The 144,179-nt window shown below is 35.6% G+C and overlaps 1 non-coding gene across 1 annotated transcript; it reads left to right on the top strand.

Moving 5' to 3' along the window:
- The first annotated feature begins 138,487 nt into the window (after window positions 1-138,487).
- LOC124900199 (small nucleolar RNA SNORD81) lies at window positions 138,488-138,561 on the top strand. The gene has a single exon (XR_007059148.1). It is a non-coding gene; the product is annotated as a small nucleolar RNA SNORD81 (small nucleolar RNA).
- Window positions 138,562-144,179: the final 5,618 nt, after the last annotated feature.

The raw sequence follows: 144,179 nt of genomic DNA on the forward strand, positions 1-144,179 counted from the left end.
AAATAATACATTGACTTAGAATAAAGTCACTCAGGAAAGTTTTGTGAATATAGAACATTTTCTGCATTGATGATTATGAGGAAGCTATGGTAATTGTTATTAAAACAAAATATTCGTTGCTGCAGTGGTCAGCACCTTACTGGGTCATCTTTTGGAGTTCTTTGGCTCAACTTACGTGAAACCTACTCTAGTAAATTTAAAGGAAAAGGTAAATACATTGGAAGGCTGGAGAGGAGCTGGTAGAATTTTTAAAAATCCTGAAAGCCAGACCTCAGAAAGGATGGGTACAGAAGAAGCAGCGGGGATTTTCACAGCAGGAACTGGGCTCCAAGCAACATCTAACTGTGTCACTTTGATGGAGAAACAGACTGGATCAAGGCTCACCTCTACACCCTGGGGGCAGTGCGTCTCATCAGGCCTGCCGGATAATGTCCTGGAATTAGGAAGCAGCTAGTACAATGAAGGAAAACGGAGGAATATACTAACACAGGACGTGGGCAGTGTGGCAAGCCAGCCAAAACAAAAGAGTCCACTCTACCCTTTAATTAAACAGGTTGAGGTAGGTACCTAATGGCAAAGAATCACTGAAGAGAGGGATAAAATATCAACTCATGTAATTGTTATTCTACCTAAAAAGCAGATTTTTTTAAAAATTGTTTTTGTTTTCATTTGATTTGATTTATATTTAGATGTCTGATAATTTTCAGAGATCATGTGCACAGAAAAATGTCTGTGCATATCATCACAGCCTGAGATACGTCTTGCAGCCAACTCAGACAAACGATTTGCGAATACAACCTTGCAACATTCCTGAGCTTTTCTTTGTTAGGCTATTATTACAAAATTTCCAAGAGAAAAAATGGTCTCTACTTGTTTTTCCTGAGATGTAGGTGTATAAAAGAAGTAAAATACAAGACCTGTTTTTGTGAATAGGTAGGTGAGAAAACCATTAAAATTCAAATGAAAATAAGTCTTCGTTATGATCATGTCAGATTTGGAAAACTTTGGCAATTTGAGCGACATTTCCAACGTTAATTTTCACATTTTGAATAAAAGCAGTAATTACCCTACCTGCATGTGTCATGTACAAGGTATTGCCCTCATGTTTCTGTATTTTTTTTTTTTGGTGCATGTATGGCCACAGGAAGAGAGAGTTTTTCTCATAGCAATAAAAAATCAAGTGAAACCGTTTCTGTATTTATGGTGTTTCCTCCCACTGTCTACAGTTTATTTATGTGAATGTCTATGAAATGGTTTCCTTGGTAACTAAAAGGAGCCTGGGTCTGATCAACTGTATCACAGGCTCACAGTTTTAGGCATCCGTTGCTTACAAAAACTAACTACTCAATAACAAAATGTAAAAAATCAATACCAATTATTTATTGAATTGATATCTTTCTAGGGTTTTTCCATTTGGCTATTTTAGGATCCTACTCTATGCTAGATTTCCATGTAAACAGTTACAATTCAGGAGAAATTTACATTTATTATAGATACTGTTTTAGGAAGTTATACTAGTGAGGCCCTACCCCTTTCCAAATCCATTTGCTATTAATTGCCAAATGCTTTGGCTCTCATCTGAGTAACAACTAGCACTCAAATATTTAATGACTCAAAATCACAGAAAAAATAAGACTTGATGTGCCTCCATATATCACACCACCACAGCAGGGGTTAAAATAAATGCCAGAGGTGATGAAAAAATGACTGTTTTTCATAGAATCATGCGTGTTGTAAACAGCAGCTGGTTATCATTGTTTATTATGAAACAGTAGCAAAATGTCTTTATTCTGATTTCTAGCTTCTCTATGTTGCCTTCTTTCATATTGAAATTTTAGATACCTCTTGCTGAGTTCATTTGTATTCAGCTGTCGTTTCTCTCCTTCACTCAGCCATTCTCTTGACTATCCAAGACTTTTGTCACACTATGTCATCTGAAGTATTTGGTATTAATGAAATTTTATATGCAATGCTATCACTTCAGAAATAAACCTCATGCCACACTTTTGAGATTATAAAAATGTAGACTCATACTGAAGCTAACTCAGGATGAACAGAGGTTAGTGGGTGGAACCTGGTAATTTCATAATTAGATTTAACCTTTCTGGTGCCTTAGCAATCATTTTAATAATGACATTACTTTTCCTGTCCAATCACGTAACATTTCTGTGCTATTCGGGAAACTGCTTTGTTATGTAGTGAGCAATAAGACTGTCAAGTTTCATATCCTCCTGTTTTTCCTGAACAGATTCTCTAAAATATTAGAATAAATTTGACTCTGTTTCTCTTGCCAGAAACACAGGAATGAGAGCTTCTCTGGTGTTTCTATTACATCATCAATTTCTCCCTCCACTCTCATCCCTTTTCATGCCACAGAATCATTATTGGCATGCCTGTCAAAATTACTAAATCACTCTTTCCTATTCTCTTCCTTTACCACAAAATCCAATGTTTAAATCATAAACACTGCTTCCCTTCTGTAGCATGCATTGCTCACATTATCTGCACTACTTTAGAGATTAATCATCAGAAATTAAAAGATGGAATAAAGCCTCACTCAAATTAACACTCTTCCTCACTCTGGGTCTCTCATTTTATTTCTAATCTGATATGTCGAAATTATGCTTTATACTGACAAGAATGTTCTCTCACCTTGCAAATACTTCCCCAGACTTGAAATCTTGTTCAAGAAGGTAGCTTTTGATTTACTTCCCAAATAATGTCTTTTGGTTTAGTGTATATAAAAGAAGATTCCTTTTCCTTGATTCTGAAGATCCAAATGTTGAGGCAGATTTTTGTCTACTTTGAGTTAGCTGAGGCTTATTGGTTACATATTTTTTCCCACTCTTTTCACTGATATTCCAAATAACTATTTAAAATATGTGTATATTTTGAGATATACTCTGAGATGTCTGAAAATTCTATGCCTTTAGTTAGATGATGCTCTAGATTTTCATTATGTGAATTCACCTAGAATTGTGTTATATCTTGATTCTGCCAGTGCTCATGTTGGTAATGGGGTTTTCAATTATTATATTACAAAAAGATGTCCAGGTCAAGGTTTTCTTAGAGTTTCCATCAGGGAGCATAGTTGAGGCATTGAATTTTAAGGTACAGAGTTGATGAATATGCCAAAAATAAGATGAATCTTAACTGAGCAATTTGTTTTCTATTGAGGTCAAGAAACTGATCATTGCAACAAGATCACTGCATAAATTTTTAGCAACATATGCCAATTCTTTTGCCTTTTCCCCTCTAAGGAGATGGCATCTAAACTGAGACCTGAGGGAAGAGTGAGAATTAGATTTTAGCAGAGATCCTGACTTGAGAAGGAATTGATTGTTGATATGGAGCTGATATAAGGTCAATGCACCAGGAGTGAAATGAGCCAGGCTAATAATTGTACCAGATAGACTGGTATATAAACTGGCCCTGTTTAAGCAGGGCCTGGTAGAACATAAGGAAGCTTGCATTTTATCCTATGAGGACTAATAAGTTAAAAAAAGGCTTTTTAATATTAGAGCAACAAGATCTGATATACACTGAAAACACCATTCTGATACTGGGAAGAAAATAGATTAGAAGAGGTGTGAGAGTGAAACAATGAATACTAATAACGTTATTGCCGGGCTGGGAAGAGATGAAATTTTGAGCTGGGAAAGTGACAGTGAATCTAGGGAAATGCAGGGAGATTCAGGAAATATCAGGCTTGCTGATAGATGAGATGTTGGAGTAAGGGAAGGAGAAAAACAAGAAGGCTCTAAGGCTTCTGACTTGAGGATCTCTCTGGATAGTCACATAGTACAACTCAGGTGGGAAAAATGGGATATTCTCAGGATTTGGTGGGGAAATTAAAACTCTGTGTTGAACGTAATAAGATTAAAATATCTATAAGACAGTTCAGTAGAGATGGCAAAAGGGCTGTTGGGCATATTAATCTAAATATTGAAATGGCTAGGCTGGGTATATTACAATAAGGAGTCAAAAACATAAATGGAACACCAGAACTTATTTCTCTTATCTACCTGTAACTTTGTACCTATTGATCAACCTTTCCTGATCTTCTGTACCCTGTACTCTCCCAACCTCTAGTAACCAGCATTCTTCTGTCTACTTCTATGAGGTCAATGGTCAACATTTTTAGATTCTACATTTACCTGACATCATGCAGTACTTGTACTTCTGTGCCTTGCTTATTTAACTTAAGACAATGTCCTCTAGCTTCATCCATGTTGTTGAAAGTGACAAAATTTCAGTTTATTTATGGCTAAATGGTATTGCATTGTGTACACATACTACATTTTAAAAATTCATTCATCTGTTGCACAGTCAGGTGACTATAGCCAACAATTAAATATTGTAAACTTCAAAATGTCTACAAGGGATAATTTTTGAATGTTTTCACTACAAAGAAATTATAAGTGTTTAAGGTGATGGATATGCTAATTACCCTGATATAATTATACAATGTATATATGTATAAAAAAAATCACACTGTACCCCATAAATAAATATAATTATTATGTCAGTTAAGAATGAAATAAAACTTAAAAATATATAAATTATAGCTTTGCCATGTGAATAAATTGGGTCACAGAGAAGAGCATTTGAGAGAAATGATAAGACATAAGACTAAATGCTGAGGAATTCTAAAGTTTAGATGTTGAATCAAGAATGAGGAGCAAATAAAGAATACTAGGAAAGGGAAAATGAGGTAGAAGGGAAACTAGGAGACTGTGTCACCTTGAAAGCCAAGAAAGGAGAAAGTTTCAGGCTCAGAAGATCAACAGAGTCAAAGGCTACTGCAAAGTAAAGGGAAATGAAAACTAAAAAAAAGAATTCCAAATGACATGCAGCATGCCAGTCATAGAGTTGTCTGGAGTTCTTGCATATTTTTGATTTTCTTGTAAGAGTGTGAGTGAGAATCAGATTGAAATCTAAGACTAAATGGGAAGTAAAAAACTGGGGATTTTGTGTATAGACAACTCTTTCATTCAGACCAGTTTTGAAATGCAAAAGGTAGTGGAGGGAAGAGATGGGGTCATGGAGGAATTTTTAGAATAGAAGGACTTTATAGAATAGTAGAGCACATTTGTGCTTCAATAGGAATAATCCAGAAAAGAGCATTAACAATGTAGATCAGAAAAGAGATAACTGAAAGAGGGAAATCCTTGAGAAAGTTATACAAAGTGGGACCTAGAGTGCAAGAGGGCTGATTGACCAAACTTCAGAGAAGGGACACATACTATTGTAATTGGGGGGATTGGGACTAGATAAGGTTATTAACTGAATGTGCCTGTAGGGGGTGGTAGTGGTAGATGCATCATTTTAAAGGAGAATAGGAAAACAAGAATAGTTTAAAAAGCCAACAAACTATTTCCAAGAAATATTGAAGTCCTTGTGATGTTTTTCATCAAAGATTTCAAGTGAAACTGCTCAGTCAGTTGTATGATTTCCTTTAGAAATGTGTAGATGCTTTCATGTAGCAACGAAAAAGGAGGATATTTGGTCTCATCTAGGATTGTTTTTTACTTGGGTATAAAGGAGAAAAGGGAGATAAGGGATTTAAGTATTTTTCAAGGGCACAATTGTAATATTTGAGCATGAAATATAACCTGGGCAAGAAGAAACATGAAGATGGAATGAGGCTATTGATATTTATTAAAAAGTAATATGATTAATGGATTGGGTGTCTTGGTAAAGTGAAAGCATTGCTAATATGTAGATACATAAAAATGTGAATCAGAAAAATCAGAGGTGACAGTAGAGGAATGAAATATTCCAAGTTAAGGCATTTTGGGGAGCATATAAATCTCTATGGTATAAATATGGGAACAGAATTTGAGGCTGAATGAAAGTAAAAGTCATTTGACATCCAGAGGTACAGGACTGAGAAGAGGTACATGACAAAGAGTCACCCAGGAAGTATTAGGAGTCACAAGTTAACGTCTTTAATGTAAGGAAAGTGACAAAGACGTTGGTAAACAGAAAGATTAGAGAAGAGTAGTGTGCTTGAAAGCATATGGCTTTTTCAAGACTTTTTCTTCTTTAGAGGAAGAAGAGGAGGAAAATATTGTTTAGATGATGTAACCAAGAGCAAGAGCACTCTACAAACTTTTTGTCCTTGTGGTATAAAGGGACATGGAAGAAACAAAAACAAAAATCCAAGCTTCATAGAGTGAGAACCAGTTTTCAGTTAACATATGAAGATGGAAGAACTATCTTAAGGCTTAAAATATAACACCCTTCCTAATATCGTTAATATTTACATATATTTTCTTATTTAATTCTAATAGTCACTTCCCAAGGTGATGCTAAATTGTCTCAATTTTATAAATGAGGAACTCATAGCATGGAAATGTTGAGTAATTTTCCCATGGTTACATATCTAGTAAATATTGATGTCAGGATTCAAAATCAGGGCATCTGACTTCAGACCAAGCTACAATTTCACCTGGTCCTAAAAAGTGGAAGACTTGCTTTGATCTGGGGGTAACTATGACATAGGATAACATTGGTAGTGATGTAACAAAAATAGGATAACTTTAGTAGTGATGGTAGATGAATGGAGAGACTTGTACTTAAGGCAGCAACTAAAATGAATAGGATTGTGCATGCTGAGAGTTTTATACCCAGTCAGAGCAGAAATGATATAATCATTTCTAGGACTAGCTCAAAACTCATTCGTGACAAGGAATGCTTCTGGAATAAATTAGTTGTGTATATTGGTAGCTTAATCATGGAAACACAGACAAGATTTGTAGATTACGGTAGACATTTCTAATCCTCACCAATATCTGGTTCACTTTCTTTTCCTGGACAAAGGAGGAAAACTTCAGTCTCCTTGAAGCTAGGCAGGGCCACAGGACTAATTCTTTCCAGAAAAAGTGAGAAGAAGAGATGTATGTGTCTCTTTCAAGATAAGGCAGTTGAAAATTCCAAAGCAATTTTCTATGTTTTCTTCCTCCAATGCCATGACAAAAATGGAGGTCTGATGGTCAGATGGCCAAGCAACGAGGCAGAAGTAGGTGAGTGTGTGGGGGTTGCTGCTGTGGAATGCCACAGGGAGGACAGCTGTCCTGGAGAGTCACCCTCTCTGGCAGAGGAATATGGTGTTAAGCCACTGATATAGACTGTCTCCTCCTGAGAAACACAGAGAAGGAGAGAAGTTGGACCAGATGAAGAGAACAGTATTGACAAAGAAACAAAAGTTAGAAATGACAAGAAGACCCTATCTAAATATCAGTGGGATTTCCCCCCCCTTTTTTTCCTTTTTCTTTTTAAGACAAGGTCTTATTCTGTCACCCAGTCTGGAGTACAGTAGTGCAATCTCAGCTCACTGCAGCCTTGACCACCCAGGCTCCAGAGTAGCTGGGACCACAGGTGTGTACCAGCATGCCTAGCTATTTTCTTAAATTATCTATAGAGACAGGGTCTCCGTGTTTCCCAGGCTAGTCTCAAACTCCTGGGCTCAAGCGGTCCTCCCTTCTCAGCCTCCCAGAGTGCTGAGATTACAGGTGTGAGCCATGGCACCTGGCCAAGAGATTTCCCTAAGTCAATATTTCTAACAGATTTCTTCTTAGATCATGTGCTATACTAATGTACATTGTAAGTCTGTTAACATGGGTGGCTTTTTTTTTATGTGTAGCCTTTTCATTTTCTTAATGGACCACCTAATAACTGTAGAAATTACAATTTGGAAAATGCTTTTCTAAATTTTATTTTTAGGGTGTTCAATTGGTCAATATGCTATAATCATAGTTCTTAATTATCCAATCTTAATTCATGTAGATAAATTTATCTACTCAGAAAGAGATGATGAACACTGTGGATAAAAGATATTAGAACAGCTCACCTTTATATATATATAAAATTTACCTCAGGAGATCCAACCTACTTGAGGGAGCATTTCTATTCATTCCTCAATCCATGCACATAGGTACGCTGCCTGAGTTACTAGCTCATGGAAATAGAGGATGCTAAAAAACTTGCTCCTCAAGTAGTTCCAGGGAAATAATTGCAGTCTAGAGGTATGACCTGTGACTAAGAGATATGTAATCTAGAGGTATGATCTTTAAACTAAGTCTAGCATAAAGTCATCCAGTACTATACTGGAAACTATTTCTTGTTTTCAAGCATGTAATAATTTGTGTCTTTTGAATATGTTGATGGATTGCACTGATGTTCACTTTACAGAGCCCTAAAGAAATAAAAATACACACACAAAAGTACTTATACAGGCAGGAACCTAGTATTTTTTTTGCTTATGATAAGTTTATATCGTATTTAGGAAAAGAGAAACACATTGAACATTAAAGCACATTAAACATCAACTGCCATAAGGACTGTTGGTGCAGACTGAGGATGTGGCCAAGAAAGAGGAGTGGAGGTAGGGGTTGGTTTCTTCTTTCACTGCAGACCCACCTTGGGTTGGCCATTTGATGAGAGGAAAACTTGCTAATATTCTTGGTTAGAGATGGAGAAATGGATTTGGCAGAGATTACTAGTAGAAGTAATCAAAATCTGAGCTCCAAAGCACATAAACTCTATTCTCCTACTTGTATTTTTGGCTGCAAATTCCATCTCACATTTTCTGGTCCCATGTCATAAAGATACCTAGGAAATGTCTCTTGTTCTATTTTCCACCTCTTCTGGGTGATAAAAAAAAAAAAAGTCAGGTTTCTCTAAGTAAAGCTGGTTCACTCTCTCTTTTTCATGTTCTCTCTGTGTGTCTCTCTTTTTCTTTCTCTCCCTTTCTCTCTCTCTCTCTCTCCCTCCATGTACCTCAGAAAATCCTGAGTAAGGTAGTCTCAATTTAGGGGAAGAGGAGGCCCTGTTTATTCTTGAGCTTAAAGAATATTCTCTTACAAAGTTTCTTTGAGGCCCTGAAATGAGATATAATACAGTATTTTGATCTTTTATACAATTTTCCTTGAGTATAATAAATAAATATCTCAATCTTCTTTCTCTCTCAACTAAAGGAGAAAAACAAAGACAGAAGTTTTGGGCAGTGTAGAATTTGGACATTCCTGGAATTGTGAGCACAGTTCTTTCTCTCTCTGAGACCTTAACTTCCAGGAGGTGCAAGCAGTGAATGGTTCAGAGTTTATTGATTATTCCAATCAGTTCATGACCTATTGGAATCCCAGGGAAACCTTCACGGTGCACAGGAGATGAGAGTTGAGTTTGGGAGTAGTACAGGCGGTTAGGAGATAGAACAGTATTTTAAGATGCAGAGCCAGAATAAGCCTTTACCAGAAGAGTAAAGGAAGCAGAGAAGCAGAAAAGTACCTGGCACAATATTTGGGGTCCTGTAAAGAACAATATGAACAAATATTGAAAACTATAGCCTGGGATTGGAAAGTGAGCTACACGCAATGTCCTCACTAGGGAGCTTTGTGTTGGACACTGAGTTGGTGTCCCTTTCCCCACACTGCACTCCTCTCCGTCTCCTGCACAATTTTACTTTCTGTACACCAAAAATATCCTCCAGAAAGCAGCTTACCCTCCTTTCGCCGCATTTCCATTTCATGTCCATTCTTCAACACACAAGGTTCAGCCTCTCCTCATAGCCCTGCCAAATCTGTTCTTGTAAAGGTCATTTGATCCCAATGGTTCCAATTCCAATGAGACTACTTAGTCCTCATATGATGTTACTATTCACCCCTCATCTCAACCTTTATTTTTCTTAAAACCTTCTATTCCTCAGGATTCTCTAACACCACAGATTCTTGTTTTAACTACAATTCAATGACCTTCTCTCTTCTCAAATTCCCGTGATGGAGTATCTTGCATGACTTGCTTTCTAGGTCTTGGAATCACTAGGGCCGGGTTTAGGATAGCATCCTTTTTATACCTATCCTCTTGCCCAATCTTCTATGTACTTAAACATTGTGTTTGTCTCATTCCAGACTTTGACACCCCTGATTTTTTATGTCCTACTTCTTACATAATATCTCTACCTTATCTTACCAACATTTAAACCTATATGTCTCACTGTATTCACCATCTCACCCAGCTCCTGTTAATAATCAGAAACTATCCTTAATTACTCATTTTTTTCATAACTCGATTCTAAATTAACCATTTCTTAGGTGTTATTTGGGGGGCAGGGGGGCAGGGACAGGCTCTCACTCTGTCGCCCAGGCTGGAGTGCAGTGGCGTGATCTCGGCTCAGTGCAACCTCTGCCTCCCGGGTTCAAGTGATTCTCCTGCCTCAGCCTCCCAAGTAGCTGGAATTACAGGCGTGTGCCACTATCGCCTGGCTAATCTCAGTTTCACTAATTATTTCTATCTCCACTGCCAGAACATTATTGAAAGCCAAATTACTTTTTACCCAGACTTCTGAGGTAGACTTCTGTGGGGTCTCCTTAGTTTTATCCTTGTCCTCCTATAATCTAGTCTCCAAAAAATGTCTACGATCCTATTTTTAAACATCCATCACATTATATCATGCTCCTGCTTAGAAGTTTCTATTTGTTTCCCTTTAGAATGAAGTCCGAAGCCCATTCCAGTACCCACCAGGCTCTGAGCTCATTCCATCCCCATTTCATAGCATCTCTCATGTTTTCCTCTAAGCTTCCAACACACCCAGGCTTCCCAAATACTCAAATTATTTCCTATCTTAGATTATTTTGCTGATCCCTGAGCCTAAAATTATATAAGCTTATGTTTGGTATTATAGCACTCTGTTTATTTCCTTATAATTTTCAGAACTTAATTCATGTAAAGCTGATTTATTTGTTACGTATTTTCCCCATTAAAAGGTAAATTCAGTGAGTACAGGGACCCTGCCTGTCTTGCTTACCACTTTATCCTTAGAATTGAGTGAGTTGTTTGATAGATAATATTTTCTGTATGAATGAATATTTGTTGTCCAAACAGTGGCTCATAATGTGGCTTGTTGGGAATAGCATTTTCAATAAGAATTATCAATTTGAACTTTAAATTTCTAATTCCTTTACAAAATTAATTTTTTTAAAAAAACTTAAATGTTAAATCTGTAACTATTATTTACTTATATTTTTATTTTTGTTCTCAATGTATTTGGTATTTTACTTTTAAAGTAACATTTTTATTGGTATGTTTTTATCTATTTATTGAATCCTCAGGAATAGTGCTGTCAACAGCATCCACAAATGGGTACAGAGTTTAAAGAGATGTACCGTATTCTGGGTTGAGAATGCAATAAAATAGCCTCTACTAACTGCTGCCATTATGATATTTCCTAAAATCCTAATGAAAATTATTGCCTCTTTTTGAACCTTATATGCCTTCTTAAACATGAATTTGAGCACAAGGCTTATCTGTTGAACAACAAGGCTTATCTGTTGAACAAACGAATAAAACAAATGAAAATTTAAGAAAAATAATTCACCAGAAATGCAAATTAAACGCAAATATATATGTCTGTAAATGTAAATATGTGTTTATATATATATTTACTTTGTATCTGTATGTATACATGCATATGGGTGAAGACAGAATTTGGAATTTCAAGAACTGGTAAAATAGATGATTTTCAGGTCCTTTTAGATCTTAAAATATAGCATTTGATAAGTTGGATCTGTTGTCTCAGAGTAATGAGAATTTAACAGGATTAAGTGGACATTTTTACTTGTTTGATTGAATTGAATCTGTTTTGAAAACACATTGAAATTCAACAAACTCACCCTACTGTATGGATGCCTCCTGTGTGCCAGGCTTGGTGCCAGGTAATGAGGATTCCAAGATGAAGGAAGCCTATGCCCTTCCCTGGGCCTCTTCATAATCTTGGGATTGAGATTGCCATGGCAAACTCACATGTGTAGTGCATGTGCTTTGTATCTATAATATGAAGAACATATAAAATGGTATCCACGTGGAATTATTCTGCCTTTGAGGTGAAGGAATGTTTCAGAGTTTACCTTGTGCAACAAACTCAGCAGTACTCTAATTCTCATCACTAGAGTGTTTTACTTCTCATTTCATTTAATAAGATGCTGCATTTTATATTTGGATCTATCTACCATTCTAGCTGTTATTTTTCCATGGATCTCATGTTATGACCATTGGTCCCTTCTTCAATTCTGTTTAATGCTACCTGCAGCTCAATCTAAATTGTAAACCAGGTCTAATGATGAATTAGAAGCCCCTTTCTCACCAGCAGTGGATAGTAATCTTGCTATGGCAAAATCCATATCCAGTGCCCTGGATGACTAAGTAGGAGCCGAGTGTACTTTTGCTTTAATCTCCTTTTAGTTATTTTGGTCAATGTGACAGCACTTCTGCTTGAGTTTATCTTTCTTCTGCAATTCCTACCTTGGGACTAGAGACAAGCTATGACAAAGCATCCATTTACTTGAGACCAAATAGACTTTCTAACTATTGCCAGCTCTCTCCTTAATGGCAACCCTATTCCCAGAACTCTCAGCATCTGCCTACGATGGGCCGATTCCAAAACATAACAGCACATCCAACTTACTGAGCATCTCTATTTCTAGAAAGGTTTGTTTAACACTCATACTATATTGGTCCCATTTGAATGTCAAGTATGAATTTATTACACATCATTTATTGAACTCTTTTTGAATATTAAGTTCAAGGTTGCTAAACCATCTTGGATATTAATATAATGATCATGATGAAAACTTTGAACACTCCTAACCTAGACTCTTTCCTCAAATTTTCTCTTTACAACATACCCAAGTTGACTATATATGCATGAGTAACAAGAAGCATTCCAAAGGAATATTTATAAGTATTAACAGGCAGGAAAAAAATCGGATGATTTTTAAATTACTAATTTAAAATGTATTTCAATATGCCAAGCCATGTTAAATCATCTGTAGGTCCAATAAATTTTAATATGTTTTTTAAAACTGAAGAATAATGCTTGACTACAAAAGATGAAGTTGTAGACTTTATTATAATAAAAATAATGGTTTGGTTTTGGAAATTGTATAGATTTCCTTGTGGACATAGTTTGTGAATAAAGCTTTTTCTTGTTTCTTATTTTTGGTTACCACATCCTCCACCTAATGTGTTCTGAGGATGATGATGTTTGAAATTTACATTAAGATACCTTCTTGTTAGTAGGAGTGTAACTAACCAAGGAATGGAAGAAACAGTGGAAAGTAGTGGGAAGGACCCCAGCTTGCTAGCATGAGGTTCTTTTTATTTTTTCTGCTATCCAGTGATTCTTAATCATGTCAGGGTCACACATTCCTTTGAGAAACTAAAGCTATGGATGGTCTCCCTATAAAAATGTAGAAACTCTGTGGGAATTATTAAGCCATTGTCTGTCAGCTTAAAGCCCAACCTTCTCTATTGTGCTTGGCCATTGTGGAGCTGGAACTCAGACCACTGCATTCTGCTTTGCCAACTGTCTTCCTGTTTGGCTTTGCCAATAAAAGGTATGAGAGGGAGGCTGCAGGGCTGGAGAAAAATGAAGAAAGTTGTTTCTTTCTATCTGCCTCCCTGGACTTCCTGTCTGTGAGACCCTCCCTTAAGTTTCTAAGTTTATGCCATTGTTTCTTTTTCTTCTGAGCACTAGAGGTTGTGGTTATTTCCTGTACTTGCTTCTTCCATAATACAGTGCTATATAGCATTTTCCTTTTACGTTTTATTTTTAGGTAATGATTCCTCAGATGAATTCCCTCCATTCAACTAGCTGGTGTGGTTTTAGTCAACTGGACCCTGACTGATCAATATTCTCACATAAATAAAACTTTTTTTTTTTTTTTAATTTTCAGGAGGCTGATTGATTCCTGCTTAGGAAGTAGTTAACCCAGGGCCGGGCGTGGTGGCTCACGCCTGTAATCCCAGCACTATGGGAGGCCGAGGCGGGCGGATCACGAGGTCAGGAGATCGAGACCATCCTGGCTAACACGGTGAAACCCCGTCTCTACTAAAAATACAAAAAATGAGCCGGGCGTGGTGGCGGGCGCCTGTAGTCCCAGCTACTCGGGAGACTGAGGCAGGAGAATGGCGTGAACCCGGGAGGCGGAGCTTGCAGTGAGCCGAGATCGCGCCACTGCACTCCAGCCTGGGTGACACAGCGAGACTCTGTCTCAAAAAAAAAAAAAAGTTTAAACAGTGGCTCTCTAAATCCTCATAAGTTCTAAAATTCAGTGTTTCTCGTATATATATGATTGGGGAAAGGATAAAAAAATGATCAATGAAACTATTAATGAAAATGTGAGAAATAATCGTGAAAATGTGAAGTAATCATCAAGTCCAATCTGTACCCATTTTGAAACATAAGTGGGTTATCAACAGAAGTAATTATTTATAGGGAAGTGGATGAGAAAAAAGAAAAAAATTTTTCTGTGATAGAAGTGGGAGAGTAGTCTTGGCATATGGTCCGTAGGAATTGAGTACAGATTTTGACCACCAGAAGGAAACAGGAAGCAGATGAGTGAAAAACACAATATCGTTTCAAAAAGTTTTTTTTTATATAAATGCAAGTAATAGAGCTGCAGAGTACAATTTTTAAAAATAAAGCTACCTGTACAGTCACTCTTGATGTGCCACAGTATTTCTTATCACAGCAATGCAGCTGCTGATATTTAGAACCTAGAATGGATTTCTTGCAAGACGCTGGCAGTAATTCCTACACATCCATAGCTGTCAGTGGAGTGAGTGCATTGTCACTATTATGAGGTCGTTATTGACACATGACTTTTATAATAGAGGAATTCCCATTTATGACATCTCAATTCTCCTAATCCCTTCACCTTCTCTGCTAATCGAAAAAAAGTTGAAGTATACAGTTAAGGGCCAGAAGTAACAAAAAAAAAAAAAAAAAAAAAAAAAGAAAGAAAGAAAATAAAAGAAAAAAAAATCAGTCTCTTTCCTCTGAGAGCCCAACTCCTAGTAAGAGAGACAGAATCAAATTTAATAAAATTTGAATAAGCTCCATAGGAAGTAAAGGGAGAAATCAGTGTTAGAATTAAGGATGGTCGAGGGCACAGAAAAACTGGCCACATCCCATTGTCATTCTCCTTTCCAATATGCTCTTATTTCTGGAGACACAAGACTGTATCTTTTAATCATTTACTTTATTGTGCAACTCGCTGTATAACATCTATGTCTTCAAATTGTTCGGCATTCAATGGGATAAGAGAATGAATTTGGAAAACCTCGCTGGCATTTAGCTAGGTAATTGAAGATGGAATTCCATAGGACTATCCCTTAGGCATACACCATACAAATTTACTCATATAAAATGTGTTTTTTTCCCTTCAGTTTTATGCAGGTGAAAAAAATATACAGAGTAGGAGCAACTTTTAGACTGAAAAATTTATCCGTTTATATATTACTATAAAGAAAACCACCCCACTTCTTCTCAGGTGACAATGGAAAGGCTTGGTGAACTGATTTTATTACATGAGCGATTAGTTAATTTTATTTCATTATATTTTCCCAAATGATAGGGAAACAGGGTGGTGTCATCACATTTTTTATCTTTTCTATTCTTTCCTGCTTAACCATCTTCAGCCAACAGTTTAGATCCTTACACAGTGCACAGCACAGGTTATGTGGTCCAAGGGAATAGACTTAGCCGCTTGCGACTCTTGAAATTTAAGTTAAGATTAATTGAAATTAAAAAATAATAAATTTGCAGTTTCTCCATTGCACTAGCTACATTTCAAGATCGATAGCCACATGTAGTGTCTGCATATTAAACAGCAAAAGTGTAAACTATTTTCATCATCTCAGAGAGTTTCATTACCCAGTGTTGACCCTAGATCATCAACCTAATAACGATTCTGTAAAAGTGCCTCGCCTTCATTTTTTCATCCCTATGAACCTACTGTAAGAATAAAATAGGATTTGTGGCCGGGCGCAGTGTCTCACGCTTGTAATCCCAGCACTTTGGGAGGCCGAGGCAGGCAGATCATGAGGTCAGGAGATCGAGACCATCCTGGCTAACATGGTGAAATCCCGTCTCTACTAAAAATACAGAAAAATTAGCCGGACGTGGTGGTGGGCACCTGTAGTCCCAGCTACTCGGGAGGCTGAATCAGGAGAATGGCGTGAACCCGGGAGGCGGAGCTTGCTGAGATTGCGCCACTGCGCTCCAGCCTGGGCGACAGAGCTAGACTCCGTCTCAAAAAAGAGAAAAATTAGGGCTTGTAACAGATTCTTTTTCAGTAGCCACAGCAGATGCCTTGTGTAGCATATTCAAGGCATTATACCCAAATTGTTGCACTGCAGAAGGGGAGACAAGGTTTTTTCCAAAGCCCTGAAACACATGATTTGGAAATCTTTTGCAGTCTTGCCTTATGAAGCAGCAGTGCCACCAAGTGTTGGGTGAAAACGGTTTCGATTTTTGAAAGACATTTGATGAAAATTTTGAATTAAAAAAATCAACAGAATTAATCATAGTTGCCATTTAACCTGCATAGGTTTATATCATGAAGCCTTATGTATCACTTTCCATTTATCACAGATTTTAAAACATAGTAAGAATAGATACAGTTAAATATATGCTGCACTTGATGTCTTTTTTTTTTTTACTCTAGCTAAAAGAAAGATATAGCATAACAATTTGAAAGGATGTGATGATTTTTTCTCCTTCACCTTGGATCTGTATATTTAGAAATTCTGCAATGTGCAACTCTGAACTGCAGCTATCTATAGCGTGCTCCTAAGAAAGAATAAATTATTTAAACACTGCCATTGCCTCAGATCTAGATTTTACTCACTCTTCTTCATTCCCTCAATCACCACCCCCTAACTTCCCTTCCCCCGCACCTTGTAGATCAGTCTGCCTCTATGGAGATTTTCATCCAAAACATGACGTGCATTTTATAACCGGAAAAACCGTAGACAGAAAAATGGTGGTTTTCATTTTCTGTGTTGTCTTTATTACAGATGGAGGGAGGAAAAGTCTACTGGTTTCTCTACCTTATTTATAACTGCAGCAAAATCCTATTTTACTTGTCCTCTGTTGCCATGGTTACAAGCTTTCCCATTTCAACAGGTCAATACAAGCTTTCGGTTTATATAAGGTCTTGGGTAATTCATCTCAGCATTGCACAAACAACAAACCAGCTCTTATCTCCTCCTTCTTTAAAAAATAATCTGTCAAACCCCTGAAAGAACAATTCATTCTGATTTTCAAAATTTGTTATTCTCATCCTTATTCTCTTGTTTGTGGTTTTATGCTAATGTTCATTTAGTACTCCAAAACAGGACACAGGTTTTGTTAATGTAGCAACCTTAGCAGCTCTGTGTGCATGAATGTTCTAAACTGGCTGATTTGCTAATAGTACTTCATTTGTTTCGTGGAGAATACATACATTAAACCTGGCATTTTAATAGATCACATTAAAAACGCAATATAGATCAGATGGTAGGAATTTGGCAAAGTGTTAAGATGTGTATTGGTCTGTGGTTCTTATTCATCAGCCTCAGGTATGTTTTTCAATGCTTCTGAGAGGTTTTATTGCTTCTCATCTAGTCTCTAAGTGCCATATGAAACATGCTCTATTACTTAGAGTACCTATAGTACAGAAATACCCCACTGACTGTGTTCTGGACTTCAATCTCTTTCTCTTTAACTCTGTTCTTCAAATCTCTTGTAGAATAATGTTTCCAAGTACTATATTTTATAAGCACATTGTTTTCTAGGTCAAATAATATTTAAGATTCCCAGTGCCTACCAAACAAAATGCAAATTATTCATGTGGACTTCAAATATCCCTATATTTTATTATACCCAATAAAAAGTAATAGAAATCATATTAACTGCATTGATTGCAAGGTCAGTTGGAATTCTGCTTCTTTGGGAACAAACAAAAGATTTTGAGTTGGAGTCTGAGGGAAGAAGAAATGAGAATCTTTGTGATGAGACACAGAGGAAAGATTGTCAACTGTATGGGAGAATCAAAGTATGAATAGATTAAACACACACTCACATGCACACACACAGACTTTTTCCAGCCTTTACTTATGAAGGGAATGATTTTATGTCTGTGTTCTTCCTTTGTATAAAACACGGATCAGGTCGGTAACAAAAAGATGAGCAGAAGGGAGTAGAAAGGACTTCGGTGAATTGACGGACCTGATGGCGGACACTCAGATTGATTTTATCCTTTATAGTGGTTAAACAGATGGCATGATCATACATCTCTGTGTGCATGGGACTGTCATGTTTCACTCCTGTTGTCATGGGCTAATAGCTCCTCATTTCACTTCCTAAAATGTTTGGGTTTAGATGGTAGATCACACAGTCACCCCACTACTAAAACATTGCAGGGAGTCTATTTTGACCTGGGTGGCAGTTTGTAGCTTCTGTTACTAAGATTTCCCCTCAGAACACGATGCATGGTGACAGGTTACCTAAAATCTTGTCTTAAAACTGAAGCAAGTTGTGAAGAAATGTTGGCTAATGTAAAATATGTATAAATATTTTGTCTGATAAAAAGGAACAATTTAAATAGCATTGACTTACTGGGAATACTTTAATTTTTCAATTAATTGTATAGTTAATAGTAGTTGTGAGTCTTTCAATTTTTATTATTTGCATAAATTAGTTAAAATAGAGTCTTCCTATTAGCCAGACATGGTGGCTCGTGCCTGTAGTCCCAGCTACTCGGGAGGCTGAGGCAGGAGAATCGCTTGAACCTGGGAGGCAGAGGTTGCGGTGAGCCGAGATGGTGCCACTGCACTCCAGCCTGGGCAACAAAAAATAAACTGACTCAAAAAAATAAAATAAAAAATAGAGTATTCCTGAACATCACAGTGCTACCTCCTGAACATCCTTTTCTGCTCACATCACTCCTACTTTGTCTTCTTGGCTTATTTCGTAATGATCAAATATTTTTAGTCACCTGGACCCCTTTTAAATTAAATATAGACAGAATTCTACCACATAAGAGCAGAGATTCTGTGACTGGAATGTAAGAAGGGAGTGAAACTTCCAAGCTGCCCTTCTTCTGCATCCTTTCAATCTTCTCTGTTTCCTACAGGAAGGCAGCCTAAGGCAACTTTTTAGACCTTAGGGTTCTGACAACACAATCTTAAAGAAATACCACTCTAGTAGGACAAATATGGACTTTCAAATCAGGTTTCAAGTTGAATCCTGTTAAATATTTAGAATGTATGTACCTATGGATGTGGCTTAAGCCCTGTGACTCCACTGGTAAATTTAAAATGTAGGGGATGGTGTACAGAATAAATGACAAAATTTAAATAGTGTTCCTAATACATGTAGACATTTCTCAAGGTTTACGTTTCTGCCGTCTTACATAGCCCATTCCACATTATTGATTCTCACCCTGTCAATGAATCACAATCACGTACAGATCTTCTTTTTAAATAGAAATGCCAGTTTCTGCTCATATTTGGACTCACGGATCTGATTATTAATCCACCCTGCTGGCCACTGGTAAAAAATGACTATGCTGCCTCCTATGGTTCCTCCTCCCCCAAGTCTAGGCATTCATGAGCTCTGACTCTTCTCCTGAGTCCTACTTTTGGATGGTAATTTGGATGAGAACAGAATCTCTCATAGCCAGGATGTCTAGGTTCAAGTCCTGGTTCTTCCGCTTATGAGTTGGCTAACACTGAACACATTACTTCTTTAGGCTTCAGTTGACTCATCTGAAAAACGGGTTTGTGGCAATATTAAGTCTTATTCTCAAAATACTTCAACACTCTTCTCCTTATCATTTCAAATAAAATAACTCATTATTTTATGTTCTTGAGAAAAGAGAAATAACAATGAAACCCAAACACAGCTTTCTTTTTAATTCACATTTTTTTGTCTGACTATTCTATAAGTAATCCAGATTCAATGGTTCTGAGAGGTTTTAACACTTCTTGTCTAGTCTCTATTTGCTATATGAAACATGCTCTATTACTTAGCACCTAAAGGACAGAAATACCCCACTGACTGTTTTCTGAACTTCAATCTCTTTCTTTTTAATTCCATTCTTCAAATCTCTTGCAGAATACTGTTTCCAAGTACTATATTTTATGAACATATTGTTTTCCAGGTCAAATAATATTTAAGATTCCCAGTGCCTACCAAACAAAATACAAATTCTTCATATGGACTTCAAAGATAATTCTGATAAATGTTTTAAAGGTGTAGGGGAGAGCAGGTAAGCAGCATTGTCAGTTGGTGGGCAGTCTGAAATGGCTTCAACATTTTACAAAGTTGTACTTTGTAAAATCTCAGGATAACATTAACAGGCTTCTTATATCAGCAGTAAGTGAGATTTTTATTTCTTTGATAGATAGTCAGACATTTTATTTTTATCCCTTACTTCAGCTTTGTTTATTCATAAAGCAGGTCTAGTCAACAATTCCCCAATTACATTGCCACTAGATATATAGAAGTGGGTATTGTTTCTAACTCCATGAATTAATACTCCCAAAATTTTGATTTCTATTGAAATATTATAGATTTTCTCCTTTTTGATGGGTTTATTGCTCTCAGTAATGAATGTTCAAGTCTCTAGAGGAAGTGATTAAACTGTTGTCTTGGGAATTCTCCTGCACTTGGTGTATCTTACATTAGCATATATGGCAGTGCAGCAAACATAAGTGATTATGTAACTATCCTATCCCACCCATCACAGCCAACGTCTGATTCATAATAACCTTTGAATTTTTTTTTGTTAAGTGAATTGGTTAAATGACTAGGTGAATGAATGTAAGAACAATCTTCACACTTTACTGAAATTAGTAGGTGGAATTTATTCTGCACATCATTTAGGTGACGGCATTAATGTAATATTCTAAATAGCTGGTATAGGAAGTATGGCTTTGAGATGAGTTTAGCACTAATGATGTTGGGCAATCTTTCCACCACCTTTAGGTCACTTGAAAATTATTTTGTATACAAAGCATCCAAGATGTGTGTGTGTGTGTGTGTGTGTGTGTGTGTGTTTGTGAGTAAAGTTCTTGCTTTTCTTGATGATTGGAGGCCAATTATAAATTCCTTATAGGTTAAATGTATCAAACATTCTCCCCTAACTATATGAGTATACACACACACACACACACACACACACTTGCATGTATGTATGCATGTGTGTTATGTGAGTGTGTATATATTCATACACAAACACACACATATACATAGGCTGGACTAATGGAAAATTATTGCCTATTTTATTCCTATGTTAAATGCAGAATCCCAACTGATACAAAGAATTCTGTTGCTATAAATATGATTTAGAAATACACAGAAGTATTCCCTTAAAAGCTGTACTTATACAGAATATTTAAGAATGTAGTTTAATATGTCACCACCTACTGAAATAGAGACAACCTCCATCACTCTTTTTCCTCTTACAAACCTATTTTTCTCACTTTCCACTGCCTTGCACTGAAGAATATATATGTATTTAGAAGCAGCAGCGTTAGGAGGCTCCCCATCGAAAAAAAACCATAATAAGCATGTCAAGCTTTCAGCAGCAACCAAGGTATCGAGGTTCTCTCATCAAAATTGACTAGAAGGCTGGCATGATCCATGGAGAGAAGGAAGAACAGTGTGGTGCAGAGGGCCCAACTGAGAGCCACACAGGAAAGGGAACACCCTCCTCCAGCCAAGGGAGGCAGTGAGTGAGCGTGCCACCCAGCAGGAGAAACTGCGCTTTTGCTGTGGAACTGTGTGACCCACAGATTGGAAGATCCCGCTCGCGAACCCACACCACCGGCGCCTAGTGTCCCAACCCCAGAACGTGCAGATTCTTATAGCCTCTCAGCTGGAATCTGCTTAAGCCTACCAAACTCCTAGGGGGAGGGGAGATCAGCAGGCCCTGTGGCTGCCTGCTGTCTAAGCCATGGGACTCACAACTGCCTAACATGCTAAGCTCCCTGGGTGGGGGAAGGGTGGCACGCATTTCTATAGCTCCATGCTGTGCTTTTTCTCTGCTGGAGCCAAGGAGGCTGTAAGTCTTGGTCCCAAGACTTGTCTCCATAGCCCAACACACCCGCTGTGGTAATCTGTGGCCAAAGTGCCTCTTCAGGCCTAACTCTGACCCATCCTTCCTCAGTGGGCGGGGCTTCCTGGCAGGATCTCCAGTAACTCCAGCTAGAGGTTCAGGGACAGAATTAGGATTTTCCTGGGCCTGAGCCCCTAGTGGGAGGGGTGGCTGCACTCTTTGGGGACCAGCAGACTTAACCTCTCCTCCTGGTAGTTCTGAGGAATCCAGGCAGCCCACATGAGTGAGTTTCTCCCCAGCAAAATACACCCTTTCCACCAAGGGACAAAGTGCTTCGTAAAATGGGTTCTGCTCCCTGTTCAACCCAACTGGGTGAGACCCTCCAACAGGGATTGTCAGACACCCTATACAGGAGCAATCCTACTAGCATCAGGTTGGTGCCCCTCGAGGTCAGGGGTCCCGGAAGAAGAAGCAGGCACCCGCCTTTGTTGCTCTCCAGCCTCCTTGAGTGACATCTCCAGGCACAGAAGCAAATCAAATGAACAGGCCTGAAGTGAACCCCCAGCAAACTGCAGCAGCCCTGTAGAAGAGAGACCAGACTATTGAAAGAAACAAGCAGAAAGTGACAACAACAACAACAACAACAAAAAGGCCCTCACAAAAACCCCATCCAAGGGTCAGCAGCCTCAAAGACCAAAACTAGAAAAACTCATGAAGGTGAGAAAGAATCAATGAAAAAATGTGGAAAACCCAAAAGGTCAGAGTGCCTCTTGTCCTCCAAATGATAGCAAGGTCTCTCCATCAAGTTCACAGAACTAGATGGAGGATCAGATGACGAATTCACAGAAGTAGGCTTCCGAAGATGGATAATAACCAACTACGATGAGCTAAAGGAGTGTGTTCTAACCCAATGCAAAGAAGCTAAGAACCATGAAAAAAGGTTATAGGGGCTGCTAACTAGAATCACCAGTCTACAGAGGAACATAAACTACCTGATGGAGCTGAAAAACCCAGCACGAGAACTTCATGAAGCATACACAAGTATCAATGGCTGAATAGACCAAGTGGAAGAAACGATATCAGAGTTTGAAGACCATCTTACCGAAATAAGACATGCAAACAAGAATAGAGAAGAAAGAATGAAAAGGAATGAACAAAGTCTGCAAGGAATATGGGACTTCATAAAAAGACCAAACCTAACGATCGATTGGAGTACAATCCTCAATAAAATACTGGCAAATTGAATCCAGCAGCACATCAAAAAAACTTAACCACCATGATCAAGTTGGCTTCATCCCTTGGATGCAAGGCTAGTTCAACATATGCAAATCAATAAATGTAATCCATCACATAAACAGAACCAAAGACAAAAAAAACACATGATTATCTCAATAGATGCAGAAAAGGCCTTCGATAAAATTCATATCCCTTCATGTTAAAAGAGAACTTCCCTAACCTAGCAGAGGCCAGCATGCAAATTCAGAGAAAACCAGTAAGATACTGCACAAGAAGGTCAACCCCAAGGCACAAAATCATCAGATTCTCCTAGGTTGAAATGAAGAAAAAACTGTTAAGGGCAGCCAGAAAGAAAGGCCAGGTCACTTACAAAGGAAAGCCATCAGACTTACAGTGGACCTCTCAGCAGAAACTCTATAAGCTGGAGGAGATTGGGGGCCAATATTCAACATTCTTAAAGAAAAGAATTTTCAACCCGGAATTTCGTATCCTGCCAAACTAAGCTTCATAAGCAAAGAGAAATAAAACCTTTTCAGATGAGCAAATGCTGAGGGATTTCATTACCACCAAGCTTGCCCTGCAAGAGATCCTGAAAGAAGCACTGAATATGGAAAGGAAAAACTGGTACCAGCCACTGCAAAAACACACCAAAATATAAAGACCAATGACATTACGAAGAAACTGCATTAAAATCCAATGATAATAAATAGCATCATGATGACAGGATCAAACTCTGTCTGAACTGAAGTGTATATGGGCTAAATGCCCCAATTAAAAGACACATACTGGCAAATTGGATAAGGCGTCAAGACCCATTGGTGTGCTGTATCCAGGAGACTCATCTTACATGCAAAGACAGATACAGGCTCAAAATAAAGGGATTGAGGAAATTTTACCAAGCAAATGGGAAGCAAAAAAAGCAGGGGTTGCAATCCTAGTCTCTGATAAAGCAGACTTTAAACCAACAAAGATCAAAAGAGACAAAGAAGGCCGTTACATAATGGTAAAGGGATCAATTCAACAAGAAGAGCTAACTATCCTAAATATATATGCACCCAATACAGGAGCACCCAGATTCATAAAGCAAGTCCTTTAGAGACCTACAAAGAGACTTAGACTCCCACACAATAATAATGGGAGATTTTTAACACCCCACTGTCAACATTAGACAGATCAACAAGACAGAAAGTTAACAAGGATATCCAGGACTTGAATTCAGCTCTCCACCAAGCAGACTTAATGGACATCTACAGAACTCTCCACCCCGAATCAACAGAATATACGTTCTTCTCAGCACGACATCACACTTATTCCAAAACTGACCACGTACTTGGAAGTAAAGCACTCTTCAGCAAATGTAAAAGAACAGATATTATAACAAACTGTCTCTCAGAACACAGTGCAATAAAATTAGAACTCAGGATTAAGAAACTCACTCAAAACCACACAATTTCATGGAACTTGAACAACCTGCTCCTGAGTGACTCCTGGGTAAATAATGAAATTAAGGCAGAAATCAAGAAGTTCTTTAAAACCAATGAGAACAAAGAGACAATGTACCAGAGTCTCTGAGACACATTTAAAGCAGTGTTAAGAGGGAAATTTATAGCACTAAATCCCACATCAGAAAGCTAGAAAGATCTCAAATTGACACCCTAACATCACAATTAAAAGAGCTACAGAGGCAAAAGCAAACTAATCCAAAAACTAGCAGAAGACAAGAAATAACTAAGATCTAAGAAGAATTGAAGGATACAGAGACACAAAAACCCTCCAAAAAAATCAAGGAATCCAGGAGCTGTTTTTCTAAAAAAAAAAAAAAAAAAAGTAGACCACCACTTGCTAGACTAATAGAAAATAAGAGAAAGAAGAATCAAATAGACACAATAAAAAATGATAAAGGAGATATCCCCACTGACCCCACAGAAATACAAACTACCATCAGAGGATACTATAAACACCTCCAAGCAAATAAACTATAAAATCTAGAAGAAATGGATAAATTCCTGGACCGCATATGCCCTACTAAGTCTAAACCAGGAAGAAGTTGAATCCCTGAATAGACCCAAACAATCGCTGAAATTGAGACAGTAATTAGTAGCCTGCCAACCAAAAAAAGCCCAGGACCAGAAGGATTCACAGCTGAATGCTACCAGAAATACAAAGAGGAGCTGGTACCATTCCTTCTGAAACTATTCCAAACAATTGAAAAGGAAGGACTCTTCCCTAACTAATTTTATGAAGCCAGCATCATTCTGATACCAAAACCAGGAAGAGACACAACAACAAAAAAAGAACACTTCAGGCCAATATCCCTGATGAACATCGAAGAGAAAATCCTCAATAAAATACTGGCAAATTGAATCCAGCAGCACATCAAAGAATTTATCCACCATGATCAAGTTGGCTTCATCCCTTGGATGCAAGGCTAGTTCAACATATGCAAATCAATAAATGTAATCCGTCACATAAACAGAACCAAAGATAAAAAAACACATGATTATCTCAATAGATGCGGAAGAGGCCTTTGATAAAATTCATATCCCTTCATGTTGAAAACTCTCAATAAACTTAATATTGATGGAACCTATCTCAAAATAATCAGAGCTATTTATGACAAACCCATAGCCAATTTCATATTGAATGGGCAAAAGCTGGAAGCATTCCCTTTGAAAACTGGTACAAGACAAGGGTGCTCTTTCTCACCACTCCTATTCAACACAGTATTGGAAGTTCTGGCCAGGGCAATCAGGCAAGAGAAAAAAATAAAGGGTATTCAAATAGGAAGAGAGGGAGTCGAGTTGTCTCTGTTTTCAGATGACATGATTCTATATTTGGAAAACCCCATCATCTCAGCTTAAAAACTTCTCGAATTGATAAGCAACTTCAGCAAAATCTCAGGATACAATATCGATGTGCAAAAATCACAAGCATCCCTTTACACCACCAATAGGCAAGTAGTGAGCCAAATATGAATGAATTCTGATCCACAATCACTACCAAGAGAAGAAAATACCTAGGAATACAGCTAAAAAGGGATGTGAAGAGCCTTTTCAAGGAGAACTACAAACCACTGCTCAAGGAAATAAGAGAGGACACAAAGAAATGGAAAAGCATTCCATCCTCATGGATAGGAAGAATTTATATCATGAAAATGGCCATACTGCCCAAAGTAGTTTATCGATTCAATTCTATTCTCATCAAACTACCGTTGACACTCTTCACAGAATTTAAAAAAACTATTTTAAATTTCATATGGAATCAAAGAAGACCCCATATAGCCAAGACAATCCAAAGCAAAAAGAACAAAGTTGGACGCATCACGCTACCTGACTTCAAAATAAGCTACAAGGCCACAGTAACCAAAACAGCATGGCACTGGTACCAAAACAGACATATAGACCAATGGAGCAGAATGGAGGCCTCAGAAATAACCCAACACATCTACAACCATCTGATCTTTGACAACCTGACAAAAACGAGCAATGGGGAAAGGATTTCCTGTTCAGTAAATGGTGCTGGGAAAACTGGCTAGCCATATGTGGAAAATAAACTGGACCTCTTCCTTATACCTTATACAAAAATTAATTCAAGATGGATTAAAGACTTAAATGTAAAACCCAAAATCACAAATACCCAAAAGAAAACCTAGGCAATATCACTCAGGACATAGGCATGGACAAAGACTTCATGACAAAAATGCCAAAAGCAATTGCAACAAAAGCCAAAATTGACAAATGGAATCTAATTAAAGAGCTTCTGCACAGCAAAAGAAACTATCATCAAAGTAAATAGGCAACCTATAGAATGGGAGAAAATTTTTGCAATTTACCCATCTGACAAAGGACTAATATCCAGAATTTACGAGGAACTTAAACATATTTACAAGAAAACAACCCCATCAAAAAGTGGGCAAAGGACATGAACAGATACTTCTTAGAAGAAGACGTTTACATGGCCAACAAACATATGAAGAAGCTCAACATCACTGATCATCAGATGAATGCCAATCAAAACCACAATGAGATATGATATTATGCCAGTCAGAATGGTGATTATTAAAAAGTCAGGAAACAATAGATACTGGTGAGACTGTGGAGAAATAGGAATGCTTTTACACTGTTGGTGGGAATGTAAATTAGTTCAACCACTGTGGAAGACAGTATGGCATTTCCTCGAAGATCTAGAACCGGAAATACCATTTGACACAGCAATCCCATTACTGGGTATATACCCAAAGGAATATAAATCATTCTATAAAGACACATGCACATGTATGTTTATTACAGAACTATTTACAATAGCAAAGACATCAAACCAACCCAAGTGCCCATCAATGATAGACTGGATAAAGAAAATGTGGTACATATACACTTTGGAATACTATGCAGCCATAAAAAGGAATGAGATTATGTCCTTTGCAGGGACATGGCTGAAGCTAGAAGCCATCATTCTTGGCAAACTAACACAGGAACAGAAAACCAAATGCCGCATGTTCTCATTCATAAGTGTGAGTTGAACATTGAGAACACATGGTCACAGAGAGGGGAACAACACATACCAGGGCCTGTTGCAGGATGGGGAGTGAGAGGAGGGAAATTAGAGCAGTAGAGCAGGGGTCAATAGGTGCAGCAAACCACCATGGCACACATGTACCTATGTAACAAACCTGCATGTTCTGCACATGTATCCGGTTTTCTGTTTTTTTTTTTTAGAAGAAATAAAAAGTACGTATTTTTAAATAGCTTTATTGAGTTATAATTGAAATAAAATAATAAGCACATACATAAAATAGAATACATACTGCCTAATTCAATTCATATGAATAGAATATAAATTCTAATTCGCAGAGTGGACTATTTCAGGATATTATGTTTTCACTGTGGGTATAAAAAGAAGTTGTTATTTTGCTCTCCTAAAATATATTTTAAATAATGTCTTTTTACATTTGAGCCATCTGAAAAAATTGATTAATAAGAAATACATAACATTTCTTTAAAGAAAGTTTCAACCCTAAGCCAATAAAGAAGAGATAATATGAAATGTTTGTGCCTTTTTAAATGTATGCGTGTATATATTTAATTATTCTCACATTCCAAATGTATTTCTTTGTTAGGTAGCACTACTGTGCCTATTTGTGGCTTAGGAAAGAAAAAATATATAGAAGGCATTATTACTTGTGATTAGATTAAAGGTGAGAGAAATGTTTTTGTCAAAGGTCTATAAATTAGCTAAGAAATACCACTTCAACCCAGTGTTAAACAAGGGCAGTGCCTGAAGTCTAGACTTTTAACAAATGCATGCTGATTCTTTCTTTCATCCATTTGTGAGGCTTCTCATGCACCCTGAAGTCCTAGGACAGCAAGTCAAACAGACAAAGTAACAAAAGCTTGGGCTATTGGAATCCCAGCTTTTTTCTGTTATCAAAGTCTGCTTTTTCCTACATCACACCATTGCCCAAATCTGAAATTTTAGGAGTAAGGTAAATGCCAGAAAGTACAAAGAGTTTCAAAGTACTTGGGTTCCAAAGAGGGAGAATATTAATTTGGAAGGGAGGCTTACAAAATGCTTCAAAATTGTAGAGACATAGGACTTTATAGCTAAAAGAAAACATAAAGATAATTTTCAATTTGTGCTTCAGTGGAGAATCACAGCTAATTCTAAAACGAGAACTTGCCCCAAACTAAGGAGACTCTCCTAGCCCAGCCTCAGACTGAGATGGGCTGTCCATCCTTTTAGATGTATGTGGGTGGGACATATGATTTTCAGGAAGGAACCTTAACCCTCCAACCAATAAATGATGAAAACATTTCGTTTTTTTTAACTCAACAATGAAGTGTTCTAGATTTATGCCATATGTTTACACCTTGGAATTACTGAAATCCAAAACTTATCAATAGGTCATTAAAATAAATTATTGTGAGAGAGCCAAATGCGAGTTTAGAGTGAAAGGGGAAATGGATAAACAATCAAATATTTCTACAGATTATTTGTCTTTAGTATTCTAAATCTACATAGATAAAAACTAGTGCTCAGAAAGGTAAATAGCAAGCTTGAGGACATATATCAAATCGTTTATTTAATTAGAGATGGAGACAATTAAATAAAAAATATTAAGCAGGCAGTGTTTGAATTGATACTTGATACCAGGTTATGATTTAAACAGATGGACATCAGAGACAAGGATAGGAAAGTCTCAAGATAATAGAAAATAACTCTCCATCTCCTTATACTGGGAGAGAGGATGGTAAAATGACCATTAGGGCCATATATATATGATATATGATATATATATCATATATCTATAATATATATCATCTAAACAGAAATAAATTTCTTGGTTAACATAGTAAAAATAAAGGCACAGGAATTTATCATACATTAAGATAACATATGTGCACATAAGTTTAATATACAGGCATAATTCAAAGATGTTGCTGGTTTGGTTCCAGACAACCATGATAAAGCAAATGTCACAATAAAGCAAGTCACACAAATTTTGGGGGTTCCTACTGCATATAAAAGTTATGCTTACAATATACTGGAGTCTATTATGTGTACAATAGAGTTATGTCTAAAAAATAATATATATCCTTTAATTTAAAAATACTTTATTGCTAAAATATGGTAACAATCATCTGAGGCTTCAGTGAGTTGTAATCTTTTCACTGGTCAAGGATCTTACCTCAATGTTGATGGCTGCTGGCTTATCATTGTGGTGGTTGCTGAAGGTTGGGGTGGCTGTGGCAATTCTTAGAATAAGACAACAATGAAGTTTGCTGCATCGATGGGCTCTTCTTTTTACAAACGATTTCTCTTCAGCATGTGATGCTGTCTGATAGCATTTTATCTACAGAACTTCCTTCAAAATTGTAGTCAATCCTTGCCAAACCTACTGCTGCTTTCTCAGCTATGTTTATGTAATATTCTAAATTTGTTGTCTTCATTTCAATGTTCACAGCATCTTCAGCAGGATTAGGTTCCACCTTAAGAAATCACTTTCATAAAAATAATTATAAGAATAATTAATATCATTTATTATTCATCCATAAAAAACAATTTCTCGTCTATTAAAGTTTTATGAGATTACAGCAATTAAATTGCATCTTCAAGCACCACTTCCAATTCCAGTTTTCTTGCTATCTCCACCACATTTGCAGTTACTTCCTCTACTGAAGTCTTGAATCCCTCAAAGTCGTTCATGAGGATTGGAATCAACTTCTTCCAAACTCCTGTTCATGTCGATATTTTGACCTCCTCCCATAAATCACAAATGTTCTTAATGATATCTAGAATGGTGAATCCTCTCCAGAATATTTTCAACTTACTTTGCTTAGATCCTTCAGAGTATTCACTGTCTATGGTAGCTATAGCCTTAAATGTATTTCTTAAATAATAAGGCTTGACAGCCAAAGTTACTCCTTGATCCAGGGGATGCAGAATGGATGTTGTCTTAGCAGGCAAGAAAACAGAATTAATCTCTGAGTACATCTCTATTAAAGTTCTTGAATGAGCAGGTGCATTGTCAGTGAGCAGTAATATTTTGAAAATAATTTTTTTTCTAAGAATTGGTTCTCAACCGGACACAGTGGCTCACGCCTGTAATCCCAGCACTTTCGGAGGCCGAGACGGGAGGATCACAAGGTCAGGAGATCGAGACCATCCTGGCTAACATGGTGAAACGCTGTCTCTACTAAAAATACAAAAAAATTAGCCAGGCTTAGTGTCAGGTGCCTGTAGTCCCAGCTACTCGGGAGGCTGAGGCTGGAGAATGGCATGAACCCGGGAGGCTGAGCTTGCAGTGAGCCGAGATCGTGCCACTACACTCCAGCCTGGGTGACTGAGCGAGACTCCATTTCCAAAAAAAAAAAAAAAAAAAAAAGAATTTGTTCTCAACAGTGGACTTAAGATATTCAGTAAACCATGCTGTAAACAGATGTGCTGTCATCCCGGCTTTGTTGTTCCCTTCATAGAGCACACGCAGAGTACAATCAGCTTAATTCTTAAAGGATCTAGAATTTTCTGAATGATACATGAGCATTGGCTTCAACTTAAAGTCCCCAGCTGCATTAGCCGCTAACAAGAGAGTCAGCCTGTCCTTTGAAATTTGAGGCCAAGCATTGACTTCTCCTCTCTAGTTATGGAAGTCCAGGATAGCACTTTCCAATAGAAGGCTGTTTTCTCTGCCTAGAAAATCTGTTGTTGAATGCAGCCACCTTCATCAATTATTGTTGGGTTTTCTAGACAACTTGCTGCAGCCTCTACATCAGCACTTGCTGCTTTACCTTGCTCTTTTATGTTATGGAGATGCCTTCTTTCCTTAAACTTCATGAACTAGAACTAGAACTTCTGCTAGCTTCAAACTTTTCTTCTGCAACTTCCTCACCTTTCTCAGCCTCCATAGAATTGAAGAATTCTTGGTTAGGCTTTGGCTTAAAGGAATTTTTTGACTGGTTTTATCTTCTATCCAGACCACTCAAATTTTCTCAATATCAGCAATAATATTGCTTTCTTACCATTCGTGTGTTCACTGGAAAAGAACTTTACTATCCTTCAGGCACTTTTATTTTGCCTTTACAACTTGGCCGTTTGGCCCAAAATGCCTACCTGTCAGTCCATCTCAGCTATTGACATGCCGTCCTCACCAAGCTTAATCATTGTTTATTGAAGTATCGGAAATAATTTTTCACCTTTGGTCAGCTAAGGTGGCTTCGAACAAACAAATTTCAGGGCAATGAGAAAAAATTACAACCTGTTTGACTTAGACTGTTAGCGTCCACTGCTAGATACCAGGTAGCCCTTCTTCCTCCCTCACCACTAAACTCAGGAAATGATGGATGTGAGAATGAACGACACATAAGGGCCAATAGATATGAGATTAATATTGTATTTATTCACGTAGTAAATGACAAGAAGATTCCTCAAGGACAGGGGATCGTGTTCTGTCTAGAAGAATCAAGGGCAGTGGTTGTGTGGATTCAGGTGTTTATTGTGATTCTGGGTTGGGGCAGGGATGGATCTGGGGCTTTGGCAGGGGATTGTGTTGTTTGAAATTTCTGCCGGCACCAAAAAATGGAGGGTGTTCATGGGCTTTCTTATTAAGTTGCCTTGACATGGGGAGAAGAGGAAATAGGCTGTGAGACTGCACACATCGAAAATGGAGTCTTTCTCCTATTACACAAACCCAAGAAAAAAAGGTTAAAAGATATGGTTGCTACTTGCTAAGAAAATAAATAAGAAAGAAAGACATGCTTTATTTTCTCCCTAATTAAAAAAACAAATACACAAAAATAATGTTGAAATGTAGCCTTAAATATACATTGATCAGTTGACAGAAAACACCAATGTTCAGAAAAAAACAGAATGGAATTTAAAATCTATCATTGGAAGCCATGATTAATACTTTTCAGGAGCATGAAGGACTTCTTGATTTGACTGATTCACAACAGCCTCATGCTCAGATACCAACTGCACCATAACTGTGATGCTATAATGGGAAAATGGGATATACTAATCTATCTGGATTCAGAATTTATTGAAAAATGTTGCTATTCTCTTTATTTCCTTGTTCATGATTTTGACTCTCCTTTAGTTATACTTGGATTTTTTGCTCTCACTTTAACCATATCAGACTTTTTTTTTTTTCCAAGTCTTGGCTCTTAAGTTCCCTCAGACTGAAACATTCTTTCTCCCAGTATCTACATGACCTCTCAATTCCTCACTATTTTTCAGGTCTCTGCTATCTAAAATAAACAGTCTAAGCAAATGCCGTGGCTCACGCCTGTAACCCCAACACTTTGGGAGACCTAGGGAGGAGAATCACTCGAGCCCAGGAGTTCGAAATCAGCCTCACCCACATGGTGAAACCCCTTCTCTACAAAAAAATTTAAAAAATTATGCAGTTGTAGTGGCACTGCTTGTAGCCCCAGCTACTTGGGAGGCTGAAGTGGGAGGTCCCATTGAGCCTGGGTGGTCGAGGCTGCAGTGAGCCATAATCGTATCACTGCAGTCCAGCCTGGGCGACAGAACAAGACCCTGTTTCATAAATAAATAAATAAATAAATAAGACAATCTAAATAGTTGGTCTAAAATAGTCACCACTCTGCAATATACTCTCTTCTTTTTGCCCAGTCTACTGACTTACATTTCTATGCATCACTTACTACAACTTGTTGTTATATACTATTTGCTTTTGTTTTCTTTTCTGATCCCCTCACTAACCTGCTGGAATGTGTGTTTCATAGGACAGATACTTTGTTTGCTGCATGCACACAGTAGATGCACAATAAATGTTTATGACCACCTGACTGACTGAATAAATGGTTAGTTAATACTTAAGTCTACATTCCCTACTCTTCACGCCTGCATCCAAGACTGCATGTTTCCCCAGGCAGAGACAGATTCTCTGTATATAATATTCTGCTTTGTGACCCACACAGGCCTCTAAGCATGAAAGAGTTGGATTTTGTGCTTCGGAGAATGCAATGGTAAATGCAGTGTCACATGCTTACCATAAGACTTCATCTATTTTCTGACACACTTGTTACAAAACATTTTCCAAGTATTATTGGTTTTTAAGTGAAAATTGCTGATGTTTTAAACTGGGATATATAATGACTGAAAACAAAGACTAAAGTTTGAATAGCCTGGTTCAAACTTGGGATCCATTAGTTATTGGCTGTGGGGACTTGAGCATATGCTTTAGCCTTTCTAATCTTCATTTGAAAATAGGCATGAAAATGCATATAATACACAGGGCTATTTGGAGTTAGAATGCATGTAAAACTCTTAGCACAAAGTCTGGAACATAGTAAGTGTTCCGTAAATGTCCATCACTGTATTTTAATGAAGTTATTTTATTTATGAAGTCAACTATATTCTAGTAGACCGATGCTTAATGAATTATTACACATCCAGAAATCACATTTTTTCTTAGATGAATTTTTATGTAGATCAAGGCATAATCAAAATAAATTTTTGTCAAAACTTCTTATCAATTGTCCCCATAAAATTTATTGACTAATCAATCCAAACTCACTGACATAAAATTTCCTTTATATTTATTAAATAAAAACATGGTCTTTATCTGAGCTATTCTGCTCTGTTGATCTTTTTCCACCTGTAACACATTAATTAATGTGCTTTTTTTGTTATTTTAAAAAAGCGTTTTAATATTTTCTAAAGCAGTTCTATTCATATATGTCTATTTTCAAAATGTCTCTTTCTTCTTAAATGGAACCAAGGATATTTCTAAAACATGTACAAAGAATAGATTTTGCTTACAATATTATTAACTATATATTAAACATACATCACATTGTTTATATTTCTTATTTAACATGATGAATATTCATTTAGTTAAGACTGCTTTTATACATCAGAATTTCAGTTTTAGTTTGTTGTTGCTGCACTTATATCTTCTAACAGTTATGCCAAAAATATTTTTCTATTTTTCTTTTTCTTTTTTTTTTTGAGATGGAGTCTTGCTCTGTCGCCCAGGCTGGAGTGCAGTGGCACAATCTCAGCTCACTGCAAACTCCGCCTCCTGGGTTCATGCCATTCTCCTGCCTCAGCCTCCCGAGTAGCTGGGACCACAGGCACCTGCCACCACGCCCGGCTAATTGCTTTGTATTTTTAGTTGAGACGGGGTTTCACTGTGTTAGCCAGGATGGTCTCGATCTCCTGACCTCGTGATCCGTCCGCCTTGGCCTCCCAAAGTGCTGGGATTACAGGCGTGAGCCACCGCGCCCTGCCTATTTTTTATTTTGTATCTCTTTATTTATAGCTGTATATTTTTATCTATCTATTTTGGCCATACTATTGTGAATAGATGATTTAATTTTAACTACTTACAGGTTATTATATGTGCATATACATATCTACAACATAGCACATGTATTAGATTTGGTAACTTTATCTTATATATTTTAATATGTTGAATTCAGTCTTTTAATCTATTTAAAGTTTAATTGATTCATGGGAAAAGAAACAAGACAAGGGCAACACATTAACTAATAATGTGCAGGAAAGATCAACCTGCCTTAGAAAAGTTTTGGGAAATTATTTATATCCAAAACAAACTTTCAGTCAGTGATTGATTTTAGTGGTGAAGTGAAAATGCAGTACTTATTAAGTAGATGATCAGATGAGTAGCTGAATCTATTTAAACTTTCAGGATGAATTGTGAACACAAGGTCAAAGTATTATATTTAAATTATTCTAAATAATAACTGTAAAAAATAAACTAATCAAACTAAATCTAGAAAGTTATTTAACTTTTAAGCAGTTCACTTTAAAACACAAGACCATTTGATTAAATCATTCACCATTAAAAATTTTAGATATGGACTAATGCTAAATTTTTTTTAATTCAAATGTGATATACTATTAATATACGTTAGTTTTAGATGCTGTTCTTTTCAAATAACTTACAACATTTCAGTTAACGACCTCTTCAAAATATGCCATATTCAACCTCAATCATGGTCGATATCTGTTCCCTTTTACTGACAGTTTTCCAGAGTTCAAAATAATTCTTTTCTTTTCCTATATATTTTCCAGTGTTATGAGGTACACCTAATTTCCTGCTTACCAGCTCTTGCTCACCATTTTCCAAAACCACTTCCCGAACTTGACTGTTCCTGCTGAAGACCCTTTCATGATACACAGTGTCAATCACTAGTGCTTTCAGATGAAAACATTACAAATAGTCGTAAGCATTAGTGACATTTAGTTATCTTACTTAAGACAAGTCTTGGTGGTATTTTCAGCTTAATTCCTGGTGTTCCTCAGCAGTGCCACCAGGATCTAATTTTTTTCCATTCTTATGCTATATTATCTCCTGCTTGTGCTTCGGGATATCAAGACGACTTTTGTCACTCTGGGTGTCTCAAGAGCATCCCTAGAAGACGTATTCGGAAGGGGTAGAACCAGCAAGCTTTTGTCACCCATTGTATTTTGGGTTTGTTTATAATCAGAAAACAAAAGACTTAACAGAATTCTTAAACTAAGAGCAGACCTTTGTCACATATCCAGTGCCCACGATAGAAGTCAGATTTATAGAATCCTGATTGCTGCCTAATTCATAGACAAATTCAAAGTTCAGTTATCAGAGAAGTGAGAAATGCTTATTGAGGAAGCAGTCATAGTGTCTCTCAACTCTTGTCTCTTTGTCTTGTATTTCTGGGCAGAAATTGTGCAATTCATGAGAAACAGAGCCCTCAAATGTTTACAAGTTCTAATTAAATTTGACAAAGTTGGTTTGCTTTTCTTTTAATTAGCATGAGTTCTGTAAAATGGAGCAAAATACAAAATAAATTCTAGGAAAAACAAACACACATATTTGTTTACAAAAAGTGAAACTATCCATACAAAGAAGCGGTGTGGAAAGGCTGCCAGTTTAAACAATGTAGCTAATATAATCTAATCTTGCCCCACGAGATATTCAGAAATTCTACTTTTGGTAGACTTATAGAGGAGGTTGTGTAATATCCTCTAAGACAACTGTCATAGATTGGCTTCTTCATAAGCAGGCATTAGATAAGATTTCATGTGAAAGTATTTATTAAGAAACATTTTCAGGAAAACCAGTGGGAGAGTAGGAGAGTAAAACCCGAAATGGAAGGAAGTCAAGGGAGTGATTTCAAGATGAGCCCCACAGAGGGAAGTTTTAGCACAACATCACTGGAGAACTTTGGATGAAAGTCACATATAGAGTTGTCAGAGTCACATATGTGACTTTGGATGAAAGTCACATATCAGAGGAAAACTAGCATTCTTAGCTCACCACACTTCCAGGTTTTGATTAAGAAATGAGCTTGTGGGGAAGGGGCACACATTCCAGTCTGGCTGGCTCTGCTCACCCAGGAAAAATGTGATTTAAGTACAAGCTTCCAGTAAGAAGATGAAGGTGCCAGCTGTTGAAAGTGAAAACACCAAACAGAAAATGTTAAAGGGATCAAAGCAGATATGTGAATGGTACTAATCGATTTGGAGGCCACAGTTGGAGGTCATGGGGTTAGAATTACAGTTGACTCTTGTTTCAACTGCACAGGTCCACTTAGACACAGATGTTTTTCAATAACAATTTCAAAAGTGTGCCTGCACCTCCTGCCTCCCCATCTACCTCCTCCACCTCTTCCAACTCTGCTACCCTTGAGACAGCAAGACCAACCCCTCTTCTTCCTTTTCCTCCTTAGCCCACTCAGTATGAAGGCAATGAGGATGAAGACCTTTATGATGATTGATTTCCACTTACAGAATAGTAAATATAATTTTTCTTCCGCACGATTTTGTTAATGACATTTTATTTTCTCTAGCTTATTTTAAGGTAAGAATACAATATATAATACATATACAAAATATGTGTTAATTGAGTGTTATATTACTGTTATATAGTTAAATAACAATATGTTATATATACTACATAAGTTATGTAACTTTTATAACTGTATATAACTTATATAACTGTTATCAGTTGTATAAGTTATGCTTCCAGTCAACAGTAGATTATTCATTGTTAAGTTTTTGGAGAGTCAGAGTTATACATAGATTTTCAACTGTGCAGAGGTCAGCACCCCTAACATCCACATGGTTTAAAGTCACTTGCACTTGATTACATAATCATTCCATACTATACATTCATTTTACCGTGTATACATGTCTAATATCATTAATTTGCTTAATATATCATATACCACCCTTTAGAGTGTTTATTTATATTTATGTCTGATTCTGCTGCCAGCCTGTAAGATGTCTTTGATTTCAAGGAACATGTCTTAATTATTTGGAATCTCAGTTCTAGGACAATGTACAATCCATAATAAATCTCAGAAAATACTTGTTGAAAGAAGCCATGATTATGAATAAATAAATTAATAAGCCAATGACTGGAAACATAATTGTAGAACATTTATCTGAGATAAGATATACCTTTACACCAATGTTGCCACAACTAGTCTCAAATATGATGATTTTATGACTTATTCAAATAACATTAGTGTCTACTCCATCTAAAAATACTCTTTTGGGTGCAACTATTTTAAATCTATTGGCACAAAAAAATTAACATATTGACATAAAATTTATTTTTTGCTTATAGTGCTTCATAGTAAATTTTCCCATTTTATTTGTATACCATATTAAGTCACCTCCTCACCTTATGGAGTTTTCTTGTGTCTGCACGGTTTTTTACACATTTTTAGATAGCTTAATATTAATTATGATACATATAGCACAAGCTAAAACCATTTCTTCAAATTATTAATCGAGGTTGCAATAAAAAGTTTAATCAGAAGATTTCAGGTGAGACATAAAGGCAGAAATGTAAGAATACAATTCTTCTTTCTTCTCTATTCAATTATCTCCCTTGGATTAAGTAAAAGGAATGAATAACTTTGGCTTCTCTCAGACAGAGGTAGTGAATAAAATCATTAGGCAGTAGTTTAAAAGAACTGTTATTTTAAAAACATTAGATATTCAGAAAGTCTTCCAATTTAGTTTGGTTTTTCTTTTTGTAACAAAAAATTGTTAGTAATTAAGAAGAGTGCTTTAGTTGAACTCAAGCTCTATAGATCTTACAGAAAGAGAACATAGTCACAATTATTTTATACAGCTATTATACCTCAGAGACCAAAAGCTGACAAATACGGCCTTCATTAGTCATCACTTGTGAGCAATTCTGCCTAATACAAGTTCAAAAACTTTGCATAAAGTTTTGCAAGTAAGCTTCATAATTACCAAGAAAACTTATTTTTTGTGTGGTGCAAATTATTTAATATTAAGGAAACTGCTAATGAAATTTATTATAAATATTATAAAATAAAATAATGAAATCATTTTAATAGAAGATTAAAATATATTTTATAAAATTCAATAACAATTTTTAAGTAAAATAAAACATTTCTGACATAAATTTTCAAAATATTGTCATCAGTAAGATAAAATTGATGAAAGAATTTATTAAAGAAATAGGATAATTCCTATTAAAGTAAAACAATCCCAGGGGTCCTAGTGTCACTACTGTTAATTAACTGTGTTCAGACAGTGCTAGCCAATAAATTCACAAACACAACAATCTAACAGGCAGTAGCAAGAATATCATCAATCCTAAAATACATAATTTTCTATCTACAGAACACAGGAAAATGAATTCAAGAATTGTTTTAATGATTATAGATTACAATGAAGTAGTGAGTAAAAATCAAAGATTCCAATCAAAAATCTTCTTTTTAGATTAAGAGCCACATAGATAATAGATTGGAAAAAAACTTATTCACCATATGAATAAAAACGTAACATTGAATAAACTTACGGAGTATGTGAAAAAATATACATACACACAATTTTCTATGCACACACACACACACATTCCCATAATTATTTGGAAACTTTAAAAAAGGATTTGAATACATGGTAAATGGTGACACGTCAGTTCATGTATTGGAAGACTTAATGTTGTAAAGATGTAAATTATAATCAAATTTCTACATGTTTAACACTAGTCTAAGAAACATTTAGTTACAGGCTTTCATGAAAAAAAGATCATATACATGTCATCCTAAAATTAATCTGCCAGCCTGAATGTGTGAGATGAGCCATTAAGTAGTTTGAAAATGAAAGGGAAAAAATAAGGGTAAAGTCACCTAATCTACTTAAAAGTCATGTTTTAAATAATTAATTAAAAACTATTGTGGTGATATGAAAATTTATTAGTCTGTTCTCATGTTGCTAATAAAGACATAGCTGAGGCCAGGTAATTTATAAAGGAAAGAGGTTTAATTGTCTCACAGTTCCACATGGCTGGGGAGACTTCACAATCATGACAGAAGGGAAAAGAGGAGCAAAGTCATGTCTTACATGGCAGCAGGCAAGAGAGCATGTGCAGGGAACTACCTTTTATAGAATCATCAGATATCATGAGACTTATTCATTGTCGGGAGAATAGCACGGGATAGACCCGCCGCCATGATTCAATTACCTCCCACTGTATCGCTCCCACAACACAAAAGAATTATGGGAGCTACAATACAAGATGAGATTTGGGTGGGATACAGCCAAACCATATCATTCCACCCTTGGTCCCTCCCAAATATCATGTCCTCACATTTCAAACCAATCATGCCTTCTCAACAGTCCCCCAAAGTCTTAACTCATTTCAGCATTAACTCAAAGTCCACAGTCCAAAGTCTCATCTGAGACAAGGCAAGTCCCTTCTGCCTATGAGCCTGTAAAATCAAAAGTTACTTCACAGATACAATGGGGATACAGTCATTGGGTAAATATACCAGCTCCAAATGGGAGAAATTGGACAAAATGAAGGAGCTAGAGGCCCTATGCAAATCTAAAATCCAATAGGGCTGTCATTAAACCTTAAAGTTCCAAAATAATCTCCTGTGATTCCATGTCTCATATCCAGGTCATGCTGATGCAACAGGTGGGCTCCCACAGCCTTGGGCATCTCCTCTCCTGTGGCTTTGCAGAGTACAGTCCCCCTCCTGGCTGCCTTCACAGGCTGACGTTGAGTGTCTGCTGCTCTTCCTGGTGCAGAGCACAAGCTGTCAGTGGATCCATTATTCTGGGGTCTGGAACATGGTTGCTCTCTTCTCACAGCTCCACTAGGCAGTGTCCAAGTGAGGACTCTGTGTGAGTGCTCTAACTCCACACCCCTGCAGCAAACTTCTGCCTGGACATCCAGGCATTTCCATACATCCTCTGAAATCTAGGGGAAGGTTCCCAAACCTCAATTCTTGACTCCTGTGCACCTGCAGGCTTGTGGAAGTGGCCAAGGCATTGGGCTTGCACCCTCTGAAGCCAAGGCCCAAGCTATACCTTGGTCCCTTTTAGCCACATTTAGAGCGGCTGGGTTGCAGGGCACCAAGTCCCAGGTTGCATGGAGCAGGGGGGGTGGTGGTCCCAGCTCACAAAACCATTTTTTCCTCCTAGGCCTCCAGTCTTTTGATGAGAGAGACTGCTGGAAAGATCTCTGACATGCCCTGGAGACATTTTTCCCATTGTCTTGGTGACTAATGTTTACCTCCTCATTACTTATGCAAATTTCTGCAGCAGGCTTGAATTTCTCCTCAGAAAATGAGTTTTTCTTGTATATCACATCATCAGCCTGCAAATTTTCTAAACATTTATGCTCTGCTTCCCTTTTAAACATAAGGTTCAATTGCAAACCATATCTTTGTGAATACATAAAACTGAATGCTTTTGACAGCACCTGAATCACATCTTGAACACTTTGCTTCTTAGAAATTTCTTCCACCAGATGCCCTAAATCATCTCTCAAGCACAAAAATCCACAAATCTCTAGGGCAGGGGCAAAATACCACCAGTCTCTTTGCTAAAACACAGCAAGAGTCTCCCTTATTTCAGTTCCAAACAAGGCACTTGCAAAGAAAAAAATATTGACCATCCTATCTATTATTAAATACAGGGTTTCCTGTTATTTTGTCTCAGCTTTGCTTTTGCCCTTCATAGCACTGACTACAGATTGCAATGACTTTATTTATTTGTCTGTTTTCCCTTCTCTCTTCTTTCTATGACAGCTTTTTTCTTTGTTTTCCTTCTTTCACTGTCTCTGTCGCAGTTTCTGCAAACCAGATAATGCATTCTTTTTATTCACTGTGTTTGGAACTAATAGTTCAGTGTCTAGTATACAGTAGGAAATTAATCCTTATTTTTTGAATGAATGGTGGATGGAAGAATAATAGGATGAATATGTGAATAAAGTAAAAATGGAAGGCCATGAAAAGACTGGATAAAAGAGAATAAAGGAGATGAATTGGGGTTTGAGACAAGTCTAGTTATAAGAGAAAATTCAATATGAAATTCTCATTACTGAAAGAATAAAAAAGCCACACTTTTTTCCCCAAGGAAACTAATTAATTTAATGTAGAAATTTGGCAGCTTAAGGAACTCATCAAATTGAAAACAGAATCATGCAACAGTGTCTACTTCAAATCACCTGGATAAGTGGCAGAATAAGATTATGGTAGTAATTTTTGGATTAAAAAAGCTATAATGTAATTCATTGCTTCATTCTTATTGGTAACTATTTCCTCTGAAAATCTAGTATCTTTAAAAGAATAGCCAAAGCTAAAACCAAGTACCTTCCAAAACACAAGCTTTCTATACTTTGTGTTAAATACAATTAAGTAATTATACTGATTTTTACATGTACAAATTTTGTTGAATTTTAAAATTGATTCTTGTAATTTATATTTTTAATATAAGTGATACTATTTTCTGTGAATAATAATTCTTTGATTCTCTAAACCACATTTTAAAGATTTTATTCATTTTTTTTTGTGCTGGCTAGAACTTACACTACAATTTCAATAAAAGGAAGCATCTTTGTCTTTCCATTTTAAAGAAAGTAAATTCATTACTTCACCCTTCACTTCATATTTGATGAAATATTTCTTTAAATTTCTAATTTGCGATATGATTCCTGAGAGTGGTAACATAAGTTATTGTTGGCTATAATTGAAAAGCTTGTGGATTTATTCTTTCATCATGTTTTTTTCTCTTTTTTAAATTAATGTGTTGAATTTACTAAGATGTAAATTTACCTTAAATGTATGAAATAACCCCAACTTCCCCTTCATGCTTAATCTATTTGCTTGGTTTTTAGTAACTTTTTAAACGAGCTTCTAAGTAAAATATTATGAAAATGTCAGCATAAAGCACAAATTCATGTCACACATTATTTATAGAGCCTTTCCTGGATAATTCCAACCACATGTGAAGAACTACTCATCAATGAACTTTTGATGAAATAAAAAGGAATCCTGTGCAATTGTTGTAAAGAATAGAACCATCACAAAGCTAGATTCAGGGAGATGACTTTGAATAAAGACGCTGGAGGTTTTCTTAGCATCCCACTATTTCACAGTCGGTAGTTTCCTTAAAGGCACTGGATCTTGTAAATGCTTAATAATTTCCCAATCTTATAAAATGAAAATGTGAAGTAACCTAATAATAGGCAAGAAATCGTAAAAGAGTTAATTATGCAACTTATAAATAAGAAAATGGGAGCCACTGTGAAAATCCTATTCATTATTCTTTTGTATGTGTTTTTAAAAAGTATGTTAGATCCAATTTTTTTAAAAAGAGGGTAATGCTTTGAATGTGAGCATCAAAGACATGATTACATTTGCTTGGAAATTAACATAAAATTTACATCTTATCTATTTGGAAAGAAAGAAAAAATTATGAGCTTGTAAATACTAGTATTTGTATAATTTTATAAAATAATTGTTCTAAACATTTAATACTTTTTACTATTAAACTGAATTTATTTTTAATTAAAATTAGTTAATATGTTTAGCTCTGAAAATATATCCATTATTTGCAGCATTCTTATTTTTAAATATTTCTACCTTTCTTTAAAATCTGTGTCACTTCAGTTGCCTTAATTTAAATTAAAATATGTACTTGTAAATTTTCCAAATATTATACAATCAACTTCTAACCCCTTGGGTTTTTACCATTCTCCTCCCTACCCCACTGGTCTTATGTTATTTTCTTCAGGATGAATGTATTGCTGGAAAGGCTTTCCTTTAATTACTGACCTTGAACTGTGGAATCCATTAGAGAATGAGAGAAAAGCTTATGTGTCTGAAATGTTGCACAGCTGTCATTTTCTTTAAGATAAATTAATGAGCATTGCTGTTTAGACACCTGGGTTACAGTTCCTGCTCTGTAACCAACTAGCTGAGTGACATTGATCTAAGCCCACATGGGACAACAGTGCCTCATCTCTAACATTAAAGATTTGTACTAAATTATCTCTGAGATCCTTAAATTTTTAATGGTTTTAATTATCAGCTTCATTTTTTAGCTTCCCCTCTTTTGTCTGCCTTGTGACTGTTGACACCTTCTGTTTAAATAGCATACAGAATAATAAATCAAAATCAAATTTGTAAGTTTTGCTGATCAGGGAACTATGGTAAATAACACTGAATGTGAACAATATTTAAATTAATGGATAATAGCCAGTCTTTGTATTATCCGTGGTTACAATGCATCGAAGCTAAGTCTTGCTTGTAATGCCAGATCTTAACTGTAAAATTATTTTACTATATTAGATATATATTAGCTCAGTTTATAAATTAACTTCTGGCCATAAAGACTAAAGTAGCTATACGAGGACTTAGGTGTTTTTCTGTTTGTAATTTAAGTATTTAAGAAAAATATAACTTTTGTCTCACCTCCTCAAATAGGTGTAAGTTTTATGCCTTATATATTCATGTAAACACAACATACATAGTGATTGTACAATTTCTTCTTGTCTCCCTTGGTTAGACAAAAAGCTATAATGGTAGGGACTATATATGACGAATCTGTTTCTTCAATGTCTAGGGCTGTGTCTAGCCCAAACTAGGAACTTCAGAAATATTTATTGAATAGATAAATAAAAATCCACTTCATTAACTCAATGATACTATCTTAATCTTGTTTCAAATATATTTAGTGAAAATATATGTGAATGACAAATTGATCATTTTGTAGTTTGTCATATTTGTGTAAATAATGGCTTTTTACTTATAAAAACTACTGAGTAAGCAGTCGTATTAAGTATTTATTAAATAAATGATATTAATAAAAATTAACAAACCTTTATATAGCCCTTACTAGATACCAGGTACTGTATGTATATAAGCTCCTATAATCTTTTCATAACTTCTATGAGCATAGATATCATTGTTATCCCCATTTTATATATGATGAAAATGAAGCACAGAACAGTTAAGTCACTTACCCAACGTTACAGGTCTGTTAAGTGGTGGAGCCAGAATTTAAATGGAGGCCATTGGGATCTGGACTCCAGTCATTATGCTGCCTCTCATTAAAGTTAAATGATATATAAGTAAAATAAGAAAATAAGATGTCCAGTGATTTCATTAATTACATTGTTTTTTTAGTACTACCAACTGGCAGGCTCTAATGATATGAGTGAGTCTCTGAGAATACGTAAGTGGAAAAACATACTCTCTACTCTTGGGAGGCTAATAGACCAGGAAAACACAGTCAAAGCACATATTACAATGTGTGATTTGCTATAATAGAGGTGTGTGCAAACTCAAATGAGAACAAAGGCCCAGGGCCCTTAAAAGTTACTTAAAAAGTGACAGTGAAGGTTTCACAGTGTCATTGATACTGGAACAGATTCTTAAAGAGAGACTAGGGAATTGCTGGGTGGACGAAAAACATTCCAGAGAGAGCAAACCAACTACATGCAGGCAAAAAACAGCAGCAAAGCTAGAGATAATGGTGGAAGGAAGCCAGGATATTTAATGTCTCTCTGTTCCCTTAACTACCTGTCATAGAGTTGTAAATATTGGAATAATATCAGATTTATAATGTAATAAGATAAAACTCCATGTGGATGAACTGGAAAGAACATAAAAGTAAAGAAAAACTGTTGTAAGATAAAAAAATAGTTAAGAAAATAAGTCATGAATGGCTGAGTTGGGCTGGCTTTAGTAAAGAAAGATAGAAAAAAGATAAGTTTAAGAAATACCAGAAATAAAGTTAATTAAACTTAATGACCAGTGTGATTTGGGGGAGGGGGGTTACAAATAGAAAGGACAGTCAAGATGACTCTGTTGTATTATCTGGATAATTTGTAGAGTCATTAAGCCAGGATAAGAAACACTGAAGGTGGGAGAAGGCATTTAAAGAAAACAAAATAAATACATTAAATTTGAAAACGTTAACAGTGGGATGTCATTAGATATAACTCTTTCCTAAAAGAGATCTTAGCTTGAGAAATAGTTTTAGAAGAAAACCATTTAAAAAAGTAGGAAGAGAACAAGCAGAGCTAATTGAAGACAAGAAAATGAAGGAATTGGCTCAGTGTAACAAACCTTTTGTTCTCAGAAAGCATATTTACATTCTTGAAAATTATTGAGAACTCAAAACATTTTTTGCATATATGGTCCATATAGATCACTATTTACCATATTAGATATTAAAACAGAAATTTTTGTTTATTAAATAATTTTAAAAATAGTAAATCTATTACTTTTAACACAACATTTGAAAATAACTATATTATTTAAAACAAAAAATAAGAATGCCACTGTGATATTACATAATTTGCAAATCTCTTCAGTATCTGGTTTAATAGATGATGGCTAGACTTTTATGTATCTGCATTCGATTTTGTATTAGTCCATTCTCATGCTGATGATAAAGACATACCCGGGACTGGAAAGAAAATAGGTTTAGTGAACTCACAGTTCCATGTGGCTGGGAAGCCCACCATCATGGCAGAAGGTGAAAAGTACTTCTTATATGGTGGCAGCAAGAGAGAATGAGAAAGAAGTGAAAGTGGAAACCATTATAAAACCATCAGATCTCGTGAGACTTATTCACTACCACGAGAACAGTATGGGAGAAACTGACCCCATGATTCAATTATCTCCCACCGGGTCTCTCCCAAAACATGTGGGAATTATGGGGAATACAATTCAAGATGAGATTTGGGTGGGGAAACAGAGCCAAACCATATCAAGTTTATTGCAATATATTGGTTTGTTTGAAGTATATAAATAAAATCCAGCCTTACACTAATATGTAACTAAAAAAGAGAAGAGGATTTTACAGCCTTTTTGAATCATTGTGGATTTTTTTTGATATGACACAAAAACTTCAGGATGGTAACCTTAAAGTTTACCTGAAATGTGTAATATAAAACCACATCAATTAATTTTTCATTACTTTCATTAAATTAAAATTAGTTGGTCTAGCTTATAGTTCAAATATTTACTTATGCATGATTTTGTACCATCATAAATTGGCCATTTTGAAAATATTGGTTTAATGAGATATACCAGTCTTATAATGTTGACACATTTTATTACACAACATCAAAATGTCTTATCAGAGAAGCCTTTTAACCATTGAGAAGCATCAAGCTCACAGTGGTGTGTACATGTTTTCAGAAATCCTAATTTTCACTGGAAAACTTGAATGTTATCCCTGGCAATAAAAACTATCAGCTGTTTTTCTTGAAGTGACAAGATCGTGTCACTAATTTTTGAAAAAATATCTGCTCTGAAAATACCCATGTCTGAAAAACTGTAGCTTGTTTTTCATTTGTTATCTCAGGGAAAATGATATGCTGTGAAGAAAACAGCTAATTCAGTTCACAGCTCATACAACTTTATGGTGGACATATGTCACTCATTTGATTTCTGACATCTTTTTATGGTAAAAAAATCCCCCAGTTATATAAGATTCATTGGGGAGCAAAAAACTCCCTCTCCATACAGTAGCTGGAAATGGTAGACATTTTCTTTTCCACACACTCAATCTCCCTTTCAGCTAGACCAGAGACAATTAACTTATAGTTTTCTAATCAACTGTCCTGTTCCAGATTTTGATTGTGCAGCTAGTAACAGAAAAATCAGGGAGCTTGTTCAGGGACAGTGAACACACTGCTGCTAGTGAAGCTTCAAAGTAGTGTTCCTGGCACAGATGTTAAAGGACTTGAGTGCTGATATAGGTAAATTTGCAAAAAGAAAATTCCAAAAAGAATATCTGGCATTAAAGTTGCTGATGTATAATTTATAGCTTCTAATACCTGGCTATAGCAATTATCTTTTCATCAATGAATTCTGCTCATAGTTTTGGCAAATATTTCTGGAAGCTTAGTATTTGAGCCTGACTTCTAGCTTCCTGAGCAATTCTGTGAGCAATTCTGTTGTCCATCAACAGTGTCCATGTCTGTTGTCCGTAATCAAAATTCTGAGGAATAAAATATCTCATATTGTTGTGAACTTAAATGGGATGAGCTATTCATAGAGCTTGGGAAAATTCCTGATTTATCAATAATAAATAAGTACACATTGGATAATTAAACTCAAAGATGAGTGTCTGTTCCTTTGCTTCCCTGTATTCTTTCCAATTATATCTCCCTGCTTATATCAAAGCAAATAGTGAAGTAGGTATAGACTAATGAATATTTATTTTGTTTGTATTCAGTGGCTATAATACAAATTATTTCAAATAGCAGGCATCCATATAGTATTGCATTAGGACTTTATAACTTAAACTATCTGGAACAGTAAAATATTACGTAAAAAACGTGAAAATAGTTGATGATTCAAAAGCAAGATGAATTAGTTCATTCTCATGCGCTAATAAAGACATACCAAGACTGGGTAATTTATAAAGAAAAGAGGCTTAACTGACTCACAGTTCTACAGGGGTGGGGAGGCCGCAGGAAACCTATAATCATGACAGAAGGGAAAGCAAACATGTCCTTCTGCACATGACGGCATGAAGGAGAAGAATGAGTGATGTGGGGAAAAGTCCCTTATAAAACCATCAGATATTGTGAAACCTCACTCATCATCACAAGAAGAGCATGGCGGTAACAGCCTCCATAATTACCTTCCACTGGTCCCTCCCATGACACATGGGGACTATGGGAACTACAATTCAAGATGAGAATTCGGTAGGGACACACTATATCCCAAGAAAATAATTAGTTCATTGGCATGAAAGATAAATTCTCTCTCTTTTTTTGGATAATGGATATAAGTAGAAATTCATCCACTGATACTATAAAAACAAAAAGTATAGAATATATGTTAGAAGAAGAAAGAAGAGGAAAAATGGAAACATGAAAATAATGATGAAGTAGGGAAGAAATGCAAGAGCCTGCCAAATGCAGAAATGCCTCCTTCTCTGGTTTTAGTCCACCAGTCTACATTTGAATTCTCCCTGCATGCCAACCCTTTGCCAATGGGTGTGTCTAGTTTCCCATATATAGGTGGTCCTTAAATTTTATGCCTTTAGCCTTCAAGCAACCTAAACACTAGGATACACATTGACACCCACATTGTTTTTAACATGCCTTATTGAGACTATTTTGACCAATCATCTGGTGACCTGCTCCAAGAGCCAACAGTTTCATACAAAAGTTCTGCCATGTTAGAACAGCCATGTTTCTGTAATCCCACATTTTGGTATTTCATCACAGACAATTCCTTGCTATTTTCCCTGTAGCCTGTAGTTTTTCCAAAGTTCCTGAAAAGCACCCAGGGGAATAAGGAGAAAAGATGGTGGAGATTACAACTATATCTTCACTCTCCAGATAATGTTTGCCTTGAAGAATATTTTCTTCCAGAAAAATAAAGAATTTTTAATCAAAATTTTTAAAATTATTTTACAAAAAGGAGAAATAAAACAAAAATGCTGAGAGATAATATGAATATGACTCACAAAATGATATCAACTGAGAAAATTTGTAAAACATTAAACATGCCAAAAAAAGGGGATTTTATCCTCTGAGATGATAGATAAATTTAAATTAGTTAACAGGTTTCAATTGCTGAGGAAATGTATCAAACTAAATAATGAGTTCAAATCACTGGAAATATTTTGACAATGTCTGAGTGTAAAATTCAGGTGTGATTAGAATCTCAATGGTATTTTTATTTCTTTGAGCATGAAAATTGTTTCTCTGACATGTAAGTCTTACTGGACTTTGAAATTAATTCATGTTTTTAGAAATGAACCACGTAAGAAAATAGGACACATGCTGTGCTGCTTTCTCTATCAAAAGTGTACACCACTTTCTACACAACATGGTCTCCTTTACTGAGATACTGGAGCTGTGAAGAAGGACATGTAAATTTTTATGTTCCATTTATAACCTTTTTTTTTTCTCTTTTAGACAGAGTTTCACTGTGTTGCCCAGGCTGGAGTGCAGTGGCATCATCATAGCTTACTGTATCTTGACCTCCTGGACTCAAGTGATCCTCCCACTTCAGCCTCCTGAGTAGCTGGGACTACAGGTGCCTGCCACAACACCTGTCTAATTTTTTTTTTATTTTTATTTTTTGTACAGACGATGTTTTCCTATGTTGCCCAGACTGGTTTTGAACTTCTGGGGTTAAGCAATTCTCCCACCTTCGCCTCTCAAAATACTGGAATGATAGGCCCCATCATCTGGCCCTCATTTAGAATTTAACAAATACTTAGTTGATAGATGTTATTCAATAAATGTTTTAAAACTGACATAAATTGTAACATAACATACCTTACATAGTATATAATTTAATAATCAAGTTGTCTCCAAAGAGGCATTAAACCAAATACTTGAATGGGTTAGGTCATGGCAGGTAGGACCTATGGCGGCTGGTACAGAAGCTAGGGTTAAAGTGTACATTTTGGAAGCAAGATGTTTGGGGACTACAGAATATGATTTCAGAGAGGACTGAGTACAAATGCTCCTGGTTATCTTATAAACTTTAAACTATTTAAGTGAAATTTCCAAGCCTCAATTTCTCTCATTGAAAAATGGGAATAATGAGAGTATCTACAACAGAGATTGGAAATTCTTTCTTCTCAAGTCAACTTATTTCAAATTTAGATATTTGTGCTCCTAAATTATTTCCATAATTTAATATTTTATAATCTAATTGAATACATTGGTAACAATTTAAATGTAATACATAAATCTGAAAACAAAATGGCAGAGGATGATATCAAATAAAAAGTACAAGTCTTCTTTCCTTTCCTGTGCACAGACCCAGCCCTGATCCCAATTTTCAGGGGGTTTCTATTTTACACATTTCTGTCATATTCTTTTCCAGTGCTTCCCTTCCAAACCATAGATACAATGCTTATATCTCTAGTCATGATTTATCAGCTTCAACAATATATGTTGCCTCCACCTATGAAATATGAGGATTCCGGTTCGCATAAACTGACTTTTGCCATATCCTTCACTCTCTGCTAGTTATATTTTTACTTTTAGTTTCTCTCTTGCTTAAATTTGTTGATCTACTTGATGTGTTTAATCTTCTGGTCCTTCTACTCATCATTAGACTTTGTGTCATGATTTGCCCTTATTTTAGATGAATTACGTCTGTATCACCTCCCCTTTCTCATTTTTCCAACTTATATCTTCCATAGAGCTGTTATGTTTCTATTGTCAAGCTTAAAAACATTCTGTTCGACAACTATTATCTTTTGTGGTTGTTGATTTACTGAATTAATTTATAAGCTAAGTATGGGAGATAGACAAATATTGGGTACTTCTCACTATATAGGACTTTTTATAATGTTTTTGTGTCTCATTAGATAATGAGCTTCAGAGATCAGAAATAATTCACATATATTTTAATTACCATCCCTATTATTTGGCACAGTAACTAGTTTATACAAAGCACTGAGACAAAATACTAGGATGGTAGTCAGTATCCATGTGGTCAAGCAGTACAATGTAAGGTCCTAACATGTGATGCTTTGGGACTTTAACCCTGGATGCACTAGCAAAAACAAACCTAGGACTACAGTTAAAAATACTGTGTTATATATTTAAATTTGCTTAGAGGGTAAATATTAATTGTACTCTCCACTCTCCATCCAACCAACCAACCACACACACACACACACACACACACACACGTAACTACTTGAGGTTGTCGATATGTTAACTGGTTTGATTGTGCTGATCATTTCACAGTCTGTATGATTATCCAAATGTCAAATGGTGCACTTTAAATATATACAATTTTTGGTCAATTATAACCCAGTAAAGCTGAAAAAAGAATATACAGAAAACAAAAAAAAAAGCAGAAAACTAGTCTTTAGGGAGCCAGGTTATTTAGCAGTATAATAAGTCAGAGACATGTTAACTGCTAATAAGGCAGCATTGACTGCCTGGTATTGATGTAGTTCCTGGTATTGGTTCAAAAAGGAGGAATTTGTTTTCAAGGCAAGGTAGTATGAGATGCCAGATCAAACTGAATTTCTCAATGTGATTTTATCACAGAACTGTTTTTTTGTTCTTGAAACAATAAAAATAATTCCAAATTAAAAGAGTGATATCGTGTAAGGTTCAGACATTTGGTGATGAAATCTAAGAACTGAGTGTAAGATAAAACGTCATATTAAAAGCACATTGAAATGTTACCAGTGTTCACCTCTAAGTGGTAAGATTATTTCTTCTTTATAAATGTATTTTTCCAGTCATAAGATAAAGCAGTAAATGATTGGAAGGGAAGCGAGTGGGAAGGAGCACGGCAGCACAGACACCTCCATGAAGATGTCTGTTCCAGCCCCAGCACAGGAATGCTGGCAGGCAGAGCCAAGGCAAACCCTTTCCTTGGGAGCAAGTGAATTCCCTCAACATTCGTCAGAGTCAAAGATATGAGTCAAATTCTTAGGATCCCAATGAACCACTTTGGAAAACAAAACCTGTTTGTCTATGTAATGTAAAAATATATTTTATATTCACTGTCGGAAGCCTTCTCCTTTTGGGGCTTCTCAACCCTCCTATGGCTAAGTGAGATGCTATCTCACATACAACAATTTTTTTTAAAAAAATGAAAGAACGCTGTGAATTTCTATTGCCAGGATATGGAAATCACACACACACACACACACACACACACACACACCACTCAGTGGCAGAGAGGAGAGTGGACAGCTTGGAGGATCAGAACAGCTTGTATGGGGGTGGCCTTATATTTCAAGTCAAGGCTGCTCAAGTGGTGAAGATGACAAATGGGGAAAACAGATTGGGAAATGTAAGCTCAAGGGGAAAGAATTTTTCACAAAGGGAATAAAATCAACTACCTAGCTTATGGTTTCCAGCTTGGAAAGAACATTAAAGATGAACTGTTCCAATATTTTCATTTTAAAAATTAGAATAAAAGATCAGACTAAATGACCACTTCAAGATCTCACGGAAGAGAAAAGGAGAAAGCTCAGATCTAGCAATGAGGGTCTTTTCTCTACCAAGTCATTACATCCTACCAAGTTTAAATACAAGGCAAACACTAGCTCTGTTGGAAAGTGATATTTATTCAGTTTAGTGGGTGGGATTAGGAGGAAGAAGGATTTTTCCATTTAGCAGTAAAGAACCCAATGTTTAAATGCCCAGATTATTGCCAGAAATGATACAATTTGAAGCAATTATGACATCTTTTTTTTTATTTGTACTTTGTCTATCCTAATGCCAACCAACCATGATGTACTGTTGCTTTCTTATAAAGTAAACATTTTAATATCAAGTATATGTTGTCTTACAGGCATCACAGAGATTTTGAAACAGAACTTAGGAATCTTCTGAGTGAGCAAAGATAAAATGACACTCTCAGTGGCATAGCTACTGTAATGCTCTGCCTTACCAGCCACTGTGGCTTCCAGTTGATACCTCATTGGGAATTGCTCACTGTTGCGGGGAATTACCTCCCAGGCCTGGCTGATATGGGGATATAAAGGCCTAGCCATCAGGTCTTGAAAGACCACCCAGCTCCATAAGTTGCTCCAGGATCAACTGAGACTTAATTTGCCAGTGCATTGCAAACCAGCTTCTTTCTTTGCCCATTTTGATTTCCCTATTTCCTGAGATGTATATCTCTTGAGAGCACTTCCCAATAAAATCTGTGAATTCAATAACCTTCTCAGCGTCCGTTTGCTGTGAAGCCCTTCTAAGGCAGTAGTAGATACTAGAAATGTTTCTGACCAGCAGACCATAAAACTGGATTTGATTGCTATAACAGTCACTACTCAAACAGCAATGAGTAAACCGCCACTAATAATAGATGAACTCTAAATGTTGTTACGATGCAATTGCTAAGTAGTTAAAACTTTCACCAGTAGTGATGGGATGCTGGTGGAGTGCGGGGAATACATTAGCTGATATGAAATCTCTGGCACTGGAGAGCTGGGAGGAAAAAGAATATGAAATAAGGTAGCTGTTGCTGCATGTCTTTGATTCCTTGACAAGAGATGTGACAGGCAGGATTTTATCTCTGGTCCTAATTCTAAGAACCCATGAATACGAAGGGATATCACCTCCTGGTTAGGTGGTTATATGGCACAGCTGCCCCTATCATAGGGTGATTATCTGGATGGTGCTGATCTAATCAGATGAGCCCTTAAAAGCAGCTGATGACAGAAAAAGAAGTCAGGGAGATTTAAAATTTGGGAAGAACTTGCTATTCTCTTGCTGGATTTGAAGGTAGACAGGGCCATGTCAGAAGCAACACAGATGGCCTTATGAAGCTAAAATATGCCACTAAGGAAAGAAAAACCCCAGTCCTACCATAGCACGGACCTGAATTTGAATGACTTTGGAAGAGATTTATTCCCCCGGAGCCTCCAGGTAAGAGCCAAGTTGACATAGCCATTCTAGCATTGTGAGAACCTATGCAGAGAACCCAGTTGAGCCCACCCAGAAGTCTGACCTGCAGAGCTGTGATAAATAGATATGGTTTTAAGATGCTAAATTTGTGATAATTTGTTACAGCAGTGATAAAAAACTAATACAATAGATAACAGGCTTAGGGGGATTAATCACCAGTTTAGGCTAATGTTTCAGCTTTTTCTGTAGTTTTGATAATCAGTAACTTAGGCACACAAACTCACAGAATCTTTTGTGTCTATTACTCACACACTTTTTTTCTAATGAAATTATCAATAATTATTTTTAAAGAAAATTTCCATACATTTTAAATCTTCTGCCGGGCGCGGTGGCTCACACCTGTAATCCCAGCACTTTGGGAGGCTGAGGCGGGCAGATCACCCGAGATTGGGAGTTCGAGACCAGCCTGACCAACATGGAGAAACCCCGTCTCTATTAAAAATACAAAATTATCCAGTCATGGTGGCACATGCCTGTAATCCCAGCTACTAGGGAGGCTGAGGCAGGAGAATTGCTTGAACCTGAGAGGCGGAGGTTGTGGTGAGCTAAGATCGTGCCATTGCACTCCAGCCTGGGCAACAAGAGCAAAACTCCATCCCCCCTCCCCCCCGCAAAAAAATCTTCTATTGCTCTTCTCCCCCGTACACTTTTTCCAGCTAGATCAGACCAATAAAGATACTATAAATTGGACCTAGATCAAATCCTCTTGTCTTGAATCAAGATTTTAGATTTTTGGATCAACCCCCTTTCCTCCATCTCTCTCTTTTTTTTCTGGAATGTGCTATTTGCTTCTTGGTAGCTATGACAATGCAAAATTGGAACGTTGCTCCCTAGAGATGCCGGATGTGTGTTCAACTGCTTCCATAAACTTGACACAACTGAGCTCATTCCTACAATAATACAATCCCACTTTTAAATTATTATTCAGGCAAATGGTGAGCATCAGGAATGTATTCTAATGAGAGGTGTCCAAGGTCTGTTTGGAGCAGCTAGCTCCTTAAGTGTTCCAGAGACAGATGTCTGAAGATCATTTCCAAACCCTGTAACATAGCCTGCATCTTAATGACACATTTGAATGAAGAAACATATGTAAATTCTGCATCAGTTAAAGGAATATGACTCAAAATGAAAGTGAATAAATGGTCTAACACAGCAAAAAGGATTCAGCTCTCATGATGAACTCTGCTAAACATTATATATGGGAGATACTCTGTTTTGCTTTTTGTGGAAGATGCTTTTGGTATTCAAGAGTTCAGGATATTTTTAAGTACTTTTACATTAATTTTACCAATAAGAAATTTCTAGCACTTCTGTGATTTTTTTTCTTTCGCTAATTGATTCCACACATTTTAAAAAATGCTTTGTGAACTGTGTTTTAGGATTTTTATTTCCTCCTATTCAAGTCAATTGATTTCCTTTACTGTGACAGCATTGTTCCTGCCCTAAGTAGTGTACAAGGCCCAGCTTTGTAAGAGCAGTATTTTTTGACAAGTTAAAAGTAAGTGTTCAGAATGAAATGCAAAAACATTGCTTCTAATCAAATGTAAATTGTTATTGGAATGCCAGAAGTCACTTTCTAGCAATATGAGGGAATTCCACCTAAGGTTATTAAAAGAAAATGTACCATGATATTTTTTTAACTGTTTGATTTATAATAAAAAACTACATAGATTAATTGGTACATTTTCAACTCTTTGACAGGATACAAATGCTGCTTTTTGAGTAAATGTAAAGTTTTATTTCCATCACCAAATTCTTGCGGGCATAAAACTTAACTGTTCTGCCTCAATAGAACATATGTTTTTTAATCAGTATCTTTATAACATGATATGTTATTATAAACAGTTGGTCAATAAACATTTTCTGTTTTTGACCTTCTATATTTCAACAGTGATTTTTCAAAAATAAAATTTAACAAGGTTCAGTTTGTAATGAAAGAGTTAAGTTTAAAAATATCTATCTTTTCAATATTTTAATATTTTCCACCATATGGATTAACTCTGAGCTTATTTCTGATAAAAGAAAATATCATATTTAATCACTGTAGGTTTTTTTCACATTGAAATTTATGCCACTGTGACAATTTTAGTTTCATTTAGGCACAAATACTGTTACAAATTATGATTTAAATTATGTTTAATCAACAATAGAAATGCCAGTTATACAGAAAAGCATCAAGTAAAAATCAACTAACTTTTACTTTCTCCACATAAGCTTATAAAATAATAAATGTATCATTTTGAAAAATTTTACTCTGAGAAAATTTTCTTATTTTTCTGTCATTTAAAAATGATGAAGTGTAATTGCCCAATATGTCCTTCCTGCCTCCTGCACAAGCAAAATCAATTCACTGAGACCGTGGCATTGCAGTAAAGAAAGAATTTAATTGACATGAGACTGACCATGCAGAAGATGAAGTCACTACTCAAATCAGTCTCACTGAAGGCTCAGAGGTTAGGATTTTTCAAGCATAGTTTGGTTGGCAGGAGACTAGGGAATAGATGCTGCTGATTGGTCAGAGATGCCGTCACAGGTCTTTGGAAAACAGTCCTCCTTCAGTGAGTCTGCCTCTGGGTAGGGGCCACTGGACATATTGAGACCTGCATCAAGAGACCAGGTGAAGTCAGCTGATCATCAGAAATGTGAAAGTCTGAAAAGACTGCTGAAAAGGCCAGTCTTAGGTTCTACAATAGTGATGTTATCTACAGGAGTAATTGGGGAAGTTACAAATCTTGTGACCTCTTAAACAATGGCTGGTTATCATTGAACTATGCTTATATTTCAGCAGAATTTAGGATACTCTCATAGTCCTAACCTTGTGGATTTTCATTATTCTTGTAAAGGCAATTTAGTTTTGGAAAGGGCTATTATCATCCTTGCTTTAAGGTTAAACTATAAACTAAATTTCTCCCAAAGTTAGCTTGGCCTATACCCAGGAATGATGAGACATTTTGGAGGTTAGAAGCAAAATGGAATCAACTCTGTCAGATTTCTCTTACTATCATAATTTTGCAAAGGTGGTTCTAAAAGGGCAATAGATTACCATATAAATACAATTTTTCAATTTTTTGGTAACCTCAACTTAAATCAATGAATATATAGAATCAATCATTTTCATTCATATTTACTCTAGTGATCTGTTAATTTTCATATACCTCTGTGATAGGTAGGATTATAAGAGGGTCCCTCAGGTTCCCACTCCTTGGTAAACCTACATGCCCTGCATGAAACCCTCCTCTCCAGTTGAGTGGAACATGTACTCTACAGATGATGGAAATCGCTATCATTTGGATAACATAATATGGTAAAGGTGAAGGCATTTTTGAAGATGTAATTAAGGTCACCAATCTGATTTTGAGTGAATCAAGGAGAAGGTTATTCTGGGTCTAGGTATCTGAGATACCCATCTTCTGCTGGCCTTAAAGGAGCCATTCACCATGAGTGCTATAGCTGCAAAGGAGTGAATTCTGCTAACAACCACATGAGCTTGGGAGAGAATCCCGAGCTTCAGATGAGATCACAGCCTCAGACTACATCTCAATTGCAGTCATGTGAGACTCTGTACAGAGGACACAGCTAAGCTGCATCTGCACACCTGACACAAAAATAGTGAGATAATAAGTTGGTGTTGTTTTAACCTGGTATACTCTTGGTAAGTTTTTATGCAGCAACAGAAAATGAATACACTCTCTACTCATCATCTTCTTTTGGGTAACAGTTTCCCACTTTCCAATATGGAAACCATTTGAAATAATTAGGTTGGAGCTGACCTTAAATTGACCCTTATTGGTATACCCCATTATTCTGAATACAGTGATAAGTTCAGAGATAGACAAATGAAACAAGATTGATCAGTAACCTTTTAGACTTTTTCTGTCTGCGTTGGTAAGGAAGAGTTTCTCTTCCCATCTCATCTGGTATGATGTGATTGTTGGCTGTCAATGAACAACTTGTCTACCGTATTTGTAGAGCCTTTGATATATACTGTTATTTGGCTAATTACACACCCATTTCCAAGCCCCCTCTTTCCTTAAAGAGACTGAAAAGCCAAACCTTGCATAATGTTTCTTATCATTATGTAAAGCTATCTGACATGCTTCTAGACAACTACATGTTAACATAATTGCTAGGGGGTTCTGAGAAAGCTTTTACATTCTTGTTGAACAGAACTCATGTCACTAAGCGTTTCTGTCCTCCCGTTTTGTTTTCCTCGTATACAGGTATAATAACTGGAGCTTGGCTCCCACCTTGATTTTATATGGGAAGGACCAAAAGCATAAAAACACTAGTGGCCTTGACATTTTTTGGCTTTTGAATTAATGTCATTGGCCTCTTACTTTTAACCATCATGTTGTCACATGAGATGTAATTTGTTGTCTTTAGTGATTAAACCACTGTAGAGTAAATATGCTTATACTTGCAGCTGAAAGTCTTTATACATGATTGAAGGACTATATGAAATATATCTAGAGAAAGAGTTCTCTTGATATCACGAAAATTCTGGTATCAAACTACACATAAAATCAGTTTTACCTCTGGCCTTTTCAGTTTCATGAGTCTCCCTCCCCTAATTTCTATTTTGCTTAACTTATTCTGAATTAGGCTGTATCCATTCAATTGTGAGTAAAAACTCCCAGTGAACATAGAAGTTGATAGGTTGACAGTATTTTTTTCTATAGGATGGAAGGTAGTTGGACAACAGAAGGGGCATGCATTAACAATGACAACTAAAATGTATGGAATATTTCTGAGTTAAGAATTAATGTAGAGAATGAATAAATATCCGATTCCCCACTATGAAATTGATTTAAATAAATCCCAATTCAGACCATGTTAAGGCTAGACTTTTAAAAGACAACATTTTTAAGAACTTAAGATTTTGTAATTTTTACCTACCTCTTTCTGTTAATTAGTTCCTGCAATAGAAGGACATGCTTCAATGTAGGGAGCTAACTCCTGAAATAAACGGACATAATTCAAGGAAGACACCAAAGTAAACCAGTTAAACATGGCTATTTGATGCTTAAGATTCAGGAACAATAAGAGATTTTTTGTTTTTGTTTTTGTTTTTTACAATTATTTCAGTTTTAGAATGAAGAGCAAGTAAGCTGATGATATTAACACCATTAAAAAAATACACACATACATCTCAGAATTTGGGAAACAATGTAAATTTAGGGATACCTTTGTACTCTCATAGCTGAATGATTTATATAATTTGATGTTAACCTAAAATAATAATCTACATATTGATGCTTGCTTATTACATACTTGTTAAAATGTTTTCAAAAGCACATTTAATAACTATGAAAAGGATCTTTAATAAATATAAAAAAGTAGAAATGATTAAACTCATTAGGGTAGAGAAATTTTATCAGCTTTTGTTTGAGTGCCAAAAAATTGAAAAAGTGATTTCCGTACAAATGAAGCAAAGGAAACAAATTAAAAAATATGTTCACTTCTCTAATAGCTGAACAGACAGACCAACACCATATTGCCTGGATTTCATCAGGCCCCATTCTTAAAAAGCCAAACTCATCATTGGAGTCATATTTTCCTAGGCCTGAGAGCCTCATACTAGCTCATATGAAAGCCAAGGTGGCCATTTTGCCTCCCATCCACATTCCAGGAAGCCTGAGATGGACATAGTGGTGCACTCAGCAGGATGGGAGAAGTCACATTCTCTGCCCTATACTAAAGACTGAGAAGGGGGCTAAATCCAACTGGCCACCTATTTTTGGAGTAAAGTTACATTGTTTTAGTGGAACATATCCACACCCATTCTTTACACATTATCTGTGGCTGCTTTGGTGCTTTCATGCTAGAATTGAGTTGTGACAGAGACCATATGGCCCTCAGAGCCTAAAATATTTACTCTCTGGGCCGGGTGCGGTGGCTCATGCCTGTAATTCTAGCACTTTGGGAGGCCAAGGCGGGCGGATCACAGGTCAGGAGATCGAGACCATCCTGGCTAACACGGTGAAACCCTGTCTCTACTAAAAATACAAAAAATTAGCCGGCGTGGTGGCGGGCACCTGTAATCCCAGCTACTCAGGAGACTGAGACAGGAGAATGGCGTGAACCCGGGAGGCGGAGCTTGCAGTGAGCCGAGATCGCGCCACTGCACTCCAGCTTGGGTGACAGAGCGAGACTCTGTCTCAAAGCAAACAAACAAACAAAACATATTTACTCTCTGGCCCTTTAAAAATCATCTGTCAACACTAAATTGCACTCCTTACCAAAACAGAGCAAAGTGCCCACTTTGTTAGGGATCAAGAGCCTAAAATCAGGAGCAGAGTACTCTGCCCCATTGCAAGGGCTCCTCAGAGGAAGAATCCAAGAAGTAAGCAGATAAGCCAAGCATTAGGAGGAAGGATGCTGTGAAGAGAAAAAAAACTTAAGGCTGGAGTCCAAATTCAGGAAGCATGAATTGTAAATTATCTTTTTTATCTTCCTTACTAAAACATGAAGCCTAAAGTATGTAAAGTGATTCTCAACCCATTCAGAATTTTATTGCCAAAGGAGGAAAAAGAAACCCACAAATGTGAGAAAGAGTAGCTAGTGATAGTTCAATCCCCAGTGCGATTCTTACTCCTTCAAGCGACCTCAAAGTTAGTGGGTTGTTTTATTGGTACATAGCCCAAGAAGAAAATCCTTGCCCAAGTCATGCTAAAATGTGAAAATGGAGGTCAATTAAAAAAATGGAATTTCTCCCCCAAGTTTTTCACCCTCCTCTCCCAAATCTTGCCCGTGGCAGTGAGGTGGGCTCTTATTCCACTGATAAATATGTATAGACCAATGGACACAGAGAAAAATTTCCCTTTCTGGTTTTGTATAAATGTGTTTTCAAGTTATTCTATTTGTTATTACTATTTAATTTCAAAAAAATTAGGAGCGTTCATGATTTGGGACCATAAGCAGCCATGCTTTGCTACAATTTTCAAACCTATTTAAAAGCTATTTGTTTATAATTAGGGAGGATGTCTGTTAACTAGATTTTTGTTTGGGAGATATGCTTACATAAACTTTTGTGATCTTTTATGCATCTTTTCAGCAAATATTTACTGTGGACCTATTGTGTGCCAGGCTTTGTCCTAGGTGCTTGAGGTATCAGTGAACAAAATAAAAATCTTTCTGAACAGAGCTAACTTATATTCTATTTGTATAGACCGTAGACAACAAACAATAAATAAGTAAAACTTATACTATGTTAGAAATTGAAAACTATTGAAAAGAAATTGGAAAGATAACATGATAAGGGAGATTGGAATGCCCAAGGTGGAGTGCACTTTTGCAGTGCATGGTTGTTATAGACCCCAATGAGCCAGGTATCACTTGAGCAAATACTTGAAGGACTTACATGAAAGCAGGAATGTATAACTCAGTGCCACTGCTGTAGCCACTTCTTAGTGAAAATCCTACTGATAGGATTTTAGCATTTCCGTTTTTTAATCTGAGGAGCTTCATAGTACTCTCTCTCTTTAGGTTGTCTGAAATGTTGCTATTGTATTTCTAATGGCATTTTAAAGGAACAGCTCTGAGAGTAAAGTGAAACACAAAAAGGGAAGAAGTCAAAATTAGTGCTTCCACATATTTTTGGAGGGAAGATTGCATAAGATGTTATGTTGAAAATTAGAGAAACAGTTTTACACTGTTGATATAAAGTATATTAGGTTTTCCATTATTGAAAAAAATATTTATTTTGTTACTCCAAAGTGTAATCATAATGTAGAAAACTGATCTTAAGAACTGCCCCACAGTATCCTCATTAATACAAAGAGAGATTAGAATCCACGAGTCCAGTTTTTCTTAGACTTTTAAAAGTTAATGCTAGATAAGTATTTAAGTACCTATATACCAGACTTGAATAAGTTCAACAACTCATTGCAGTTGATTTTAAACTTTTAATTATGTAATAGGGTTATCATGAATAGGACCCTTTTCCTAATATTCTGGCCCTAAGGGAGTGGTACTTCTTATCTGATAATTGATGTATTTAACAAAAAATATCTGTTCGACACTATGGTTACTCAATGTTGATATGCAGTTTTTTTTCATAATTTTGAAGCCATATTTTAGTTGTTGACTGATCACATCACATGCTGAAGCCATTAACATGGTATTCCTCCTGTAACATTCTGTAAGACCACACTGATAGGAGCACTGCCCTTAGCATCCAACATCCAGGAAAAGAGAGAATAGTGTGAATCGTATTTTCCAGCTCTTAAGATAAAGTTACACATACTCATCTTTTAGATCTATTTATTGCCACCTTCTATGCTATGAATCTTTAAGTAAAATAATTATACTTTGGTTTTTAGTAATTAAATCTTAAGGAATAGAATTGCTCCTTTTAAATTTATTTTTAATGACTCAAATCATCTGCTTTTAATGAAAAAGTTGAAAGCTGCTATTTCAAAAAGAAAGGTTGTGTTGAGTTTTATTGTTATTATTTGATATGAAATTTATTAAATTTACAAATTCAAAGACAATTCTTTATTAAAAATCAAATATTAAGTTTACAAATTTTATTCCATTTATAGACAAATGTTGTTCTAAGTCACTGTGATAATAAGTGTTATGGTATGCAGCAATGTATGTGTAGTACAACACAATGCACAGAATTGTAAGCACATATACCTAACAAATTTTTGGATATTGCATCCCATTGAAGTGTTTCATACTTTTAGATAATAATTTTAATCATTTCTTTGATATTTATTTAAATACCACCTGCTCATTAAGCCAGACATATTGAACCTACATCATTCCATCCCTTTATTAAAACAATATTTATTGGGTGCCTACTATATTTCATGCACTCTATGTGTTGAAGATATCATTAAAAGGAATTGCCTGCCCAGATTGTTTACCACCTGGTAACTGATCTAATACAATTAGTATATTTTTGATAATATTAATAATTATTCAATCATTGTAGGTAGCTTATAGCTCTAATCTACTATGGATAGAATAATGAGACCCAGGAAACATATGTTTTTCTCATCATTAAATTGATAAAAATCCTATTTATGGAAAATGAAAATAAAAGGATAGATGTAATAATGGTAAGCTTGTTGAATAAAAAAATGGCCATTATTTTGGGGAAAAAAAAACATATGACTGCTATTGTTCAGATTTGACAGACAGAAAATTCTGGAAAATTTTGTAAAATTTTATTTCTTTTACCTCCCAGCTGCTGTGCAAGCCAGCTAATTCTGTCCATTTGCATACCTCCTCCCACATTAGCACCTCTATCTATGGGAAGAAACACATAGCACTGTTCCTACAACTAATTCCTTCCCTTAAGAATTATTTTACATATTTAGAATACATTTTTCTGGTAACTTGGATCCTAAGGATATCAATAAAATCAGTCCACCCAAAATCTTTTTTTAGTGTCTATAATTACACTGCCTTGAATTTACTCTGCCATATGGTTTCAAGAGTGCTAGATAGGGCCCCAAGGCTAAGAACATATTTTCCCACCTGCTAGATCACACATAAAATTATTGAAGTAGAAATCCAAAGAGTCTATTTTGCAAGTAGAAATTAAGCTGAAAGTGCAGAGCCAGTTGCTGATCTTTTCAAAGAAACAACTTTTGGTTTTGTTTATTTTCTCTATTGTTTATAATTTTCTGTTTCATTTATTTCCCCTTTGGTCTATATTAATTATTTTCTTTGGCCTCCTTTGAGTTAAATTTCCTCTACTTTTTCTACTTTCATTGGGTCAAAAATTGGGTTTGGATTAGAGATCTTTTTATTTAATGCAGGCATTTATGATTATACATTTTCCTTTAAGCACTACTTTAAGTACTATAAATTTTGTCATGTTGTATTACATTTTCATTCATCTCAAGTATTTTTTAATTTCTCTGGTACTTTATATTTTGACTTATTAGTTATTTAGAGTGTGTTGATTAATTTCCCCATAATTTTTATTTCCTCAAATTTCCTTTGTTATTAATTTCAAATATAATTTTATTGTGATTGAACAAGATACTTTGTATTATTTCAGTATTTTAAAATTCATTGAGTATTGTGTTATGGTATAACATATGTTCTTTTCTTTTTAAAAAAATTTTACTGCAAGTTCTGGGATCCATGTGCAGAGTGTGTGGGTTTTTTACATAGGTAAATGTGTGGCATGGTGGTTTGCTGCAGCAATCAACCCATCACAGAGGTATTAAACCCCACATGCATTAGCTATTTTCCCGATGCTCTCCTATCCCTTGCACCCCTGTGACAGGCCCTGGTGTATGTTGTTCCGCTGTCTGTGTCCATGTGTTCTCAGTGTTCAGCTCCAACATATGAGTGAGAACATGTGGTGTTTGGTTTTTGGTTCCTGTGTTAGTTTGCTGAGGATAATGTCTTCCGATTTCATCTATGTCTTTGCAAAGGACGTGATCTCAATCCTTTTTGGGGCGGCATAGTACTCCATGATGTATGTGGACTACATTTTCTTTATCCTGTCTATAATTGATGGGCATTTGGGTTGGTTCCATGTCTTTGCTATTGTGAGTAGTGCTGCAATAAACATACGTGTGCATGTGTCTTTATATTAGAATGATTTATAATCCTTTGGGTATATACCCAGTAATGAGGTTGCTGGGTCAAATGATATTTCTGGTTCTAGCTCACAAGTGGAATCTTCCAATCCATGGGTTGCACAGTTCTGAGAAAAAAACACATGGTTTTCCAGGCTCGGTAGCATGCTCACTCACTGCTTCCGTTGGCTAAGGGTCAAGGTGTCCCTGCCCCATGTGGCTCTCAGTTGGGTCACAGCACCACCCTGCTCTTCCATCCTCTCCATGGGTCATGCCAGCTGCCTAGTCAGTCCTGATGTCAGGACCTGGACACTTTGGTTGCCTATGCAGGATTTGCACACTTGTTTGGTTCTTTTCTGTGGGAGCCTCCAATCACCACTGCTTCTAGTCAGCCATTTTGGTCCCACTCCACATATGTTCTATTCTGGAGTATGTTTCCTGTGCACTTAAGAATGGGTGTCATCTTGAGCTCTTCATTTATTTTGACTGTGGGTGCATGGAGTGGATGCATTGTTTTTAAGAAAAATGTGTCATGTAGGTTGTCTAAAAATAAAATGCATTTAAACTCAAAACCAAGAAAAAGAATGTGGGCTGGCTGGGCATGGTGGCTCATGCCTGTAATCACAGCATTTTGAGAGACTGAGGTGGGCATATCACCTGAGGTCAGGAGTTTGAGACCAGCCTGGCCATGTCTCTACTAAAAATACAAAAAAAATTACCCACACATGGTGGTGCACACCTGTAGTCCCAGCTACTTGGGAAGCTGAGGTATGAGAATCTCCAGAACCCAGGAGGCAGAGTTTGAGGTTGCAGTTAGCCAAGATAATGTCACTGCACTCCAGTCGGGGCAACAGAGTGAGACTCTGTCTCCAAAGAAAAACCAAAAAAAAAAAAAGAAAAAGAAAAAGAATGTATATGTATTAGTGCATTTTCACACTGCTGATAAAGACATACCCAAGACTGGCAAGAAAAAGAAGTTTAATTGAACTTATAGTTCCACATGGCTGATGAAGTCTCAGAATCATGGAAGGGGGTGAAAGGTACTTCTTACATGGCAGCAGCAAGAGAAAAATGAGGAAGAAGCAAAGGCAGAAACCCCTGATAAACCCAGTAGATCTTATGAGACTTATTAACTGTCACAAGAATAGCACAGAAAAGACTGGACCCCATGATTCAATTATCTCCCCCTGGGTCCCTCCCACAACATGTGGGAATTCTGGGAGATACAGTTCAAGAGCTTTGGGTGGGGACACAGCAAAACCATAACAGTATATTCCATTGTTGGCTGAAATGTTCCATAGGTGTCTGTTAGGTCTCTATATTACAGATTATAGTGTTGTTCAAGTCTTTTATTCCCTTTTGCATTTTCTGCCTCATTTATCTATGTATTATTGAAAGTGGAGTATTTAAATTTCCAAATATTGTTGTTGAATTACCCATTTGTTTCTTCAGTTTCTCAGATTTTGCTTTATATGTTATGTGGATCAGTTTGTAGGTTCATATATGTTATAATTGTTATGCTTTCTGATGGATTGACTCTTTTATTATTTTTAAGTGTTCTTCTTTGTCTCTAGTCATAATTTTTGTCTGAAAGTTTATTTTGTCTATTATTAGTATGGCTATTCTTTTGATTATAATTTACATGGAATATCTTTTTTATCCATTCACTTCAACCTATTTTTATCTCTCAATCTAAAGTGTATCTCTGAGAGATGGTATATAGTTGAATTTTTTTTTTTTTTTTGAGGCAGAGTCTCACTTTGTCACCCAGGCTGGAGTGCAATGGCATCATCTCAGCTCACTGCCACCTCCACCTCCTGGGTTCAAGAAATTCTCCTGCTTCAGCCACCCAAGGAGCTGGGATTCCAGGCGCCCACCACCATGCTCGGCTAATTTTTGTTTTTTAGTAGAGACAGGGTTTCACCATGTTGGTCAGGCTGGTCTCGAATCCCTGACCTTAGGTGATCCACCTGCCTTGGCCTCCCAAAATGCTGAGATTACAGGCATGAGCCACTGTGCCTGGCCAACAGTTTTTTTTTTTTTTAATCCATTCTGCTAATTCCTGCTTTTTGATTTAAATGTTAAGTCTATTTACAATTAATGTAATTATTGATAAGTTAGGATATTGTATTAGTCTGTTTTCATGCTGATAATAAAGACATACCAAAGACTGGGTAATTTATAAAGAAAAGAGGTTTAATGGACTCACAGTTCAACCTGGTTGGGAGGCCTCACGATCATGGTGGAAGGCAAAGGAGAAACAAAATCACATCTTACATGGTGGCAGGCAGGAGAGCTTGTGCAGGGGAACTCCCATTTATAAAACTATTAGATCTCATGAGACTTATTCACTATGATGAGAACAGTATGGGGAATCATGCCCCCATGATTCAATTATCTCTACCTGGCCCTGCCCTTTACAGATGAGGATTATTAAAATTCAATCAAATTAAAATTCAAGGTGAGATTTGGGTGGGATCACAGAGCCAACCCTATTATTCTGCCCTTGGTACCTCACAAATCTAATGTCCTCACATTTAAAAACACAATCATGCCCTTCCAACAGTCCCCCAGAGTCTTAATTCATTCCAGCATTAACCCAAAAGTCCAAGTCCAAAGTCTCATCTGAGACAAGCCAAGTTTCTTTTGCTTATGAGCCTGTAAAATCAAAGGTAAGTTAGTTACTTCCAAGATACAATGAGGGTACAGGTATTGGATAAATACACCTATTCCAAATTGGAGAAATTCGCCAAAGAAAAGCCACTACAGGTCCCATGCAAGTCTGAAATCCAATGGGGCAGTCATTAAAACTTTAAAGTTATTTGACTTCATGTCTCACATCCAGGTCATGCTGATGCAAGAGATGGGCTCCCATGGACTTGGGCAGCTCTGCCCTTGTGGCTTTTCATGGTACAGCTCCTCTCCTGGCTTCTTTCACAGGCTGGTGATGAGTGTTTGTGGCTTTTCCAGTGCATAGTGCAAACTGTCAGTGGATCTACTGTTCTGAGGTCTAGAGGACAGTGGCCCTCTTCTCACAGCTCCAGTAGGCAGTGCCCCTTTGGGGACTCTGTATGGGGGCTTCAACCCCACATTTACTTTCTACACTGCCCTAGCAAAGGTTTTCCATGAGGGCTCAGACTTGTAGCAAACCTCTGCCTGGATATCCAGGCTTTCCATCCATTCTGTGTAGTCTAGGTGGAAGTTTTCAAACCTCAATTATTGACTTCTCTTCACCCACAGATACACCACCACATGTAAGCCACCAAGGCTTGGGGTTTGCACCCTCTGAAGCAATGGTCTGAGCTGGACATTGGCCCCTTTTATTCACAACTGAAGCTGAAGCAGCTGGGATGCAGGGCACCGTGTCCTGAGGCTGCATAGAGCAGGGAAGCCATGGACCCAACCCATGAAACCATGTTTCCCTCCTAGGCCTCCAGGCCTGTGATGGGAAGGGGTGCAGTGAAGTTCTTTGACATACCTTGGAGGCATTTTCCCTGTTGTCATGGTGATTAACATTTGGCTCCTTGTTACTTATGCAAGTTTTTGCAGCCAGCTTGAATTTCTCCCCCCAAAATGGATTTTTTTTTTCTATCACATCATCAGGCTGCAAAATGTCCACAATTTTATACTCTGCTTCCTCTTGAATGACTTGCCACTTAAAAATTTCTTCTCTAGATACCTAAATCATTTCTCTCAAGTTCAAAGTTCCACAGATCTCTAGGGCAGGGGCAAAATGCCACCAGTCTCTTTACATAGTAAGAATGACCTTAACTCCAGTTCCTAGCAAGTTCCTCATCTCCATCTGAGACCACCTCTGCCTGGACTTTATTGTCCATATCACTAACACCATTTTGGTCAAAGCCATTCAACAAGTCTCTGGGAAGTGCCAAACTTTCCCAAATTTTCTTATCTCCTTCTGAGCCCTCCAAACTGGTCCAACCACTTCCTGTTACTCAGTTCCAAAGTTACTTCCACATTTTTGGATATCTTTACAGCAGCACCTCACTCCCAGTACCAATTTGCTATATTATTCTGTTTTTAGGCTGCTAATAAAAATGTGCCTGAGACTGGGTAGTTTATAAAGGAAAGAGACTTAATTGACTCACAGCTCCACATGACTGGGGAGGCCTCACAACCATGGCAGAAGACAAAGGAAGAGGAAAGGGACATCTTACATGGCAGGCAAGGGAGTGTGTGCAAGGGAACTACCCTTTATAAAACCATCAGATATCATGAGACTTTTCACTGTCACAGGAACAGCATGAGAAAGACCCACCCCATGATTCAATTACCTCCTGCTGGGTCCCTCCCACACTACGTTAGAATTATGGGAGCTATAACTCAAGATGAAATTTGAGTGGGGACACAGCCAAACCATATCAGACATACGTCTTCTATTTTGTTATTCATTTTCCATATGTCTTGTTTTGTTTTTGTTCTCCTATTTCTCCACTAGTGCCATATTTGTGTTAAATATATTTTCTAGTATGCTATTTTAATTCCCTTGTTGTTTTCATAATAATTTGTGAGGTATTTTCTTAGTGGATGTCCTGAGGATTATAACTAACATCTTAAATGAAAACTTCAAATCTATTTCGGATTAATACAAACTGGTTTGCAATAATATACAAAATTTCTGCCCTAATGTAGCTTAGATAACTCCCCTCTCCTTAGTGCTAAAATTGCCACACAACTCATGTCTTTATATATTATAGGTCCATCAATACAGTTTAATAATTACTACCTTATTAGATTGTCTTTTAAATTAGATAGTAAAAGAGTTACAAATTTAGAAAAACTTTTATACTGCCTTGTATATTCACCTGTATAGTTAACTTTATCAATGCTCTTTGTGTGGAATCAAGTTGCTTTCAGATGTCTTTTTTTCAGTTGAATGCATCCTTTATTAATTTTTGTAGAATAGGTCTATGTGAAATAAATTCTTTCTGCTTTTGTTTTTCTTGGAATGTCCTAACTACCCTTTATTAAGATAGATTTGCAGTTTATAGATTCTAGTTTAACAAACTTTTTCTTTTAGCTCTTCAGATGTGTTGTCTCACTGTCTTCTGGATTCCATAGTTGCTGATAAAAATCAACTGTTAGTGTTAATGAGGACTCTGAATGCATGATGAGTATCTTTTCTTTTGCTGCTTTGAAGCTTTGTCTTTGGTTCCCAACAGTTTGACTATGATGTGTCTAGGTTTGAATTTCTGAGTTTCTCCTACCTGATGCTTATTAAGCTTCTAAGATGTTGAGATTAATGTATTTCATCAAGTTGGAGAAGTTTTCATCATTATTGCTTTACGTATTCTTTTTGCCAATTTTATTTTGTTTTATCCATAATGAGAATCCCATTATGCATATATTCATATGCATAATGTTTTTTCACAGGTCTCTGAGGTTTTGTCCATTTTTCTTCTTCTATTTCTTATATTGAATAATTTCACTTGATCTAAGTTTGCTAATTCTTTCTACTGCCACTTTGAATGTGTTGTTAAACATGCTTCAGTTTTTGTTATTTTCAGATTTTTTATTTGAGCTTTTGTACATTTGAGCCCCAGAATATTTATTTTTAAAAGTAATTTCTATTTATTGATATTTTCTATTTGATGAGACATTGTTCTTATACTTTTCTTTAATTCTTTAGTCATGATAACATTTAGTTCTTTGAACATATTTACAACAGCTGATTTAAACTCCTTGTCTAGTAAGTCTAACATCTGTATTTCTTATAGACTGTTTCCATTGACTTTTTTTCTGTGTATGGGCCATACATATCTGTTTCTTTAAGTGTCATAATTTCTTATTTTGAACTGTATATTTTACATAATATAATGTGTCAACTCTGGAAATAAGATATCTCTCTCCCCAAAGCTTACTTTTGCTGCTTGTTTAATAACTTTCTGGGACACATGCTGTAAAATCTATATTCTTTGTTTTGTGCAGCTACTGAATTTTATGATTGGTTATCTTAGCTTACAGAAATTTTCTTACGTCCTTTGAACAAATATGTCTACCATTCTATTCTGAAGTCCTTTGTGTGTTACGGAATGCTTTAAAAACTACATTGGGACAGTTTATATCTCTACTTTATCTTTCTCTTCTTTCTTACACAGCACAGCAAGGTTATTCAAAAGTAAAACATTTTGGCTTTCCCAGATCTTTCTTGGGTATGCCAGAGTATCGCACATGTGTGTGGCATTCTAGACTCCCAGGCATATATTAGTGGCATTCAAAGTCTGCTGTAGACAGATTATTTATGTTTTTAGTTACTCTAACTTTTTTGGTAAGCCTCTTGTTACCAACAATTGGTAATGCCACCTCAGGCAACCACCATGTTAAATAACAATTGCTGATTGGTTTCGGCAAACAGCCTAGGGATATTGTTGTACATGCAAAACAAGCTCCAATTAGGGTCAAAAAAAGATAAGACTTGAGAAATGAAGTTTTCAGAAATCTTCTGAAAGGCAAATAATAATAATTTTATGAAGATGAAGCTCTTTGTGATACAGAAGTTGTCCCTTTCAGCACCTGATAGGCTGCTGATTTTCAGAGCTACAATAGTTATGAAGCTATAGGGATACCACATAGCTCCAGAAAGAGGAATCAGACTAGGGCGAGTTAATGCTACAAAGCTAACTGTTCTTATTAAGATTTAGGTGGTTTTTTTGTTTGTTTTTCATAAGTATTCTTTCTAAGTATCATGCCCACAACCTGGGTGAGAGGATCTGCACGCAAAAATTCAGCATAACTGACATGGTTTGGCTTTGTGCCCTCACTCAACTCTCATCTTACATTGTAATCCCATAATCCCCACATGTTGTGGGAGAGACCTGGTGAGAGGTAATTGAATCATGGGGGCAGTTTCCCCCTATACTGTTCTCATGATAGTGGGCGAATTCTCATGAAATCTGATGGTTTTATAAGGGGCTTCCCCCTTCACTCATCACTGATTCTCTCTCCTGCCACTCTGTGAAGAGGTGCCTTCTGCCATGATTATAAGTTTCCTGATACCTCCCCAGCCATGCTGAACTGTGAGTCAACTAACCTCTTTCCTTTATAAATTACCCAGTCTTGGGTGTGTCTTTATTAGCAGCATGAGAATGGACTAATACAATAACACACTATACCCATGTAACAAAACTACACATGTACCCTCATATCTAAAATAAAAGTTGGGATGATGGGGAGCAAGATGGCTGAATGGAAGTCTATACTGATCATCCACCCCAAAGGAAGACCAAATTGAACACTCATCAACCCAAAAAGCACCTTCATGAGAACCAAAAATCAGCTTGGGTACCAGCTTGGCCACAGTGGGGGAGAGCACCAAGGAGGTTTTTAGGGTCCCCAATTCAAGGCCTTTGCTCTTAGATGACATTTCTGTACCTGACCAGGGCCAGATGGGAGCCCAATTACCCAGAGGGAGACTCTTAGGCCTCCTGACATTTACTGCAAACTGACTGAAGAGCTTTTGGTCCTTCAGTGAACATCAGCAGTAGCCAAGCAGTAATTGCTGTGGACCTGGGGTTGTGGTGGCCATGAGGAGAGACTCCTCTGATTGTGGAAAGGGGAAGAAAGAGTGGGAAGGACTTTGTCTATGGCATGGGTGCCAGCTCAGCCACAGTAGAATAGAGCACCAGGTAGATTCCTAAGGTTTCTGACTCTAGGCCCTAGCTCACATATGGGGACAGGGGTATCTTTCCTGAAGGGAAAGACACAAGCCTGGCTGGTTTTGCCATCTGCTAATTATAGAGCACTAGGGCTCTGAGCAAACATAGGCGATAGCCAGGCAGTGCCTACTGCAGGCCTTGCATGAGAACCAGTGCTGTGCTTGCTTCAGGTCTGACCCAGCAGAGTTATAGTGATAGTGGCCTCAGGGGTGCTTGTGTCACCACTCTCCCAGCTCCAGGAAGCTTAGCACAGAGAGCAAAATTCTGTTTTCTCAGGAGAAACTGAAAGAAAAGAACAAGAGTCTTCATCTGGTAATCTAGAGAATTCTCCCAGATCTTATTCAAAACCACCAAAGTGGTAACTCTATGAATCTAAAAGAACCACAACATTATTGGGCTCAGAGTCCCCCCTAATGCAGATATGTCTGTAGTGACCAAAACTTAAATCATAACACCTAAGTCGCTTCAAATACTTGGAAAGTCTTCCCAAAAAGGATGTGTACAAATAAGCCTAAACTGCAAAGACAATAAATGCCTAACTCTTCAATGCCCAGGCACCAAGAAACATCCACAAGCATTAAGACCATTCAGGAAAACTTGACCTCACCAAACAAACCAAATAAGGAACCAGTGAACAATGCTGGAGAGACATAGACATGCGACCTTTCAGACTGAATTCAAAATGGAAACTCAACGAAATTCAAGATAACACAGAGAAGGAATTTAGAAGCATATTCGATACATTTAATAAAAATATTGAAATAATTAAAAGGAATCAAGCAGGAATTCTGGAAGTAAAATATGCAACTGACATACTAAAGAAGGCAGTTCTTACCAGCAGAATCTATGAGGAGCTTAAAGAAATAATCAAGTAGAAAGCAAATAACCCTAATAAAAAAGTAGGGAAAAGACATGAACAGACACTTCTCAAAATAAGACATACAAGCAGCCAACAAACATAGAAAAAGCTCCACATAACTTATCATAAAAGAGATACATCAAAACCACAATGAGATATCATTTCACACCAGTCAAAATAACTATTATTAATAAATCAAAGAACAACAGATGTTGGTGAGACTATAGAGAAAAGGAAATACTTATACATTGTTGGTGGGAACATAAATTAGTTCAGATATTGTGGAAAGCAGTTTGGAGATTTCTCAAAGATCTTAGAACTCATTCAGCCCAACAATCCTATTACTGCTTACTTATCAAAAGAAAACAAATTGTTCTACCAAAAAGACACATGGACTCATATTTTCATTGTAGCACTATTCATAATAGCAAAGAAATAGAATCAACCTAGGTGCCCATCAATGGTGGATTGGATAGAGAAAATGTGGCACATAGACACCATGGAATACTACACAGCCATAAAGGAGAATGAAATTATGTCCTTTGCAGCAACGTGGATGCAGCTGAAGGTCATTACTCCAAGTGAATTAATGCAGAAACACAAACACTGAATACATCATGTTCTTACTTACAAGTGAGAGCTATACATTGGGTACTCATGGACATAAAGATGGAAACAATAGACCCTGGCTACTACCAGAGGGGGAAGGAAGGGAGAGGGGGCAAGGGCTAAAAATCTAAATAGGCCCTGGAGACTACTGGAGGGGGAAGGGAGGGAGGGGGTCAAGGGCTAAAAATCTAAATGTTGGGTACCTTGCTCAGTACTTGAGTGACTATTTGTATCCCAAACTTCAGCATTACGCAATATACCCAGTTAACAAATCTTCACATGTATTTGCGGAATCTAAGATAGAAGTTGAGAAAAAAAAACAAAAACGAGTTTCTGTAACTCATTGAGCAGTTGGGTCTTCATTCTTTCATTCTCAAGACTCCTTTATATACATGTTAGATAAATGTGTATGTCTTTTCTCCAAAAAAGAGAAAATAACTTCAAAAATAGCATATTACTGGTACATTTCTGCATTACATCCTGTATAATTCATTGTTAGATATGAATTGCATATATGTGTATTCATATAAAATATTTAAACCATAAGAGTGTTTTAGGAACATGCTAAATACTTGCAAATATTTTTTTCAATAGGTTATTGGGGTACAGGTAGTGTTTGGTTACATCAGTAAGTTCTTTAGTGGTGATTTGTGAGATTTTGGTGCACCCATCACCGGAGCAGTATACACTGCACTCTATGTGTAGTCTTTTATCCCTCATCCCCTCCCATTCTTACCCCCATGTCCCCAGAGTCCGTCATCTCATTCTTATGCATTTGTGTCTGCATAGCTTAGCTCCCACATATCAGTGAGAACATAAAATGTTTGGTTTTTCATTCCTGAGTTACTTCACTTAGAATAATAGTCTCCAATCTTATACAGGTCACTGCAAATGCCTTTAATTTGTTCCTTTTTAGGGCTGAGTAGTATTCCATCTATATACCACAGTTTTTTATCCTCTTATTGATTGATGGGCATTTAAGTTGGTTCCATGATTTTATACTTGCAAATATTTGAGTCCTTTTTTCCTCCAAGTGCTTCTTGGGTATAAAAACCATTTTCCCCCCATAGATGTGAATCAAAATTTATTTTCTCCATATATATTTGTTTAGTTGTGCAGATTATCTGAGTTTACATTATTCAATTGATGATAAAATTATTCATTTGTGTAACAATGAAAGATAGGTTATTAATATGACAACAAATATAAATGGTATTTGTAATTGTTATTGTACGAAGTCCAAGTGTCTGAAATTTCCATGGACTTTAATAAGTTTTATCTTTCATTGTTGTAGATACAATTGACATCCTAACATATAAATGTCAAGGCTGCCATGTTACACAACTCGATGGTGGTTGGAGACACCATTTAAACTATAGTAAATGTGAATGCCATCATAAATTGTGCAGCAAACAACCAATGTAATGATACGGTATGGGATGATATCATACAATTCCAACTTAGCACATTTGTATCCATAATGTCCTCAAGTTGGTTCAAATTTTGCTTTTAATTTTAGTTGCCCTGGGTTATGAATTGAATACAACTTATGGAATAATTTCCGTTTTCATTTCTGGCTGTAGTCGAGAGTGTCATTTTTTTATTATGAAAAAGACTTTGAGCTTGTTATAATTTATATGCCTTCTACTTCTTTTAAAAAGTGTTGGTAAGAATTTGAAACATGACTTAGAAGAAAATTAGAATGCCTTGGATATAAATAATAAAAATGCATAGCTTCGCTGTTTTATTACTAGCTTCCTATCTGCAAGGACCCAAATTTGAAAGTAAATAAATGAAAAGTGAGTTCAAAAGGAAAAAAAAAAGTTAAAATAATTACATATGTGTGTGAATGTTGTTTTAGAGGAAAATGTAATAGCATATATTACTTCAAATTTAAATTGGTCCTTAGATAGCAACACATGGCAAAATTTATCGTACTCTCATATAAGCAGTACTTAAAATAATAATTTGTGCCTTAGAGACAGAAATGGTTTTATACCATTCTCCACCACCTCCTACGTATAACATCCATTTGTGCACATCCTCCAAAGACGTGTGACAGATGGGGAGGTAAAAATTGATTAATGGTGGTAATAAAATAAATGGAAGGCAATACTTCCTTGGGTTACCCTGTCATCCTTTATGACCCCAGGATGTGAAAGTCATACTCACTGTGTCTGTTTGCATTCATAATCTCCTAGATATAATATTGTAAGTCTCCCTTGCTAAGGTGTAAATTTGTGTAATGTGTGTGTGTGTTTGTGGTAGAGAGAGAAGTAGAGAAACTGAGACACAGAATAGGATAATATTCTATTATATATACATAAATGGCATTCTATTATAGATAATATATTTTTATACAATTCTTTTCCTTGTAAGAAAAGTCTTTTACCTAAATCTTTTAGTTTGCCTTGAGATTTCACTTATAAAATCTAATTATTACTTTTTGAATAATTCTTTCCAAGTATATAAAGCATATTTGACCATACTATCATGTTTATACAGCCAGATGGCTCATAAATAAATCATTATAGGATTCCAGATCCTGGGTTCTTAAGTATTAGGTTATTTCATTCACCCTGCATTTTAACTGCTTGGATTAGAATAAGACAATGGGCTTCATTATCAATGACTCTGACAAGATAAACTCTTGTAATGTTAATGAACATTTAAAATTAAAAATATTCTTTAAAAGTAACACAATTTACTGGATACATTATTATGCACATTACTCTTTAAAAGATTTTATGCATTATATAAAAACAAAGACATTAAAATAACTTCAATATATTTCAGAAAAATATGTGGATAATTTTCTTATATGAATCTATTTATAATCTTTCTCTCCATTTCATTTTTATTACCTCCTATTTCTATGACCTTCATAATTGAAGACTTATACAAAGTGAAATGTAGAAAGACTCTTTAAATAATCTATTTTTTCATCATTTTCCCATTATAATGTATATTTTTCCAAGCAATACTATATAGCCAATTTCTATGGACCCCTTTAGAAAACGTTTTGTTTATACAAAGACTCTTGTATACAGCAGGTAGAATAATGTATGTTCAATACAAATTGTATGTTCTGCCAAACTTGTTTATAACTACTTAAATTCACGTGGTGATTTTTTTCTGAACTTGAAGGGACTTTTCCCACATTAGTGGAGCAGAAATAAACTTTAAGAATAAACAGGTTTGGGTTCAAATTCTGTCTCTACTATTATTTTTGGTCTGTGACTTTAAGCAAATTAATATTCTCTTTAACTTGTGCTTTTTTAAATGTAAAATGGCATAATATAATCTACATTCTTGCATTGAGTGTTAAACAAGAACATACATAAAGCTGACATTGTACCTATTGCATAATAATAAATATTAAAACACTCCCTACTTTCTCTATAAAGTAGGAGTTTAGAACTTCACTTACAGACTTTTGTCTGATAAATATGATTATGTATTTAAAGCAATTAAAATTCTGTGCTAAATAAATGATACTTATTCTGCTCTTCCCTTTGTATTTTCTGGGTAAAACCTCTGTCATCCTTAAAAACTCAGTTGTTTTCTTTTCAAAACTCTTCCTGGGCCAACACCCAGGGCTAAAGCAGAGTTACACACTTCTTTTTGCACTCTTATGGAAGTTCACATCATTTTCCACTAGAATATTAAGTATATTATATTTCATTTATCCATTCAGATACATATGTAGATTTCCATTATAAGATTTTATATAATATTTAATTTTACCTTTATTTAATTTTCTCAAGGGTAGTATTAGTTCTTGAGCAGTTTAAAGCCCACTTTTCTTTTCTCTTTCAAAGATGGATATTGTAACAAATTTTTTTTCTCCTAAGAAAGTACTATGAGCTGGGTGTGGTGGCTCATGCCTGTAATCCCAACAGTTTGGAAGGCTGTGGTGAGTGGATCACCTGAGGTCAGGAGTTGGAGACCAGCCTGGCCAACATGGTGAAACCCTGTCTCTACTAAAAATACAAAAATTAGCCAGGCATGGTGGTGGGCACCTGTAATCCCAGCTACTCGGGAGGCTGAGGCAGGAGAATGGCTTGAACCCAGGAGGTGGAGGTTGCAGTGAGCCAAGATCATGCCATTGCACTCCAGCCGGGGTGACAAGATTGAAATTCTGTCTCAAAAAAAAAAAAAAAAAAAAAAAAACAGAACAGAAAAGAAAAGTACTATGAAATCTACAAGTTTTTGGTGTACAATAGCATCTTTTTTTCTATAAAATATATCAAATTATACAACAATGTAAATTCTCTTTATTAGAATTATAGGGAGATTTCCAGCTTCTGAAATATAGACATGATGAAACTTGTATTCTAGTATATAAGAGTGTATATTAATCAAACAAACACATGTGTGAAAGGTGAGTACCACAGAGTAAAGGTATATGATAGCTTTATAAGTGGGTCACAGTGTTTCACAGCTTTTGGAAGAAGTGAGGAATGTACTAAGTTTGAGACATTAGTAGTACTTTATGAGGAGAAATGGAAGAAATGTGATTTTCCAGGAAGACATAATGGTACAAAAGTTTGCAGTGGGGAAATAGATAACTAATACAGGTTGTTGCTAATATCTGCTACTCCAGTGAGTGGGATGTGTTACTGACTTTATTTACTCTCTTTCTCAGAGTGTGGGGCTTTAATTTAGCTTTTTTCTAATAAGAAACTCATACCCTACTGGCCATAAGCCAATATGGGAATTCTGCCAACTCCCCAGTAAACCCATTCCAACAATCCATTGGCAGTGAGAGAAGTGACCACTGACTTTACCCATCAGCCCAGTAGACCACACTGAGCTGGATTTGCATTAAGACTTTATTAATTACTTGTTCACTCTAACAGGGAGTTCATGGTGACACTTTAGATCCAAGAGAATCTATAGCAACTCAAGAACATGTCCAATAGTCCTTAAAATATCTGAATATTTTCTTTCCCTTTCTGTACTATTATCCAAGTATGTGACCATAGGTACCTTTGGGAAAAGACTGGGGCATTAGTGGCATATGTACTTCTTCGGGAGTTGCAGGATCTTTCTGCCTGGATACATAGCATCTCCCTCACATAATGGATTTTAGGTCTAAAAATTGCTCCAGATCCAGAAATTGGGCAAGTGTTTGTAACTTTTTTTTTCAGAAGCAACTTCCATTAGCCTCCTAGTTATCTTTTATCTTCCTGGTTGCTATGGTTGGGGTGCTCATTTATCTACATTATCTCCCCTGGTCACACCTGTCCTATAGGTGACCACCACACTAAGTTTCCCAGTGGTGCTGGTGCCAACTCACTAGTGAATTCCTTATTGCTTTGGTAAATAAAATAACCTGTGGCCCATCCTAGGGACTATAGTCACCTAGTAGATTTCCTGGCCTTATATAGAATAAAATCTCTATAATTTGTACTTCTCTGGATCTTTTGACCCCTGTCTTCTACTGTCTGCCGTAACAACTCAGACACTTATTCTTCATTTGTGTATGTCATCCTTTTATCCAAGCTTCTCTGATCTGTCCTAATAGCATATTTACTTCATTTCTCAAAGTCCTTGCCAGGAGATTTTATATCCCCGGATAAACTCTCCCTTGAACAATTTTCCACACCTTCCTGATTTAGCAACCTCTCGATCCAGCCCCCCAAACATTGCCATTCTCCTGCTAGCACATATTGTTTTGATCCTACAGCTCCTTCTGAGTATAGTTGCTTTTCTCTACAGGTAGGTCCAGTGCTTCCTAATCCTTGGTGTGTCATAACCACAAGGAGAAATGTGTGAGCAGATACTGAGGAGACTCTTGTTTTATTGCAAGACAAGGTCCTCTGCATCATCCTCAGAGAAGAGGAGCACTCATTATCCTTCAACAGGATGAAATTATGGGATGAGAGATTTTCAAGTACATTAATCCATATGTCATTGTCCCTTGTATCAGGATACAATCTTTTCTGTCCCAGTGTTAACCTCAGCATAGTAGACTTGCCTAATTTGAGAAGGTCTGCTTATTGGAGCTCTTAGACTAAGTGCTGTTATTTTATCTTTAGCTAGTGGTGATGTCCTCATCACTAACTGAGCAGTGGATAATCCAGCTCCAGTGTCTCATTTTAACATCTGCTTTCTTGAACCCATCCTGATATAAATCCTGGCAGCTCAGGTCCCCTTGAGATGTACCTTAGTGTGCAGAAAACCTACTTAGCAGTATTCTCAGTGTCAACACTCCTTGAGGGAAGGGAAGAAAGTAGAGTGTGGCAGAAGGGGAATTTGGACTTTGATGTCATCACAAAAAAAGCTCCAGATTACTCATGGGGAGCTCTGAAACTAGAATCAATCTCTCTTCAGAGTTCTCTGGAGTTTGGGTGAGGGTAGCACGGTTTTATACCCTCACATTAGCCAGTCATTACATGTGGGTTGCCTCCTGGATGGGGCATATTAACTTGGACACGAGAGCCCTCTTCAATAGAGGACAAGTCCTGGAGAAGACGACAGTTGAGGACAATCTGCTGCAGCATTCCCTGGATGTGGGGAATAAGTCATTTAGTCCTGGTGGAGGGCTGGGGATCTGTATGATGTAACCAAGAGTCTGAGACAGTCAATCAGCTGAGGACACACCATAAGAGAATAATGGAACCAAAAGATGAATTTAACCTGGAGCAATGCAGAATCAATTATATTAATTATATTTGGATCATTGTTTTCTGATAGGTAAAAATGTAAAGAGTAGCTGGATATACCCATTTCTCTCATATATAGATCCATAGCAGCATTCTCAAAAGACCATTTTACTGATTTCACATTGAATCAAAGTATAATGCATGTAATTTATACAATATGATACAAAACATTACATAATACAAAACAGTGTGTGCGTGTGTGTGTGTGAGGTGATTATACCTACACATTATTGATTTTGCTGCTAAAATTAGGCAGAATGGATAAGCAATAAATTGAGGAGTTTGTGTCTTATTATTTGATAATACTCCATATTAAAGGAAAGACAAAATGAAATAATTACAGGAAAAGGGAAGTAACCTCTTTCAAAATAGCTTGTCAAAATAAAAGGGAAACTGAGCAACACTATTTGAATTTTTGCATTTCAGTAGAGGTAAACAAAGCCTTTTGTACTCTATCAGATATTGCTTTCTTATAATCTATTTAAAGTATTCTGGTACATAGAGACAAAACAATTTTAGTTAAGATCTTAAAGTGAATTTATTGCTTTGGGTCACAAGAGACTGGGAGAAGAACTTAAACTTTAATACTCTATCATATTTTTCTCTGACCTTCACGAAGAAAATGAAGGTGAAATACAGTTCAGATTTTTTCATCAAAATTGAAAAGGAAAATATCCCTTTGCTCTCCAGAATAGCTTGAAAATCTGTAAAATAGATACAAGAAGTCAAGCAGAACTGGAACCTAGTATTTCATTACACTAACCAATGCAAAGTCAAATTTTACTTAAGGATCAAAGGTAGAAGACATGCATGGCTGCTGTCTATGGATGATTAGTTGCTGAGGGCATTGAGGGTCTATTTAAGTTTGCTATGTGCGCATGGCCATGAAATGTTAGGAAAGTACATTTTTACCGTGATAGGATATACGTTGACTATTTTTTTCCCAAAAACATAAAAAGCATTCTTTGTATTTTTATCTTTACATAATACTTCATATATATATAATGAATTATATATATACACACACGTACACAATATATACATATGTATATGACCATATACATACGCCTATAGTATATATATATATATATATATATATATAAAATTCATTATGTTTTACAATGCTGAAGCTTCAGGTTATTCTATGAATGAAAATATATATCACTAAAATAGATTCTGCTAACTAAATTACCAAAATACATAGGCAGCCTTGGTAGAAACCAACGTGACAAAGAGCTGGAGTGAGAGAATGGTGACCATTTGAAGACTGAGTATAGAAATAAGCTCAAATGGAATTTCCTATTGAATTTAGCAGTGGTTCATTGCTTCTGTTCGTGTATTGTTTATGTGAAACTGGAGCTAAATAAACCTATCCATGACCTGCATTATCTGCCAAATGGATTGAACATTTACTCTCTCTGCCTCAAAGGCTTGTCGTTTCAGTTTAGCCTTGCAGATGGCACATCCATTTCCCTGAAACAGAACCATGATGTAGGGGCTTGCCAATATTTCCTGTTAGTTAAAGTTCACCCTCAAAGTACACATGACCATGTTTCACTTTCTCAGCCAATATTCCACAGCATCAATCTGACATCTCTCTGTTTTTCCGGTCACTCTAGAAAAATCTTTGTTATCAACCATTTCTCTTAATTGTACTACTGAGAAAATTATAGTGTCAAGAAACCTACCTCTATCTCTGAGAAATTGACTTTACCCAAAAACCTAAAGAATCATTGTGAATGTGTTTGGCAGTAAGTATGAGAGGAGAGCCGATTAGCATTTTTCTGAAATAGTTTATATGTTCAAATGACACATGAAAAAAGCAGCTTCTGCTCCATTTAAATGCTTTTAGCTGGAATACTTCTATTATCTAACATAATTATATGACTTAAGACAGGCAAGTAAGTCATATTTCCATTAACGTCTTGAAACACTTGAAAGAACATCTGGGTCTTGGTGATATTTTATTCTTTGTCATATGAGAAGATACTTTGTAAAAGAGAGAACAAGATTGCTTTTGTAAGTTGAGGAATAAATGTAGGTGATATAAGGTAACAAATTCATTACATCTATATGGCTCTTATTTTCAAAACTTCCAATTGCTGAAATTTTAAAAGTGAGATTTTTTATTTGTATATTAAATTATTATAGTACAATTTCATGCTTACATCTTTATAATCAAATACTTATTACTACAATTAAGAAATGAAGTATCTTTTTCAACCTGTTTTATTGAGAGTCACTTGATATTAATAAAGACTATGAAAGGTATTTAAATGTGAAATGGTTTAACATCAGAGTGCTAGATTGGGCCAGGGATGAGAGGTGACGGGGGAAGAAAACAAGTATTAAAAGGAGAGTTTGAAGCAACACAATGAAACCTTATAATTCAGCCTAGATCATCTCTATTCTTAGGTGTAAGACCTACAAGATGACTATTTTTGCTACCTTACCACCTCTGTTTACTCTGACCAAGATTGGTTCTAAAGTCTGTGAGCCCGGATTTATTTTGAATTTTGGTTATAATGATGATACAAGCAATGTCTGTGGATGTCATTTAAGGGAAAAAAGAAAAACAATTAAAATAGAAGAGGAAGTGAGAAAAATCTTACAAAGACACGTAGCTGATGACTGTATTAGAGTGCTGCCTTCAATTTGCTCAAGTGTAAAATGCAGTGCAGTATTTTGTATATCCCACTAAGCTCATTGACCCAGTATTCAAATGCCTTGTGTTTGCCCTAGGTTATAGCTCAGATTTTGTTGGTGCTTTGCTTATTTAACTTATATAACAAAAGAGAAAATTTTAATATTCTCTGGTAATTTATTTTATCCCCCAGTAATAAAATTCATTTGTGCCTTTACATAACTTTTCCTGAAATGAATTCTAATTTTTGGAATATTTAAATGTTTTTAATAGTGAAAAAAGTGTGCTTTTTGATGCTCCCAAGTGACTAATATTCAAGTCCTCATTTTCATAAAAAAATTTATTAAATTTGATTACTTTTTATGGAGACAACCAGCACATATTAATTTCAAATAATTATTTTTGTATTTCCATTTCTCACTGTTTAAATCTAATTTTTAAGTTGATCTTGGGAAATAGGAGATAGACTAAAACTTATTTTGAAAGAAAATTGATGCCCCTGCAGGCAGTCTGTGATACATCTGCTGATTTTTTTATACAAGTATACAAATATGGCCAAAGATGACATACAGATACAAGTTACACTGTTAGCCACAAGGTTAAGAGGATTCTAAACAGTTAGGCAGAGAATCATAATCTATTTATTTACTTGCTTGACTTCAGCATTGTTCTTAATATCTATAAATAATGGCAAAGGTATTTTTGTGGTCTAATTATTTCACATCTTTCTGTTTCTGTGAAGAAGTGAAATCCATTTTGAGTACTGTACTGTAGGACTCATTACCAGAGGCTCTTCTGGGAGTCCAGTGCTTTCACGACACTAAAGGCTATTGAAGTCACTGGCTATGTGGCTCCTCTCCTGAGAGCTCAGCTTTCCAGCCTATACACCCTGGAGGCTGCTCACACAGCCCAGAGATCACTTGGTTTTGTCAGTTACAGAAAGGGGATACTAGGAATTCAATTTCACTGGTAGAAATGTTACCTACTAGCTTGTATTGTTTATTTTGTATTTAGTTTTTATCTTATAATAAATTCCAACTTAATGAGAGGCAGTGCAATAGAATACAAAGTAATAAATTCACTATTTGCAGTCCATAAGTGAAGGACATGTCTGTATTAAAGGCAGCCACTTGCTCACAGCCACCATTCAGGGTTTCTTCTGAGAGCAGCCCACATCATCTACTTTCTTTCCTCTCAAGTTTGGTGTACTTGGATTTACAGTGTAGAAGGCATAATAAAATATTCTAATTTTTTATTCATTTCCATTCATACCTACAATCTATCATGGCTATTCTCTTTGGCTGAAGAGTATTTTACAGATTATTCATGGAGATATCATTAAAAGAGGCATTGCTCATAGGATGTGTTATATCAATATCCTCTTTTAAACGAAGAACACTTCCATTCAAATAAAGAGAAAATTGCAGATAAGCTGTTAAAATCATAACTTGCCTTTGATCCATCAAAGAATTGATGTTAAAAATCAACCAAGTAAACAGAATTTCAAATAGTGACAAGCCTCTCTTAGGTGAGACGGTACATTTAGCAGAGTACAAGGAAAAGAGGTGGCCTCCATTGAAGCATGTGAAAAGAAATCAGCTTAAATAATTGTGAATTCCTAAAGGCCAAATGTGGGCAAGTGTACTAGTTTCCTAAGGCTATTGTAATAATATACTATACAATGAGTGGCTTAAAACGTAAAACTTTTTTTCTTGAGTTCTGGGGATCTGAAGTGTGAAATCAAGGCATCAGCAGGGTTGGTTTCATGAGGGTCTGAGGAGGAATGTTCTATGTCTCTCTCCTAACTTCTGGTAGGTTCCAGGCATTTCTTGACTCTAACTGCACTATTCCAAGCTTTGTCTCTGTCTTCAGTTACTTTCTCTGTGTGTTCATGTCTTCTTTTCTTTTGTCCATCCTAAATTCTTTCAGCATTTCTCTTACAAGGACATCTGTCTTAAAGACCCATTCAGAAAATCTAAGATGATCTTCATATAAATACTCATAACTTATTTATATCTGCTAAAACCCCTTTTTCTAAATAATGTCACATTCACAGGTCCTGGAAGTTAGGATTTGGATATGTTTTCAGCCACCACCATTCAACCCATTACAGCAAATATTAATATATCTGTTTAGAGTAACTGAAAGCCCAGATACAAGAAGATACTACAATTGCTTGTAAGTTTTTTTAAACAAACCTCAGTGAGATGTTCTCAAGAGAGACTGGGAGCAAGGTAAGTAACTGTAGACAGATCACTTCATCTATAGGTGAATGAGGCAAACAGATGGTCATTGGCTGCCACTGCAGAAGAGTCAGGAAACTCTGATTCTCCTGCCCGAAATCTTTCACATGAAACAAAACCCTTAAGCCACTGGGAAAGGAGCATCAAACATTTTCATACACACACTGGGAAGAGATCCATTAATTTGGAAAAACAAGTTGAAGCAAAATTTATCTGATTCTTGAGCCCATGATTCTGCATCAATATAAAAAACTAGGTAGTGGCAGTTTACAGTAGAAGAGTTTAAAACTTATAGTTTACTGAAAATAATGAGAGCAACAACAAAACCAAATCTAGCTCCACTATTGAATAGATTGAATCAATCTCCCAATGATATCAGCCTGGCAGAAGGGTAATATCCTTTTGCAAATGTAAGCAGAGAGAAATGTCACATTGCATTAAAAATATGAAATATATTCTACATCAGATTTCTATCAGAAACTGTACCAGCCAAGAAAATGAAGTGTGATTTCTTCAAAGTAGTGAAAAAAAAATTGTCAACCTAGAATACTGTGATTTTTTTTTTCAAATATGAGGTCTAAATACAGACTTTTTAAAAAAGAAAAACAAATGCTGAAATAATTTCTTTACAGCTGTCTTCCCAAAATGAAATTTTAAAAGAAGTGCTGCAAGTAAGTTTACTCTCACTATGGCTATTCAGCATCACAGTGAAGGAGCTAGTCATTGCAATAAAGCAAGATAAAGAAATTTTCATGTATACTGGAAACACAGAAATAGTCTTTTTAAAATTTCTTCTACAAAAAAAAATGGGATACATGTGCAGAATGTGCAGCTTTGTTGCATAGGTATACACGTGCCATGGTAGTTTGCTGCACCTATTGACCCATCCTCTAAGTTCCCTCTCCTCACCCCCCGCCCCCCCAACAGTCCCTGGTGTGTGTTGTTTCTCTCTGTGTGTCCATGTGTTTTAATTGTTCAATTCCCACTTACAAGTGAGAACATGTGGTATTTGGTTTTCTGTTCCTGTGTTGGTTTGCTAAAGATGATGGCTTCCAGGTTTTTCCATGTCCCTGCAAAGGACATGGTCTCATTCCTTTTTATGGCTGCCTAGCATTCCATGGTATATATGTGCCACATTTTCTTTATCTGGTCTATGATTGATGGGCATTTGGATTGGTTTCATGTCTTTGCTATTGTAAGTAGTGCTGCAATAAATATATGTGTGCATGTGTCTTTACAGTAGAATAATTTATATTCCTTTGGGTATATACCCAGTAATGGGATTGCTGGGTCAAATGGTATTTCTGGTTCTAGATCATTAGGGAATCACCATACTGTCTTCCACAGTAGTTGAACTAATTTACTTTCCCACCAACAGTGTGAAAGTGTTCCTATTTCTCCACAGCCTCACTAGTATCTTTTGTTTCCTGACTTTTCAATAATCGCCATTCTAACTGGCATGAGATGGTATCTCATTGTGGTTTTGATTTGCATTTCTTTGATATTCATTCATGTTGAGCTTTTTCTCATATGTTTGTTGGCTGCAGAAATGTCTTATTTTGTATGTTATAGGTATATGTTAGTTTATATGAAATGTACCAAAGTATTTATTTGAGAGTTCTAGAATTAGAATAAGCTAGCATGATTGGAGGGTACAAATGGAAAATTTAAAAAAATAAATTTTATTCCTATAGGTTAACAATCAATGATAGCAAATTCATATTTTAAAATAATGCCATCAATAATGGCATCAATAAATATGTAATACTTAGAGAAAAATCTAACATATCGTATGCAGAATGTGTATGTTGAAAACGAGAAAATATTGATGAGACAGTGAAGCAGACCTACAAAAATGGAGACATATATAGAGGTAGATATTGTGTTTATGGATTAGAAGACTCAATTTCACTTAAGAAGCCAACTTCCTATATTTATGTAGAGATTCAATACCTTCCAAACCCCAAATCAGCAGACTATTTTTGTTTGTGTAGAATTTCAGAAATTAATTCTAAATGTATATGAAAAGCAAAGGAGCTGTATGGACAAATAAAGTGTGAAAATGAACATATTTGGAAGATACATACTTTTTAAATTCAGAGTTTGAAAAGCTTCAATAATCAAAATATGTGGGCCGGGCGCGGTGGCTCACGCCTGTAATCCCAGCACTTTGGGAGGCCGAGGCGGGCGGATCACGAGGTCAGGAGATCGAGACCATCCCGGCTAAAACGGTGAAACCCCGTCTCTACTAAAAATACAAAAAAATTAGCCGGGCGTAGTGGCGGGCGCCTGTAGTCCCAGCTACTTGGGAGGCTGAGGCAGGAGAATGGCGTGAACCCGGGAGGCGGAGCTTGCAGTGAGCCGAGATCCCGCCACTGCACTCCAGCCTGGGTGACAGAGCGAGACTCCGTCTCAAAAAAAAAAAAAAAAAAAAATGTGGTATTGGCTAATGATAGATTGAGATTCATGCAACAGCATGTAGATTCTAGGAATATACCCACAGATATTTGTCAATTGTTTTTTGACAAGTTGCCAATGTAGTTCAAGAAGGAAGTATAATATTTTCAATAAATAATTTCTGAAAACTAGATATATATTTTCAAAAAAAGAACACTGATTCATAGTCATGTGTTATATAAAAAATTAACTGAAAATATATTATACATCTAAGCAAAATATATTATGGAATCTAAAGCTATAAAACTTATGTAAAGAAATATATGAGAAAATCTTTGCAACCCTTGATTAGCCGAAGATTTCTCAGATAGGTCACTAAAGTGAAACATAAAGGAAATTGTAATGCCAATTTGTACTTCAACAAAATTCTGACCTTCCATACTTTCAGAAGGATTGTTAAGAAAATGAATATAACAGTAAAATACTCAGGGAAATATTTTAAAACAAGTTTTAATATTGGAGACTTGTATTCATAATACAAATAAAATGATCACAACTAAGTAATAATTAGAGAAATGCCCCATTTTTAAAAATGAGCAGAGGACTTGAACACACACATTTTATAAGATGAGAAACAGATGGAAAACTAACATATAAAAAAGTTATTCTACATCACTTGTTACTAGAAAAATGTAAACACAAGTATATGCCATGCACATATACTAGAATGACTTAAGAATTCAGACAAAAAGGGCTGGTGAGAATTCAAAGCAATGGAAACTTTTGCTCATTGCTTTTGAAAATGAAAAATGTTTTGGAAGATAATTTGTGTATTTTTAATCAATCTAAACATATCTAGTGATTTTATTTATTTTTTATTAATATTATCTTTGACGGACAAATTATAATTATTTACATTTATGTGCTAAAATGTGATGTTTTGATATACGTATACAATGGGGAATGATTAGATCAAGGTAATTAAAATATTCATGACCTTATTTGCCTATCTTTTTTATGGCAAAACATTTAAAATTTACTCTTTTAGTATTTTGAAATATAAAGTCCATTATTATTGACAATAGTCACCTTGCTGTGCAATAGATCTCAAATTGCATTCCTTGTGTCTATCTGAAACTTTGTACCCTTTGATCAACAACTCCCCATTTCCTCCCTCTCCACTCTCCAGCCTCTAGTAGCCATAATCCTACTTTCTACTTCTATGAGTGCAACTTTTGTAGATTCCACTAAAAATGAGATTATGTGGTATTTGCCTTTCTGTGCCTGGCATATTTCACTAGTTCTTATTTACATAATATCCTCTAGTTCCATCTATGTTGTTGCAAATGACAGGATTTCTTTCTTTTTTGAGATTGAATAGTATTCCTTTGCATATATATATATACCAGTTTTTAAATCTATTCAGTCATCGATAGACACAGGTTGAATCCATACCTGACTTCTGTGCTCCCAAAAAATGGGAGCACAAAAAGCATTTTGATGTATTGATTTCAATTCCTTTGGTTATATATCCAAAAGTGGGATTCCTAGATCACACTGTAGTTCTATTTTTAGCTTTCTGACGGTCCTCCATATAATTTTCTTTATGGCAGTACTCCCATTTACATCCCCACCAATGACATACAAGTGTTCCCTTTTTCCTCACCAACACTTGCTCTTTTATTTTATGGTAAAAGACATTGCAACAGGTATAAAATAGTATCTCATTGTGGATTTAATTTGCATTTCCCTGGTAATTAGTGATTTGAGCTTTTTTTTTCATTTTTATGTATCTGTTGGTCATTTGTGTATCTTCTTTTGAAAAATGTCTGTTCAGGTACTTTGCCCATGTCTTCATCTGACAAATTTGTTCCTTTTGCTCAAAATGGACTTGGCTATTGACTTTTTTTGTGTGGTTTTCTAATAAATTTAAGGTTTTTTTTTGTTTCTCTGATAAATAACATTGGAATTTTGATAGGGGTTGCATTGAATCTGTAGTTCACTTTGAGTAGTACAGAAATTTTCACAATATTAATTCTTCCAAACCATAAGCATAAAATATCTTTCAACTTATTTGTGTGTTTTTTCTAATTTTTTTCATTAATGTTTTATGATTTTAAATATACAAATTATTTACCTCCTTGGTTAAATTTATTTTTACATATTACATTGTTGATGTTGCTTTGGTAAATAGGATTTAATTTCTTTTTTGGATAGTTTGTTTTAATAAATACAACTACTAATTTATGTATGTTGATTTTATATCCTTCAACTTAACTGAATTTATCAGTTCTGTTTTTTGTTAAAGTCTTTATAGGTTTCTATATGTAAAATCATGTCAGTAGCAAATAGAGATGATTTCATTCCTCCTTTTCTTAGTAGAATGACTTTCATTTCTTTTTCTTGCCTAATTGCTCTGGCTAGGACTTCCAGTACTGTGTTAAAAAGACACGGTGAGAATAGGTGTCCTCACCTTGGCGTTTATTTTAGGAGAAAAGCTTTCAACTTTTTTATTGTTGAGAATGATGTTAACTATGTGTTTGTCATATGCAGATTCTGTTGTGTTAAGGTACATTTCCTCTATACCTAATCTGTTAAGAGTAGTTATATTTATTATGTGGTCTATCACATTTACTGATTTGCATATGTTGAATCATCCTTACATCCCAAGGACAAATCCACTTGATCGTGGTGAATTGAATGATTTTTTACTGCATTGTTGAATTTGGTTACTAATATTTTGTTGAGGATTTTAGTATCTGTGTTCATCAGCGATGTTGCCTTGTAATTTTCTTGTATTCTTGTCTAGCTCTGGTATGAAGGTAATGCTGGCCTCCTAAAACGTGTTTGGAAGTGTTCTCTTCACTTTAATTTTTTGGAAGTATTGAGAAGAAATGGTATTAGTACTTCTTTAAATGTTTGGCAGAATTCAGCAGTGAAGTCTTCAGCTACTGGGCTTTTTTTTTTTTTTTTAAGGAGACTTCTTTTACTGATTCAATTTCCTTAATCATATTCAGTTCAGATTTCTGTTTTTTTTTTTTCCTGATTCAGTCTTGGTGGGTTGTATATGCCTAGAAATTTATTCATATATTCTACATCATCCAATTTGTTGGCATGTAATTTTTCAAAGCAGTTTCTTATAATCCTTTGTATTTCTGTGGTATCAATTGTAATATCTTCTCTTTCCTTTCTAATTATGTTATTTTGAGCCTTCTCTCTTTTTTCCCTAGTCTGGCTAAAGGTTTGTCAATTTTGCTTGTCTTTTAAAAAAACCAGCTCTTAATTTTATTGATTTTTGTTTGTTTTTCTAGTCTATTTCATTTGTTGATGCTCTGATCTTCGTTATTTTCTTTCTTCTGCTAACTTTGGGCTTAGCTTGTTCTTGTTTGTCTAGTTCCTTGAGCTATAACATCAGATTGAGATTTTTCTCTTTTTAAAGAAAATATAGCATTTATCACCATACATTTTCCTCTTATGACTGCTTCTATTACATCTCATAAGTTTTGGTAGATGTGTTTCCATTTTCCCTTGTCTCAAGGCATTTTTATTTTTTAAAAAATTTCTTCGGAGCCCATTTTCTAGGACTGTGTTGTTTAATTTCTATATATTTGTGTATTTGCCAAGATTTCTCTGGTTATTGATTTTTAGTCTCATGCCATTGTGAGTCAAAATGTTACCTGATGTAACTTCAGTCTTTAAGTTTGTTAAGATTTGTTGTGTAGCCTAACTTATGATCTATTCTGGATAATGTTCTGTTCATACTTGAGAAGAATGTGCTGCTATTGGATGGAATGTTTTGTAAATGTCTGTTGGGTTCATTTGGTCTAGAATGTAATTCAGGTCCAATATTTCTCTATTAATTATCTATCTAGATGGTCTGTCTATTGTTCAAAGTGGAGTGCTGAGGTCCTCTACTATTGGAGGGTTATAGTCTATATATCTTCTCAGATTATTTAATAATTGCTTCATGTATATAGGTATTTTAATTTTGTTGTACATATATATTTATAATTATGTCCTCTTGAGAACTAATCCCTTTATCATTATATAATAAACTTCTTTGCCTCTTTTATATAATTTTCGACTTAAAATCCATTTTGTCTGATACAAGTATAGCTACTCCTGCTCTATTTTGGTGTCCATTCGCGTGAAATACCTTTTCAGTCCTTTCACATTCAGTCTTTAGGAAGAATATCGTTGAATCATATTCTTTTGTTGTAGTTGCTGTTGTTGTTTTGCATCCATTCAGCCAGTCTATGTCTTTTTATTGAGTCATTTCATCCATTTATAGTAAAGGTAGTTACTAATAAATAAAGATTTGATACTGCCATTTTATGATCTGTGTTCTGATTGTTTTGTAAGTCTTGTTTTTTTGTTTCTCTCTTGCTGTCTTCCTTTTTTTTTTTCTCTTTGAGACAGAGTTTCACTCTTGTTGCGCAGGCTGGAGTGCAATGGCACCATCTCGGCTCACTGAAACCTCTGTCCCCAGGGTTCAAGCGATTCTCCTGCCTCAGCCTCCCAAGTAGCTGGGATTACAGGCGCCTGCCACCATGCCCGGCTAATTTTTTGTATTTTTAGTAGAGATGGGGTTTCACCATGTTGGCCAGGCTGGTCTCGAACTCCAGACCTCAGGTGATCCACCCACTTTGGCCTCCCAAAGTGCTGGGATTACAGGCGTGAGCCACTGTGCCTGGCCCTCTCTTGCTGTCTTCCTTTATGATTTGGTGGTTTTCTGTGGTGATAAGCTTTTAATCCTTTCTTTTTCACTTTGTGGTAACTACTATTGGTTTTTAATATTTGGTTATCATGAGGCTTCCATAAAACATCTTGTTCTTATAACAGGCTATTTAAGTTGATAACAATTTTCATCACATACAAAAACTACACTTTCACTTTCTCCCACCTTTTAAAATTTTGGTGTCAATGTTTACGTTTGCATAACTTATATCCCTTAACAGTTGATTGTAGATACAGTTGTTTTGGCTTTAATAGTTTTGTTTTAATAGTTTTGATTTTTAGCCCTCTGTCTCAGTCCATTTTGTGTTGCTATAAAGGAATACCTGAGGCTAGGAAATTTCTAAAGAAAAAGGGTTTATTCGTATCATGGTTTTGCAGGCTGTACAAAAGCATTGCACCAGAATCTGCTTTGAGGAGGGCTTCACAAAGACTCCACTTGTGGCAGAAGGCAAGAGGGAGCAGCCATTATATGGAGAGAAGAAGGAGGAAACAGAGGGGAGGAAGGTACCAGGCTCTTTTCAATAATCAGATCTCTTGGAAACTAATAGAGTGAGATCTCATTTATTACCACAAGGACAGCACCAACCCTTTAATGAGAAATCCACGCCCCATGACCCAAATACCTCCCACCCAGCCCCATCTCCAACACTGGGGATCAAATTTCAACATGAAATTTGGAGATAACAAATATCCAAGTAATATAACCCTTATAGTGGGAATAATATTGCTTTACACACTATATTTACAGTGTGAGAATTCTGAATATGACTAAACATTACTTGTACCATTGAATTTTTTCCTTTTTCTTCAGAATTAGTTACAGGATTTTCTTTCAGCTTAAATAATTTCCATTAGAAATTTCTATAAAGTAGCTCTAGGGATAATTACCCTTAGTTTTTTTGGGGGGTGGGTGGGGAAAGTATTTATTTATACCTCATTTCTGAATTATAGCTTTGCTGGTAAAATAGTCTTTGTTGACAGTCTTTCCTTCAGCACTTTGAATATATCATCCCATATCTCCTGGACTGCAGGGTTTCTGCTAAGAAATTCACTGAATGTCATACTGGGTCTTCATTGAATGGAATATATTTATTTTCTCTTGCTGCTTTTGTGTTCTTTCTTCGTCTTTGATTTTTCATAATATGATTATGTGTCTTGGTGAGCTCCTTTTTGGGCTGAATTTATCTGACATCCTTTGAACTTCCTTGACCTGGATGTTGTTGTCTTATCTCCAATCTGCAAAATTTTCAGCCATTATTTTATTAAATACATTTTCTTGGCCTTTTAATTTATCTTTTCTTTTGAAACTCCTGTTATGTCAAAGTTGTTTTGCTTGATGGTGTCCCATAATTTGCATAGACCTTTATTTTTTTCCTTTCTATTTATTTATTTTTTGCTCCTCTAATTGAATAATTTCTAATGTAATATGTTTGAGTTTATTTATTTTCTTTTGCATGATCAACTCTGCCTTTGAAGTTTACTATTGAATTTTCTAGTTCAGTTATTGTATTCTTTATCTCTAGGATCTCTAATTGTGTTTTTTAATTGTTTTTATTTCTTTGTAAAAATTATTTTAGTCCTAAATTGTAATCAAAAATTTATTTAATTTTGTATCTGTATTTTTATTTGAGTTCTCTGAACTTCTTTGAGTATTATTCTGAATTATTTGTCCATCATTTCATAGATCTCCATTTCTTCTGTCTATTATTGGAGCTTTATTAGTATCTTTTGGTGTGTCATATTTTCGTAATTCTTCTTAAGCCTTGTGTCTTTGCATTGATGCCGTCACATTTGAGGAAATGGCCATTATTTCTGGCCTTTGCAGGTATTCTTTGGTGGTGATATATCTGTACTATTTAGTTTATCCTGATGTTATGGATGAGCCTACTGGAAGCAACTGTACACAGGTAGACCTTGGTGCCAGGTTGTCTAGTTGGGATTGGTTGCTTCCTGTCTGATGTTAAATGGTACTGCATACTGTGTTCCTTTGTTCCAGTGAGACCACTCACTGGACTCTGTCATCAGATAATTCTGTTGGCTGGACTCTGTAACTTATTCTAATTGGACAGGGTTGTAGGTTATCTTTTCTGGTAGGACAGTACCGTTGCTTGGCATGTGTAGCTGGGCAGGGCCACTTGATGGGCTCTCAGACTTGGTGAGGTTTCTGGAATTGCTATGTGACCTCACAGAGTGAGCAGGACCAGAGGCTTTACTCCAGATATGTGTGGACTTGGGCTTGCATCCCAGCCTAGGGTAGGCTTAAGCAGAGCACCAAGACTTCGCCGACTAGCCACTGGGGGTGGGTGGAACCATATGCTCCCTCTGAAGGGAATCATTGACTTGCAGTTGCCACTAGGATGGGGGAAGACCTTTAAGCATGGCTTTTCTCATTATATGGTCAAAAAGGGTGTCAGCCTCACTCTCAAGTTCTGGGATATTCACAAAGGTATTCTTGCTTATCGATAATTTCTAGATGGGATTTGGTGGGAAAGAGTAGAGCTAGAAAAATTCTATTTTGACATTCTTGCTGACATCACCCCTCAACCTATTTATGTAAACACATTGTGCTTTGCCATCTCCTGTTCTCTTAAATAATGTGTGTGTGCTATAAATGTATAGCTTATATTTGTGAAATTACAGTAAAGCATAAAGTTTAAAACAACCTAAAGGCATGTCATATAAAGAAGTGATTTTAATTCCCATAGACCAATTATCATTTTTTTTATAAATAGGGATCACTCAAATTTTTATCAAAGTTTTTAAGAAAATTACACTATTAGTGTATTTATGTCATTTAATATTGCAACAGTCATGCAGAACTATTGGACGAAAGTCATCAACAATTACAGGTTATCCATTAGGCTCTCTCTGGGACATGGCTCTAAATCATGCCTTCAATAACTCTTAGTAATGAAGCATGAATCTTCTAATAGCTAAATATAAGGCTTTAGTCATTTTTGTGTTATTTTTCTCACCTAATTTTATGAGCAACCACATTTGTCCTTTTCTATTTTGATTTTGCTTTCTTTGTTTTGTTCAATATTATTTTCTTCTTTCTATCTCTACATTTAATGCTGCATTTGTAGGATTCCTCATATAAGCTAGGATTACTGAAATAATGTCCAACTGTTGACTTCATATCTGTCAATACTTTAGCTACTTTTATGTATTATGGTGTTACCAGATCAATCTTTCTTAAGCACAGTGCTAATCGTGTTCATTGCCTAATTCATTAGTTATATATTTCACAATCTTAATTTTTCAAGATTTTAAATGAACCGGTACAACACACCTTCCCCACATTATAGCTGGCTACACGTTTTTAAATTTTTTATTTTTTAAAAATTTTTGAACTTTTAAGTTCAGGGGTACATGTGCAAAATGTGCAGGTTTGTTACATAGGTAAACATGTGCCATGGTGGTTTGCTGCACAGATCATCCCATCACCTAGGTTTCAAGCCCAACATCCATTAGCTATTCTTCCTGATGCTCTTCTGCCTTTCATCCCCCACCCTCCAACAGGCCCCAATGTGCGTTGCTCCTCCCATGCGGCCATGCATTCTCATTATTCAGCTCTTTTAAAATATTGATGTAATCTATACAAGTTGAAGTCAATGTATTTCACTAACGGTGTCTCAAATTTTCCAGCCTCTAAATTTTTGCTAATATACATATTTTTTTTTTGTTAAATGCCTTTCCTCTCATACATGTTTACCTATAAAAATCCTATTCATTGTTCAAAAAGTATTTCTACCACGACTTACCTCATCATATACACTTTGTTCTTTGCAATGCAATTTGAATTCAGCCTTGTATTCAGTTCTCTATATGCTTTTCAATGGCCCTAAAAGTGAATATTCCCCCTTAAGTTTATGTATTTATTTATTTAGAGATGGAGTCTCACTCTGTCACCCAGGCTGGAGTACAGTGGCATGATCTCGGCTCGCTGCAACCTCTGCCTCCCAGGTTCAAAAGATTCTCCTGCTTCAGCCTCCCAAGTAGCTGGGACTACAGGCATGCACCACCACGCCTGGCTAATTTTTGCATTTTTAGTAGAGACGGGGTTTCACCATGTTGATCAGGCTAGTCTCGAACACCTGACCTCATGATCTGCCCGCCTTGCCTCCCAAAGTGCTGGGATTACAGGCCTGAGCCACTGCTCCTGGCTGTATTCCCCTTAAGCTTTTAATAGGAAGTTGGTTATGCTTATGTTTATCTTTCAGTGGAACTAGCACACGGCTAAGGACCTTAAACTTTCTAAACAATCATTTGTTTGGATGTAATTTACATAACTTACAATTTTAAACTCAAAACTTTTCATGCTTTCAAAGACAAGGCTTTGAAAAATGGAAAATATGCATTACATTTATTTTGTAACACTATCTTTATCCTATTAGAGCACAGAAACACATTACTAGAAGCATAACAAAAAACAACAGGAAATTAATTATGGAATAGTCTTATCTTCTAAAAGTAGCTGCTACAGAAAAAAAAAAAAACCTTCTGCAGGAAATGGTCATAATTTGGAACACTAAAATTCTATCCACTGAATGGAAGTAACCTTATCTTATACCATTCTGAACATATTATTGCCAATTTCCTTGCATGTTTTTAAATGTAACCACTAGAAGACTTAGAATACACCTGTAATTTATGATAGGATAATGTTTATGCTAACCTCTGTTTCCATAGTAGTATTGCTATATTCTTGAGATAAAGATAAACCTTATGTTTATAAGGTTAGAGACATTTAGTCTGTTATCTTAAATTATTATACATATTTTCCTCATTTATTTATATGTTTCAATTGCGTTAAAATGTTTAGAGATTATATTATTTACAAACATACATGGCCCTAATAAATGCTGAGATGTTTATAATTAAGGTTAGACCATAAAAAATGTAGACTATTGTTGGCAACAAAGTCATGGAGTGAAGGAACTATGGCTAGCAACAAATATCTAAGTGTGATAGTTTATTATATTTTCATTGTTGCTTTTTTCATGTGAACACATTTAGAAAACAATATCATCTCCATTATCTCTAAGTATTCCTTTCCAACATTCATAGGTTCTGTTACATCTATTTTAATATTTTTTGCTACATATGAATATTTACAGTATTCTTCATTCTGTACAATATTTTTCTTCCTTCCATTAATTTATATATACTCAACATATATATACATACACACATATATTTTTTCTTCAGAACTTCCCACACAATCTTGCTATTAGCCAAGAAACTCACTTTCAAACAAAATAATAAGAAAAAGTCTGATACCCATGCAACTCTTCATTGATCTTATAATGTAATTCATTAAATGAAAGTAGTTCGTGATATATAGAAAAGTGGGATGGCCCAAGAAGATTCAAGTGCAGAGCTATCTGGACAATTCAACTATATGAAACTGGGAGGCTACCCTATAGAGTGCTGTGTATGCTTAAAGTCAATGAACAATATTTCTCTTTTATTACATATACTTTCCCACTTGAAAAAGATTTCTTAATCTCCGGGAATCTTAATTAGAGATTCCATGTCCAAAGGAAAAAAAATATTTCTACTTGGTGAAAAACAGTGCTTTTATTTAAGTAAGAGTTAACATTGCAACTGGAACAATTTAAGCTTCTGATTCACCTAGACAACATATTTTTTAAAGTGGCCTACGATGAGTATTTGGGTAAACAATTCTGCCTCTCAGAGGAAAATAAGGTTGCTGCTACAAAATGGAGTTTGTGCAAACATGTGCTGGCAAGTCTTGTGAATGATTAGAATCCTCAGAAATTAGTGGGAATCAAAAAGAAATTTTAAAAACCACAGAAAGTAGCAAAAGGCAAGAGCTGTGTTTTTTACAAGAGGTGAAAGACTCATGGGATGAATCATGTAGGAACAAAGGTTTAGATACCATTGATAGCTCTGGGACCAGTTGCACATTTCATGTACATGTAAATAGCCTTATGATTTCGCTCAGAAATAACAAAGCACAGAGACCAAATTTGATGAGTTCCAGGGAAAAACAATTCAGTAAATCAAGATTTTAGATTTGGAAGTATAAAGAGTAATTGATGATATTTGAGTTGTCTTTTTCAAGTGAAGCTGTGTGCTTTTGGTTACATAATGGGTAGTCATGCTATGATAGAAAAAATATTTCTTTGAGAAGGAGAAATATGAAAAGGGGTATATGCATGAAGGAGAGTCAAAAGCTATCCTTCAAGTTGATCTTTGAGGAAATTTTAATCAGAATATATCCTGTGCCCAATTTCTATACTTGAGTATCATAACATTGTGTGAATTTTCATCAGCATAGGGCATTATTTCTTTTACAAGTGGTCAATTACTTTTTTTAGAAAAACAAAAGTTTACAATTTATGTCATAGGCAGAATATCACGAATTTAACAAATTAGTAATACAGACTTTCAAATACCTTTATAAATTAGTGCAAAGTAGAAAATTATTTTTTGTCCACTCTTGGACTCAAGACACATTCAGAAAAAATACACATTTATAAAAATAAAATGGCAAGGCTAATCCCACCAATTAATTGACAGTGTTATTATCTCACACTGGTTTATTTGAACACTTAATCCATAATAAGAATAGCTGAATGTATTTTTTCCTGTTCTACCTCCATGTTATATGAAGCAATTATTAAACTATTTAAGTTACTTTTTGCAAAACCAAAATAAAAAAGGTCCCAAAGCAAAACACACAAAAAAATTACTAACAAAATCCACAAAACAAAAACAATACAGCTAATTTAACTACTCATATAGGCCCTTCCTTCAATTCCTTGACATTTGGCATGTTAATATTATTTCTAAACCAGATACCAGGAAGCAACTATGTATGAGGAAGAAAACGAATATTTTAGGTATAATACATATTAAACATGTTTCAGATAATAGTAGCTAGAAAATTGATGTTGAAAAGTGGGGCATTGCTATAAAGATACCTGAAAATGTGGAAGCAGCTATGGAACTGGGTAATGGGTAGAGGTTGGAAGAGTTTAGAGGGCTCTGAAGAAGGAAGATGAGGAAAAGTTTGGAAGTTCTTAGAGACTGGTTAAATGATTGTGGCCAAAATGCTGAAAGAAATATGGGCAATGAACTCCAGTGTGATGAAGTCTCAGATGGAAATGAAAAAGTAACTGAGAACTGGAGTAAAGATCAGCCTTTTTACACCTTAGCAAAAACTTGGCTGCACTGTGTTCATGCCCTAGAGATTTGCAGAAGGTTGAACCTAAGAGTAATACCCTCAGGCATCTGGCAGAATAAATTTCTGAGCAGCAAAGCATTCAAGATGTGATGTTGCTGTTTCTAACAACCTATTATCAGATGTGGGAGCAAAGGAATGACTTAAAGTTGGAACTTACAATTAAAGGGAAGCAAAGCACAAAAATTTGGAACATTTACCACTTAGCCATGTGGTATAGAAGGAAAAAGCGTTTTCAGTAGATGAATTCAAGCAGGCTGTAGAGCAAACACTTGCTAGGGAAATTAGCATGAATAACAGGAATCCAAGTGCTAATAGCCAAGACAATGAGAAAAAGGCCTCAAAGGCATTTCAAAGTCTTTGAGGCAGCCCCTTCCATCACAGGCCCAGAGGCTTAGGAGGAAATAATGTTTTTCAGGGGCCAGGCCCAAGGCCCTGTTGTCTTTACAGCCTTGAGACACTGCTCCCCATATGTCTGCATCTCTAACTCCAGCCATGGCTCAAAGCTCCCCAACTATAGTTTGGCATGATGCTACAGAGGGCACAAACCATAAGCCTTTGTGGCTTCTACGTGGTGTAGTGTTAAGTCTGCAGGTGTGCAGAATGCAAGAGTGATGGAGGCTTAGCAGCCTACTCCTTGATTTCAGATGTACGGGAAAGTCTAAGTGCCCAGGCAAAAGCCTGCCACAGGTGCAGAGCCCCTACAGAGAGACGCAAAGAGGGCAGTGCCAATGATAAAGAGGGGATCGGAGCCCCCACACAGAGTTTCCACCAGGGCATTGACTAGTGGAGTTGTGGGAATCATGCTGCCACCCTCCTCCAGACCTAAGAATGGTAGAGCCACCAGCTGGTTGCACCTTGAACCTAGAAAAGCCACAGCCACTCAACTCTAACCTGTGAGAGCAGCCACAGGGACGGAGGTGCACCCTGCAAAGCCACCCTGCAAAGCCACAGGGACAGAGGTGCACAAGGCCTTGGGAGCCCACCCCTTGCACCAATGTGCCCTGGATGTTGGACATGGAGTCAAGGATTATTTTGGAGCTTGAAGGTTTAATGTCTGTCATGCAGTGTTTTGGACTTATGTGGGGCCTATTCTCCCTTTTTATATGCTGATTTCTCCCTTTTGAAATGGGAATGTTTATCCAATATCTGTACCACCATTGTATCTTAAGTAAATAACTAAAAAAAAATACAGGTTCATAGGTGGTAGGAACTTGTCTTGAGTCTCAGATGAGACTTTGAACTTTGGTCTTTTGAGTTAACGCAAGGAAGAGGTAAGACTTTGGGGAAATATGGATAAGGAATTGTTGTATTCTGAAAGGAAAATGAGTCTTCATGTCCCCAAATGACTAAAAGGGAAAAGTCAAGCTGGGAACTGCTTAGGACCAACCTGCCTCCCCTTCTATTCGAAGTCACCCCTCTGCTCACTGAGATCAATGTATATCTGATTGTCTCCTTTGGAGAGGCTAATCAGAAACTTAAAATAATTCAATCATTTGTCTCTTTTCTACCTATCACCTGGAAGCCCCCTCCCCACTTTGAGTCTTCCCACCTTTGCTTCGAGTTGTCCTGCCTTTCCAGACCAAACCAAAGTTCATCTTGCATATGGCGATTGATGTCTTATGTCTCCCTAGAATGTCTTAAACCAAACTGTGCTCTGACCACCTTGGGCACATGTCATCAGAATCTCAAGGCTGTGTCATGGGCATGCATTCTCAACCTTGGCAAAATAAATTTTATAAGTTAACTGAGACCTGTCTCAGATTTTTGGGGTTCACATTTTGGTAACTATGAAGGGATCCTGAGTGGAGATGTCCCTGACCTTTGACAAATCTCCTATCAGTGCTTGGTACCAGCATGAGTTAGCCATATGGCTCAAACCAATAGGACAATTTGCCAAGGTCTGAGAGCACCCACTCCAGAGAATCCATGAAATCCCAAAATTTGGTTGAGACCTAATGTTTACTTTGCTGTACAATTCCTCTTTTTTTTGGAGTTTTACTTGTTTCCAAAAGGAAGGCAAGATTTCCTGTTTCCATGAAGAAAGAAGACAGGTAACTCCATTATGGAGTTTGAGCTCACTTCCAACAGGGAAGATGAGTTTTTTTTTTTTTTCCTCCACTTCTAGGATGGTGGAGAGCTGTCTACAGCCTGAGTCCCATCCCTAGGTAAGAAACTGAATTAGGGTTAGTCTTGGCTAAAGTTGAGATTAACAACCAGCTGATCTTAATTTCCTCTTACCATTGTAGTGTTCAGTGATCATGTAAGTTATGCCACTGTTTGTTTTGCTTAACTGCTTTTTTGTTGTTGTTTGTTTCTGTTTTTGCTGTTTTCGTCTTTTTCCCATTGGGTTTGATTAACTCTATCCAATTTGATCAAATCCAAATAAAGGAAAAGAAAGTTCCAAATTATGAGGAGCAAGGCCTCTGAAGTGGCTAAATTCTCTCTCTCTCTCTCTCTCACACACACACACACACACACACACACACACACACAAACACACACACACAATAAAGGGTGGTAGGTGGTGTGCTAGGCGAAAAAGAAAAGAGGACATATTTTTTTATTTTGACTCCTAAAGGGGTTTTATTTATATAACAAGGCCACCTTTTTGCTAGCCAGACCAAACTGAAAGGAATGGCTGTCACCCCACACTGCAGTTCGATAGCTAAGGTTCTGCCTTCCCTCTGTTCCACCAAAACAGTCTGGCTTTGATTCCTCAATCAAGCCCTTTTTGGTTTGATACTTGGTACTTCTGAAATAGCAGCAATTTGTCCTAGCTGAAATATAGTAATGAGATTTTAAAAGACGTTTTTTAAAAAAAGGAGCTCAATGGTTAAAAGTCAGCTTAATTAAAAGCTAACATCCAAGATGTGTGTGTGTGTTTGTGTGTGTATCTGTGCATGTTTGTATTTAAAAGACCTTCATGTTTGTTTTTTTCTCTCCCAGGACCTTGTCTTCCTTTTGAGCAAAAGTTTGTTTTCTTCTCCGTTGACTGAATTCTGTTTTCTTCATTAATAACTATTGCAACAGAGGCTACTCTAGGGTTTTAAAAGAAGAGTGTAGTTTAGACACTTAGAAAAGCCTTTGTCAGAAAAAAAAAATTAAGTGCACTGTAAAAGCATCATGTGGTCTAACCTCAAAATAATTCTTCCTTTTTGGAGACCCAGGATTCAGTCTGGGTTCTGCCCAGAGCTCAGAGATCCAGATAAAAGATAGGTAGTCCTTATGTAAATAAAATTGATCTCCTTACACAATCCTATGATAAATTTCTATAATTTTATGTTTGATTTTGTATCCCTCTTTAATCTCCCTCTAGCACCACCAGACTTTTTTTCTCTGTACTTTATGATGTAAATTTTGCTATTTGATTTTCACCTGAGTTGTTTCTTTCAATATGCAAATTTAAGACTATTTAGCTGACAACTGCCTAGGGTTGTGAAACAGGTTTTCAATAATCTGATAGTCTAAGATGCAAAAAGAAAAGGTCTTTATGAATCTATAAGATGTACTTCTATCAGCATGCCTAAAACATCTATATATTTATGTGTTGTATACACAATGTTTCACTACTTAAAATATATATATAAGCATTAATTAATTGGCTTAAAGAAAAATATAAGTGCTTAAATCAAACACTTTATCAGAAAAAGGAAAGACTAGTCAAATGCTTTTTCAAGTTTATGTTGTGAAACAGGTTTTCAAGAATCTGATAGTCTAAGATGTGAAAAGAAAAGGTCTTTATGAATCTATAAGATGTACTTCTATCAGTATGCCTAAAACATCTATATATTTATGTGTTGTGTACACAATGTTTCACTACTTAAAATATATATAAGCATTAATTAATTGGCTTAAAGAAAAATATAAGTGCTTAAATCAAATACTTTATCAGAAAAAGGAAAGACTAGTCAAATGCTTTTTCAAGTTTATGTTACTTAAGTAAAATCTTTAATAAATAAGCAAGCTTTAAAATTATGGGTAAAATGATACTAGAAATGTCTTAAGAATTACCAGCATACATTTTTGTTTGCATTTATTAATCAAGTAATTTCATACGTATCCCTGCCAAATACTATAAGTTGTCAAAATTTGGCACAGGGGTTACAAAATTATAAACCCAGCCCAAGACAGAATGATCTTTGCTTGTGTAATCTTTAATAACATTGATATTGGTTTAATGAAAATAGCTACACCCTGAATTATTTAGTAAAATTACCGTAACTTCTAATCTTATGGGTTTAGGCAGTCTAGTCCACAGGCAGTAAAAAGGTTTGTTTTGGGAAAGAACTGTTATCATATTTGTTTCAAAGCTGAACTATAAGTTCCTTCCAAAGTACAAGAATAAACAAGGACAGTTTGGAGGTTAGAAGCAAGATGGAGTCATTTAGGTCATACCTTTTTCACTGTCTCAGTTAGAATTTTGCAATGGCAAGTTTCATAACTTTAAATCAGCCATAAACAGATGCTCTTGAATTCAGGTTTCTGGTATCATTGGAAATTAGATGAGAGAGCTGGTTGGTTAACAGGGCCTGGGACCTCCTTCCTTTCTCTCTTACTCCCTCTCTCACCATGTGACATACCCCTTCACTTTCCACCATGATTGGAAGCTTCTTGAAGTCTCATTAGAAAGCCAATGCTGGTGCCGTGCTTCTGATATAGCCTGCAGAGCTGTGAGCCAAATAAACCTCCTTTTAAATAAATTACCCACCTTCAAGTATTCCTTTATAGCACATTGTAAAACATACTAATGTACCACTTGAAATAACTGAGACACTATTGCAACAGCATCCTGTACTTCCAGCAGCTGTTCCAGCAATGATGCAATGCCACCACAATTATTAGACCAGTCTTTTGGCTACAGTTCCAGATATTGATTTACTGTGGATATCTGTCCTGTTATCAATCTGTCTCTTCTGGTGCCTACAGAACAATTTTCAAAGACACTCCTTTTACGCTTTGTTATGCTTTCAGATACATACATACATATACATACCCATACATATATGCATGCACTGAAATGTATACATATGTGTATATTATATGTAGATACCCACACTTTCAGAATCTAAACTTACATTTAAAATGTAATAGAAAAGGCCAAAAACTGTTACATTAGCACAAATTACACCAAGTAATTTGAAACACATTCACTCATCACGCTATTAAAGTTGGGCAATTAACTCTTCTGTGTTTTTGCCTGAAAACGTAATATGTTATATTATGAGGTCTTTGGAAGTCCTCCTGTATTCACTGCACTGTTTAATAAACAAAATTGAGTTTGAAGTGGTTTCCTATTAATTTTGATCCTTAAGTTAAATGGTATTTGTAAACAGAAACTCTTGATAAAAAGATTGTATTAGATTTAAAATTATTAAAAATTTCCAATTTAAATGATTACTTTCTATCTGAGTAGTTTATTTTTTTATAAACTGAATATTGAATTGATGGTAGTTAATGACATTCATTGAAGGGGAAGGACTCTTCACTGGCAATGTTGAGAAACTAACTTTATTAACATACATTTGGAAAATTTTCCAGATATTAGAATACATTATTCATCTAAGACTCTAAAAGATGTGTTTTATTCATGCTGCTATTGCTATGAATTCAAAACCCAATTAATATGCGTCATCTGCTGTATTACAAAAGGCAAGCAACATATATATCATTTTTATTTATGTGTAACTTAAAGTAAGATGTTAAAGAGTGCTATGTTCTATTGCGGAGAAGCAGTGGCATGAAATGAGGAAAATATATGTGAATGCTGTCCATTTATGTTTAAAGATAAGCTATACTTTGGTAGATATGTCTAAAATAATGTGTTTTCTAAGTAGAGTAACTAGATAAGGAATTAGGTTGATAATTTCCATTTCAAAAGCAGGCTGCCTTGAGCTAGGCTAAATGATTGATTTCAAAGCAAAATAGAAAAGCCGAATATGACTTGTCTTTTGGCATCAGAAAAGACCAACATATCAGGGATAAGTATGTGTTTAAATAAACTTTCTTGAGTTGTCTTTATATTCACTAAAATACAATAAATAGAGGCTGAGGCCTTCACTTTGGTGTGCCTAGTGGTGTAATTAAATTCTGTAGCTGGGCTATAGGTTGTTTTAAATATTGTAAAAGCTGGTAGGTTGGGTAATTATTAATAATTTAAGCACTTTGATCCTCAGTTTCTTCATCTGTAAAGAAAGAAAATTTAGAACACACTGTCTACATTATTTTGGCTTTGATATGAGGCAATGGATCAAGATTGTGAAAATTTTAAAAAGACTTATTTTCATTTAAATTTCTTTTTTTTATGCCATGATACTTTTGCTTTGTCCTATTTTCATTTATTTATTTAATTTATTTTTTAATTATACTTCAAGTTCTGGGATACATGTGCAGAACGTGCAGGATTGTTACATAGGTATAAACATGCCATGGTGGTTTGCTGCACCCATCAACCTGTCATCTACATTAGGGATTTCTCCTAATGCTATCCCTCCCTTAGCCTCCCCAACCCCCAATAGGAACAGTGTGTGATGTTTGCCTCCCTGTGTCCATGTGTTCTCATTGTTCAACTCCCACTTATGAGTGAGAACATGCAGTGTTTGGTTTTTCTGTTCTTGTGTTAGTTTGCTGAGAATGATGGTTTCCAGCTTCATCCATGTCCCTGCAAAGTACATGAACTCATCCTTTCTTTTTTTTTTTTTTTTTTTTTTTTTTTTTTTTTTTTTTGAGACGGAGTCTCGCTCTGTCGCCCAGGCCGGACTGCGGACTGCAGTGGCGCAATCTCGGCTCACTGCAAGCTCCGCTTCCCGGGTTCACGCCATTCTCCTGCCTCAGCCTCCCGAGTAGCTGGGACTACAGGCACCCGCCACCGCGCCCAGCTAATTTTTTGTATTTTTAGTAGAGACGGGGTTTCACCTTGTTAGCCAGGATGGTCTCGATCTCCTGACCTCATGATCCACCCGCCTCGGCCTCCCAAAGTGCTGGGATTACAGGCGTGAGCCACCGCGCCTGGCCTGAACTCATCCTTTCTTATATGGCTGCCTAATATTCCATGGTGTACATGTGCCACATTTTCTTTATCCAGTCTATCATTCATGGGGATTTGGGTGAGTTCCAAGTCTTTGCTATTGTGAACAGCACTGCAATAAACATATGTGTGCATGTGTCTTTATAGTAGAATGATTTATAAACTTTTGGGTGTATACCAAATCCCAGTAATGGGATTGCTGGGTCACATGGTATTTTTGTTCTAAATCCTTGCGGAATTGCCACACTGTCTTCCACAATGGTTGAAGTAATTTATACTCCCACCAACAGTGTAAAAGCATTCCTATTTCTCCACATCCTCTCCAGCATCTGTTATTTCCTGACTTTTTAATGATCGCCATTCTAACTGGTGTGAGATGGTTTCTCACTGTGGTTTTGATTTGCATTTCTCTAATGAACACTGATGATGAGCTTTTTCGCATATATTTGTTGGCCACGTAAATGTCTTCTTTTGAGAAGTGTCTGTTCACATTCTTCATCCCCTTTTTGATGGGGTTGTTTGTTTATTTCTTGTAAATTTGTTTAAGTGCTTTGTAGATTCTGGATATTAGCCCTTTGTCAGATGTATATATTGCAAAAATTTTCTCCCATTCTGTAGGTTGCCTGTTCACTCTGATGATAGTTTCTTTTGCTGTGCAGAAGCTCTTTAGTTTAATTAGATCCCATTTGTCAATTCTGACTTTCGTTGCCATTGCTTTTGGTGTTTTAGTCATGAACTCTTTTCCCTTGCCTATGTCCTGAATGGTATTGCCTAGGATTTCTTCTAGGGTTTTTATGGTGTTAGGTCTTACATTTAAGTCTTTAATCCATCTTGAGTTAATTAATGTATAAGGTGTAAAGAAAGGTTCCAGTTTCAGTTTTTTGCATATGGCAAGCCAGTTTTCCCAACACCATTCGGGAATCTTTTCCCCATTGCTTGCGTGTGTCAGGTTTGTCAAAGATCAGATGGTTGTAGGTGTGTGGCATTATTTCTGAGGCCTCCGTTCTGTTCCATTGGTCTATATATCCGTTTTGGTACCAATACCATGCTGTTTTGGTTACTGTAGCCTTGTAGTATAGTTCAAAGTCAGGTAGTGTAATGCCTCCAGCGTTGTTCTTTTTGCTTAGGATTGTCTTGGCTATACAGGCTCTTTTTTGGTTCCCTGTGAAATTCAAAGTAGTTTTTTCTAATTCTGTGAAGAAAATCAATGGTAGCTTGATGCGGATAGCATTGAATCTATAAATTACTTTGGGCAGTATGGCCATTTTTATGATATTTTCATCTAAATTTCTATATTTAGATTAATATTATTCAACTGCAAATTCAAAATAAAAAGATACTAAGATACAGAAGCACTCAGGAAGTACATTATCCAGGCATCAACTTTTCTAAAAATCTAATTGAGGAAGTGATTTCATACACATTATGAAAATGCAAAAGTGAACCACAAATAAAGTTTGATAAACTGAGATATCTTTGAATGATGGTAAGTCTAAGTCAAGCTTCATAATGTGGAGACTTGTAAATTTTACATAAAATTATTTAAAAATAGGAAATGTATTTTGAGAAAAATAACATTATGGAATTAAAATTCTATATAATTTTATCAGAACTTTGGGGAATTGAAGATTAGGAAATAATTATCTTAATCTATGTTTTCATGTTCCTTTGTCTTGTTTTCTTCAGAAACTTTTACTATCAATTTTTATTCCCAACACCTACATAGCCATATTTTATACTATATTTGGAGCTATTCATTGGCCCTTGGATATCCTCAAATTTATGTTAAAAGCAAAAATAAAGCCAACTGAAAAAAATGCTTTTTTCATTTACATGTACTCCTCAGCTACTTTTTAAAAATTTCACTCTTTTTCACAAACTTTTTAGAGAAATAACTCTATTCACTCTCTCTAAGATACTATAGAAAACTGGAAATTATGTTAACAGATAACCTACAAGAGAAAAAAACAAATATAAATAGCTAATATAAATACAAAATATTTCAAATCTCATTAGATCTCAGGAAAAGTACATCAAAGATATATACATAACTTTTTTATAACTAATCTTTTAAATCAATTTTTATTTTTTATTTTTATTTATTTTTTATTTTTGAGATGGAGTTTTGCTCTTGTTGCCCAGGCTGGAGTGCAATGGTGTGATCTTGGCTCACTGCAACCTCCGTCTCCTGGGTTCAAGTGATTCTCCTGCCTCAGCCACCCGAGTAGTTGGGATTACAGGCACCCACCACCACACCTGGCTAATATTTGTATTTTTAGTAGAAACAAGGTTTCACCATGTTGGCCAGGCTTGTCTCAAACTCCTGACCTCATGATTCACCCACCTCAGCCTCCCAAAGTGCTGGGATTACAGGTGTGAGCCACTGCACCTGGCCGTAAATCAATTTTTTTAAATTATGGTCTTAATCAGGCTGAATGAGCGACCATGTAGCTGCTCTTTTCTATCTGGTCAGCTGTCCCTGATCTTTCTTGGGATGGACAGGCTCTGGCTCAAATATGTTTCACTTTAATAGTGCCTTACCTAACTAAGAAGCAGTCGGTACATAGTTGACATATTTTTAATGGGCTACCTAAAACATATATTTTTGTGCCAATCTGTATCTAGGGTACTAAGGGCTAATATGTCATAATTTAACTAATTTCATTGCTTTTGCCTACCAAAAATAGCTCTTTACCAACCAAAAATGTATGGATCCTCATAATGTAACTAACATTATTGGTTTTGCCTACCCAAAATAATTCTTTACCAACCCAGAATGCATGGATCCTTGGAGACTTATTGTCTTGTCTCTATTGTCATATTCTAGAGTATATCATCTACAGTGTGTCAAGCTCTATGGACAGTTTCTGTATCAATCAGAACTCTTGATTTTTACATATATACAACTCAAACTTAGCACAAAAGAAAATTATCTTGGAAGATTGTAGTGCTATTCACTGAAAGGAATAGCTAAAGTACTCAACCGTAAGAAAGATGAGGAAAAAAGCAGCTCCAGAAACAATTGCAGACATTGCTAACAGTGACTTGAGCTTGGCCAGGACCCTCCATCACTCAGCTTTTCCTCTCTTTGATATTGGCCTTATTCTCTTCAGTAGAAAGTTGTTTTGCATACAATGTTATCAGTGCCACATAAATATTAGAACAGGCAATCCATGGTTTCCCTAGCCTCAAGGACATAGGTACAGATGAGAAGATTTATACAGTGCTCTTGGTACTTCTGAACCCTGCAGAAACACTGACCAGATGACTTGGATGAGATTGAAGGAGGTTTGACCAAGCTGGTAAGGTCACCGAACTCAAGAATCTCTGCTCAGTCCAGAAAATCTGAGAAGTAACTCAACAGCTTCCTCTTCTATAGCTGGTTCTTGTTCATACTCAGTTTTACAGGGTTCATTGTATTAATACATGACAAAATTAACACTCACAAATATTAATACATGCAATGTGTGCTGTCCTGGGAGGGTCAGAATCAAGTTATCCTATTTATGGGATATCTTCCTATACCAACTACTACAATATCAAATCTACTTTCTGCAAAGTACCAGAACAATAGCTGATAGGAGATAGGAGTTCGTTTATTTCCAACTTTGCCTTCTGGAAAATAGCCTTCTCTCATGTGAAAAATTCCAGAAAAACATGCTGAAGGACTGACTTGGTTTGCATCCCTGCTCCTAGACAAATCACTCTTTCCAGATTTCTCCTCTTTCCAGAGGTGAAAGAGTCATGTATGACGATATAATAACAACTCCCTATAAGACCATAAGTAAAATGGGTAATGGGGAAGGGATAATTTTCTAAAAATAAGAGAACAGATTTTCCATGAGAAAGAATGGAGTCTAGGCAGAAAAAAGAAAAAAAAAACAACAAAACCCCCCGCCCCAAAAAAACAACTACAGGAGATAGACTGAAAATACACAAAAAAGCTCAAAACACATAGAAAAGCATGACAACATAATTGCTGTGGACAGAAATTTCACTTGCACTGGAAAAAAAAAAAATTCAAGTTATATAATTACATCTTTATTTAGGGTCATTTAAATTCATTACATTTTTCTATGGCTATCTTTTCTAATGAACTGATTTCATTATTTCTTCTCCTTAAGTAATTGTATTCAAACACAACATTCATAAAGCTATTATTTATTACTAAAGGAGAATTTAACATATCCTATTGTTTAGTCCACCTGGGTAGGTGAGTATTCACAAGATGTGCTTATATTCACTTCTCTGTGCATCACAGGTAAAAAGAGTTTTCGACTGATCAGTTAAGCATGAGTTGGTTATCTCAATGCTTTTCTATATGTACATGAATATTTACAGTTAAGAGAAAAAAATGACTTCAAAAGCTTTGATTGTACTATTTGCATTGAATGTTACACTCACTTAAAAATCAAGAATCGTGATAATTTTATTTAGAAATCATTCTTGGGCACTTTCACAAAAACTTACATTATACCCTTTAATCTTCATAATCATCAGTCATTATTTTAGAAAAATACCTTTTAATCTTCATAGTCATCAGTCATTATTTTAGAAAAAAAACACATATGAACTAACAGAACCAAATTCTAGAAATAAAACATTTTTAAAGGTGTTTGATACAGTTTTGAAATACGAATGGCATAGAGAGAGCTGCTATTTTTGATATTTGTAGCTACTTAATTTTTTTTCTCAAGCAAGCTGTAAAGGCCTCTTGCATAAGCTGAAGGTAGCAGAGATAATAAAATTCATTAAAGTACCATTTTCTCTCTTTAGAAACCATTAGTTTCTGAGGCACTAATGACAAGTTGGCATTGCTCATAGATTTGAGGTTTACAGTTACTCAATTCCTACTAAGCTGATAAAGGCTAGGAGAAAATACATAAAAATAAATGCATAGAAGTATGAATAATTTTATTTTGGTTATTTAAAAATGTTTATGTTAAATGTGCTTATCCATTGACCTAAATTTTTAACCTATTTCTTTTGGTATCTATGAACAAATAAGTGGGAAACCATTTAGAGGCAACTAAAGTCATTTGAACCTATAGTCTTCACTTTATATTTCAGGAGCAGACAAGGCCAGTTCTCTTCATCTCTTTTTTTTCTCCCTTTCTTCAGAAGAAGAGTTAAAGGGAGATGATAAGAATGGCCAAAAATACACTCCAGCCTGGGTGACAAAGCAAGACTCTGTCTCAAAAAAAAAAAAAAAAAAAAAAAAAAGGCCAAAAATAGGCTGAGTGCGGTGGCTCACACCTGTAATCCCAGCACTTTGGGAGGCTGAGGTGGGTGGATCACCTGAGGTCGGGAGTTCGAAACCAGCCTGACCAACATGGAGAAACCCCCATCTCTACTAAAAATACAAAATTAGCCCAGCGTGGTGGCACTTGCCTGTAATCCCAGCTACTCAGGAGGCTGAGGCAGGAGAATCACTTGAACCCAAGAGGCAGAGGTTGCAGTGAGCCGAGATCACACCATTGCACTCCAGCCTGGGCAACAAGAGTGAAACTCTGTCAAAAAAAAAAATTGGCCAATAATAAAAGATGGTTATTGGTTTTCTGGAGGCAGAGATATAAATCAAAATTAATTGGAATTTATCAGGAAATTCTTTCGAGACAAATATATGATGAATCCATTTTGATGTATAGTTTGACCAAATATCCTAAGTCATGATTTCAAGTGATGAAAAAGTTCCTGCCAGTGTTGATTACATAAAAGTGGACAAGGAAGAAAGAAACCTTTGTGTTTGTGTGGGTAAGGAAGTAAACAGTTCAGGAATAAAAATCAGAGATGGATGTAAATGTTTCTGAAAAGGAAATAAACTTACAGGGTGTTCAGATGCTATAATATTGCTAGAACTTGGGCCAACTGTAGGAACAGTTTAGCAGGTTTCCAGCAAGTTGGGTTTGACCCTCTTCCACATGATGTGTTGGTTCAGGAAGAAACTTTCCTTCTTGTCTTCAGTACTGAGACAATATCTGGAATAGTTCTGAATAGTAATATTTATTCCTCTAAATTGAAATCATAAATTTATTTATTTTTCTTTTCTCTATGCTGTGAGCTGCTTAAATCCAGAAAGGATTTAATTTCTTTATTTCAAAGGTATGGTAGGTGCCCCTCTACCTCTTTTGTTTCTTTTGTCCAGGGGAAGAGTAAGGCTGGCAGATCATTGTGAGAATTAATAAGTTGAGGCCTATAAAGAGTTTCGAAGAGGGCCTGTATCATTGACTCAATAAATATGAACAACTATTACCACCTAGCAAATAATTGCTCATTCCACAGCATGTACTTTTTACTTTTATAATAGACAAACGACTACCAAAATAGATTTTTTTTTGCTCCAAAATTAGTTGTGGGCAGTGACAGTTCACTAATGAAGCTGTGTTATTTACATCAAACAAACAGAATAAGAAAATTGTTTGTTGCCCACTTTTAATTCCAACTTTTTATTGTATGCCTGTGAGAAAATGATATTTACACAGAAATTTAAAAGTTTCATAAATATTTACCTATACAATCATATACTGTACATAATTGGTTAATCATGTTTCAAATGTTACAAAAGCATTCTTGTGATTAGAAATCTTACTTGCAAGATTAGCATGTCTTCTCTTGCTTATGTACTCCACAGTAATCTTCTAATATTATCTTCTGACTGTTTAGGGGCCACATAATCATTTCTATTTGTTAAAGTTATTAATCTGCCTTATCAATTATTTCTGTATACGTAATGTAATCCATACTCAGATAGAGGAAAGTATGTAATTACAAGCTTTTCTGTTATCTCCATGTTTTTTGTGTTAGTAATACCAATGCCCAATAAACTGGTGAAAGACATTTTTTCCCTAAATCATCTCAAAAAATTCATGAATACTTTAACTTAATTTATTCAGTTTTCCACATTTTTTGTTGTTAAGCATGAATTATTTGCTAAATAATCTAAATGAATTCCTATGATGTGAAATCCACCAAGATTAGTAACTTCATATAAATGGACATATAATGCACAATCATGAATTAATTAATTATAAGGACTTTAAAGGAGGGAGGAAATGAGAGTGTAGGCAAATGAAGCACGAATGTATAAAATGTTAACGTGAAAAGTCACCAAGCCAAAAATTAAATAAGTAAATAAATAAATAATGAAATGGCACAGGACAAAAATGGAGTGTTGTAGGCTCAATGTCCCATCAATTCCTAAAGACTGGGCTTTCTGAGTCTCTTTTACTGGGAGAGAAAGGAGTTCAAATAATGTAAGTTCATAAGGAATTACAAAAATTACCATTTGGAAGGTATCCTAGGCATTTTTTACCTGAAAAACTTTTTATGGTAACTTATTTAATAGCTATGGATTTGTTGCAAGAACTTTCTCCAGGTAAGTGAATGAAGTTCAAGATATGTGACTTACTGAAGATTACACGTCTTTAAAGGTTGTAGAGGTGGCATACCAATATTTTGGAAGAAATACCTGAGCATGTTCTGCCCCATTCTTCGTATTTAAAATAAGTGAAAATTCCAGAAGGAATGCATATTTTCTGCACCTAATGACCTACAATTCATTGGCTCTCAGAGGTAAAGTCTTAGTGAGCCCATTCCTCTTATAGGTCTACATTTTCCTAAGTTTTGTGTGATTAACAGAGCTGTCATTTTGATCTACACCTAACTGACTTCTGTCTCTCTCTCAAAGGTTTTAAACTTTGAGGAAGAGGGGTGCAATTTATTGACTCCATATACAATTCCAACCAACCAAAGAATTCATATGGCAATGAGTGTGTGCCCGGAGGCAATACGCTGACGTGCAGTTAGAACTGACAATTGGCTGTATAATACTGATATTTTACATGGATTTGTCCTTTACAAAAATCTTCACCTAAATATTATTTTACATAGTTTACATTGATTTCAAAACCATCATAAAATGCAGGCTGTGTAGGGGCAGAAAATCTCTGAGTAAGATAACATTTTTTTGCCAACTATTGAAAAAATATATTTTAAAAACTGTATTTGCTGTTTAGGCAATGTATGAAATGCATGATTATTTCTACTCTACTGTGATGCTAGGTAAGAAAAAAAAGAGCAGAGGCATATAGAGATAGCAAAGAGAACAAGATTCTGGATCTATATGCATGAAGTAGGCGTTGCTAGTAATTTGCTTCTGAATTAAACAGAGGTATCTAACCAATTATTAGCAAATTGGATGACCTTGGGGTTATTTTTGGGAGGCGGAGTCTTGCCACATCTAAGAGGATGCATCTTCGCTTCAGGTAGATCAGTTTGAAAAGGTAGAGTCCAGAAGAAACATGCTTCCAGAGAAAACATGGGTTTTGTCCCCAAACCTTATCTCCATATGGAAGAGAGAGTTTGTGGCTGAGCAAAGCTGGGACAGTTCTTCTGTCCACGGGACAATTTTTGCTGTTGTTGTTCCTGTAAGCCAGAGTTGATATTCTCTATAATCTAAGACCCAGGAAGGAAAGTAACATGTTCTTCCAACTGTCAATAAATCAACAGGAGACTCCAAGTGATTACATTTTATCTACCTGATTTTTGTTAAATTCTGTACATTTCACACATATGAAATGTAACATTTCCATTATCAATTAGATTTAACAATTTCTTTACCCAGTAGTCATATTTAGGTTCTTGTCCAGTCGTTTTACTGCTTTCGACCTGGTCATGTTTACAACTCCACAGTCATTTAAAAACATTCCTGACTAGCATGTGGGTTAGACTGTAGGCCAATTCTTAAGTCTAACAGTTTAGTTGAGAAGAAAAAGAGTAGATACATTTTTAACATTTGAAGGTGACCAAAGCCTCCATCCTATTGCAGATGAACTCAATTTGCAACTTAAACCATTAAGTTTTCTTTTTTGAATTACAGGAGTAGATGAAAGTGGATGAGAAGACCTCATTGTCTTTAAAATCACACTGATAATGATGTATTGTATTGCATCTGTGTGCTGAAAATGTATGCAAATCATGGATTCAGAATTAACTTTTAAATAATTTTTGACTTCATATTTCAAATTCTAAAGGGTGGTTTGAAGATGTGACAAGTAAATATATTGAGCTCAAAACAAAAGTTATAGCTAGTAAATGGTGTTAAAAAAAGATTATGGTTAGTAACTGGTGTTACAACTTTCCAATTTACGATGTCAAGATATTTTATGACATTTCTGTCCCTGATATGAGAGGCTTAAATGCATTCTTAAGTAAAAAGAAAAACTGCAATAGTTGTAACTATGCAGTTTGCTACATCTTGAATGTTGAAGGAAATACCTTATTTGACAACGCTATACCAGATGGAGTGCATATTTTTTGAAAAAAATTAAAATGCAAATCCATGAAGCTTTGAAACATAGACTTATATTTTGGCTTGGGACTAATGTATAAAGAGATTGCCAAAAGAAATAATTGAGCCTTTATCATTCTGAGCATCCACGGTTTCCTATACATCCATTTTCAACTCATTATAATTCCATTTTGCCAATCAAATAATCGACTAGGTTGAGGAAACTCTACATTAATTTAACATAATTAAACACAATATCAGATTTTAAACCACAGTCTCTGATTTCAATTCCATTTGTTCTTTCCAGAATTCTGATCCGTAATTAAAAGCAGACACTGACTCTGCAAGTGTAATACATTAACTATGGATCAAACAGAAATGTGTACTTTAGAAAATATACCAATGTCAGAATATTTTTAGGTTAGTTTCCTGGGGCAAAAAAAAATCTGCTTCATGGGTAGAAGTGGGCTGTGATTCTTCAAGGAACTGGTCAGATTTATTTTTAGTCCTCCTGGGAAAGCTTCATTCTGGAGTAAGAAATGGAAAATAATAAGGTGGATATGCGTGAAGATAGAAAAAATAATTATTTCTTTCTTTCCCTAACATACCGCTGTGTATTAGTTCATTCTCATGCTGCTATAAAGAACTGTCCAAGACTGGGTGATTTATAAAGAAAATAGATTTAATTGACTGACAGTTCCAAAGAGCTGGGGAGGCCTCAGGAAACTTACAATCATGGTGGAAGGGAAAGCAAACATGTCCTTCTTCACATGATGGCAGGAAGGAGAAATGCCAAGCAAAGAGGGAAAGGCTTGTTATAAAACCATCAGATCTCATGAGAACTCACTAACTCACTATCATGAGAACAGCAGCATAGGAGTAACTGCCCCCATGATTCATTTACCTCCACTGGGTCTCTCCCACAACCTGCAGGGATAATGGGGACTACAATTCAAGATGAGATTTGGGTGGGGACACAGCCAAAACATATAACCCTGTGAGTCTCCCTTCCCAACCTATACTGTCTTGTTGACTAGAAGGAAAGAAAATGTGATGCAAAACTCACAAACCCTTGGACTACCTGAGCTGTACATAATGGTGCCAGTAGAAAACACGATAGGCAAAGAGCATGAACCTGATTCACAGAGCACACAGGATCTGTAAACACTATGAATTGATTACCTAAATTATTTTAAATAAGATCTCCTAGAGTATTCTGCTTAAACAACTCCAAGACACTTACCTGGGTCTTCCATCATGACAGATCAATAAAGGAATATATATATGTCTATATACATATATACTTACTTGCATATACACTTGTGTGTAAATATGTATAAATATATATACTTGTATCCACATACATATATATGTACATATATTATACATAAATATATACATAAATTAAAAATGGAAATATGTCAAATGATAAAGAAAATTGGGTAAAATATTAACAATATGTCAATCAATCTGTGATGTTCTTAATGCTATAAATGTAATGTCCTTGCAACTTTTCTCTGTGAAAAAATTTCTAAATAAAATATTTTTAAAAATAAGAAAAGAATAAATCTATTCAGATTCAGCCTGTTACAAATAATTATTTGCCTCATTTCTGTATTTTCTCTGTGCATGAGGCCTTGTTGAAATTTTATTTTGTAATTGAAACAACTAGACTTAGTGACTACCATTTCAGTTAGATCCCCTAATCTCCAACTGTGTACACACTTTAATTTGGCTTTTGGAAAAGCAACTAAAAATTTTAAAGTTATTTTCTCTTTCAATGTCTGACTGAATGGCATATGCTACATGTTCCTCTGAATTTACTGACCTTATATATCTTAATTATTTCATTAAACATAAAATACACAACTATATTTCTCTTATAAAAGAGTTTATTTCTCTCTTATTATTAAAATCTTCTCCCTTCCAAATATCCCCTTTTCTAGGTCCCAGAGTATTTAAAGTGCACTATGTCTGAAGTATGAAGAGGCTTAAGTCAATTTTAGTCAAGATGAGGAAGCTCAGTCACTGCTGCTCAGGAGGTTGAGGTGTGTTTTAGTCTGTCCTTATGCCACTAATAAAGACATACTCAAGACTGGGTAATTTATTTAAAAAATGAGATTTAATAGACTCACAGCTCTACATGACTGGGGAGGCTTCACAATCATGGTGGAAGGTGAAGGAGGAGCAAAGTCATGTCTTACATGGCAGTAGGCAAGAGAGCATGTGCATGGGAATTCCCCATTATAAAGCCATTACATCTCATGAGATTTATTCACTATCAGGAGAACAGCACAGGAAAGACCAATCCCCATGATTCAACTACCTCCCACTGGGTACCTCCCATGACACATGGAAATTATGGGAGCTACAGTTCAAGATGAGATTTGGGTTGGAACACAGCCAAACCAAACCATAATGGGATTGCTTGAGGCCAAGAGTTTGAGGCTGCAGTGAGCTATGGTGCTATGATCACAACTGTGAATAGCCACTGCACTCCAGCCTTGACAACATAGTGAGATCTTGTCTCAAAAAAAAAAAAAATGAGGAAGTTCTCCGTGGATATGAGCCTGCAGACAAAACTGAGGCACAGGGTTAGCCTCATAAAAAATTCTTAGTGCAGAGTTAGCTAGAGAAGCAATATGTAAACCATCCATGATATTTGGTGAAGCATTATTAAAGATACTACTTGGTTTCAGTTATATTATGGACAGTTTTTAAAAGGAAGGACAACTGCTTGGAGATAACTGATGATAGGGAAAATCATATATTTTCCCCTATGTCATGCACTTTTGTGGGACAGGAGGTGGCAGTAGAAGTTGAAAGCTGAGAAAAGCTGTGTCCAGCAAAACAGGGGTTTTCGGAATAGTAGTAGCACCATGGATATTTTGGCAAGGTATATATAAGAAAGCTGGAGCAGAATAAACTGATATAATTGTGTCAACATATTTGTGAAAGAGACTCCTAGGCAATGCTTAAGAATTTCTGGGGAATAATTTTATAAAGGAGACTGCTAAGTTATAGAAACTGGAGTGATAGGTCGTCACAATCGTTTTGACACAAAGAGGAAGTGAGACTATATGTTTTGTCAGAAGCTGAAGAGATCTAGTATTTGGAGTTGGCATCTATTTTGATTTGGGGAACAATGTACTTAGCATTAACTTGTGCAGGAGATTAGCCTAAGGAAAAGCACAAAAGTATTGCGGGCTGGAATTTGAAGAACTTTGAAAGTCAGAAAGTGAGATTGTCTGGCATCATGGAAGTTACATGGAAAATGGCAAGTTTTTGACAGAGGAGTGAAGTTCTAGGATCTATCTAATTAAACACTTATATAGAAACTGGAGAGATGCATGGAAATGGCAAGTAGAGCAAACACTGGCACCTCCAAGATGCTGACATTGTAGTTTGATCTATAAAATATGTACTAGATGTCCATTAGCTCTTTACTTAATTTTAAATACTAATTATGCTTTATCTGAATGTCAGATGATCAGGAAAAATGCAAAAGGAAACAATCACTTACTTAACACAATGAATAATTATTTTAGAAGGCAGTCGTTGGGCTAGGTGCCACTGTTTTGATGTAAGCATTTATTCTTTCACTATTTATTCAAGAAATATTTACTAAATGTCTACTACTAGCTAGGCATTGTGTTAGCTAATGGTGATAAATGGGAAATGGGACAGATGACTTAAGTAATAAATTTATACAAATAGAGGCAAAATGTATCCAAATATTTCCTGAGATTTCACTGTGATGTTTTAAGTAACATACCAGACTGAAGAATTATTTGCAAATTCTCATATTAAGATACACTGATATGCTGGACAAAGCAAAATAATTTAAAAATACATAGACAATTCAACCCTGTAAAGAGGTATAATGTCACCTGATATTTCTGTTTCAGAATGAGAGCTAAAGATTTCTATTTCTGAGAAAACAGAGTAGACATATTTTTCCCTATTCCTCCCACTAGGTACAACTAAAAACTATATATATATGACTAAAAACCATATGGAGATTTTAGTTGTCTATATATGGTTTTTATTTGTACCTAGTGGGAGGAATAGGGAAAAGTATATATATTTGATACACCCACACGTGCACACTCAAGAAGATTCTAAAAGGTAGAGGGAAGAAAGCAGGCTAACTTGGGACCTCAATTATGAGGAACAACATGGTGGTGAATTGCATAGCACTTCTTTTGTCTCATATATTCTAAAGAAACCAGCAATCCAAAAACACCAATAGTCACAGACAAGAAAAGCCTCAGCAAAATCCTACTCTCCTCCTTAGCAATGGACCATAAAAGGTGATATGGTTTGGCTCTGTGTCCCCACCCAAATCTCACGTTGAATTGTAATAATCTCCACGTGTCATGGGAGGGACTTAGTGGGAGGTAATTGAATCATGGAGGTGAGTTTTCCCCATGCTGTTCTCGTCGTAGTGAATAAGTGTCATGAGATCTGATAGTTTTATAAAGGGCAGTTCCCCTGCACATGTCCTCTTGCCTGCTGCCATGTAAGATGTCCCTTTGTTCTTCCTTCATCTTCCGTTATGATTGTGAGGCCTATCCAGCCATGTGGAACTGTGATCCATTAAACCTCTTTCCTTTATAAATTACTCAGTCTCAGGTATGTCTTTATTAGCAGTGTGGCAATGGACTACTACAAAAGGAGAGCCTAGAAAGAGAACTTTTAGACACTAACAAATCTAACCAGGCCAATCACCACAGAAATAAACCCTGTTTCACTCCCATCCCAACCAGCCAGAAAAAGCCAAGTAGAAAGTGAGATTTCCAACCTGGCCAGGCTGTAATGAGAAATCCCTTTCATTCCCAAGGCATGTGTCCCCCCTGTTTTTTCTTACCATTTTTTTTTCTTGCAGGTGGTGAATTACTTTATTTTAGAAAAGCAAAAGTTTACAATTTGTGCCATAGGCAGAATATCATGAATTCAACAAGTTATTAATACAGACTTTCAAAAACCTTTACAGATTAGTCCAAAGTAGAAAATTATTTTTTCCCACTCTTAGACTCAAGCGCATTCAGAAAAAATACACAATTTATAAAAATAAAATGGCAAGCCTAATCACACCAATTAATTGATAGTGTTAACATCCCACACTGGTTCATTTGAACAATTAATACATAATAAGAATAGCTGAATTACTTTTTCAAGTCCTACCTCCATGTTACATGAAACAATTATGAAACTATTTGTTACTTTTTATAAAACCAAAGTAAAAAATGCCCCAAACAAAACATGAAATAACCACTAAAAAAATCTACTAAACAAAAATATTACAGCTAAGGTAACTACTCTTATAGACCCTTTCTTCACCTCCTTGAGATTTGGCATCTTAATATTATTTCTAAACCAGATATCAGGAAACAACTATGTGTGAAAAAGAAAATGAAAACTCCATGTCTAATTCACATTAAAGAAGTTTCGGATAATAGTAGCTGGGAAAAACATTTAAGCACACAATGAAACAAACAAAAAGAATTGCCAGCTATAATGGGGTGCATAGGGTAATTGATAAAAACATATAATTTGTCTAATCAAAATATCTTTAAATACTGTCTGATCATCAAATTTCAGCAAAAGCAAGGATCTAGAATTTTGAATTTTAGATAAGTAGAAATCCAGGACTTTTTTTTTTTGGCAGGGTGATAGACACATAGAACAATATAATAGAACTGGATCCAGAAATAGACCCACAGAATTATGCCCAATTCATAGTTTACAAAGACACAAAAGCAATTAAATGGAGGGAAGATAGCATTTCCAACAAATGATAATGAAGAACTGAACTCCCATATGCAAAAAAATGAACATTTACCTAAGTATCAGACTTTAAATAAATGAACTCAAAACAAGTCACATCCAAAAGTGTTAAATTTAAACCCTAAAATATTTGGAAAAATATAGGAGATTATCTTCAGGGTCTGGGGCTAGGAAAAGTGTTTTTAGACTTTCTACAAAAAGAATAATCCATCAAAGAGAACAACTGACAAATTGACTGTTAGAAAAAAAATACACCAAAAAAATAAGAAGGAAAAAGAAAGAAAAATTTATGACAGGCTATCATGTATGTATACAGAATTAAATTTTTCACCTAAAGGAATGCCAAGCTGAGATGTTGACAAACAAATAAAAAATACAACGAGTTGAAGTTGTATTAAATTACTGGAGCACAAGCAATTTACCAGATTTAAAAAGAAACAGTAATACAGTACCATAACTAGGAGAAACTACAAAAATAGAAACGGATGCATAAATGACAGAGATGGAAGTAGTAGACAAAACATAAATTCAGCTTATAAACATGCTCAAGAATTAAAATAAAATCATGAAAATATAAAAAGAAATGGAAACTCTTAAAATAAAAATTTTAAATTTAAAATCTCAAAATTAAATCATTTAAGATCAAATATTCACTGTCTGGTCTTAAAAGCAGATTAGACACTGTCAGAGAAAAGATCAGTGAACTAGGTGACATAATAAACTTCACAAACTGAATCACTCAGGAATCTGTGGGCAAAAATCAAGCCATTTGATGTACATTAAAATGAAGTAAAAAATGAAGTAACAAGTTACATATACATATGTATAGATGGATGAGATGTGATGCACCCATACAATGGAATATTATTCAGCAATACAAAGACATGAACTATCAAGTCATAAAAGAATATGGAGGAACCTTAAATGCATATTGCTAAGTGAACAAAGCCAATCTGAAAGGGCTACATACTGTATTATTCTCACTATATGATATTCTGAAAAGGAAAAAGGAGAAAGAGTAAAAATTTCAGTAATTGCCATGGGTTCAGTAGAGGGAGTGATAGATGAATGGTTGGAGCCCAGGGGATTTTTAGGGCAGTGACATGACACTATTTTATATGATACTCCAATGGATGATACTTGTCATTATGCATTTGTCAAAACACACAGAATGTACAACACAGAGTGAGCCATAATGTCAACTATGGACTTTAGTTAAGAGTGATGACTCAACGTTGACTCATCAATTATATTAAATGTTCCAAATTAAAGCAAGATAGTAGGGTAAACTGTATGTAAGAAGGTTGAGGGGTATATGAAAACTCTGTGTACTTTCTGCTCCATTTTTCTGTAGATTGGAAACAGCTAAAAAAAAATTTATTAATTTAAAAAATCATTAACATCAACACATGATAGTTCTTCAAATTCTGATTATCATTTTATCTAGTTTATAGTTTTCTTAATTATTTTACACACTCAAACTATTAACATACAATAATTAGATTAAATGTTACTTTCAAAAATATAATGAATTTTTTTAAGGAATACTGTTTTAATAATTTATACTGAATTACTTAAAATTATACAACTTCACTTAAAAGTTGTCTAATATCATACTTCTTACTACTTCAAATTGACCTCCATAGTTCAAATGAGTGAGAGCTAATGTCTGTTGTGAGACAGAGGCAATTGAGTGAATTTAAATTATGTGGTATATTTGTAAAAGAATTTTTAAGCTAAAGTATTTCAACACTCTAAACTTGTAAAACATCGTATATTTTGACGACTAGTTAGTGAACAGAAGCTCAAATCCCCTTATATACATATATCATATAAATGTCTATTTTCCAATATGATAAAGTTTTGTTAAAAAAAGCATATCCTCTGATAGATGCCAAAGATACTCTCCTTTAATTCATTTCTAAACATACATATTTATATATTTTGTATCTAACTCATTTATAATTATGCAACTCATACAAATATTTATTCAATCAAACCAAAAAACAAGTCATAAAAAAGGACAAACAAATAAAAATTATAGATGAAGACTAAAAGAAACCTCTTTTTAGTTGGAGGTAAGGATTTTCCTACTGTGATATTCAATGTTTTCATAATCAATTCAAGGTTATGCATAATACGATTCTTGCAGGAGTATAGACAAGCAAATGGATCTGAACCATAGACGATAGTTGATGAAAGTTAAGAATACATCCCTATTGGGACAGAGGCATCCATTTGTCTGGAATAAGGGAAGATTCTCCAGCATTTGGAAAATAAGACAGGAGAAAAGTAAATAGTAGCAGGAGTCCCTAATTAAACAGATTGATACTCAAATAGGATACTTCATTCTAAACCCAGTCCCTACAGGAGCATAAAGTAGCCCCCTCTTATCCACAGTTATGCTTTTCATAATTTCTATTACTCACTGTACAGTAGAATAAGATGTTTTGAGAGAGAGAGAGAGGAGAGAGAGACAGAGACCACATTCACATAACTTTTATTAGAGTATATTGTTACAATTGTTCCTTATGAGTTATTTGATATGATTTGGCTGTGTCTCCACCCAAATTTCACCTTGAATTATAGCTCCCATAATCCCCATGTGTCATGGGAGGGACCCGTTGGGTGGTGATTGAATCATGGGGGTGGGTTTGCCATGCTGTTCTCATTATAGTAAGTGAGTTCTTATGAGATCTGATGGTTTCATAAGGGGCAGTTCCTCTGTACACTCTCTTTTACCTGCTGCTGCCATGTGAAGAGGGACATGTTTGCTCCCACTTCTGCCATGATTATAGGTTTCCTGGGACTCCCCAGCCATAAAGAACTATGAGTCTATTAAACCTCTTTCCTATATAGATTACCTAGTCAAGGGTAATCTATTAGCAGTGTGAGAATGGACTAATACAGTAAATTGTTACCGGGTAGTGGGAAGCTGCTAAGGAATGCCCAAAATTTGGAAGCAACTTTGGAACTGGGTAATGGGCAGAGGTTGGAACAATTTAAAGGACTCAGAAGAAGAGAGAAAAATGTGGAAAAGTTTGGAACTTCCTAGAGACTTGTTGAATGGCATTGACCAAAATGCTGATAGTGATATGGACAATAAGGTCCAGGCTGAGGTGGCCTCAGATGGAGATGAGGAACTTGTTGGGAACTGAAGCAAAGCTGACTCTTGTTATGCAAAGAGACTGGTGGCATTTCACTCCTGCCAAAGAGATCTATGGAAGTTGAACTTGACAGAAATGATTTAAGGTATCCTATGAAAGAAATTTCTAAGTAGCAAAGCATTCAAGAGGAAGCAGAGCATAAAAGTTTGAAAACTTTGCAACCTGATGATGCAATAGAAAAGAAAAACCCACTTTTTGGGAAGAAATTCAAGCCTGCTGCAGAAATTTGCGTAAGTAATAAGGAGAGGAATGTTAAGCATCAAGACAATGGGGACAATATCTCCAGGGCATGTCAGAAACCTTCAAGGCAGCCCCTTCAATCACAGACCCTGAGGCCTAAAAGGGGAAAACAGTTTCCTGGGCCTGGTCCAGGGCCCCTTTGCTGTGTGCAGCCTAGAGACTTGATGCAATGCATTTAAGCCTCCCTAGCCATGGCTAAAAGGGGCCACAGTACAGCTCAGGCCATGGCTTCAGAGGGTGCAAGCCCCAAGCCTTGGAAGCTTCCATGTGGTGTTGAGCCTGCAGGTACACTGAAGTCAGGAATTGAGGTTTGGGAACCTCCACCTAGATTTCAGAGGATGTATGGAAATGCCTGGATGTCCAGGAAGAAGTTTGTTGCAGGGGCGAGGCCCTCATGGAGATCCTCTGCTAGGACAGGGTGGAAAGGAAATGTAGGTTTGGAGCTCCTACACAGAGTCTCCACTGGGGCACTTCCTAGTGGAGCTGTGAGAAGAGGGCCACCATCCTCCAGTCCCCAGAATGACAGATTTACCTACAGCTTGCACTGTGCACCTGGAAAAGCTGCAGACACTCCACATCATCCCATGAAGACAGCCAGGAGGGGGGCTATACCCTGCAAAGCCACAGAGGAAAAGCTTCCCAAGGCCATGGGAGACCACCTCTCACATAAATGTGCCCTGGATGGGAGGCATGAAGTCAAAGGAGATCATTTTGAAACCTTAAGCTTTAATGACTGCCCTATTAGATTTCAGACTTGCATGGGGCCTGTAGCCTCTTTGTTTTGGCTAATTTATCCCATTTGGAATGAATGTATTTACCCAATGCCTGTATCCCCATTATATCTAGGAAGTAACTAACTCGCTTTTGGTTTGACAGGCTCATAGGTGGAAGGACCTTGCCTTGTCTCAGATGAGACTTTGGACTTGGATTTTGAGTTGAGCTGAAATGAGTTGAGACTTTGGGGGACTATTGGGAAGGCATGATTGGTTTTGAAATGTGAGAATATAAGATTTGGGAGGGGCCAGTGGTGGAATGATATGCTTTGTCTGTGTCCCCAGCCAAATCTTGTCTTGAATTATAGCTCCCATAGTCACCACGTGTTGTGGGACAGACCCTGTGGGAGGTAACAAACATGTGCCTGTGCCTTTATGGTAAACTGATTTATTTTCTTTTAGGTATATACCCAATAATGGAATCGTTAGGTCAAATAGTACTTGTGTTTTAAATTATTTGAAAAATCACCAGACTTCTTTCCACAGTGGTTGAACTAATTTGCATTCCCACCAGCAGTGTATGAGTGTTCCCTTTTCTCCACAGCATCACCAGCATCTGTGTTTTTTTGACGTTTTAATAATAGCCATTCTGACTGTTGTGAGGCTGTATCTCATGTGGCTTTGATTTCCATTTCTATAATGATTAGTGATTTTGAGCATTTTTTTTTTTTGAGACGGAGTCTCGCTCTGTCCCCCAGGCTGGAGTGCAGTGGCATGATCTCGGCTCACTGCAAGCTCTGCCTCCCAGGTTCATGCCATACTCCTACCTCAGCCTCCCAAGTAGCTGGGATTACAGGTGCCCACGACCATGCCTGGCTAATTTCTTTTTGTATTTTTAGTAGAGATGGAGTTTCACCTTGTTAGCCAGGATAGTCTCAATCTCCTGAGCTCAGTGATCCACCCGCCTCGGCCTCCCAAAGTGATGGGATTACAGGTGTGAGCCACTGCGCCTGGCCGATTTTGAGCATTTTTTATAGGCTTGTTTGGCCACATGTATGTCTTCTTTTGCAAAGAGCCTCTTCATGTCTTTGCCTACTTTTTAGTGGAATTGTTTGCTTTTTGCTTGTTAATTTGTTTAAGTTCCTGATAGATTTTAAATATTAGACCTTTGTCAGATGCATATTTTGCAAATATTTTCTTCTAATCTATATGTTGTCTGTTTATCCTATTGATAGCTTCTTTTGTTATGCAGAAACACTTTAGTTTAATTAGGTTCCTTTTGTCTATTTTGTTTTTGTTGCAATTCCTCTTGATGTCTTTGTCATGAAGTCAGGTTCAATGTTCAGAATGATATTTCCTAGGTTACCTTCCAGGGTTTTTATAGTTTTAGGCTTTACTTTTAAGTCTTTAATCCATCATGAGTTGACTTCTGTATGTGGTGTAAGTATTTTTTATACCCATTCTCCATGACATATTTATTTCACATTGCATGCCTTTATCAAAATTTCTCATGTACCCCATAAACATGTATGCCTAATATGTTCCTACAAAAAATGAAAAGTTAAAGAAAAATTAAATAAGATATATTGTGTAAGGAAGGGGTCCAGCTTCAATAAACTCCATGACTAAAAAAAAACTTAAAAATTTTATAATAGTTTTAGGTTTATAGAAAAAAATGAAAAAACAGTACAGTTTCCATATATTACATATGTTTCATCTATTATTAACATTGTACTGTAGTATGCTACATTTGTCAAAATTAATGAACCAATATTGATAGATTATTATTGACTAACTACCATTGATTATTCAGATTGTTTTAGTTTCTGTCTAATGTCCTTTATCTGTTCTAGGATCATATCCAGGATACCACATCATGTTTATCATGTTTCCTTAGGTTCTACTTGACTATGACAATTTTTCAGATATTTCTGCTTTTTGATGACCTTGATTGTATTTAGGAATACTGGCTACGTAGTTTGTAGAATACCTCTCAATTAAGATTTGTATAATGTTTTTCTCATGATTAGACTAATGTTATGTGTTTTGGGGAAGACCACAAAAATAAAGTTTCATTATTATCAAAATGTTTCAAGGACACATACTTTCAACAATAGTTATCACTGTTGATGTTAACCTTGATCACAGGCTGAAGTAGTGTGTTTAAGATTTATCCATTGTGAACCTATGTTTCTTACCCACATTTTTACACTATAATCTTTAGAAGAAAGTAACCATGTTCAGCCCACACCTTAGAGTAGGGCATATTCTCCACCTCCCTGAGGTAGGAATATCCACAGTAATTTTTTCAGAAATTTTCTGCATGGGATATTTGTCTGTCTATACTATGTATTCATGTATTTTATCTTTACTTACATTAGTATGGATCCATGGATATTTATTTTATACATTGGGTTATAATGCAATACTACTTTATTTTGTTGTTCAAATTGTTTCAGCTTTGGTTATTGGGAAATAGTACAATCAGTGTCAGTGTCCTTTTGACATAATCCCTATCATGGTTTTTCAATGTATTTGTTTGTTTAGAGTATACAAGGTGTATGTTTTTTGGTAATACAAGGTGCCCCAGGCTCATCTTGTATAGTTTCTTTCTTAGTCATAGAATCAGTCATGTCTCCAAGGAGACCTGGTCTCTTTTATTGGAAGGTGGTATTAGGAACAATGATCTGAGCAGCAGGGGTGCTCACTGGGAATATCATTATTGATAAGAGTCAGCTGACAGAGCAAGGCAATATATGTGTGTATACTAACCAGTGTGTATACATGTCTCCATAAATACTTCTATATGTAACTATCTGTATTTATATGAACATGAGTTCATACTGATGTACCCAACTTAAATCTGTCATTCTAGTATTCTCCCTTGTTTATCTGTAACCTCCAACTCCAACAGTGAGAAATCTGTTTCCCACTCTCTGCCATTTTTTAACTTAATTGTTCAATTCTGGTATACATATATAGTGGCTTTAGAATTTTTAGCCCATACTCTTAGCTTTTTTAAAAAATTAATTGGCCGATTATCAAGGGACATATCTGAGAAAAATCTGCAGATTTTCAATCCACACATCACTGAATTGAAAGTTTTTTATGTAGACCTTAAATGTTGGAGTTATTTATATGCATTGGTGCATCAATAAATTTTTGTTTCTTTAAATAAAAATAAGGGTAAAAAAATCCTAGGTGGATCCTTCTAAAAATAAGAAAATCTGAAACATCTAATATCCTTGGTTCAATAAAGTATAGTTTTTAAAACTATATTCTACAGAATTCTTTTGTTAAAAGGAACAATGGTCACTTCAAATTTGCTTGGTTATAAAATAAATATTCTTGTCTTAAGCAACTGCAGGGAAGAAAGATGTCAAATCTATTTTCATAACAGAAGTTACAGCTACTTGTAAGCTGAGGTTCACATGCTTGGAAATTTTCACCAGAAAAGAGAAAAAAGTAACACTTATTATAATCCAGATTGAAATATTGTTGGGAAGGTCTTTGATGTTTCTGATTTAGAGTTTGTGTCAACCCTTTGGATCTAACATTGTAGCCATGACTGAAAAGTATTATTACTTGAGCAAACAAGAGTAGAAAAGCATCGCACTACATTAATTCCAATACAGAAGAGCAAAATTTTGTATAACTTCAATAGGGAAAAACTAATTATTATTTTCTTTGCAAAATGTGTAACTCAGCAATTTTTTGTTAAAATAGCATTAATCAAGAGCTAATATACCTAAAATATTGAACTGAATGTATTCTTTAATATGCAAATAGTGATTAGAAAGTTTAAAGACTAAAAATTAGGGAAATTTATAAATGTGAAAACGAATAGATTTGTCAGAAGGAACATGAATATTATAAAAGGAAGATAAAATAGAGTGAACTTGAAAATGATCTCTTTAATCCATACCTTGAGTATGTTGATGATGCTCTTGCTCAGCTTGAAAATAATTTAGGACCTAGAAAATAGAGTTGAAAAGTACAAAACATTATGTGAAAATAATTAGATCTGTTAGAATCTTTAAAGATCATGCCCATGTGCTTTAAGGTTTCAATAAGAAGTGATTCTCATGGCTGTCGTAGACTTTAGAGATGCTTCTCATAATCATATAAGTAACTGAATACATCGAGCAAAAGAAAAACCCCCAAAACAAACCTGATACACACAGTATATATACACACACAGCCCTTCTGTTATGATTATTGCTATGTGGTAATACTTAATCCTTATTCTCAACATCCCATGAAATAACCATAAAATACAAACCAGGGGCAAAGGGTCATCAGTGAAAAACAGCAAGAAAAGGAAAGGGACAGGCAGTAAGAGGTTGCCTCATTGATAATTATAAGACTAGGAAGGAATGAAAAGCAAGAAGCAATAAACAGGGTGGTTTATAGTATTTTATGATATTCACTGGAGACTTCTGGCAAGGGATGGAGTAACTGGCTTCAGCTTACTATGCAAAAAGTACTATGACCACCAGGCAGCAAGTAAGAACATAGGAAAATCTTTCCTCTGTCCAAGAGAGGCATATAAAGGAGACAGGAGCTTGAAATTGAGCTTGAGGTTGTTCATAGGAGTGCGTTCCTATTTATTACCTGAGAAGAGGTTTCTTATAGCACACTTATGGACAGTAAAAGGAAAAGCAAAGCAAACTTACTCACTGTTTGCTGGCAAAAACTATACTTGATTATATTTCCACATTCAAAAATAAATAGGATTAGAAAGGTTCTAGATTATACTGTCATATAAAAGAAAATGAATATTGCATTCAACATGCCAAGATAAAGAATGCACTCAAATTGCAAAGATGAAGAATCAATTTCAGGGGGAAAAGGATTACCAAAATCAGAGGAAAATTTTGGAAAGCACCTCATTCAATTTTCAATTAAATGCAAGAAAGAGTGTGTGATAAAGCAGGTATAAGATACAACAATTAGATAACAGATTTTATATAAAGAAATTAGTAGAAATTTAAACATATAAGAAAATAAGACAAACATGGAAATATTTTAAGGAGAATAAATTTCAATGACTAAACTAAATAATATTCATACACAGGGAGTTTAGAATTTATTCCATAGACAGCAAAATCAGTGACATGGTAAACAAATTAGGAAACCAAGTTGTTTAAAAGGAGAAGAAATGATTAGAAGAAAATGAAAGAAAGAAAAGAGGAAGCAAAGAGGGGAGGAAAGAAGGAAGGAGAGAATTCTGGAAAGAAGAAGGAATAAAGGAAGGGAGAGAGGGGATGGTTATAAACAGCTGTGTTCTCACCTATGCATAATTGAGATTTTGAAGATAATGTCAGAAGAAATATAGTGGACATCTTATGCCCTCTTCTTTCTTGGCTGTAGAATCATCAGGGTCATTATCATAGTTGATATTTACTGACCATTCTTCACATGCCAAGAACAATACTAAGCACTTTAAAGATCTGAACTTTCTTTTGAGAAGTGTCTGTTCATATCCTTCACCCACTTTTTGATGGGGTTGTTTGTTTTTTTCTTGTAAATTTGTTTGAGTTCATTGTAGATTCTGGATATTAGCCCTTTGTCAGATGAGTAGGTTGTGATAATTTTCTCCCATTCTGTAGGTTACCTGTTCACTCTGATGGTAGTTTCTTTTGCTGTGCAGAAGCTCTTTAGTTTAATTATATCCCATTTGTCAATTTTGGCTTTTGTTGCCATTGCTTTTGGTGTTTTAGACATGAAGTCCTTGCTCATGCCTATGTCCTGCATGGTATTGCCTAGGTTTTCTTCTAGGGTTTTTATGAGTTCATGTCCTTTGTAGGGACATGGATGAAACTGGAAACCATCATTCTCAGCAAACTATCGCAAGGACAAAAAACCAAACACCTCATGCTCTCACTCATAGATGGGAATTGAACAGTGAGAACACATGGACACAGGAAGGGGAACATCACACTCCAGGGACTGTTGTGGGGTGGGGGTAGTGGGGAGGGATAGCATTAGGAGATATACGTAATGTTAAATGATGAGTTAATGGGTGCAGCACACCAACATGGCACATGTGTACATATGTAACAAACCTGCACATTGTGCACATGTACCCTAAAACTTAAAGTATAATAATAATAAAATTTAAAAAAAAGATCTGAACTTTCAGTAGCATTCAACACATATAACTACTCCCCTTCTTCTAACACCATATCTCTTTTCCATCTTTTCTGTTGTTTCATGATCTCAAGTGATCTGAAATTTGTATCTCCAACACAGAATGCCAACTGTATTTCCAGAATGATATATCTTAATGTCTGTTAGAAATTTCCCTTTGAATATTTCACAGACATGTTAAACATTTTCAAAACTAAACTCATTTTCTCTCCCTAAACATGCTCATCCTTCACCATTTACTATCCCAGTAACTGGTCACTACAGTGATGTATGTGGGCTACTTATAGAAATAAATGATAAGAAAAAAATAAATAAAACACAAAAAAAGCCTATGCCACTCAGTATAAGCAGAAATATATTTTATGCCTCACAGGAAATATTATACCAACTTTCTCTTTCCTTTCTTTCTCTTACTTTCAACTGAAAAAATTATGCAAAAATATAGCCAGATTGCTTATGGCATTAGTGTGTACTGTACCTAGATAGTCATAAATATGACAACTATGAGATAAGTAAGCTCACAGCCTAGTATACTGACCAAACCCCAAAAAGGTTTAAACATTAATTCCAATCAAGATCTTCCTATATGATCAGGTTTAGATAATAATTTTAAAGATTTTGGGATTTAAGTAATTAGAAAAATATCACCTTTTATCATGAAGTAATATTTATTTAAAAGTGCCTTTTAACCAATCACATATAAAATAATATTCCTATGATGTTAGTCTGTTTTAATTTTGTTATTGATTTTAATACATAACATATTTATAGTGAAATGTTTTTGAAACAAAGTGAGATAATTTAGTTATTTTAAACAGTTCAGCTCTTAAAAGTATTCATTGAACAGTGATTTTTACTTAAATATTACATCTATGTGAAGCAGCAGAGATAAGAAAAAATAAAGTACTAAATGGTCCTGAGGGGCAGAGCTATTGAGGATCTCATCCTAAATTAAAGAAACATACTACAACGCTGTGTAGCTCACACAGTTCAGCTCTCTTTTATTTTACATCCTATCCTGGGTATGATTCTTATCTCAGCTTTGTAAAAATTAATCATCTTTTTAATTACATCCTACATTTAAAAGTATCTTGATTTTAGGAATCCCACAATTTCCATTTTAACTGAATGCTTATAATGCTGCAACATTCTTTGTAATAAAGTAATAAGCTCATAAAAAGAGATATCTATTGGGCACCTACCATGTTCCATACCCCACATTAAGCACAGCACTAGACAACAAAAAGGTGATCACGTCTCTATTGTTCCAATAGTCTAGAAGAAGATTTAAATATTGCCTGACTTAATGTCATTTAACAGATAATTATTGAGCATCTACTGTTTGCCAGGAACTGTTCCTGAATCTAGTACTAAAGTAGGCAGACAAAATTCCCATTGTCTTAGTCCATTCTGTGTTGCTATAAAAGAATACTTGTGTCTGGATAATTTATATAGAAAAAAGTTTATTGGACTCACAATTCTGATAGGTAGAAAAGTTCAAGATTAGGCATCTGCATTTGGTGAGGGCCTCAGGCTGCTTCCACTCATGGCAGAAAGTGAAGTGGAGCCTGAGTGTGCAGAGACCACACAGCCAGAGAGGAAGCAAATGAGAGATGGAGGAGATGCCAGGCTCTCTTTTAAACAACCAACTCTGGAGGCCACTTATAGAGTGCGAATTCACTCACCTTGAGGGAGGGCATTAATCTATTTAGGAGGGACCCACCTCCATGACCCAAAAACCTTCCATCAGACCCCACCACCAACACTGGGACCAAATTTCAATATGAGATTTGGAGGAAACAAATATCCAAACCATAGCACCTTCATCGTGGTACTTGCATTCATGAATACATACTCTCAAAAGGTATCTATAATGTGGAAGAGAGGTTCAGAGTACTGTCTGTATCATTGAGTAATAGTTTGGGAAATTGGAAAAATTTTCCTTAAAGAAATGAGAGTCTACTTAAAGGATGAGAGCATGAATTGGAAAGAGCAAGAAACATATGATGCCTTATTTCTATTCTAGACCAGAGGCTGGGATGTGGTAGATCTTCTAACATATGAGATTAATTAGTCGGTTAACTGTTGAAGGGTATGTAATATTAATTCAGTACAGATTGGCTTTTGTTAACCTAGCTGCTTAATCTTAATACACATTAACAAGTACTTTTTAATATTAGAATACAAAAAAAATCAACTAGTAAGACAGAAACTTGTACTTAAGTATTACAAAACTTATCACACCCAACAAAGATTAATGTAAATTATTTCAAGATTATTTGTTCTTTTTTTTTGAGATGGAATCTTGCTCTGTTGCCCAGGCTGGAGTGCAATGGCTTGTTCTCGGCTCACCACAACCTCCGCCTCCCAGGTTCAAGCAATTCTCCTGCCTCAGCCTCCTGAGTAGCTGGGATTACAGGAGCACACCACCATGCCTGGCTAATTTTTCGTATTTTTAGTAGAGAAATAGTTTCACCATGCTGGCCAGGCTGATCTCAAACTCCTGACTTTGTGATCTGCCCGCCTCAGCCTTCCAATATTTGTTATTTTAAATTATCTACACTATTCCAAGTGAGATACATGAATAAGTGAGACATGTGAATAAGAGTGACATATTGTAGTATTTGCTTCTTATCAGTTAATAAATATATAGAATATGGAGGAAGATTCAAATGACTTCTAGACTTCAGGGTAAAATGGTATTATTTAATCTGATCTCACCTTGGGAATCCTATTTACTCAGCTTTTGATCTTTTTTTTTTTTTTTTTTTTACCAAAAAGATGTATACAAAATGGTAATAGTGTCTAAATAGGGAACAGATATGTTATGTGAAAGTGATGATAAGATAGAAATAAAGAAATATATATTTCAGGATATAAACATGATATGATCAAAGAGATAAAAGCCCTGAATTTTTAAATCACCCAAATAAATTGATTTGAGGTATAAATAAAAGCTAAAACCTCATTAACAACATGTATTACTAGGCAATTGCCTATTCATTGCATTGCAAACACCAATATTTTGAGGAACAACTAAATTTTTGCCCCCAAAATGTTCTCTCTTTTCATGTATGTAGCTTTAGTCAAAAGGAAGATTTGATGAAAGTATGGGTAATTCTAATAAAAGGGAAAAAAAGATTAGTATTTGAGATGTGAACAAAAACTTAATCTTGCAAGACATCAAAGAGGCTAATAGCTCTGTAAGACTCTCCTACAATTCTCAAACTTTAGTCTTCACAGTAATCAGAATAAATAAAAACTGCATTCCTTGCTAAAAAATACATCTTTAAGAACTTGCTCATTGGAAAATGGAAAGAAAATATAGGAGAGAGAGTGGAAAAATGCCTGGGACTTGAGAACAGAACTCTCTAGCATTTCTTGACCAAAGATGTCATTCTAGGGGACCCTGTCTTTTCCTGAATATGGAACTCACCAGAGGAGAGCTTCTTCACCTGTATCTCAATTAATTTGCTTGCTCAGTGTGGAAAAATTTCCTCCTCCAAAATTCAAGACATCCTTTTTCTTCTTATTTATTTAAGCTCTGCCCATCAGATCTATGTTATTTGTTAAAAGCTTCTTGTCCTGTGGTCCTTGCTTATGAACTAAAGTTTGCTACTGTTCACTCCTCCCCATGGTAATGAGAAAAATATGTTCTGGGGTGCCAACATCTCTTGGTAAAATTAATCTGCAAACAATTGCAACTGAAATGATTTCACTCATAATAGTTTCCTAACCTGCTCTTTGCCATAACATTTTAACAAGGGTTAATAAAATAATTAACATGTTCAGGCAAATGTTTCCTGTCAGAGTCATCAGAAACTATTTTGAAAATAAGTTTTAGTTTTTGAACAATGAAAGACAGACATTTAATTCCAGGCTTTAGGAGATATGATTACATTAAGATTTTGATAAAATTTATGCATTGGGTCCATATTTTCTTCAAAAGAACACCTTTTCAATTTTTGACTTTGAGTATCTCAAATTCTCACAAAATATGTTTATAAACAAAGGTTGATCAGACATAATCAGGATTAAGTGAAAAATAAATCCCTGTCCTTAACATTTCATATGACTGATGCGTATATTAAAACACTGTAGGAATTCACAGGAGAGAATAATTCTGACTAATGTGATATGACCTATAGGAAAATATTAAAGAAGTACATTTTCAACTGTTCCTTAGAGGTGTAATATATATTTCTCTATACCGACACAAAAATTTTCAAGATTACCAAAACTGCTTTTATAAAATATTCTTCCTTTGACTGTATATCTTAATCAGTCACTCAAGGAAATTCCCAGAATTTCAGCAAGGATTTGCAGATGTTTATGCAGAACTGGCTGTCCCACTCATGGAGTCATAAAAGCAAGTTATAAAGGAATGGATCATAGATCTAGATAAGAAGTGATGATTATCCAAGCAGTCCACATTTTATACATGAGAACACTGAAAGTAAATGGCTTTCCAAAATCAGAGTCAGCCTGAGGTTATAAAGCCTCTCTAGGGTGGCCTAATTCTCAGGGTTCATTTACTGGAGCACAGAGCAATGTAAAGTCAAACATCCTCTACCTATGAGATCATAATTCTTAAATTTCCTTAACCACTATCTGAGTTGCGTTGAAATCAATCACATGAGTAGAAGTGTGCAGCTGTCCTCAGACAGTTCTCAATCTCTTGAATAAAACAAAAAATATTGGTATTATGATCATTTTCCCATGACAGCAAATTTGAAAGAACAACAACAAAATATTACCAGGAACACTGAAAATATCTAATAATGTATCAAGATCAGATATAGCAACCTTTCTTAAATTTTACATTTTGTAAACCTCCTGTCCTATGTACTTTGTAATAAATGAACATAATCTTTGGCAGAAAATAATTCTATCAAAGAATGTTTGTACTATTGATGCAGACAGTCTGTATCCTTCAGTTACTGCAATTGTTAATCATCATAACAATGGTGATTAAAGATCATTATTCAATAGTATTTTAAATGTCAATGAGAAGAGTCAAACTCTATAAAATACTTGAAGGATGTATTCTGAGCCAAATACGAGTGACCATGGCCCATGACACAGCTCTCAGGAAGTCCTGAGAACATGTGCCCAAGGTGGTTGGGGCGCAGCTTGGTTTTATACATTTTAGATAGGCATGAGACATCAGTCAAATACATCTAAGAAGTACATTGGCTTGGTTCAGAAAGGTGGGACAACTCAAAGCAGGGGCTGGGGAGGGGGGAATGCTTCCAGGCTATAGGTAAATTTAAATATTTTCTGGTTGACAGTTGGTTGAGTTGTCTAAAGACCTAGGATGGATAGAAAGGAAATATTCATGTTAAAATAAAAGATTGTGGACACCAAGGTTCTTTTGAAGTCTTATAGTGGCTGCCCTTAGAGACAGTAGATGACAAATGTTTTGTATTTGGATCTTTAAGGTGCTAGATTTTTAGTTAATCTCTTTAGGATTGAGAGGGCCCGAAGGAAAAAGATCTAGCTATGTTCATAGAGATTCTTCACAGATGCAAATTTTCCCCTACAAAGTATAGCTTTGCAGGGCATTTCAAGATATGGCAAAGATACATGTTTTGGGGTAAAATATTTTTATTTTCTTCCTTGTCTCGTAATGTTATGTCAGAGTCATGTTGGAAAGTAAGTCACAATATACAGGGTTACATAACCAACCTGATGAGAATTTATGATTTCTAGGACGTGACTCTCCAGACCCCTTAGGTAGGAATTTGGGCAAGATAAAAATCAGAGCTTAGTCCTCATAAACTATGCTACCCAAAATATTTTTCAATGTAATTTCCTAATGAAGACCCACAGCAATTTAAAACCTTTATTAACCTACAGCAATATAAAAAATAAATATTGAAACCAATGATATGTGCAATCAGAAGACCTAAACAAGATACATTTAGAAAGAAAGCAGTCCTAAGGAAGCATTAAAATAAATTATTTTCACTAATTCGATTATTCAAAAAGGAAAATCACTGAAATTGTAGAAAAGCAATAAGAAATAAAAATTTCAATTACATGTTTAGTGATAGCTATGTGCAAAAACTGTGCTAGACAATGAATCATATTTAAACACCTTCAAAATGACCACAGCAAGCAGTTGTTATTATCCTGATTTTATGAGTGAGAAAAATTAGGCCCCCAGCTGTTTATTACTCATGTATTCATTTATTCAAAAATAGCTTTTGGATATACGATAATCTCACTCCGACTTAAACTCTCTCACTGATTATTTGATAATAACAGGTCAGATATTCTTTAAAAAGTATATAGCTATTGAATGTCTGCTCTGCTATGTTTACTATTTTGTTTGGTGAACGAAGACATGGATAAGCCCCAAGGTCATGGAGTTTATAATCTACCAGAGGAGATAAGTAGTTAAAATAAATACATTTTCTTGGTTATCTAAAATTAACAGGTAAATTTAGATAGAGTAAGGAAATAGAGTAAGGAATGATGAGTAATAATATAAAATTTGGTGTTGCTACTTTAAACATGTGATCAGGTTGACAGTTATAATATGCTAGTATTTTAGTAGCAAACTACATCAAGTGAGGTAGAGAACCATGGTGATGACTGAGTGAGTGAATTTCAGAAAGAGGAAATACTGAGGGCTAAGATCTGATAGGCAGATTACCCAAAGTGACTCAGCTAGAAAATAGTTTGAATCCTCATCATCATGATTTCAGAGCCTGTCTTCTTACCCACTGCAGAATGCTAGAACATGTCTGGTTTCCCATGACCTCACCAACATTGTGCTATTTCAGACATTTTCAGTTTTAACAATTAAATAGCAAAAATAATGGTTTATGTTCTTTTCTATTTGCAACTTATTACTAGAAAAGTTAAACATGTTTTTATGAATATTTCTGTTATTTGTATTTATTTTTCTGTGAATTACCTATTCAGAGTTGTATTAGTCTGTTTTCATACTGCTGTAAAGAACTGCCGAAGACTGGGTAATCTATAAAGGAAAGAGGTTAAATTGAGTCACAGTTCAGCCTAGCTGGGGAGGCCTCAGAAAACTTACAATCATGGCAGAAGGGTAAGGGGAAGCAAGGAACCTTCTTCACAAGGTGACAGGAAGGAGAATGAATGCAGGAGGAACTACCAAACACTTACAAAATCATCAGATCTCGTGAGAACTCACTCACTATCACAAGAACAGCATGGGGGAAACTGCCCCCATGATTCAATTACCACCACATGGTTTCTAAATGTGGGGATTTGGGGGATTACAATTTAAGATGAGATTTTATGTGTGGACACAGCCAAACCATATCAAGAATCTTTGTTTATTTTCCTATTGGGTTGTTTACTTTAAACTTTCTACATACTAAGTTTGTGTAAAAGTAATAGTGGTTTTTGCTATCACTTCCAAAGGCAAAACCCACAATTTTTATGTTTTGCGTCAACATAATACATGTGCACACATACTTAAATATACACACATGCCTATCTATATAAGATATCAACACTTCAGCTAATTACTTGTATTAAAATATTTTATCAAAATTTTATTTATCACTTAGCTTTTTAATTGCTATATCATAGTCATAATTATTTTAGGATACATGTGATATTTTGGTACATGTATACAATGTGTAGTGATCAAATCAGGATAATGGGGACATCCGTAACCCCAAACATTAATTTTATCTTTGTGTTGAGAACATTACCATTCTTCTTGTCTATTTAAAAATATACAATAAATTGTGGTTAACTATACTTTTCCTACTATGTTATCAAATACTAGAACCTATTCCTTTTATCTAGCTGTATTTTTGTACCCATTGAACAAATTTTCTTCATCTCCCTCCTCCTCTCTTTTATTTCCAGCCTCTGGTAACCACCATTCTGCTCTTTGCCTATTGAAATACACTTTTTAGCTCCCACAAATGAGTGAGAAGTGCAATATTTATTTTTCTGTGCCTGGCTTATTTCACTTATTATAATGAACTCCAGTTCCATTCATGCTGCCGCAAATGACAGAATTCCATTCTTTTTTTATGGATGAATAACACTTAGCTTTTTTATGGGGTCTTATATAGATGTTCTAAATTTACAAGTGAATACATATTTCAAATTTTTTCAAGGTTTAATTTGAACAACTAAAAATTCTGACATAAAATATGGATTTCCCCACACCATTTCAAAATGAAATTTTCCCTTGTTGTCTGTTATCTTCTGTTCCTTCCAGCCATGATAATGACATTTAAGATCTTCATTCTCAATTGGACTGTTGTGGAAGACCCCAACCATAATTGCAATTTAATCTTTTCTAAACTCATCAGCATAATGATAAAGGTGCTCTGCATTTGATGTCAAAATACCTCTTCACTGAAACTACCCTCTGTGCTGCCAGTGTATTAATATACTAATCACAAAACACCTGCCATTCACTGCTTTCCATGCTTATTTATATTGTACTGTTTTACCTCCTACTCCCTGTTTCTTCATTACTCCTTGTTGGATAGACCTGAACTTCATTACAGGTCACACATAAACAACAATCCCTGCACAAAGATGTTCTGATGCCTTTCTTGAAAGGAATGCCTCAACATGTGTGGCATTTTAGAATACCTGGGCGTTTTATCATACGTTGTGACTAAGTTGTTGGTAAAAAAAAATTCACCTACTAGCTAATTTTAGGAAGCATCTGCATGATGGTACCTATCCCAGCATGTGGGAGATGCTCAAGTGGAGTTTTGAACTAACACACTCTGCAGTGTAAGGAAGGTAGATGATCAAACTGACTGGACTTCTTTCTCTGTGTATTAACACTTTCAGTTATTTATTCTTGTTCTAATTAAATATTCAGATGTGAGGAGTACTTATTAGTCCTGGTTAGTTTATTGAGTGACAGACAGGAGATAGATAAGAATATTTCTGCCCAGAGGAGAAAGGTAGTCAATAAATTAATCAATTTAAGTCATGATAAAATGGGCCACAAACTATCCATTCATTTATGTGTTCTAAAAATCAATGATTTTAATGGCACCACTGAAATGAGTCACATGGTCTTTATAAAATAAATTTGTTACTACATTTTGGATACCATCATGGGCTAAACAGACTATCATCAGAGACCTCTTTTAATATATAATCATAGATTTAACAATAAATTTCTTAGGTAAAAATGCACTTATTTCTAATGTTAGATCATTCTTACATGCTGTCCCTTCTACTCACTTTCCCTCTCTCTTTAGCCCATTAATATGTTTTTTTTTTTCCATTCTGGCAGAAAAATCTAAGCACAGGATGACAATAAAATGTTATGAAACCTGTACAATTTCTTAAAAATTTTATTAAAGAAAATATAAATAGTTAAATAAAAGCCATGTTTACACTGAAATAAAATAAAGGATGGGAAAAGGTAGTATCTAAGTTTTCTACTTATTGGCAATCCTATAAGTTATAGTTTTTGAAATATTTAAAAGAAAGCAATAAAATTGGCAGCAATTCATATAAAAATTAAGAACATAGATAATAAAATTAGACATCAAATTTTATATTACAACTTTACCTCATATGCTGAGTGGTAATGAATATGTGCATTTTTTATTGTCATAAAGTTGCTCATCTTAAACCTTTATAATTCATTTAATGTCTTTAGCCATATCCCCTCTATTATTTCTGAATCAGTCATTTATATTTTCTCTTTTATTCTTTATTGATACACAAAGATGGATCAATTTTCTTATTCAATTCAAAGCATCAATTTTTATTTTATTGACATTTCTATATTTTTTCTCTTTCATTGACTTTAATTTTATTATTATATTTTCTTTTCATCTACTTACATTAGACATAATTTGGTCTTATATTTTGGGTTTCTGAGGAGAGCAACTTAGATTATAATATTAGACCTTTTTTTTCCAGTATAATAATTCAAAGCTAAAATTGTATAGCAAACCACTATACTCCACAATTATTAATAAGTTGCCTTTTAATTTTATTTAGTTCAAAGTATTTTAAAATGTCCCATGCTATTTCTTTTATTTTATATTTTATTTGGAAGTATGTTAACATCCCAATACTAGAGATTTTCCAAATATCTTTATGAAATGAATTTCATTATTATAAGAGAACATGTTGTATGCAAGATCAAACTTTTGTATTGAAACTCACCTGATTACTAATTATTATCTCTCTTGGTGAATGTACCATGTGCACTTGAAAATAATATTTGTTCTGCAGTTGTTGCATGTTCTATAAATGTCAATTAAAGCAAGTTAACTGACTATGTTAAGTCTTCTATATCATTATTACCTATAGACAATGAATTACTGAGGAGTGTTTAATATCCCCACCTAAAATTGTAAATTTGTCTGTTGTATTTTCAATTCGGTCATTTTTTTTAACTTTATATATTTAGAAACTCTGTTACAAATGTTATAAACATTTAGGATTATTATATCTTCTTGATAAATAATTAACCTATTATTATGAAATTTCCTTTATAATCTGTGATATTATGTTTAGAGTCTCTTTTTCCAGGCATTAATACAGCTATCCAGTTTATTATGAATAATTTTGTACTATTATATCATCTTGCTTTCTTTTTACTTTAGCCTATATTAATCTCTAAATTAAAATGAGATTCTTTTAGACAGCACAAAGTCAAATTTTCTTTTCGAAAAGCTCTTCTAATTAGAATATTTGTTTCATTTACACTTAATGTAGTGTATGGTTGGATTTTAAAGAATCATCTGGTTATTTGTTTTCTATCTGCTGATTTTCCTTTTTCCCCTATTTTTTGTTTTCTTTAGACAAAAATATTGAGTATATTGTTTTATCTCCAATTGCCTGTTAACCTCCTACTAAATTTTAAATTTTAGTGGCTGCTCTTGGGTTAATAATGTCTGTCTTCTCTCATTATAATCTGACTTCAAATAGTAACATAGCTCTTCCTATATAAGAACTTATACTTTCATTTATTCCCTTTTATACTTGTATAAATTGTATTTTATATTTTAGTTCTACACATGTTATATATCCAACAATACATTATTATTTTTCCTTCAATTTTTCTTCAAATAAAATTTTTAAAAATCTCCTTCATTCTTAACTTCAAATATCCCATATTTGGAGCTATTTTTTTCCAAGATTCCATCTGGTGTTATTTTTCTTCTGCTAGAAGAACTTCCTTTAACATTTGCATAGTGCAGATTTATTGGCACTAAGTTTTCTTATAGTTTCACCAGTCATATTTGAATTGACTAAGGTTTTTCTTCAGTAGTTTTCCCCAGATAGAAAGTTTGCATGCTCAAAACTATCCAACTAAAACATTTGTTTTTGAGGACTGTTAAGTTTGTCCTTGGCTTACACTGTCTTTTTTTCAGGATCTTGTAACTATCACTCCATTGTCATCTGTTCTTGACTATTATGGAGTGACTAGAGCCTGACGCCATTTTCCCTTTAAAAGTGACTATAGGAATTTTTTTTTAAGTTTTAAGTTCTGCAACTTAAGTAATGTATATTCCAGTGTTGACAAATGTGGGTAAATATTTCCTGGTATAGTGGATGCTCTTTGGAGGAGTTTTGTGGCATCTTTAATTTTAGAAAATGTTCCTAAATTATAATTATTTATTATAATAGTTGAATTCCACTTCAGAAACTCCAGCTATACATATATTTAATCAAATTTGTGCTTTGTTTCTATTATTTTTTCTTAATTGTTTTAAAAAAGTATTTATTTCCAACACATTTTGTTTACTTGTCTCATTTCCAGCTTCTGAATCTCTTATTATCCTTTCTTAATATTTTTTCAACTATGTTTTCTTCAATTTTACTTTCTTTCTGTGGCAATTTTACATTTTCTTTTTTTTTCAGAATGGAGTTCTGTGAGCTCAATTTCAGCTATCTGCTGTCTTC

Source organism: Homo sapiens, chromosome 5, assembly GCF_000001405.40.
Source record: "Homo sapiens chromosome 5, GRCh38.p14 Primary Assembly".
Lineage (NCBI taxonomy): Eukaryota > Metazoa > Chordata > Mammalia > Primates > Hominidae > Homo > Homo sapiens.